Below are 142,709 nucleotides of genomic sequence, written 5' to 3'. Positions count from 1 at the left end.
AGACTCTTGCTAGCAACATCACTTTTTCCTCTCCGTTGTAGCTCAAGAGGGTGAAGGAGTAAGTGCCTGGTGCATGGGTCAGGTTGCGGGGCCAAAAAGAATGCAGCAAAGCCGGCCAGCTGCCTGCAGAGCAGCATCAGCCTTGCTACGTCCTGCAAGCTACACGACCTTCTCCCACTTAGATTTGTGCTGGGGAGCAGCGCCCCAGCACAGCCAGCCTGGTACTGCATGTACTGCTTCCATCCCTCTGGCCTGCGCCGAGGCACCTGCCTTCCAGGAGAAAACACAACGTTTTCTTTTCAGGTAGTAGGACCTCCCTGCCAAAGCAGATAAATGGCTGAACCGTGTTTAATGCTGCAGGGCTGCAGTCAGCACAGTTAGCACCCACAGTTACTCTAGGGCCACAGCAGAAACCTTTTCCAAACACACTTAATGTAGACTTGTCTGTCAGTACCTGGGTGAAACTGCATCAAGTCCATTCAGTTCATTCATGAGACTTGTCCGCTACATCCAGCTAGTCAAGCAGAACAGGCAAGTGTACTGTTAATACAGTGCTATTTGTCCTTCACAAATCACTTTCATCTGCTCTTCCCCCCCCCCCCCCAGTTTCTGTTCTGGAAAAGAACAGCATTAGTTTCCAACACTGCCTCAGACAAAACACTTGAGGGTCTGAAGAGGTTTTCTTGTTTTCTAGCATGCTACTTCCCTGTCCTGTCTTGGATTTAGAGTTTTGCCCTGGAGCAACCAATCTCCCTGTGCTCTGTCTTCACTCTTATCACTTGCTAAAGCTAGTCCCATCTCTGCAAACCCATGGGACAGCAATGGGATAGAGAAGAGTTAATGTCACTGATGTAAAACCACAGTGTATTTGAGTGTTTGTTGAGTATTTCAGAAGCTACAAACCACTCCGGGGGATGCTGGAAATAGAGATAAATGAATCTGAGTAAGTTCACAGACCATCATTATTGGTTTTGCTTGGTCTGTGAGAGTCCTTTTTTCTGCCAGAAGCCATGTCTGCACAGATAGCAGCTCTCCCCCTGGGCTGGACTCTGGTGTTTTTATTCCTGGGCAATTTGTGGCAGTGACCACGTCAATGCAGATGCAGTGGTCAAATGTTTACTAGTTTATGAGTCCAGGACCAAACGTGTTACGGTGACCTGGTCACATGCCCTCCTAGTGATCAGCAGTTCTTGAAATCCAAGTTATGGTGACACACTGAGTTGAAAAATAAAGAAGGATCCTAAGAACAAAAGCTTGCAACACCCAGGAAACATTTCTGAGGCTGAGCCCATGTTTCTGGGACAATATATTCCCTCTACTTCCTAACAGTGCTTGGTTCTGCCAAACTGTCTGATACCTTGAAATGTGCTTTCTGGAATAAAAACATCTCATCACATCCTAACACCTCATTGTTGGCTCTTGACTCTTGTGAAACGTAATTTTTCCCTATGGCTGAAAGGCAAATGAAAGAAACCATCTCTTCAAGCCTAGAAGTAACACTGAAAACTTGTGTGTCATAGCACATGGGATATACCTTGAAGAAAGGTAAAGGGAAAAGCAGGAAAAGAATGAGGAAAAAAAGGAAATAGAAACAGAACCATTCACACTGTTATGTTGACTAGACTTGATGATCCCTCTTTGAACTCTTTTAGGTAGTTTCTGAAGCAGTTTGTACCTTTGAGTTTCACTTTAAGCTGTAGCAGTGAGCTCCATGGGTAAATGATGCACTCAAAAAGTGGAAAAGAATGATAGCCTCAGTGAGCCTATTCAGGCAGCAGCCTTGGAGCAAATCACTGGCCAAAAAAGCTCTCCTATTTCACAACTGCCTTCTAAGATTTACAGTTATTTTTGCCTACTTCTTGTGTTACAGGATGAAGGGAAAAATCATTCCCTTATTGCGTTCTCTGCTTCACTCGAGCTCCAGCATGTTCTTCCTCCTCTCATGTTCTCCCCAGTGAGAGAGACCTAGTCTCTTTTTTTTCCCTGCTGCTGCCACCATTTTAAGTCCCTCATCAACAGTGTCACCTTAGACTTTCCTTGCTCTGAAGATCAAAACAGTCATAGCAATGGGATGACTAAAGAGTGCAAGTGGCTTTCAGGATGTTTCTGCTTTATTAAAGTATGCTGTGGCACAACTGTATTTTCTTAACACCTTCTAATATCCTCTGGGCTTTTTTGGCCTTGCAGGGCACTGTGTAGAAGGAGGAAGACTCCTGCTACATCCAGGCTGGACAGCTTTAGGAAGGTCTTTGAGTTTTACTGCCACAATCTGCTGAGACTATAAAGAAAGAATAGGCAATGTTTCTGTCAGGTTGGAGAACAGCGATGTGTAGGGGTGAAGAGGATTCTGCTCTAGAAAGACATCTGAGTGAGGTTCACGAAGGGAAGGAGGAGGAAAAAGCTAAACAACACTCCTTTGGTTTGGGCTAGACACAAAAGCTTGAATGGGAATCAAAAGCTTAAGTGTACCTCAGGCTCTGAAAGGGGCAGCCTGAGCAGAGTAGCTGCTGCTGTGCTACCTTCACTGTAGGAATTGCCATTACTTCAAATGGGTTGAATTCCTTCTGGCCTAGCTCCTGGCAAGCGAAGAGAAAAAGGAGTGGCTCCCTTCCTGTCAAGGGTTTCCTTTCCTTCCCTCACCAAGTTTCTATTAAACTGCCTTTGGGCAAATGCCTCCTGAAAGTCAGTAATTAAAGTCTGTGGTGTAGCATGAGGATAAGTGAAGGCAGAGTGCACAAAGGGGAGTCAGGAGTCTCAAAGTGCAAGTTCCATTTGCATTTCTTTGCTTGTAAATGGCGTATATTTGATATAGAATTGCTAAGGACAACAAGTATGGCAGTCTTCTGTTCTACAGCACGGAGTAACTAAACCTTCATACTCAGAAATCACAGAGCCCTCAAAAACCTTTTAAAGCTGGTGCAAACTTGGTGAGATTCAGTGGTTTAGCCTACATATTCTGAACTGCATTTATCTGCTAATCATCTTTCAAGCATTTTAGTATCTTTCTGTAACCTTGTGGACTAGCAAAGTAGTTCTTCCGCCTTCTTTCCTTTCTTCAGAATCAAAGCTGGGCATCTCATATAACTGCACCTGTAAAAGGGGAAGATTCCTCTGAGATGAAGAGCACTGCCACCACAGCTGGTGACACTACAGACTGTTTTCTGGTATGTATTTTTTCCTGAGGACCCTGCATCCCTTTAAGCTGCAACACTTGACATGCTTTAAACAAGTACCATTGCTGTCATTATGATATGACCCAGGGAAACCATCAGTCTGTCTAGGGCTCCTTCCCTGGAATAAATGAAACTGTGACTCCATCTCCATCACTGGGCTTCACCCTCTGGGGAGGACAGCTAAGACTTCCCTAGGCGTTCATACAGCTTTCCTCTTCCTCCTGCCCCTCCCCAGCCCCACAATATGTAGAGCGTGTTTTCAGTTCCTTCCTACAGCAACAGGATTTATTAAAGTGTCCGGGTAGAATCAATTCTGTTGTTATAACGCCTGCTCAACACACTCTGTTGACAGACAGAATGAGAAACTCAAAACAAAGACAAAAAAGAGCCCATGAGGTTGTTTCTGTTCAGCCAGATAGACAGATCTGCAGTCTTGCAGAACAAAACCTTTTTCCCTGTCCTCTCAGTCAAACCCAAGCTTCCTCCCTCACTTCAAACCTTTCGTGCAGTCAGAGTGACCTCTCACCTGGGGCTTGCCTGCCCAATTTGTAAGCCCTTTAATAATGGTAAGCCATTATCCTACTTTACACATCAAAACACACACAGACTCGTCCCAGACAAGAGAATTTAGCAGATGAACCATGGGTAAAAAGCACAATCATTTATACAGCTGATGCTGTTCATGGGTATCATTTTTCTCTTTCTCCTCAGCAGAAGGAAAAGATTTCTCCCCCTCCAACTCTTACAGAAGTAATGTTTATAATTAATCACTGTAGTATTAGGTTTATCCAGACACAAAATCATTCTGCTGTGGATGTACCATGTAGTGAGGATGCAGCTGTCAAAGCCTCGTTGTGCCCCAGTGTCTCACTAAGTCCACTTCAGAGATGGCCTGGAGAAGGGGGCTGGATCAGATTTTCCCTCACTGCAGTGCTGTGTGGGGTTCTCTGCAGTGCATGGTAGCCTTTATCAACTGCCCTAGTTTCTGTCCATCTCTAAAGATAACTCATGCTTTATGCACTTATGGAGCATCTACCACAAGAAGTCTCTCATTTGAGCTAGAAATTAGCTCTCTGTCTATGGCAGGTTCTTCATGCAAGAAGAATTCATTCCAGTTCATGGAGGAAACAAAATGATCCCATCATGTTCTGGCTTCTCTGAGAGGTGATAGCTCCTGGTATCATTCTGGAGTGAGCGGTAGGGAACGGCAGTGAATCTGTACACATTGCTACAAATATGGTATGTCAGAGCTCCTTCACACCCTGGAGCTGAAAGAGGAGGGTCAGGCAGTGCACACAGTGGATGTGCAGTACTCTGCAAAGGGGTGGAAAGTATTGTCACTGCAAATACATGGGCTGTTCTGCACAGTCCTTCTCCATTACATCATGGCACTTGAGTTGGCACAGCTTGTCATACTTGCCGTAGCATTAGCATCTTTTAGATCTATGTAAATTTCAGTGTTGATGAATTCAGCAGCTTCCTCTTGAAAACCTTTATTGGGTGACTTTCACACTGCCCCCACAGAGCCCAGTTCCTTGAAGTCAAGAGGAGATCTGGGTGTGGTGAAAAGTCAAGATCAGACCTGTAAATCAGGTGATAAAGAGAAGTGAATCAGTAGGAAATGCTCTTGGGGAACAACATATTCCTCTCCCATCAATTAAAAGTACAGGGAATGGCTCAGGAATAGCTTCCTTCCGACATGTATTTCAACAATGTGATGGTCTAATAGAGCTTTCTCATAGGCTGAGGACATGAAAGCGTGCTCGTGCTAAACACATAGTTCAGGCCATCTAATACAATGTGTTTCTGAAGAAGGCTATGCAAATCTGTGTGGTTAGGCCAAGGATGTGTTCAGACCTCTCGTACAGTATTAGCATATCCTGTGGCAGAGCGCAGTCCCCAACAAATTGACATGCTGTGTGCTATGCCCCAAAAATGTTTGATGTGGCTATTCAGGCTTCAGGTGCTCAGCCCTAGGGGACATCTTCTGCTGTGTCCCAATCTCTTAGGTACTCTGAAAGCCTTCCTTATTCTCTGGCTCCTCCCGAAACATCCGTGGCATGCCACTGGGGGCATTTGCTGTTTCTGTCCTTTCGGTTGCTGAGTTTATTTTATTAACGTTTATTCCAGCTTTCTTCCTGACTTTCTTCTCCCTCCATTGTTTCATAAGCCAGTGGTACTTGGCCTGTTGTGGGTCATAAGTCATCAAAAGGTTGCCCACAACATTACTGCAAATAAAAATGAATAAAAACATGTCCATGCATGCTGATAACCAGAGCCCAGAGATGGAAACGGGAAGTGAATATGTGCATTTTCAACTGACAGCAGGCACAACGTCCCTGGTGCTCTTTGCTCACGTGAGCTGTGCTGGCACCAGCTGGCTTTGTCCGCAGAAGATGAGGTGGGCTTCCCTTGAAAGACAGACTGAAGAATGCCCTTGCCCACGCTGGCCATCACTGCTCCCATTGGCTGCACTCACAGCATCTGCCATGCTCCTCCCTTGCCCCTGTCACCTTGGTTTTGCTCCTGCCACCACCCATCTTGGGACTTTCTGTGTGGCTTATGGGGTAGTGTTAGTGGAGCTGGGTGCCTTTTCATGAGCTGTTTCATAATGTTGCTTGACTCTTGAACAACAGCAGGGCTAATAAAAGAACCTTTGGATGCTCTGCAGATGGAAAATGTCATACTAGGAAAATCAATCCACAGATCTACTCTTTGATGAAATCGAGCTGCAGGCAGATGCTTTCATGTACAGCAGCATCTTCCTTGCTCACATTGTGTTTGGTTGTGCAAGTCCTGGGATAAGAAGCTTCTCACTGCAGCGCTTTTAGAAATACAAGTATAGTTCCTTTCTCATCCAGGCTGTGTCCCTTTGGAGTGCTTTGGGATGGAGGAGAGGGAAAACAGGCTGGCAGTGCCCATCTGAGTCAGTAAATCTAGTTAACGTGTTCAGCAGGGGGTTCCAGGAGTGACTCCTTCAGTCTCCTCTCCATCCAGGCCCTAGCACAATACAGGCTGAAGTAAATGAGATGATAAAGCAAATATCTGGCATGTCCAGTCACTCAGAAGAAAAGGCAGGAAGTTGGTTTGTCAGCAGTTCCATCCAGTCTCCTCACCGTTTTTAAAGTGAAACACCAAAGTACAGCTACCTCCATTGCTAGGACTGAAACTATAAGGATCAGGTAGGAGCTCTGTTCAGATAGCAGTGGTCGGGACTCCTCATCAGAAGACGAGACACACTGAAACATGTTGTGATACTTTCTTCTCTTACTCATTATTGCATTTGTACCTCGAAACAGCATGAAAACTCCCAGCAGGCCAAGTATTACACCTGCTAGCCTGCAGAGAATCTCCTTAAACAGAGAAAAGGGCATCCCTTTATACCTGCAGGTCTCACATCACACCTGAAACAATAATAAACACAACCTGTGAACTCATTACATTTTTATGAGCCTACATTTTGGGCAGGACTTTCTTTTTAGTGAGATTTTTTTAGTATCAGTTTCCAACATCTAGAACTAAAAATAGTAAATTACCACCTAATCTAATCTAGCCTGACTTAGTGACTTTCTTCCAGGTTTATGTGGTTTTTATCTGTCTCAGTTATTGAATATTAACAGCCTTCCACAAGAGAACTGCTAGACAGTGCCAGTCCAGGGGAAGCTCGGGAAATACAGTGGCTTGTGAGGGGTTGTGAGCTTTGTTAGTGAGGCCTGAGTCTAGCAGCACAGGTTGCCTCCCAGAGAACCTTCCCAACCCATCTGCCTTTACAACCCCCTCACTTCCACCCGTAGCTGTCCCAAACACACCTTGTGGCAGCAGGAAAAGGCATTTATTTACACGGCAAAGCAGCACTGGGATAGTACTGGTGTGCTCTGTCCTTGGTGTGAAAACCAAGCAGGTTTTGGCCTTTAAAAAAGTTGTGTGTTTTTTTGTTTTTTTGTTTGGGTTTTTTTTTTAACTTCCTTATTTTACTTCTTATCATTCGTTTTCTCCCCATTTTTCTGCCTTCAGCCCTGGAAGCTGGCTTCCACCAGGAGGTGTGATTGTGCATTGCTCATAGAATGAGGGGCTGGCTCTGCTCTACATTACGCATGATAGAGACTGTTGAAGAGGAACGAGCAGAGAGAAATTACATCCAAGGCCTTTTCATTCAGCCATCCCCAGATTCCCACATAACTACTGCTACAATTTAAACCCAGTATTACCATTTGGCAGCTCTGCTTGGGGCACAGCACTATGTCTATACATATAATAGTCTGTCCATCTTTTCTGCACAGCACTTCAGTAACTTCCTCATAACAGTTTGTTCTCTTTATTGTTTTGCTGTTTGTTCTTCTAAAGTGCAGAAAGGTTATTTCACTTCAGATCTCAGAGTTAATGGCAAACAAAAGGAAGTGGGTGTGAAGGAGCACTGTAAAACCTTGTGCCCTTTCTATTTATAGCTCCATTTGAACTTTCATTCATTTAGTTGCTATTTTGGTATGGCAAACATTCCATCTCCAGGGGAAAGTACATTAGCAGTGCAGGTGAGGAGGAGGGAGAGCACATCGGTCATGCAGGCAAATATTTAATGGTCTAGAAACCATTTGCTGTTCCCAGAAAGCATATATAACCAAAGTGATACTGAAGTGAAGCTTCCCTTGCACAGTCATTCAGCTAATAAGCAGAGCAATGTTTGGAGGTAAACCCAACCTTTTTACTGACTTCATATCTTCTGTTAAATTTTAAATCAAAGGAATCTTTAGTATTTCTGTTCTCAGTGGAATATGTTTGCCTGATAAAATAAATGCCTTTGGCCACTTTGTCCCATGCTATGCCTTCTGGGTAGAGAGCTGGCTAACAAGCATTAAAAAGCTACAGGTGGGTTTTCTAGTCCTAGCCAAGGGAGTTCCTTTGCTATTCAGTGTCTCACATCTATGTGTTACAGTGCAGCCAGGGTCAGCCCGGAGTCCAGGTCACTGGGCAATTCACTAGTGACCAGGCAGATCTGAGCTCAGGTGGGAAGGCAGCCCACAGTTTGAGGTTCAGTGCCTCCTCCAATGAAGGTTGCTGCTGTTCTTCTAACACATCTAAACTGAGGTGAAACAAGTTTAACTCCCTTGGGTAGCACAAAGCAGAAAAAAATGTTTCCGGTGGTCCATCCTCTCTTCCCAAGAGAGACACCTGAGCAGCTTCATGCCTGGATGGTCTTACCACATGGCGCCAGGAGCACACATGAGCATGCGCTGGCTATCTCCAGCTGCCATTGAGCACTCAGCCCAAATGACCAGACACCAGCTGCATCTGTTTGAAATAAGAGTAGTGTTTGTCTCGAAACAAACCCCTGAGTCATCGTTACCCAGAGCTATGCTTTAGAAACAGCCTCTGTGACGAAAAGTAAGGGATTGTCCCCATACTGCTTGCTGGTGGCAATGATGAGACTTCAAAAGAAGGGGATGGTTGGAAGTGGATTTCAGCTGGAAATAGATGACAACTGCATTGACATCGTGTATGTTACAGAAGGTGTGAGAAGCTTTGCCAGTAGGCATGAAATTATCTCAGTTAGAAGGGCTGATTAGAGGGGCTTAGTCTGGTGACTGAGATAGGCAGAACAGGTGTCACTGGCACAAGCTGTCGCTATAGTCATACTGCATGTGACAAGTGCAGTTGCAATCTATAAGGGAAGGTCAGAGTTTCACAGCAGATGGGCTGGCATGAGCCTGTTCTCAGCCCAGCATCTTTTGGACTACATCATTAACTGGTGGAAATACCCCTCTGTGCACCTCTGATTTTCTCTGGCCAGAGCTCCAGCATCTGCGTAAAATCTGTGTAAGTCTGGCTCATTTCTTCTCAAACACAAGATGGATAATTTCAGATGAAGTCCAAATCCCACCTTTGCTGTATACCATGATTAATGATGTTGCTGTCCTTGCAGTAGGTGGCCAATTTGCTTGCTGGATCAGCTGTGCTTAAGGATTTCTCTGAATACCTTAGGACTCCTTGGCCATACTATAAGCATACTTACAATTAACACTTTCCTTCAGATTGTCATTATTTAGCCATCATAGTCATAATATGAGTTATCTTAGATTATTCTTTTACTCTCTCACTAAGTTAGCTAATAGATAGGTGACACTTTAAAGGAATCCAGAACCTCCTTTTTCCCGTTTTATCTAGTAATATTTGTATCCACCAATACAGACCTTCTTGCATACTCAAATGCCCTCTCACTGAATGCTTTATGAACTTCACCAATGTTTACCTGCTGAAGAGACAGGGCTTCATTCAAAGAAACAGTCTGTGCCATCGGCTTCAATCAAAGCAAAGTAATGAAAGATTCTGGACATGGTCTGGTGTGGACATACTTCAAGGCCTTACTGCTTCAAGGCCATAAACAAGCAGGCAGAATGAAAGTTCATTGTGAATTTTCAGTGCTTGCCTTGACAACCTCAATAATACTGCAGGGCAAGCAGGAGAGGGAACACTTGACTTCTCACTGGGGCTTGAGGCAAGCGTTGCCAGAGAATGTTTGCTGGTCTGTACTGGGCCAGTCTGAGCCCCACTGAATTCAGTGACAAACCCAGAGAGTTGGCATGTGTTAGTTACTGCCTGACAAGTGGGGAAGGGGAGTAGAAGACTGCTTTCCTAATTCATCACCTTTACTGGCTTTTCGTTGGAGCACAGAGAAGTCAGTAGAAAAACACATGCCTTAGGAATTCCCTGAACTGGGAATTGATGGTTTGATTCATTGCTAATAAAGAAAACCTAGAGTTGCAAACCATTTGAGGGACTCCTCAGTGCTTTTTGGACAGGGACTGGCATCTGTCAAAAGCACCTTCCCTTCCTAAGGGAGAGGCACCACTTGCCACGTTTTTCTCACATCAAATACTGCCTACTCATACTTACAGGTCTTTGTTTACCAAAGCTGCTGTTACAGGCTTAGATTAGTCACTTCAATCAATGTTGTAGCCAGGCTAGAAACCTAGTTGTAGTGCTCTAGTTGTACTGACTGCTGCTGAAGGTCTTCCTGTAGCTCAGGGGAAAACTCCTGCTGAAATGTGAAAATTCACCCTGCAGCCATTTAACTGTGGTCTTTATGTCAGCTCAGGGTTCTGCAGGACATGCTCTGGGCCTGTTGTGTTAGCACCAGACTGCTTGGTCTCCTGCTCCTTCCAGAACTCACTGGCATGAGGGTTTAGGTGCCCCCTTCACCCAGCACCCATCCCAAACTTCTTCCCACCATCTGTTTCCTTGCATATTTGCTCTTGCAGAATGGTTTCTGTGCCTCAGGTGGGACAAGGAGGAATTCACAAGCAGCAACTACCCTCACCCCTCCTACCTAATCATGAGTTTGGGCTACAACTGCCCAAATCTGCTAGTCAGTGAGTCAACTGACTGCTGTTGATACACATCTTTTGTCTGGGTATGAATGCATAATAAGAAATCTTGGCCTGTTCCTGAGACATACTGAAGACACAGGTGTGAAATGGCATTTGCTTCAAGCTGCTGATTGCTTTATAAAAAGAAGTTGAATACACTCAGTGGTTTTGACCAAGAGGAGCCTCTTTCTAGTTCCTACAGGGAGGATGGCCCAGTCATTAAGTAGGAGATAATATAGTGGAACCACTAGTCTCCATTTGAAGAAAATGGAGAACCCGTTACTTCGAGCTCTCTCTAATTGCATGTGTGTTTATCTGAAGAAGTGGAAGGTCTTCCACCAGACTGGATAATGAAGAGAGAATTCTATCAATCCTTCCCTGCAATCAGTTTGCAGAAGCAAACCTCTTTGCAAGTGCGTTGTTCAACAAGTGTCGCGCTTGCGGTCTGTGTTCCAGGCCAAGATCTGAGAAGCAAACACTGAGAGAGCTGTCCTGTGAGTAGAAGTGAAGATGTATGTATTGATACTGACATCTCCTATGGCTTGAGCAATCCTGGCCATGGGGCGAGGTCATTCACACTTTCATGTGCTAGCCAGGAAGCTGAATTCTCACACCCTTATCTATTATACTGGCTAAGGCGTCGCTCTGTTTTCTCTTCTATATGCATAACGAGGTGTTGAGCAACTGCAGTGTCATTCCAGAAATTCTGACTGTCTTGGGTGTGTGCTCCTCACAGGAATTACTTCTGGGAATCGCTCTAGAGGGCCAAACAATATGGTTTCCAAAAATGATGTTACTGTACAGCATGCGCTGAAATGAATTGCATGATGTAGCCAAACACAATCCCTCTGTTGTAGAGTAGCAGACTCCTCTGCCTGCTCTTTCAGTAAGTGATCTAGCTGTTAGGAGCAATGTGTTATTTGCATGGTTATCGTGTTATAATGTGTGTATGTGCCATCAGGGAATTAGGGTTTATTTAATATCTTCTCTTGTTCAGAATTGCAGCGGCACTCTTCATCCTTCCACAGCCCCATGGCTTCAGCGCCATCATTCATTTCATTCAGCTACAAGCAGGACACATTCCCAAAACAGAAATGACACACACTGCAGCAGGCACAGATGCTAGGAGGAAGCAACCTTCAACATGGTTAAACTCTCCTTTCTGTGGCTCTGGGCTGCTGGCTGGGCACTGATCTCCCCGAGTACACATGTGAGGCAGTTCTCAGGCAGAGACAAGAGGGCTTTGCCTCCACCGCATCAGTGAGTGTCTCACTCACTCATCATCTGCACTGTTTACAAGCTGGTTGCACTTTGGCTTTCACCTGGCGCAAGTCAGCTCACTCTCCAGGTACGAAAACTCACTCCCCAGAGTGAGAGCTGGTCACATAGAAGCTCTACCCTTGCTGGCAGTATGGCCGTCCTTGGCTGTGGGAAGCAGTGAAGCCCAGAGTGAGAACAGGTCCCAGAAGGCACATGAGAGTAGCTTGGAAAAACGTAAGGAAGAATTCTGCCCTTTTTCTTCCATTTTTAAGCATTTTTTAGCTCATACTTCAGGGGAGGCCTGAGGATCTGACAAAGCAGCCAAGGTAAGAGGAACTTGAAAGCAAAGCTCAAAACTCTTTGGGTGCCTGTCATCAAAGTGCAAATGAGCACTGGCAGCTCAGGGGTCAGGGCACAGATAAGTGTCTCCTGAGGGAAGTGCCCTGCACACTTCTGCTGGCAGGGATCAGGCAGCAGATAGCTGTTTGTTGTTCAACACAACATAGAAACTAAGGCTTCTTTCTACTTTGTACATCCAGAGCTCCATTGGAATGTTATCTGATGGCCCTAGGATACAGCTGGCCTTATATTTTAAGTATGGTCCACAGCTTGTTTATCTAAAGACAATCAAGAACATTTAAATGAGGCTAAGACAAAAGACAAGAAGAGAAAACAAGGAAAAAAGGAGAAACAGGGCCTTGAGGAGGGCATAGTTCATGTTCCCTTATCAAGCCAACAGGATGAGGTGGCTCAGAAGAACTGACCAAATCTGCAGGATGTGAAAGAAATCCATTCTGCACTTGTGTGCAACACACCAGGCTTTAGCAGTTCTTGTAAAGGTGGAGATTTCCATTTTGTTAGCACAGCTCTGCTTACACTCGCTGTGGTGAGTGACTGTGCTGCTGCCTCACCTCAGTGGCTGTCTCACTGCTTGTGTGGCTTCCAGTTTTCCTTGGAATAGCTATTCACATCTTTGGACCTGCCTTCACTGTCTCCTGCTTTAAATATGGGCGCTCAGGGCTCTCTGAGGGTTCAAGGACAACGTGCCATCTCTGCTGCTTTGAGCTACCTGTCAGTTAGACACAATGAGTGACCAAGGCCCTCCTGGAGGTCTCCTGAACTTTTGCACAGGAAAAGTGATGCTAAGCTTCCAGACTGTGGCCAAGCATGCAGCATTTAAGGAGAGGATTGTGCTACAGTTAGTGGCATGACTTTGTGACACCTTGAACTGTGGACCCTTTCAGGCCATTTATAATCCAAGCTAAATTCAGCTGTAATGGTAAGGGATGGTACTGAATTAAAAACATTGACTGGCAGTCATACATCACGTAGCTGGTATATGTTCTTAGCTTACTGTACAACCACATTTCAGCTGTGTATTATGCAACTGCTATTAGCATTAATGACTTACAAGGCTAATACACTGATACTGTTCCTAGAAACAGCCTGCCCAGAATGCACTCTTTTGGACCAGAGAGGGGAGTTAGGTGGAGCAGAGGGGACCTGTGAAATTCCATGCTTTATGGGATACCTATGTCCAAACCCAGGTGTGGGTATGGTCTGCAGCTGTGAATGTCCAAGGAAAGAAATTTAAAAAAAAAAAAAAAAAAGCTGCTTCTGTCCAGGGTCAAGTTTGGGTTCTGGTTAGGAATATTGTCTCCCAAATGCTGATGAGTTTGATATCCAGCCTGGTATGGAGGATCTAGTGGTCAAATTTAAAAGCAGCTATTTAAAAGCTACTGACTAAAGAGCTAAATAAAATTCACCCCCAGACCATGAAGATAACTTGCTGTGGAAATCTCATTTAATCCTTAGTTTGAGTGAGATGAAAATCACTGATAAATGGTAACATTTCTAGTACTGGTGTACAGAAATTCCTCTTAGAAAAAAACTTGCCCTAAAAGGAAGATCTGCAGGGGCCGTGAGTGTAGTTTCATCCACCTCTAATAGATCACCTATGTCAAGAAGTCACCATTGGTTACTAGTGACTGAACTTCTTATTTGGTTTTGGGCTAGCAAAGTAAGGCCCAGCTTTCTGGGGCTAGCAGACATGAAACTGAGGTGTCAGATTTGTATTGTCTCTCTAAAGGCTGCACTTGGTCTTGCCAAGGACTATTTGCATGTCCAGACGAGGCAATGGTGCAGCCATGTACTTAGCTGCACAAACCGGTACTGATTTTGCTTGTGCAAAATGCAAACACCCTCAATTACCTGTGGAAAATCCTTGCCAAGGCTTGAGACGTCTGATCTGCTTGGATGTGGCACTTCCTATGTGGTAGCTGTGCAGGTCTTCACTTGGAGCCTGGAGGGAGACAAGGGAGAAGATGGTAGTTGTAGTTGAAAGGCAAATGGATCAAAGGCAGGTGATTAGCTTCAGAGCCTCTCATCAGGACAGGGTGTCTGAGTGCAGCATTGCACCAAGAGACAGGTCACTCCTTTGTTTGCATGAAAGCCTCTCAGGTGCAGAGCAGCCTGTGCATGGATCACACATCAAACAAGCACAGGCAGGAGCCCAGACCAACCACGTGACTGGGACCAGCAAGATGCAACTGGAGATTCCCATGATGCTCTCAGCCAAACACGAGACCTGAAAGACTGGTGGGAGGCAGGCAGGTAACTGGAGAATAAAAGCTGGGGTTCTGGAGCATGTAAACAATAGAAGCCACAGAACAACCACACTTACTTTGGAAAACAGCACTGTGCTTGTGGGACCAAACAGCTGGCCAGATGTTCAGGCTTAAAAGGCAGTGACTCAAAGCTAGCACCAGCCTCCAATGTGCTGCCTCGTGCCTGAAAGCCACGACATCCTCAGAGCTGATCGGAGTGGTGTCGAAGAGAAACTTGCCCTGTTGTATCTCTGTTGTCTGCTTTCATGTTGGTGATACTGCATGACAGCCTCCCATGCTGAGCCTAATGCTGATCTAGGGATATAGATCAGGAAGAGCTTGGGGAAAGTAAACAATTATTCCAGAGTAAACTGGGAACAAGGAAGAAGTCTGCAGACTTCATTTACACGTTCTCACGCTGTTTTGCAAGCTTGAGCAATCCTGTTTTCTGGTAGCCAGACTGCAGAAGCACTTTAAACTGTCTGCACCTAACTTGGTCTGCAGCGCCCAAGTCCCCTCTGCTACTTCAGGGTGTTTATAGGGATTTAAGGGCTAAGGGAAAGCATCAGAGCATGTTAGGCACTCCGGGCTTGCTTAATGAAGGGTTGTCTGCCACATCAGTGCTGTAGTAGGTGGTGCTTAGAGGAGACACTACTCCCCACCTCCCTACCCCACCCCCCCCCCCCCGAGTATATCCACTGTTTCTAGCCTCTTGCCTTTGGGTTAGGGGAAATATCTTCAAAAAGCCGCGCCTGAAACACATCACCCCAGGTCTGCCTTTCACTAATTACCTTCTTTAGGCCCCACAGGGTTTATAACCTCCAGGTAGAAATCTAGCTGTACATTAATGTGGTCCCCATAGCTTTGTAGTGCACAATTGGTACCCTAGCAATAGCCATCAGAAGAGGGAACATTGGGTCTTCACTGGTTGTCTGCTGTTGGTGGAAAGGTGGTAGGTTCACCAGAAGGCATTGCCCTGTGTCAGATATAGCTCCTTGAGGACGAATCTCCCCAAACTAGAGATTGCTGTGCTCCCAGAGGAGGCTATGGACTTCCCACAAGTACTGTTTTCCTGAAATATGCAGCACACATGGTCCTCATTGCTCTCAAGCATTTATAGTTTGGAAATACTCTTGTACTTGAATATTGTAGGGGGAAAAAATGAGAAAAAAAAAGACACTAAAAATGGGAGAAAGTCTTCTGTAGGGCTGGGCATGTACCTTCAGATCCCATTTGGAATATCTGCAGCCCTCCGTTCTGGGTATGGCTGTGGGAAATATTTCCTGATCTGTGTACCTGTGCACAGTCAGCATATACAGAATGACACGCAGATGCCCAGCTCCCATTGTCAGCAAAAAGAACATATGCTGAGTGTTGTCTTGGATTAGACGTGCTCTGAGGCACGTGTCTTTGGCCTGAAGTAAGCTACCTCTGCACAAAACGGAGGGTTTGACTTGTAGGTCCCACAAAAAAACCCTCCACGTTCAGATGGTTTCATACACCCTTATAGCTACTGTTCAAGGGACTGGGAAAATCTGCTGTTTCCTTTTCTAACTTTTAGGAGAACATGATCTATTCATTGCGGAGGTACTAGTAAATAATGGCTTATTGGTGGCAACTTCCAAACTTCTTAAAGTTGCGCAGCCCATAATTGCAGGGCTGTGGACAGACGACATTCTAGAAGGTGCTACCTCACATGGTTTTCACCAGCCACCAGGTCTCTTCTCATGTGGTACAGACACTCAGTATGGTGTTTCCCAATCCAAGCAAAAGCAGATAAATTCATTACAGTGGTGTGTGTTGTAGGTACAGAGAAATGAAGGAAGCACTGAGAGCAGAATGGGGAAGGATGGTCCTCCTGAGGTCCAGATGCTTTATGTTAACATGCTTGCTTCGTGCCCAATTAGAGCTTGATGCTATGTATTCTTTTCTATGCCAGTTTTACAGTCTTGGATGCAACCTAAAAATAACTTGGCAAGGAATTATTCATTTTTCTTTCTCAGAGGCACATATGAAGCTTAAAAATGCTTCCATGACTGACTGCCCAAACAAAACCACCCCCAAACTTAGAGGGTGTCGTGGTTTAAGCCCAGAGGGGAAGGAGACAGCTTTAGCAGAAAACCTCTCCTGGATTCTGCTGATCTCTGGTGATAAGCCTCTGGCTTACTTTTCTCTTGTTCCTTCTGCAGTTTGACTCTTGCTGCTCTGCTCTCTGATGAGGCCCACTCCAGCTCTGTGGCGGAGGCGAGAGCCTGCAATATGCAAAAGGTGCACACAAAAAATGTGTGTCTGCTGTGCTGCCGTGTTCCAGTCCAGAAGATGTTTGCCTGCACGCCTCTGTCTTCTTGTGGAGCTTGTGGGATATAAAAGCAACTCCCTTCACCAAGTAAGATGCTGCAAATGAAACATGATTACCTGCAGGAGCTGGTTACAGGAAAATTCAGCTTGCAGGTCTGAGGGAGTCAGAAAAGTGGCCAGGCTACACTGGCTTATGATTCCTCTGCTCTGCTATGCTGTCACTGCACTGGTGACAGTCGAGGGCCTTTTCTCAGACACAATTTCTCCAAATACTAACATGCCTTGACCTCAGCACTCCAAACAAGCAACTTTGGTGCCTTGACCAGTATGGGATATGACCTACATTTGTAGAATTGTCAGTATGGATAACAGCCCCTGCTATGCCTGCACAAGAAGGATGTAAAACTACATCCTTTTACCCTTGAAGGCCATGGCCAAGCTTTAAATCTAGCAGCAGCTTGGCCATCCAAGCGCCCTCTTTGCATTCCCTATGAAATCCTTGCACAGCTCCAGACACCAACAACCTTACCAATAATTAACAATGGAAATTTCATTCCCATATACCCTTGGATAACCAGGTAATTTAAAGGTGGTGTTTTTCTTAGCCTGTCAAATACCTGACAGGGTGTTGGAGAGTTGCTTAGTTTGTATGGGTGCTGTGCTTGGGGTGAATACTTGCCTACAACAGAAGGAGGAGTCCTGTGTTCCTGTGCCACAGGCCTGTGTGGGACTCTGCATCCCCCTTGCTTGGGTACAGTGTTTAAAAGCTCCTACATGATGTAGGATTTCTTACACTGTTCTGCAGCCAGGCCCTGTTGTGTGGGTGCAGTCAGAGATTCAGGGGGTCAGTACACCTCACTGAGCTAACCAGGCTCTGGAAACCATCCTAAGCATCCGTGGCCTTCAGGAGGAACCTTTCCAGCTAAACCAGCTCACTCAAAAGCTGCCACTCAGCCCCTGCTCTGGACTAGGGCCTACTGCAGTCCCTTTTGTCAGCCACGTTGCAGGATTAAGCTAGCCCTCCCTTCAGCTGGATGGCAGGCATTCCGCAGGGAAGAGTATGGAGAAAGGAAGAAATAAGACCTTTTGTGTGAGGCCTTTTGTGGGTGGTATGTACATCAGTGTTATCCACAGGGCAGGCAAAAGTGTGGCATGGTCATTCTGGGTGGGCCTGGCACTGAAAAGCAAAGGTTCTTTTTTTCAGTTAGATTCTCTTCAGAAATCCTTGAGGTATACATGTGGCCCAGGAATCCAACTGCCTATAAAGGGCAGGCAAGGGCTGTCTGATTGAACCCCTTCAACCCAGATCTGCTCCTGTCACCCCACACTCAGTGCTATAGCATCAACACAGCCAATGTGAATGTGGCTGAACCAAGGCAAACACATTGGGGCTGGAAGGTTTCCTCAGGTAGTGAGTGATCAAGGAATACCTGGGTTGTGAGAAAGTGTGCAGGAGCAGGACTGTGGGTTCTCCAGAACCAGTACTCACTGAAGAAAGAAACAAGGTACAGGGATTAGCTGTGGTGTTTGCATTTAAGCTGTACCTGCTCCTCCCAAACAGATAGAGATGAAGACAGTGTTGTTGTGAATGGAGCAGGCCATGGAAGACGAAAGATGGCAGTGAAGGCAAGTCCCCACTTTTATCATAACTCCCCTAGTAATCCTCACACCACAGCTGGCTCCCTTTGGAATAACTGCACCAGCAAGACCTTCCCTCTTCAGATGGGAGAATGGCGGCAGGACTGGGAGCATCCCAGACCCAGGGGATCTCATCTTGAAGCAGGCTATCTGCATGGTTGTTTCAAATGGGAGTCTGATAATGAAGGAACAGGGGACTCTGCCAGAAAGTGCAAGGGTCAGCAGATAAAGCTGGCAGGAGCTGATTGCGAAAGCTTGGGAACTGTTATATCTGACATCACCCCTGTAACTGGATAGGCCACTTGACCTCACTGCAGACAAAGTGGGTAGAGTAAAAGTCTCAACTTCTGATCTTTTCTGGGCAGTGCTTTCTTCGTGATGGTCAATGGACTGCTTACAAAGCATTGAGTGAACACCCAAGGATTTCCGTTCTTAACACTCACCCTGCAGAGTCTCTTTGGAGCTGCAACTTTGAATTTTGCAATCTGTGGTGGCAATAGGGTGGCCCCAGGAAAGTCCTGCTAACCCCCTTACTTCAGGCAGCTTTTCACCCAAGCATTATCCATGCCTCAGTTTATAGTTGAGCAGTGTCACCATGTTGGGGGCTCTACGAAAGCCCTTGCGTAAGCAGCAAATCCCCTGTGACTAAGCAGTTGACAGCAGTTTTAAAGTGAAGGTGTTTGAAAGATTAGTACATGTTTGACTATGCAAAACAAAAACAAATGTCTCCTCACTCATGGACTTAGTAGCATTTATAGATCTGCATGCAGCAAATTCTTCTGCTTTGTGTCTCTTGTTTTCTCTTCCATGGTAATAGCTGGGCATGAGTTTGTGGGTATCCTTGTTTGTTTCTGAAGGCAGTGGATGCAGATGGAAAAGGTTTTCTGTGCAGGAGGTGTGAGCCTATTGGTTTAGCTCTGAATAAGGGGATTACAGAGTCAGACATAGGGAAACCCTGTTCTGGTAAGTCCTGTACACGTCCCTTCAAACTCTGTTGGCGTCTCTCCAAAAACGATGGTGATTTGTGTAAGGTATTTTGAGAGAATGACACAAGCACGCGTATGAATCTGCCTCTTGGTAAGAGGAGAAAATATGCTTGCTATTTGGTTTAAGCTTGTTCAGGGATAGAGAAAAGGGTAGGCAGGCGTAACACTGAGTAGCAAGACAGGCACTGCCAGTCTCCACTGAGGAAACCACGATGGTTTCTCATGTTAGTAATGGTTACTCCTCTCATTTTCAGGTGAACAGTTCAAAGATGCCCATCTTGACAGTGCCTGAAATTTTAAGAGCTTTGGGAAAGGGGTCCAGTATCACAGTTCAAATCAAAACTGTAATGCTTAGGAACCTTGGCTTTGAAAGGACATGAAGGCCAAGGCTGAGTTTAGCTAGGCTGTTCTAGCTGTAGCACATGAAGAGACTTCTGCCCCTGTCACTCAGCCCCACCTGGTGGAGGATGCTGTCCCCCACCAAACTGATTCCTCAGGGCTGGTTTCTCATCTTGACTACAGGAAGAGTCAGGCTGAAAGCAGCAGTTTTGTTCACCAGCAGGAGCCTGTCATGCCTCCTCCATGTCCAGACCCTACACCAGCACCTTCTCATTCCACTTTCCTTGAGGAATTGGATGGTTTTCATGGTGAAAGCATTCCCCTCTTCGTGAGCATGTGAGTTACATCGCACATAAAGCTCTGCTAGGTTCTCTTCGCTCCCCCAACTGTCCCTCTCCCAAAACACAGCTCTCATGGGCTCAATTTTCAGCCCTGCAGCAAATTTTCACTCCAAAAAACTAGGAAAAAATATACTGCTCCGTCTTCCTGCTTACCATACAAAGGAGCAGTGATTCTGTTGATCCAAACCTCTTCCAAAGTGCCAAACTCAGTTTGTCTTTTCAATTGCATGGGGTTCTGCATCCTTTGGAGTGTACTGGAGCCAGGGATGCTAGTAGTGCTTCCTGGCACCAAAAGAAAGGCCACTTGTTGTCCAGGAGATCAGTTCTTCTAGCACATTGTCGTGGGTCTCTTCACACCTGGAGAAAGTCCCACAGTTAGCAACGTCCAGACTCTGCACTCTGTGCCAGGAGAGGGGTGCCTTCCTCCTCAGCCATTCCCTCACCTTCCTCAAGGTGACAGCTCCTTGCAAAGTCCAGGTGAAGGCTGCCACCTGCTGAGTCGCCAGAGCTGCCTCTATGGACACCCACCCCATCATGCCTCTGAGGTTCCTAAGCAAGCAAGCAGGCAGCACACCATGGCACAGTTCTCCAGGGGAAAATTCCAGTCAGTGCAGGATTCTGCAGGACACCTGAACTGGAATTTTTCACAAGCAGTATCCATCTCTTGCACTGTATTTATATTTGGACACATTTCATTGGATGGAAGGACTTTGGCATTTTGCTTGATGCAGTCTTGCCTCTTATCATGGTTCAAACCAAGCTGTGTTCCTCCAGAAGGAGGAATCATCTTGAGAACCACCCCAAGGATGGTTCTCTATAGTACCTGTTCATAACACAGGGCTCCCACTGCTGCGGAGAGTTACACCCCAGATAAAACAATGAGGAAGCCAACTGCAGAGTAGGGCAGGTAAACACTCCTGAGCCTCAAATGCTGATGGTCTGGCTAAACTGTTGCTTAACAATTTGAAAGGATCAGAAAAGAAGAGGTTTTTTTCTCCCCTCTCAATTGAAATAAAAGCATGTCGTCCCCAGGAACTGTCATTGATCCCTATCAGTAAACACACAGACACAGAATAATTCCTGTGTCTTCAGCTCTCCCAAATGAGTTTCTAACTCTGAGGAATTCATTCTGCTTGGGAAGTGCCTTCTCAGAGCTGTGAGCTGCCTGGTCTGGTCATGCAGATCATTAAATGCTGAAATGTGCAGATTTCCCTTTCTGTCCCACACCTCACACCACCTTATATCAGCCAGGCAGATGGTACTGATCTCCCCACTTGGAGCCTTTTTCTCCACTGTTAGGATGAGACGTTAGCCCACTCACACTTCTCACATCAAATGTTACCCTGAAGCGGACTTCTGGTTATTATCATACACAGGTTTCTATTATTCTGCACACATAAGGTGGGCTTTATTGTAGTCAAGTTAAGCATCTCATGCCTATCCTCTGTTTTAGCCAGCAGGAACATCTCCAGTTGGTGATTCATCTGAGTTATTTTTGTTACCTCATTTCAAATTAATTTCCCTATAGAAATGCCTTCTCTTTCACTATCTCAAACAGCTAACTGAAGTTCGATGCCTGTCCGCTCAGTGGGTAAATACAGGGTGGGTGAACACAGCATTAGTTCTACAGAGAATTCAATACCTTAAAGCCCACTGAAGTAAAAAAAAACCACGAGGGCTGTGTATGGCAGTGGAGACTTAGCAAGTGAAGTCTTTAACATGAGTGGAACTAGAGGCCAGATTTACTAGAATCATATTCTTACAGCAATTAAGATCTGATTGTATAATGAATGAATTGGAGACACCACAAAGCTATGAGTTTCCCACCCTTGTTTCAAGTTGCAAAGACCTGGGATCATCTCATTTAAGCATCATCTGTTGCAAGTACAATTTATTGTGCTGTTGCTGGGAGGATGTTGATAAGGGAACAAAGCTGCAGAGTTAATTAATTAATGGAAGGCAGCAGTGGGTGGGGAGCACTGCAAGGCTACAGGGTGCTGTGTGCCTTTTGCAGGCCTCTCAGGAGATTCCAGGTTAGCCTGGAATGTGCTCATGGTTGCTGCTGTGAGGTATGATCGGCTTTGATCTGCAGACAGTCACAGGCCTGCTCACAACCATTGGGTGTGTTAGCACTCTTCTGTCAAGCTTGATGGAAGGAGCAATTAAACCCCATTTATGTAGGAGATAGCCTTGGAACAAGAGAAGCCAACACCCTTAAAATCACATGGTGTGGTCTGTGCAAAGCCTGGCTGGAAGGGTCTTGCTCCTCAGCTGACATTCACCAGAGAAAAACCCACTGCACTGCTGCTGTCTGTATTAAGTGAACTTGTTCGTGAAAAGACCATTTTCCTTGTTTTTTTCCAGTCTGTGTTTTTAATCAGTAATCGACTAAGGCAAGACTGGTTTTAGGTTTAGTTGAGTGGGACCCTACTCTGATACCTGCTGACAGAGGCAAAGCTGGAGAGCTCTGAGTGACAGCACTGAGAAGGGGCTGATAGACTTCAAACACATCACTTTATCAAAGCGTGATTCAAGACATCGCTCAGCAAGTTTCTACAGACAGAAGTTATCATCTGAATACCAAGCACATTCCAATAACTGCCTCTGAAATGAGGAGAGTATATTCCTTAATATTGGTCAATACTTTTGAACAGATGTGAGAAGAACTTGTTTTCTTAGCAAAGATGGTAGGCTTGGGATCTTCTGCAAGTTCTGGAACTAGCAAAAGCTTTGAGCCTGAAAACCTCAACATATAAAAATGTGCCTAGTTAGAATCATAAAACAGAATCACAGAACAGGTTGGAAAGGATCTTAAGATCATCTAGTTCCAATCCGCTGCCATAGGCAGGGACACCTTCCACTAGACCAGGCTGTTCAAAGCCCTGTCTAGCCTGGCCTTGAACACTGCCAGGGATGGAATAGAACCATACAATGGTTAGGGTTGGAAGGGACCTTAAGGCCATATAGTTATTTAGAAAAATAAACAATATTTGCAAAAACTATATCAGTCCAGTGAGGAGTCTGGACTTCCAGAGGCAGAGAGGAGCCATGAGGACGTGATCATGAAGACCACCCTTCCACACCTCCCTCCCCTGTTTGGAGAGGAAACTGCCTGAAGTTGGTGTGCCCAAGTGCTTTGTGGTACAGAAACCTGTTGTTACTCAGGAAAGCTACAGGCCTGCCACCATGCCTCAGCACCATCCTGTGCCTTTAGCTTATTCTTCTGAGGAAATGAGTCCTAGCTATTGTGCAGCACATGTCTCTCTTAGTTCCCCTCTAACAACAGGCCAAATTGAAGAACACATCAGGGAGCTGAAGGATATGATGTTTGTTTTATTTTTTAGGATATGTACAGTTCTGCTAAATAAAAGCTGACAGTACAAGTGCTCCTCAAAGAGCATGCAGGGTCCAGACTCCAGTCTGGAAGAAATCTGGGATCATCACTCCCTGAGGAGCAAGTCTTTCAAACAAGCAGCACAAGGACAGACAGAAGAGTTGCAATAAGAAAACTGTATAGAAAAGCCTTTCTAAAGCTCGAGCTCATCCTTCCTTCATTCTGGCTCTGATCAGGGGGTTTCAGCCTAAGTAGCTGAACTGGCTGGCTCTTCACTTAAGCAGTTGTCAGCTCACTGGGTGAGGGCACCCACTGGCCCAGCAGGATGAAAGGTTACTGTAGAACTATGGTCTGGTTTAAACACTCCTGACCTGGGTCAGCAATACAAACCAGAGAGAAAGTCAGACAAACTTTTCCCATCACCTTTCTCTCGGACATCAAGACGCTGTTTTATTTATAAGGCTCAGGCAGCTCACCTCAGCAGCAAAGCACAGCAGAAAGTGGTCAGAAGAGCGTTCAAATACAGCCATACTTTATAGATCACATCAAGCACGTAAAAAATAAATGACTGGGCCTCATAACCTTGATACTGCAGAGAAACTGTATTACTCTCACAAAAATATGTATTACAGACACTTTCTTATTTTCCAACTGATTCTTCCGCTTGTTGGATGCACCAAAGTTGTGTTTTCAAATTTTTGTCCACGGCCCTGAGAGAACAAAACCTGTTTGAGGGAAAAAGAGACTTATGCCTCATTCAGAAATCCCCGTATTCTGGGGTCTTAGGGAATATTCAAGCTATTGCCAAAGTAGCAAGAAATGGCAATTCTAAGTCTGCTGTGTCAGAGAAGCTTGCATGGATTGTGCGTACATATAGCTAGCTTTTCATCTCCTGGCATGCTTGAAATTCACTGATGCCTAGGATCAAGTTGTCCACTCATCTTGGAGAAGCAGCCTTACGTATCTCACCAGCAGTTTCCTCTCTCCTCCAGCCAGGGTTCACTTGCCTTTAAGCAACAGCCGAGGTTCAAAAGAATATGTGTAGGAAAAGCATACCCCTGCTTTCACTAAATGTGCTGAATGGGACTCTGTGGAGATCGACGAAGCTTGTCAAAGCACACACAGATCAAACTATGTGTCCTTTGAAGAGCTTCTCTAGAGAAGATAAATTTTCTGGTACAAGGCTCTGTTCTACTTCTCCTAGTTTATGAATAGCAGAAATAAGCAGCATCCTAGCTATGTGTTTGGTGGGTGTAAAAGAATGACTCATTAGCTTAATAGAGAGTTATCTGGGCAATAAATGCATCAATAAGTGAACTGAGTCACCATTTGATTGTATGCCTTGGGTGGAACGGATGCAGGTCCCATTTTGCTAGGGATTGGTGTAGGGCAGAGTTCAAGATGGGTTCAGGGAAGGTAGGATGCTTTTTTATAGCTTAACTGAGGACCTTTAGCTGTAAGATACAGTTGCCAGACTTCCCTGAATTCACTTCGCTAGCAGCATCACCCAACTAGATAGGCTCAGTCTTGCTGGACGGAAAGCTCTTGGAGCTACTTACCCAGGTTTCCTCTGCAGGAACTCTCTGCAGGGTCTCACAAAGAAAGCCCAGTCTTGTCCAAAGTGTGTCCAAAACAGGAGCCAGCTCTATTAGCTACTTCGGAGCAAGTTGTGCAGAAGTACTGAACTGCCAAACAGTCCTGCACAAGCCCTTCAGGTTACTGTGCTCAGATCACCTTGGGCTGAGCAGCAAACCCCTCTGTCCGGCTGCTACAGCTGAGGCTGGAGATACAGCCCCCTGTGTACCACTCCACAAGCTAGGGAGGAGATTCCTGTGACCCCACACTATGGCAGACTCTCCAGTTTGCTCCTGTCCCCTGTTGCACTTGCACAACTGGTTGCCAGCTGGCAAACATGCTGTGGAAGGAGCTTTTGTGACTCACCTTGGGCAAGTGTTGGCTCCACATCACAGCCTAGGGCTTCTGGAATGACCCACAGTTCTGATGGCTGTTATGAGGAGGAGGTTTGGGGAGGAGCATCGAGCATGCCTGCCAAGATACCTCAATCTTAAATGTCCAGCAGTCATGAGATCCTAAATCACTAGTTGCTTTTTAAAGCTCTGGCCTGGAATTTCTGATGAATGGTAGATGCCAGAAAGTGAAATTAACTCTTGAGATCAGGTGAATCCTCCCAGTATGTGAAGGAGTTACCAAACTTCACTGGCACCATTACACAATGATTGCAGATAGTCTGGGAAGAGCAGTCTCCACCCTGAAGTGTGATCTCTACCACTGTTCTACTCGCATTTTTCCAGGGACTGAACTGGATTTGCAGGTGCTGGTGAAGTTGCTTCGTGTGAGGCTGTGCAGTAGGCAGGGGCTGCAAACTGACCTGGTTAAGTCTGTAGGTCTTCTGATAACCATGAAAAGAGGGCAGCCAGACCTGGTGGCACAAATGTGGATGTAGAACTTCACTTCTGTATGGTTACGTGAGTGTTTCTAGCCTCAAACTTCAAGCTGATTTATACAAACTCATGTGTGGGCAGTACCAGTGGGGCTATGGTGTCCTCTATGACACCACTGATGGTGTCAGTCCAAAATTACTATGCTCCCCACGTTAATCCCATATGGTTTATGGAGAACCTTCCCATCGTTCATCAGTACAGCGACATCTTCTTAGGGGATCATCTTCCACCACTGAGCTGAGTCCCAGCAGGGAGTAAACAGGCAGCACAGTCCCCATGGCACTTGGAGTGCTGGTGTTTGATGTGGCTCACGGCACTCAGGATAACAGGATAAACAAGCAGGACCGACATGGCAGTGCTGCCAGGGGGTTTGACACCAAGGGGCTGGGGGAATCCACAGTGGAATAACAGAGACAGCACCTATGGAAAAAGTACTTTCCCCTCTGTCTAACAACTCTGCAAAAGCCAACAGACAGTGCAAAGGGACACACTTGGTAATTGAATGGAATCATGGCCTTGTGATGACAGGACATAGAAGTGTATAGGGCAAATTGCTCAATGCTCACAGCCTCTTTCTATGTCTAGAGTGGCTCCTCTTCTAGGGGAGACCTGCCAAGGGAAATGACAAACTGATATGGCTTGTTGAAGCAAATGCCTTCAATCAAACCTCAACATTTAGGTCAACATTTACATCCATCAGTGCCGTGTGTGTAAATTGTGATGTTAGTGTAAATATCTAATGAGTAAACTTGAAATACAGACAGAATGATCTTTCCTCCCCCTGTGCCACATCTGTGCAACATCCAGTGAGGCCGGGGAGCACTCTTATTTAGATTTACCTTTATTTAGACTTAATACGTATTTTAGGCTTTGGGTAGGAATACAGGACTGGAAAGTAATTCCTAGTGCAACAAGACACAGCTTTTCATTGTTCCCTGGAGTTGTATGCCTGAAAGCTCAGTAAGTGTGATGCTGCCTTAGAGATAAATGTGCAAGTTAATGATTCATTTTTAATAGTGCACTTCTCCTCTCTAGGCTTGGTTTTTAGCTATTTTATGTCTGTCATCCATGCTGGACTCTAGTAGGCAGCTCATGAGCAAATTGTCTGTAAGGTGCTTGGTCCACAAAAAACAAAAAGGATGTGAAATGCACACATATATGTGTGTGTATATATATATATATTTGGGAAGGTTTCTTTTTTTACATGTCTTTATGTACCACAACAAACGTTGTGGTTTGTCATTGTAGGATCCTGTTCTTTCTAACTGCTCAAAGAAACAATGATAACATCACTAGACTGCTGAGGAACAACATCATTTGATGTCTGCCACTGGGCTGGTTTGTGTGGAAGGGTACAGTCTAGCTCTCCTAGTACAGCAGTTCCTACTCATCTCCATGAGGATCAGACCAGTGTTGCTAAATACAGTTTTCTGTGGGTTTTTAAAAAGCCCTGGACCCAGCAGCATTTAATGTGAAACACAGTCAGTGCATGGACAAGTCATTTGTTTGTGCTCACAACTGCAAATCAGGCATGTGATGGCCGTGGTAATTATGGACTCAAATCCAGTTGCCATTAAAGTGGGCATTTTCCACTCAGCATAAGGTTTCCTGTGTGATCCAATGTGAGTCTAGCAGACAGAGTCCCATCCGCAAGTCCATTTCGTTCACCTCTCTGCCTTTTCTCCTGTGCCATGGAGAAGCCAAGAGTAAACTACTGGGCATTGTATGTCTACTGAACAGCTGGCTAACTGGGGATGAGGAGAGGCAGAGGGAAAGGGAGAGGGAGAGGGAAAGAAAGAGGGAGAGGGAAAGAAAGAGGGAGAGGGAAAGAAAGAGGAAGAGGGAAAGAGAGAATAAGAAGGAGAGCAAGAGGAGTAGCAGACACAAATAAAAGTCAGGGCCCAAACCCTTTATAGAGAAAGGCTCAGGGCCCTTTCCAGAGATAAAAAAAGAATAAGCTCCTCTCCCAGTGCTACACTCTTCCTGTCCAACCTCTCCCCTAAAAAATCCAGGTTACCCAATTTCAACATGATTTAGTTCACAGCTGCCACTATGAAATGCTTTCCTCCTGTCACCCTTGTCTGCCCTTCACTATTTCTTAACCACTCTGTCACATGCTTTACATTGCATGACTTAATCGCTTGAGACTTTGACTCCATTTACATATATAAACACATAAAAAGATATACACCTGCAGTTGCTTTGTCCACCTGGCAACTGCCTGAGCAGTAGCTGCATTCCTGTATCATGACATTTAGCAGGGCAGCACATGTGACTTACACAAAGTCATTCATAGCCATTGGCAGCAAGTGGTGCCTTTGCTCCCCTTGGACCTTCTCCCAGGAAGTTGAGGTACAGCAAGGAAGGCCCAGAGCACCAAATCCAGGCATGTCTGCTCCTTTTCGTGCAAGCACCTGCACCAGCTCCAGCACGCATCCCAGAAAATTTGACCAGTACTGTGAGAGTGGTGGGAGTCTCCATGCAGGAACTGAGATTCAGCTGCATCCCGTTTGTATGCACAGGTAGCAAAGACAGGGCACGGTCCTGAAACCTCACAGCTTGCACTGGGAAAGGAGAATTGGAAGAGTAGGATAAGAGAACAGACACATAATGTCAAACCCCAATTTCCTCCAAATGATTAGCAAACCTCCCTTTGTCTTCTGTGTATGGGCAAAAGACTCAGCTATGTGGTCTTTATAATTTGAGCCAGGAAGTTGTGTCCCTACCACATAAACTGTTGGAGCATTTTATTTCAACTGTAAGCTTATATACAGCTTGACAAAAGTGTCTTACCACCAACGGCCACCATGAAATCATCCCGATAGTTAAGTTCAGTCTGCAAATGTCAAAGCTTGGCTCCTGTCTTCACATTTTTGGCAAAAATGGTTCCAGATATTAGAGACCCCAACTGAATGTGGCTCAGAGGCAAACAAAAATCTATGGATTGCTGTTGCACTGACAAAATCCAGACATTTCTTCCTGAAAGAGTTAAGGAAAAGAAAGACATAGTTAACACCCTACTTAGTTTCAGGGCTGCATTAAGTGCTGAGCACTTTCTGATGAGTGATTTTGAGTAGGACATAACTGAGGTTAATAAATAATCAAACATTTTGACAGGTCGCATTTATTGGCATTGTGTGAAAAGCATCGGTAGCTCCTGTGGCAGGAATGAGAGTGCCCACATGTTCTAAGTCAGGCATCTGTTTGAACACTTGAGTCAATGAAAACTCTGAGACAGTGCAGGTTTCATTAATGATAATCCAGTGTTTTACCACAGGATACTCTAATTGTTCCTCATGAGGAAGATGTGATCCCAGGGACAGAAAGATTAAGCTTTTAAGAAGCGCAGATTATAACATTCAAAGCGCTACCATATATGATAATGAATTGCCTGTTCATCTTGTAGACTTTGATGATAGCAACCAAAACACATGCATGTTGGGCAGCTGGTTCTGAGGACAGACTTCCCCTGGATTGCAGCAAATGGGCAGATAACAACCTATCCCGGTTTAAGGAGTCCCAGTACGTCATCATACTTGGCTCTTACAGTTCAATTTCCATAAGACCCTTGGGAGCTTTGCAACCCGATAATTAGACCTCTCCACTCTATTCAGAAATAAGCATGTAGGAGCAACACAGCATCTCAGCGTAAGCAATGAAAACTCTAGATGATGGATGTGATTTAGGAAATCCTGTGTATAGATGGCATCAGTCCCTGGTCTCAAGTGACAGTGCTCAACTTAACCCAATGTGGTCATCCTTGCCACATGATAACTGCGGAAGGCACTGAGTGCTTTTGGAAATATCAAATGAAAGCAGCAGAGATTCTCCAGGAAGATCAAGACTGGCTCAGGGACACCTGGGAAAGGCTTTCTAGGACAAGATTCATTCTCTTCACCTAACCCCTAGCCACCCCGGCCTTCCCTCTGTACTCTGCTGCTTATGACTCAAACAGCTTTAGCCAGGAACTGTGCAGGAAAGCTGTCTGGAGCCAGCATGCAACCACACAAGAGACCAATATGTGGAGCAACTTCTCTCTCTTCGTTTCTCACTTTTAGAAAACCTCTCCCTGCCTCATTTCCTCTAACCTCTGTTGGAGAACCAACCACCCCCTACATGCTGCAGCATGAGGTGAGGTGGGTGAATACCCATGACACAAGTGACAAAGTAGATCAAGCCACTGATCAGCACAATCCTTTCTCACCGTGGCCCCAGAAGGCATTCACTTCTCTTCCCTGCAGGTGACATTTGAGAGCAAGTCCCTGGTGGTTGGCTTCTGAGACAAGGACAGTTGATGTTCTCATTAGCACTCTCACCCAACAAGTTACTCCTCTGGTAGGATTGTGTTCTAAGCTAACACCAAGAATTCTCCTGTTCTTCACATGCAGAGGGTTGTAGCAAAAGCCATGTTACAAAGACAAAGAAGAAAAAAAGAAGTATTTGATTGCGGCAGTGCAAATGAAAGGGAACTCAGCAAGCCTGTGAAAGTGCTGGGAGCTAGACTGAGGAAGAGGAGAGTTGCAGTGATTCAGGGGCTTGGAAAGAGCTCCCCAGTTGTGTGTGGTGCTGTCCAGAGTAGACTGTGCAGAAAGGAGATATCCCAAAGGAGTGCTTACAAATTGATGGCACAAGGAGATCACCTGGTGTGGGTAACAACTGGAGCTTAGCATCATGGGCAAGGTAATTAACTAATTAGAAAACACAGGATAAACACCTGATAGAAACTGATAGGAGGATACGTGACAGCAAGAAGATGAAACAGATTCAGCCTTGATGAAGGGCGTTCATGGGATTTATTCAAAGGGCTGGGCCAACGGTACACTCTCCACGTGCTGTCACATGTGTCACCCTGAAGCAAGGGGCCTTCCTGTCAAACACTCTTTGGAGTCTAGCCTGATGGCTAGGAGAAGTTGGACCAGAAACCGTCTCTGGAGCACTTGGGCAGGGGCAACTGCCAGCTGGGTGCTGACCATGAGAGCAGCAGACCCTGGAAGCAGCAACTACCAGCAGCACCATGGCATGTCAGCACAAAGCACCTGGGCACCTGGCTGTGTTGGCTCACAGTGACAGCAAATGTGCCCTTCTGCATTGGGAAGAACTCCAGGGATCAGGCCCCACAGACGAGTGGCTGCTGTCCCCTGGAGCCGTGCTGTGCACAGGGTGAGGAGGGGAGCAAAGGGAAGCCAGGCAGCAATCAGGGTCTGTCCAGACCAGCGCCGCAGCACTGGGAGCTGAGATGTTTTCCCAGGGCAGGTTAAAGCCGGACAGAAGTCAGCATTAAAGACAGATCCAGAGATGAAAAAGCTCAGATTTACATAGATTGACTTCACCACATCATTCACAAACACACTTTGATCTTGAGTCATCTGTTGCTATAATTACTGAAAGGTGGTTGAAGCAAACACACTTCCCACTGTAGCTGGGTCACTGGAGTGGGGACTTGCTCGCTCTAGCACTGACCCAAGCCTGTGTTCCCATTCCTCCTTCTGTTCAAAGGGCTTCATGCTAGGGTTATCCGCCAAGTAACTATTCTTTAGATATCAAGCCTTCTTCTCTGGCTAGTCAAGAAGTCAGTTAGCCCTTCACCATGTGCATTAAGCAATTGCCATGGAAGGAGGCTCCAGTATAAGGGGGAGCTGTAGAGAGCTCATCACAGGCAGACAAACTATTCAGCTGTGCCTGGGGGTAGCTCAGGATCAGACAGTTGGGGTGTTTATCTGTGGGTGATCGCTGCACCTTTTGATGTTCCCCTGCTGCTGTTTGGACAAGCCCATCCAGGAGCTGTTCCAGAGAAGCCACTCCACTTTACGGTTTTAGCAGAGTACGGCAGGATCTGATCCTCCATGCAAACACACCTCCAATGAAACAGGTGCATTTTAGCTTCTGCAGCTCCCTAAATCACAGCCAGACAAGTCAGTGCCCTGTGCCTCCCGTGCTCCCTCTGCCTGCCATGGCATTCCTATAGGACAGGCCACAGCTTGCTGGTTTCTTTGCTAAAACTTGCTGTTTCCTTTGGTGCTGCCTGCAGGCTGCAGAGGATATGCCAATGGAGGAAAGAAATGGCTGCTTCATGGAAAAGGGAGAAGGGAAATCACTGGGTGTAGGAATTACAACAGAAGTCTCTAACCTCTGGGGTACAAGAGAAAAAGAAGGTACTTTAGAAGTTCTGTCTCCCTTGAACTGGCATGCAATCATCAGGGACTCTTCATCAGGGACTGTCGTGATAGGACAAGGGGTAATGCGTTCAAACTTAAATAGCAGAAGTTCAGGTTAGATATAAGGAAGAAGTTCTTTATCGTGAGGGTGGTGAGGCACTGGCACATGTTCCCCAAAGAAGTGGTGAATGCTCCATCCCTGGCAGTGTTCAAGGCCAGGTTGGACAGAGCCTTGGGTGACATGGTCTAGTGTGAGGTGTCCATACCCATGGCAGGGGGGTTGTAACTGAATGATCTTAAAGTCCTTTCCAACCCAAACCATTCTGTGATTTTGTGACTCTGTGAACCATTACTCCAGGGTCTGGAGTTTAGTCTTAAATAAAAGCAGTTGCAGTTTGCAGTTTGCAGACTCAAAGCACTCTGATAGAGGAACCAGCATTGTCAGGTTTTTGTCTTGAAATATGCCTGGTGTAGAATAGGGACCGACACAGCCCTGAAAAACAGCGAGCAGTAGGAGAAACCATCTACACAAGCATGGTGGCACGGCCTGCTGAGGGGCAAGTTGTATCTGTGGAGAGTCTGAGACACAGCCACATGTGTCCCTAAAGGCCACGTGAAATAAATATAGCATCACTCATTCTGGACACAGGACAGAATAAGACGCAAACATCTCTGCATACAGCAGGGAAGAGACAACACACACTCACACGTGGAGCCTTCCTCTAGCATAGCCACCTCAGTGCTACAATACTTCCAACAAAATATTCTTCTCTGTCTCGAGCTGGATACCTCCCTGTCTAAGTACAAAGGTCTTTCACCATCTCGTAAGCATGATGAAGCCCTGCAGAGAGACTTGTACCCAGACTGGGAAAGAGAATTTGTTCCCAGTTGTTTTCTGAGGAGGAGTTTTAATGAGGAGGTGGTCAGGGAGACCGGACCCCGCTGCCTTCGTAGAGTTTGTTGTGTGACAGCCCACCCATTTTGAGTTAGAAATTGCCTCTGCACTCACTTCTTTTTCCCTTTTGCTGTGCCAGCAGCAGAGTTGACATCAGGGGCACTGAGTCATGAGCAAATGCGACTGTGCCACGTTAGCCCAAATGCTGTGGCCTCTGGTCTTTTAAAACCTTCCTAAAGCAGGTTTCTGCCACCCACAGTGAAGGCCAGTTTGCCAGTGTAATGCATCACCAGTCAGAAAAGGAGAGGATTTTGACTGGATTTGTCAGTTTGCACTTTGCCAGATCGGTGGTTTACCTTCTCCCCCATGCAGGTTCACTTGCTCCTAGGGTAGTCACGAGACAGGTTAGTTTTACCCTACTGATAATGTGTTGTTGCAATAGTAATCCTGCTCACCCTGCAAGCAGGCGGTCCAGGACATTGGTCCCTCAGAACTGGGGAGACCCAGGAGATGACAGTCTTGTTCAGAAACACTCTGAATGACCAAGCAGCCTTTTTTCCAACTGGATTTGCCTATCCCACATTGCCCTTTTAGTCCTCATCATGCTTGTAGTAAGCATGGGTAAAGCCCTTCCCAAATCTTCATTCGCAAAGCCAAGCCATCATCAATCAATCCTGCTCACTAGCCTTCAGGCAACCATCCTAGGAGAAGGACAACTCTATCTTCAAACCGGGGCTGATGGAGCTCGTCTAGCCTTGTAAGGTCTTCCATCTAAGAGAAGGACACTCTTACAAAACCTACGCCCTGAGGACTTTGCTGTCACTGTCCTAGCTATCCAGGCCGTGGCAGATAAACCTCAGGTGTAAAGGGTGGGATCAGTTCTGCGCACGCTGCGCCTCACCTAAAAAATCCATTGCACAGGCTCCAAGGGTTTACCCACACTTGCACAGCCCTGTAGTGACAGGCGAGGGGCGAAACGGCAGGTGACAAGGTGAACTGGCAGCCGCAGACCCAACCCTGCATGCAGGCGGTTCAGGACATTGGTCGCTCAAGATTGACACAGGAGATGACAGTCTTGTTCGGAAACATCCTGAATGACCAAGCAGCCTTTTTTCCAACTGGATTTGCCTATCCCACATTGCCCTTTTAGTCCTCATTGCACCTGTAGTAACCATGGGTAAGCCCTTCCCAAATCTTACGTTTGCGAAGCCAAGCCATCAATCAATGTGTGTTAGCAGTTGCCACACAGGGATCTCACTGGAACAAAAAATGTAGCAAGTAGCACACAGGAAATGAGAGGAGAAAATACTGAGGGAGGTATAATTCTGGAGAAGCAGGCCACTTAGAGAAGTTTGTTTCAGGTGTTTTGTTTGGAGGTGCTTTTGCTTATATGTTACCTAATTTCTGAAGCAGGAGAAGGGGGGAACTCCTCTGTAGAATAAACTACATTTTTAATAATAAAACTACAGAAGAGGCTCAAATGGGAATACAGGCTTTAAAAGACCAGAAATCCTACAGTCTCTAAAAAGAGGAGCCTTTTCCAGGTTTGTTTTGCCTCAGATCAAAATCTGAGTAGCTCTTTCCAGTAAGTCATAGTCCAGAAAACCTCAATACGTCTTTGATGTCCTGGGCAATGAAATATGCCCAATGAAGCCTGGTCAATCTGTGATCTTGAGCTGGATGGGAGGGTAGAGGTTCCCTCAATTGTTCTGCTGTTGCAGTCCATCCAACCCCAGTGAGGACACCAGAGGAACTAAGGCAGCTCTGCCCACTAGAAATCAAAACTATTCCTGTAGAAAATCTCAGGAGTGAGGTCCTGAGGGAAGGCCTTGTCATAGCACTGGCCCTTCACTGCTTCCTGCTCCTCTCCCAATTCCTTCTGTAGATCTGCAGCTTTCTTAGGGCATCCTCAGTCCCCTCTGTCTGTTTTCCTCTTCCCACTGTAACAAGGCAAGAAGGATCCTGCCTGCTCTCTCCAGAGACAGCCCTTCCAGCAGAGCAGTTCTCCATTTCAACCACTCCCTTGTCTCTTTCCAGATCTGTTGCCACACACGAGTCAAGCTGTTGCTCCTGGGACACCAGCTCTAGCTTGTCTTCTGGATAGAAAAGGCAAAAATAAAGACATTTTCTGCTCCAGTCTTTACCCTTTGAGAGGCACCGACACTTCCTCAAGGCAAAATGCTTTCCTGGGGAAGGAAGTTGAGACATATGCTGGGCTGGGGACTTGCTCCAGGAGCATTTCATGTCATGGTGCGTGTGTGCCCCTGTGGTGACCAGGACTGGTCATCTCCTCATCAGCCAGCCTCTTGGTTTCCCAGTCATTCTCTGGTGTGGGGTATTCTTCCTTCTCTTCAGGTTTCCTGTTCATGGGCACTGTTCCCCTTCCCTCATTCTACTTCCAAAGACTGTCATTTCCATGAATTTCTTTGTGTTAAAGTTTGCTTTTCAGTTATGTTTAATACTGTCTCAGATCTTAAATGCAGTGTATCATTGTTACCTTTTGACAGACAAATATTTCCACCACTGTCAAAATGAAACACACTGTTATGACAACAAAGCAGTTGCATTGACAAAACAGAAAGTTTATGTTCTTTAGGATTCCCTTTCTGTGGGAAATTGACAGCTCTGTAGTTTTGCCCCTATCTGACCATGGGAAATGTTTGAAAGTCACTGCTGAATGAAAAGAGGCTCCACAGGCTTTAACTTTCATGTTTTCCAGACATCTCCAGTGACTGTTAACACACATTATTGAATCTAGGTCCATTCCAATTCACCTGCAGGTGCTTTCTGGAAGGCAGGAACATCTGAGAACTCTTATTACCTGAAAATAACACACTATGCGTTAACATCACCAAACCACTGAGGTATTCCAAGCCAAATCTGACCTCTGGCTCTGCAAGGATCAGCCTAACCAAAGCTCAAACAGGTCATAACAGCCTGGTTACCTGCTCCCTGGTAGGAAAGCAAGTGGAAAAGTACTGCCAAGGCAGCCTTCCCTCATCCCCTCGTCAAGGGCAGATGACACAACCCAGCATGCCTGGTATCCTCCATTTCTCAAGCATCCCCTGCACTAGGGAGGGACCTCTTTAAAGTCTGCAATAGATGGATCTGATAAAGTGTGCCCACAGCAACTACAAGGAGTTGGTAGGTCACATGAGACATAGCTCAAGGTGGCAGCATCAAGAGTTAGGTCACATTTGGTTGATCCATGTAGCACTGCCTTCACTGCGGAAAGGATCAAAGCTTCTATAACTAGTTTAAGTAACCTTTACCCTTGTGAAGGGCTATAAGGAATACTGGGGTTTAGGTCACAAATCAAGCAATTATATGCCAAGAGGGAAGTGCCCAAATATTTGCAACGCATGGTTGTTTTTCTTAATTTCACCTTCACGGTGGGTCAGTTTCAAAGGGTCAGTTATGTTTCCAAGAGAGACATGTTTCTGTAATTGTGCTGGGGCTCCAGTTAAACTAAGATGTGCCCAGCACCCTGACACTTGACAATAGGAAATACTGTGGGAATGGGTAAGGTAGGCCATGGGATAACTCATGGGCATCCTCATGTACTGAGTGCCTTGCATTCCATCTGGTGGCTGCTCTGCCTTGAGAAGCCCCACAGCTTGCTCAGGCTATGAGAGAGCCTCTGCTCCACGCCTGGATCATTTCCCAAAGCCCTCTTGTCACCTAGAGTCCTTTCCCACTTGCTTCTGCTCAGACTATGTAGTGCATATCCAGCCAGATGTGCACCTGAGGTGCTGGCCTCATCAGACATGAGTAGTCCTGCTTCTGAAAGGAGTCTTGCTAACTGAGAGAGAGGTAATAAACAGCAACCTACCCCGTGAAACCCTGTTTACTCATGGCACTGCTCTTGCGGGTTGGGTAACTCTTCAGGCTCTGCTTTGAGACCTGCTGCTCCAGCCTCTTTTGTCAGGATTTGGTATTTTTTCTAGAGCTTTTGTGTGATTCCTGAGAATGTTCTGCTGGGAAACAAAGACAGGAGAAGCCTCCTTGCCCCCGCCTCCACCATAGGGAGAGCACTGATGGCAGGAAGGAAAGGATTAGCAGGTGGCATTCAGAGCTCCCACTCGCAGCCAGCCCTTCCCTACCAACAAGAAGTCCTCCTGCTTTGGAGTTTATTTGGAAAGCTTTAAACATACTTACTAATTGCCTTGCATAGACCCATTGATATACAAGGAACACTTTACAGTGTAAATATGCTCCCTTAGGTACACTAACAATTAGATAATAAGACTAAGGTCATACCTCTTGTAGGAAGATAGCTCCTCACCACTGCAGCCTATGTTTCCAGAGGCCCTGAATTATTCTTTTGCTTTAATTCATAGTGAGTGGTCTCTGTGCTGAAAAAAATGACATGTGAATTGTGTATAGTTGGTGTGTCTCTGATCAGTTTCCTGTCCTGTCTGTAGCACCAGCCAGAGGACTCTGAGGTTCATCCATCCCAGTCCATCTTTGACAACAGACAGTTAAAATTAGTTCTCACTTCCAACAAAAACATACCTGGAGAGTGAAAGGAGTAACTGGCCATTGTAGTTACACAGTTCTTCCCTTTCTGTTGCAGTGCCTACCTCATGGGTGTTGGTGCTGGTGCAGGAGCTGAGAGCTGTAGTAGTCTCTACATCACAGTCGTCATGGAACACAACAAACTGTAATGGAGGTAATGGAGCCAGGTGTCGGATGGGAGAACATCCATAAAACAGAAGACGTAAGTGATCGATTGTTTATGCAAGATAAATACACACAGAGTTACCTGAGACCAGTCTGAACTCACAAGGGCATGCTGGGTCAGGGAAGGCGTGTGAGTAAGGAAGTGAAAAACTCTCACTTGGTTGTATTTCAGAGAACGTGTGTTACTCCAGCAAAGATTCAGGTGAAATGAGATGCCAGGAGAAAAGTATGGGACTGTGTCCCAGCCAGCTTCCTCCTTATGGCTATGTTTACAACTGTAAAGTATGTACCTCTCTCTGTTGCCCTATAATCTTTGTCAGCTTTTGGGTCTCTGTGAAGGAATAGTAAAGATGGGAACAAAGACATTTTACTTCCTTGCCACTCATGGACATAATTACCTTTCCTTATCCCTCTGCCAGCCCTGACTGTGACCCAGCTTCACAGGGAGATACTGGCTGCCAGAATTGCTTCTTTGACACCCACATCATGATTCAAAGAGATCAGGATCAGGTCTTCAGAGAGGAGAGAACCTACCAGTTAGAGGAAGCTGGTCAGAGGAGATAGCAAGAGCTGATGTTTTACGCATTTGGTATCATTACTGTAGAGCTCAGGAAACTGACGTCACTCACATCCAGTCATTTGCAAATAATCAACCTAAAGTAAACCATCCCCCGTTACTTCTCCTTCGGGTGCAGACAACTTCCAGGTCCTGGCTGGGTGGGGGATTTCCTGTCTGCGTTTAGTTTGTACCTCTTCCAAGGCTTGCGGTTTGCCAGGTGGTTTGTGCCTTCCATCAACACCTGCAGGATGTATTAACTCAGGTCTAATTTTACCACTGGGGAGGTGAGTCCTGACTTCTGCAACTGGCAGAATTCATGCTGGCAGTTGAGGCTCTGTGCTGCTGCCTTTTGTCAGCTCTGAGCCAGAGGGTTTGCTCCATTTTGTTGCTCTCAAAATTACCTTGATAGTATAGAAAGGGAAACCAAATAGGAAGGAAGCAATGCAGATGCATAGCTTCCAAGTTAGCTTTGTTCTTTTGCCAACGGGCTATGCAAAGCCTGGCATTCTTTCTGCAGGTTCTAAAAAGCACTCTTCACCCTCCCAGACAGAAAGTAAAACTCAGGAAATCTTTCCAGTCTACACGTGAAGCTGGCACATGAAGCTGGATCAGTGGTGCACTGTTTCCTGAGCCCAATGAAGGAACCAAAATCTTCCATTTTCCTAAACCCCAGGGAGCTGTCGGTAGTTAGTACACAAAGACAGGATGTATTCTGCATTAATAGGGAGCAAGCTTAACCTTCTTTTTACCCAGCTCCAAATCACACAAGATGAACAAGACCAGCTACAATAGCCTTCTCTTTGAAGAAAGCAGGCCACAGAAACTTGCTGGCTCTTAGATACAGCTGGCTGCTTCACCGAGCAGAACTAACCCTACATCTCAGTCCACTTTCAGCTGAGCAGAATAGATATATTTAGAAGATAAATTTCAAAAGCTGGGTTGAGAGGGGCACTTTTCTTAGGAAAACAAAAATAAACCCAAAGAAAATACTGTCTTGTGCATCAACCTGTAAGCATATATTCAACAGGGTGAAAAGAAGACTCATAAAGACTTTGTTTGGTGTTGAAACAAAACATTTCCTTTTTCAGCATCTAATCCTAGCTATTTTCACTACAAACACATTCAAAAAGGAAAAAATCCGAAGTGTTTCCTTAGAAAGAAATCAGCTTATATAAAAACAAAATGAAACAAAAATGAAAAAACGTCAGCCCTTCCTAGGCGTTGACTCAGCCAAATGTATTTACTAAATCCAAGTTACAATCTACGTTTCCTGAAAATGTATGTTTTGAGTGTATAAACAATTCATCAGATTGAAATAATATCAGTGCATCCAGCAGTAGTATTTAAATATACTCTTGACACGGCTTCTTTTCAAGTTTCACGTCACAGTGAAGGTCTTGATGATGAAGCCGTAGGCTTCTCAGAATGGTGGGAATTGTGCATCAGATGTGGGTTTTGCTGGGAATGTCCTGGATATCTCTATTTCCAGTTAGATACTGAAGAGCAGCCACCCCTCAGTACAGAGTTTGACATAACAGGGAGGGAGTCCCTGTCCTGTTGATGCCAGCTAAGGTCTTGGCTTGGAGAGCTCTTTGAGCACTTGGAGGTGTTTAATTTGACCTGCAGCCATAGCAATAAATTTTAATTAGAGTCCCAGTGTCGTGGCTTAAACCATGACACCCAGGCAGTTTAAAGGTACAGTCATGGATGTGTGTGTATCTATAGTCATGCGAACTCCACCTCTGAGGGGCAGCATTTCCATCACATGCCGTAAATCCATCTTCAGGACACATCTCAGTCCTGTATCCATAATATGCTTTTTAAGCACCACCTTTTCTTGAGACCCATTCAAAGCTTCCTGTCAGAATAATGATAACAAAATGCTTTTGTGAGGCCCCTCTTGTAATGAATTTTGTGATAGGACAGATTCAAACTAAAAGGCATTAGCTGACAGCATCCTCGATATGCAAGTCAAAGCTGCCACATCTGATTTCCACTTGCTAAATCCAGAGCAGGCTCACTTTGGCTAACATGTGGCTTTTCAGCAGGGTAAGCAAGTGTGTGTGTGTGTATGTATGTATATACATACATATAAATATTGTAATATAATATATATGTAATTGTTTTTTGAAAAACTGTGAAGTCAGGTTTGGGAAAATATATGTTCACTCAAGTTTCCTCTCTGCTACCAGGCATGACTCCAAAGTTCTAGTGTTTGGGTGTTCGCAGGCCTCCCCACAGCAAAGCACAGCCCAGACGCAACAAAACTACTCAGGATGAAGGCAGAAGTCCCACAGACGAGAAGGACACCAGAGCTGCACTTGCCCTGTGTGCCATCATGGTATTTAGAGCTGTGAAGTCTGCACCTCACAGGGGTCTGAATGCTTTGAGGAAAACAAAAGCCATGATATATGAAAGGCGAAACTGCTTATTGTACCATTACTCTATACTATTCTGTCAGCACAGGTGTGCAGGGTGTTAGCATGCAGCTGTATTACCTGGAAGTCTCTATTCATTGAATAGAGTCACAGCCTGGTTTGTATTGGAAAGGACCTTAAGATCATCCAGTTCCAGCCCTCTGCCATGAGCAGGGACACCTCACACTAGACCATGTCACCCAAGGCTCTGTCCAGCCTGGCTTTGAACACTGCCAGGGATGGAGCATTTACCACTTCTCCAGGCAACCTGTGCCTCACCACCCTCACGATAAAGAGTTTCTTCCTTATATCTAACCTGAACTTCCCTTGTTTCATTTCTGCAGTGTCTGGAAGTTTCTAAAGGAATCCTTCACCCTTTCAGGCTGGGGCACAGCTGAGTCACATTGCAGCTCTGCTGCTGATGTCTGTGTGGCGGGAGAAGAGTGGCCAGGTGGCGGGGCATGCTTAGCTCACAGAAGGACAGTGGGAGCGCCCGGATCTATCCGAGCATCCCAGGCTTCCCAAGTGCCTTTGTTCACACAAACCAAGCAGCTTCCCCCCACGGATGGCAGCAGGACAAACCCCAGCTCCACATAAAACAAACAGCGGAAGCTGTGATTTGACAGAATACCTCCAGCTGCCAAGATCTCACAGGAGATTGCTCACCATTTACTCAGTAGATAGAGCTTGTCTTTGCCCACTTGGTCCTGTGCCAGGCACACGCAGGCACTGGATACTGCCCATTGCTCTGACGTGCTTCCTTCTAAAGTATTACAAGGATCCAATTTGCATGGGGCCAGCTCCTTCCTCCCTAATATGCCTTCTGCTTTTATCCGGAACACCCTGAACAGGCATGACCTCTCTTTGGCTGAGGTTCTGGAGGGGCTGGGTAGCAGGGGGCCATGAACAGGCCATGTGAATGACGTTGTTGTTAGGCCACAACTGCAAGGTGGTCCCTATTTCTCTCCCCATTAGGGTGGCTTTTCCATCACACCAGAACCCTCTCTCTCTTGAATGCGCTTGTTCTTTGGACAAAGAATAGAAAGACACAGGGTTGAAACTGTTCTGCCCTGCTCTCACCTGTGTCTGAGGGAACTGACAATAAGGGGCTGCTGTGGAAAGCACATGTGTGGCACAGGCATGATTTGAGACCTTCTAAGAGAGAAGCCATCTGAAATGGGGGTTTTCTTCCCCCTGGTTCTTTCCTGAGGAGTCTAAGGCTTAGGTGTTTCTCTGGGGCCTAGACGGATGCAAGACGTACACAGACACCTGGAATTCTGCCTGGGAAACCACAGACAGAGATGCAGGGAGAAACAGAGCACAAGCTTCATGCTGCAAGAGCCCTCTTCCCTCCAAGCTTGCTCCTTCCCCCCAGACAACACCACAGCCTCCAGCAGATATGGGTCACTAGCACCATGTGTGAGCAGACAGTTAAGGCAGGCCCCCAGAGCTTCAGCCAGCTACTGCACATTGCTGAATATCGAGTGCAAAAGGCACTTAGGAGCACATCTTCACCAGCATCCTCCAAGGAAAAGGGTAGTGCTTTCGCCTGTGGCAAAAAGGGCTGGGTATAAGGAGTGTCTCTGGAAGAAAGCAGGGATCTTTTTTGCAGTTCCTGGTATCACCTTGACTTACAGCTGCTGTCAGTCCTGTCATCTCCTCATAGATGGAAAGATGTACTACATCATCAGTCCCATTGCGCTGACACTTCATTTGAGAGATTCTTCAGCGAAATACAGCAGCAAATCTGCAAGTAACAGATATTTGTAGGTAGGTCATTCCTGAAACAGCAGATACCTGGAAGCAACTGTTTTGACTAATGTCCTATCACATACCATGAAGCAGCAGGGCAGAAAGAATAATAGTCATTTTGTCTGATCGATCAGAAGTTGGCACAAACCTCTGATGAGGAGCTGGGAGCATGACCAGGAGTATTTGTACAGGAGTTGAAGGCTGAAAAAAACCCCCAACTGTATAGCCAGCCACACTGTAAAAGCTGCATTTCAAGGGTAAAAGCAGAAGTGGGAGGAATTTCTCACTTGGTCTTTTCTGCTGTCTGCTGAGGTCACAGCAGGAGGCTTCCAGAGCAAAGGGCAGACATGGCACAAGTCTGTCATGACACAAGTTCATGACACATGGAACTTCACCAGGAAATTGCCTCAAGTCCCACAGGAATCACATCAGAGCACTTCATCCACAGCACTGCACCACCCCACTCAGATGCTTGCATGCTGTCTGTGTGCACAGGAGGAGCTCTTGTCCTTAAATGGCCAAGTCAGCAATGGGGAGGGGTGGTGTACCCAGCCTGAGAGCATAGCTTGGGATAAAGGGCTTGCTCCTCTGGTGCAGTCAGGACAACCTGTGCGTTTGGGCATCACTGCCACAACAGTGATGCCCTACTTTAAAAGCAAGCCCTACAAAACAGATACGTATACACACACAGTGGTTGTGGTGGAAATGCCACCAACACAGCACGCAGGTGATAAAGGCAAAGCACAATCTGCTAAGAGCTAGGAAGAGAGGCCTGAGGGGCCTCATTTACCCCCATTCCTCTTAGGACACATGTGGGAAATAGGCAGCCACATGGGCTGGAGATCCCAGAGAAAAAATGCCTTTGGATGAATGCTCCATCCCTGGCCGTGTTGAGGGCCAGGTTGGACAGAGCCTTGGGCAACATGGTCTAGTGAGAGGTGTCCCTGCCCATGGCAGGGGGTTGAAACTGGGTGATCTTAAGGTCTTTTCCAACCCAAAGCATTCTATGATTCTATGACAATGTGTTGAAAATACTGTTACCTGTTATCCTTGTCCAACAGAGCAGAAAGTGTAGGTCAGAAGTGGCAGTTGCTCCTGATCCATAGCAGTAGCAGATGTGCTTAGGCTGCCTGGAAGGTGGCAAAACTCCCAGGGATCCATCTCCTCAGCTCCTCAACGGTGCTGTGGCCTGCATGTGGTTAGAAATCCTTTGCAAAGCAGGTATGTGGGCCCTGCCAGGAAGAGGCCTGACTCACCAGATACCTGCAGGGAGATTGCTCAGAGTGGAAGCTGGGTGTCAGTTGCCCAACCATCCCCTCCAGCCTTCCCATTGAAGTGCATAGCGTGCAAGATAAAATCATCTCCAGACAGCTTATGACAAAAAGTGGAGTATAGGTGTCTGGGAGGTTGGAAAGAAAGAATAGAGAAAGTTTGTTCTTATCCAAGTGGATTTCCTGGAGTGATGAGTGAGTCTGGCATGTTCCTACTCTACATTTGTACATCTGGGTGGGCTGACACCACCTCCGTTTTTACTGAGAAAGGAGCAGTTATCTTTCCAAGTACTCTATTAGAGCCTACTGTGGCGTGGCCTCTACTGCACCAGCCCCAGCACCAGCCCTTGTACACCTTCAGGGTGGCTGCGCTGGAGGGAGCATGGGAGAACTGACCTGTACTCACCTGTGGCCATGGCAGACAGGAGAAGCCCTTTGCTCATTCGCCAGGTGTCCTAACACATGCTGTCTTCTCTAGCCACCCAGGAAAGTGGTTTTTCCACCAACAGATGTTTAAGAAAACAAAAAGAAACCCTCCCAACAAATAAACAACTTTCTGGATTTAAACCTTTCAGGCAGCCTGTTCTGGTTACTGGTGTCCCTGTGAGCATAAACATTGACACGTTTTACACTGACAAATGTGGAAGCATTAGCAATGGGGTTATTTCCAGGTTTGTTTGTTTTGATATTTTTTTTTTCATCTTGTGCTTTAAATCAGCTCAGAAACCTTTAACAAGATTTCTCCAACACTTTCCCTGCCACTCACACCCTGTGTGATCTCAAGCATGTCAACGTTTCTGGTCAGATAAAGCTTTTCATTCAATCTGGGTGACTTTTTACTAACAACTCCCTGATTTCCTGAGACATAAGTGAACAGCAGCCCTCCAGTCACCTTGCAGTGAACTCAGGAGCAGCAATTTGACACGAAGGAGTCAGTGAGGTGAGGACGGGGCTGGGAAGGCAGCACCAGTGTCCAAACCTGTCGTCGGCCTGTGCGCCATCTGCGCTGCCTTCTCATCTGCAGTCCGCAGGATTCCTACAGCCTGAGATGTTGGCTCTATGTCCACAGACAGCACAAGGTGCATCACTGAAGTTTGCAAGAGCCCAAGCAAGAAGGTTGTGGGGAGGTTGAGGCAAATCAAGCCCTTCATCTGCAGGGGTTGCTCAGTGTATCACTAACAAAACAGGTCTTTTAACTTGATCCAGCACTCTGCCTCTTATCCTCTGTTCATTCTCCATTGAAGAGTGGAAGGACAGGCCTTCAGGTTTCCATGTGGGCAGGTTTGAACCCAAGCTGACACAGCCTGACAGCTGGAGCACAAATAGGTTTCTTCCTGTTCCAACTAAGGATTAGGGACAAGGGGACAGACCACCTCAAAAATGCCAGGCACGTCAATCTGCACTGAGGAATTCAGCAGGAGAGCCTTGGCTGCTGCTTAACATGTACACCACAGAAGCTCCAGGATTTGAGTTACTGGGCAGGAGCACACTAACAGGGAGCCGCTGTGGGCATACGAAGAGAGTGCACTGGATGGAGCACAGAGCCTGTGCTGGCTGCGCCCTCCTGTGGGTGCATCCTAGGAGATGGCACAGCTCTTCCCTCTGTAGGTTATATTATAGCCCTTAGTCCTACAGCTGTGTTTAAAAGCAAAACTAACCATGTGATTAGCTTGGAAACCCTAAACCCTTCCACTCGTGTAACCCCCGGGTTTCCAGCGTGGATCTCAGGGCTGCCCTGGTTCTGTGCCGTGCATGGGAACATCGTGACCTCTGGTGGCCACGCTGGAGCTTGGCGAGCATTAGAACAGCTGCTGCCGTTCCCCGGAATCGCTGTGGTAGGTTCAGATGGCTACAAAGATGTCCCTAAGGATAAACAACGTCTAACTAATTGCCTTAAGAGCATTCTCCTTCCCGAGCCACAGGGAGAAGAATGCAGTCTGCAGCAAACCCACCGTCCCTTGCAGCATCGTTTTGGAGGCTGAAGACATGCAGAGGAGAGTCAGGGATCTCTAAGGGACAGCTTGGGACTTTGTGCTTTCATTTCCCAACTTGCTTGAGTCATAAGGGAGGTGACATGAAGACAACATTTGGCTGTACTTTGCTCTCAGTTTAGCCTGAATTTTGTTGTGAGTGTTCAGCAGCAAGTATTTCAACCAGCTGAGGTGCAGTGTATACTGGCAGCTTAAACCAGTATGTCTCGGGGCTCCCCTAATAAGTGGGGAAACTGATTTGAAGATGTCCCTGCTCATTGCAGGGGGGTTAGAACTAGATGACCTTTGAAGGTCCCTTCCAACCCAAACCGTTCTATGATTCTATGATTTCTCCTTTGCCTTTGAACTGTATGTGTATCTGGGAGCTGAGCTCTTTACCCAGTGAAATGTCCAAATCAGTGATGGAGGTACTGGTGTGAGTACACATCCCAGGGGGAGCCGGTACAGTCAGAGATATGAGGATGCAGCAGCCTGGGCCTTCATCCTCTGAGGCAGCAAAGATCCTACCAGTTTGCACCTATTTTTTGTTTTAAGCTGCAAATAGCAGCTCTGCAGCCACTTCATTCCACTCTGCACTTCAGTCTGACAGAGGAGGTATGGATAGACAGGACAGGCTAAAACTGGGGGTGAATCAGATATAGGTTGAATAAGAAAGGTCTTTCAGGTAACGTTGCTTTGCATGTGTTAAGATACAGGCAACAAATCTGTCCACAGGGCCAGGAGCAGGGGATTGGGAGTTCAGGGAGCAAATGTAGAGTCATGCAAGTGCCCGCAAAGCTTCTCCTTAGACTTGTGCACTTCCACAGGTTGGCTTGTGCTCCATCAGAGCTCTGGGGCCAGCATGATTTGGAAGTGCATAAGCACCAGCTCTGCCATTTGGCCCCAGTGTGGCCCAAACAAAGAGTCAAGAAGCTGAAGAGCACGCTGGTTTCCTGCTGTGAGTGCAGAACTTGCCTGCCTTGGGCTCACCACACAGCTCCTGGTGTAAGACAGGATGTGTAGCAATCTGCCCAGAGACTTGGCTGCACCAAACAACTCAAGAGCCATCAGGGAAGCTCTAGGATCCCCTCACTGGTGGTGACACTTGGATGAGAGTCTTTTCACTTTCTGGATGTGGAGCACAGTCCTCCTGTGCTGACTTACATGAGGGCAGAGAGTGCAGAGCTGGTTGCATATCCATACTGCCCAGCTGGTTTCTTTGGTGACACGTCCAGGCACAGCCAGGGACTTGCATGAAAGTCCAACTGTTCTTCCCTTGCCTCAATGGAGACACAGCAGCAGAAGGCTCAGAAATGGTCCATTCCTGTAGTGTGGGACTGATTTTGTGACCTGGGTGCTGGGTACCACTTCCATGAGCTGTGGAGCACTTCTCCCACCCAGTGCGGCACGTAGGCTTGACACCGGGGTCAGTGAGGAGATAGTGATCTGGCTGCAATGGCTGGGGAATACTCTTGTCTTGTGCCTCAGGTCTCACCAGACATCAGGGCTGAACTCATCTGTCGCTTGCTGTCACAGGGCTCTGCCTGAGGCCCCTCTGTAGCACTGACAAGCTTTCTCAGGGATCATCCTGTGTGAAAACCAGTGCCCCTGGTTTTCTTTGTCAGCCTGAAGAGCAAGGGCTCTTCTTGAATATCTCCCTCCAATCAAGCAGGCTGTCTGTCCTGTGATTTATTATCCTGCTTCTACTGAAACATGTTCTGCCTGCTGATGGCCACTGGCTGTTCCCACTTTGCCCAACAGTGAGATTTTCAGCTTCAAGGTGCAACACTGTGCACCAATGGTATTTTCAGGCTTGGTCTGACCTTCACGTTAGCCTCAGGATCAAAGTCTATTGCATCAGTTTGCTCCCACTTGGATGTCCTTTATCAAGAACAGTGTCATAAGGTTATTGGTTTCTTATGTCAGTGGTAGGAAGTGATCACAGGCTTGTCCAGACCCATTTCTTGTTTATGAAACTTCAAATAAAGGTGACGTTCATGGCAGAGAGCAGTTTGTAAATGCCACAACTACCCATCTAGTGACACAGATTCACCACTTACCCCTACAGAGAGGGCCTGTGGTTTCTCAAAGATCGGTTTAGTGGGATCTGCATGCCAGGTGGGGCATGCATCTCATCCTATGGGAACTCGAGCTGTAGGTGGCACTTCCAAACATTCATTTCTTCAAAGGGTCACTGGCAAGGCTGTTTCACACACCACACACACACAGAGCGGTGCCATGCAGGTAGGAGGTGGGATTTAGAAACATGCCAAATGGTGGAACAGATTGAAATCAGAAGTATGACAGAGTCCCACCTTAAATAGCAAATAGAAAACATGTTTCCCTTCTCTTTTCACAGCAGAGCTGTGCTGCAGGAGAGAGCACCCAACTCAGCCAAAGGGACCTGACTCTGGTTTTATGGCAGTTGTCTTTTTGCATCTGCTGTCCTTTTGCTCATGAATGCACAAGGCTGGCATAACCCAGTCAGCTATTTATTTAAAGTGGAGATTCTGTTTGGTGAACACTTTGGCACTCAGGAGGAACAGGAGAAAAGGTCCTGGTTCTCCTTCAGTGTCTCTTGGGGCTGAGGGAGAAACCACACGTTATTCCTATAGTTTAAAAAGTCACAGAATCATAGAATGCTTTGGGTTGGAAAGGACCTTAAGATCATCCGGTTCCAGCCCCCTGCCATGGGCAGGGATGCCTCACGCTGCACCATGTTGCCCAAGGCTCTGTGCTTGAACACTAAAAAAAACATTCTTTCTAGTAAAGTATTTTCAACAAAAGAGAAAAATCTCTTAAGTGCATATGCACTGCTGAACACTTTGATTTATTTTCTAGGAAAAACTTCACACAAATGAAGAGGGTTTGGTAGTTTTTGAGCTTGCAGAAGACTAGCAGCAGGCAGAGGCTGTGTAACACAGGTAAGGCTGCTTTTGCTTCCCTGAAGCCCATACTTTGCAAACAACTGATCCAGAAAAAGGTGTAGCAGCTGTATTAAAGAAATTACAAAGACTTTCTGTGTTCAGACCAAGCAAGCCTGGAAGCCTGTCCCGTAGGAAGGGACCCACACTGCCTGGTCTGGACTTGGACCCTAAGCACCAGCTCTGGACTCCAGGTGGGTAATAATGTTCTACTGTTAACATACAATAATCAGAACTACTTCTGACCTTCACTCCTGGTACTCTGCAGCTCAGCACCTCTTGGCCTGCTTACCTGTATCAGTTTGTGAAACAGGCAAGGTAGAAATCTATTGATGTATTTACCTCCTCAGTGTCATCAGCTGCTTGCTTTGACAAAGAGGCTATGTGGAAAGGATCCAGACACTGTGCAGAGTGAGGAAAACCACCCTGGATTCATTATGTCCCAGTCATGATGGGACAAGAAAAGATTTGAAAGAATTCAGAATAAATCTAATTTTCATGACACAGCCAAGAATTCACAGTCAAGTGAATACCTTTTGGGCAAAAGCCACCCATTTGATGACAGTACAGTTATAATCCAGACACGTCTACTAGCAGCAGGAAGATATGCCACAAGGATGGTGCAATAAAGTAAGCAACAAAACAGGTTTTCTAATTGGGAAAAGCACTTTGAATAGGCTGCTTTAAAACCTGTTTGTAACCAGTTTGGCTGTCTCCTGAAATTCCTACCCCACCTAGTTATCTCTTCCTTCATTTTTTTTGCAATTTCAAACATTCTGAAGTTGTATCCAAAGGGAAGAACTTTCCAAGTACAACACTGGAGAGAGGGGCCACTAAAAAATGTTGTAGCATACCATCCTTTGGGAGCGGCACTGATGTTCAGGTGAGGTTGGCAGATAAACAGCTCCCAGTCTAGATCACGCCAAGCTAGCAATCACATGCCTTGTGCTTTCATATCCTGGGTCCGTGTTTATGTTTGTTTTTCAAGTGATTCTGTCTCATCAGTGTAAGGAAAAGGTTAGTCTCTTTTCCCCATCTTCTTCTCTCTTATTCCACTTCCCTCTGTTCTGGAGAGGCATGCTTGCCTCCCAGGGGCTGATCACATACTGACCAACAACTTCCAGAAATACCTGTTAATTTCTGCCCACAGCATTTTTAGAGACCTCTCAGAAAGGCACCCAGAAGACAATAGAATCAAAATATCTGGGACAATATAAAAGGTGAGTAGAACAAAGAGCCTGCAAGGTCCCAGCTCACCTAGCGGGACACAAGGAGGAAAGAGCAGATCTCCCTGCTCATCCAGTTCTACAGGCCCCATCAGCTTGCCAGGCTCTCCATCCATGACAAAGCCACGAGGCTTCCTAACATCACTCCTTCTCCATTGCCAGCTTGGCTCTCTAACTGAAGGAGCCAAAACTTCCAAAGAAAACACTGCTTCACAGGACAGCCAACAGTGATGGGGAAGAGGTTCAAGCAGATATAAGTAGGTCTGTCCTGTCCAAGTAGGGTAGGACAAACTGTCACCAACTCCCTGGGGATGGTAGCTGCAGCAGCAAATAGCAATACCAACGCTCACAGGATACCTGCGTTGAAGCTGTCACCCTCTACTAGTGTACATAAAAAAAGGAATTTTTAAAACTGACTTCCCAAGACATGCAGAAAGGAGCTCTCATTTCTTCAGGTGATAACACTGCTGACTGAATCACTCAGTGCACATTTGAACTCCTTAACAAGTGAGCATGCCCTTTGTGGTGCTATTCAGACTGGTGCGTGGGTACAACCACTTGCCTAGCAAGCCCAGCTGTAGCCCTAGTTACATCAAAGCACCTCTCACTGACCTCTAGGAACCCTCAAGTTAGGCTCTGGGTTAGAATAAAACTCTCACTGCAATTCTTATCAACACCATTTATGTAAAAGACATTGGAATTGGCAAGACAGCTCCAGCCTCAGCCTGATTCTAATTATATGCTTCAATCACACTGGGATAACAATCAGGGAGAATAGATGATAGGTCTTGCATTCACGTGGTAGCAAGTAAATACAGCAATAAGCAAGACCAGAACTATCTCATGATTAAACACACTGATAGAAGAAATTGAAAGGCACACATGGCTTCCAACACTCAGAAATAATTTAAAGGTTGCAGAAGATATTGTGATTACAAAACTGGATTTAGGCCAGTCTAGCCTAACCTGAGTGTCAGAGGACCTGACAACCAAAATGATCTAGATCATTATATAAAATCCACATCATGAAGACCAGATTTAAAGTCATTGTTTTGTCATTAATGCTTAAAGTCTCCCACTGCACTGTGCCTGAAGGAGAACCCTAGTCACAAACAGAATTTTCAAGGGCTAAGAAATACTAGCCTATAACCATGCACACAGTGAGAGTTGGGTACTTGAATTCTTCAGCTATTTGTAATAATCCCATCTTGTGACAGTAGTATCTGTGAATGAGGATGGCAGCATGCCATTTCACCTACTTCATAACTAAGTCCCAACACAGAATGCTTGGGCATTAAGTTACACTGTGTTTTATTATTATTCCCCCTTCTAACTTCCAAAGCCATGTATCACTCAATTCAGCTTAACACAAGAGCTGCAGAATACCCTTGGCAAAGCAAATACCCTTCACTTAACACCTTTGCACTGAAGAAAAAAAAACATAAATCCAGTCCTGTTAGCTGTTACACGGCTATTGTACCACCTCCCACTTGAACAGCCGCCACAAGGTATCTTCTTTCTTCTCGTTCATGTCAAGAAGAAATTAAGTCATGCTAGGAAGCGTTTAAGTCACTAAACTGGGCTGAATTCATGCAGTGTGCTTGCACTGAGAGTTTGCAAGCAACAAAGCTGTCAATTCCTGTAGAACCTGTCCCCATCACTGAACAAGCAGCAAGAGCACTTCAGGCCTTCTGCCCTGGCTTTTCTGCCTGGCTTTTTCTGTGCAGCTCCTGGTATTAAAAACAAAAAAGGTAAGAAAAATGCAAGAACTGCCTCAGAATCAAAGTGTTATCAGTAAATGTCTCTGCACAAATAAATGTGGCAAAGGCATCTAGAAGGGCTTTCTGGGGCCTCCATGCTTCTGCCATCATTGGATTTTGCATAGAAAAAGCGAAGCTTGACAGGCAGTGCCTCCAAGCCGCTTGCCTCTGATTTTGCAGCTGTGCAGTGTTCAGTAGAACACAAGTCACATTGAAGGAAAGAACCAGGCCTTGTTGGATGGAAGACCCCACAGCCACATCATGCTTCAGCTCCTGTTCTGTCGCTCCTTCTCATGCTTGCTCTTCTTCCCCCATGCCAAAGAAATCTGCCCATGGATGGAGTGCAAGTGTGGAGCCTATTTAAAACACTCCAACAATTACACATTAAACACACACGGAGGGTATGAGGTAACTTCAGAAGAGTCTTTTCTAGTATTCCTGAAGTGATGGTGATTTTCAAGTTTAAAATCGCTCTGAGAAAGTTAAGCAGCTACTGAAGTCTGAACAGCTAAAAATGCAAACACTGAGCCAGCATCCCTATGCACTGATGTGATGACAGCACCAGTACAGGGTGCATTACTACTCACATCCATCACCCTAGACTTGTGTTAGACCATTTTACCTGTGTAATAAAATATATTTTATTAAAACAAGATAAGTCACTGAATTAGTACTAAGTGGACATACCTATTAAAAAAAAAAAAAAAAAAGAGCAATTGATGCATGTACTGTATTCAGTCTTTTAAAATTTTTATTCACTCCTCAAGAGTCAATAAGTTATATAAATCATAGTAGTTTTCATTTCCTTACTGAAGTAGTCAACAAGATCTTTACTTATATTTATGCTGAATTGGCAGCACATTAGACCTTTAGAAAGAGTGTGCTGGGGTTTGGTTCTCCAGAGGTTCTTCTTAAAAACACTACCTCTCTGCTTTTCATTGCTAGCATAGCACTGCAGCTCCCCAGGAGGTTCCAATACAGCCACTCCAAGTGTCGAGTCACTTGGCCCTGTGCAGGTCCATTCCCACCTGGAGAACCAGCCCCGAGGCTGGCAGAGTGGTGAACACACACCACAGCCACCCAAACCCTTCCACCTTGCCACTGCTGTTGGAAGGAGCTCCCTGCTGAAGGTAGGGGCAATGATTCCATTTGACAGATATTAAACCAAATACTTTTGTATTTAATTAACAGTTCCAGAAGGTTAAAACTGTAGATGAACACACAGAACTTCTGTCAATGACAATGAACCGAGGCAGTAACATTGTCATACCCATGCTTTAAACAGCATCTAAAGCAACTTCTAAGCAAGTATAATTTGGGATACTCTTGTAGAACTTAAGCAGTGATTTCTGTTTGCTTTACCTAGTAGGAAGGGTTTTCAAACACTTTAGTAACTTATAACTAGTCCCACAGTTGTCATTTTCCCATCTGCTGCTCATAAGCAGACGTTTTGCATTGTATACCAATAATAGATTTCCCCCCCCAATAACGATGCAGTCTAGTTTTCATGGTAACACACAAAAGCATTCTAGTCTTGTTCCTCTTCCTCCACATCCTCATCTTCATCCCCTTGATCTCCAGACTCAATATCATCTTCATCTTCAACCTGAAATTAAGAAAGACCTGTTGTGAGCAGGAACATCCCTTACTCCATTCCACCCTTCTGAAGACAAGGCAAATGCTAAGGGAGCAAAAACAAGCTTCAAGCTAATATAAAGTTATCATGGAGTATCAATTAGTGCTTAATAAAAACAACTGTCATCTTGTCAGATCAACTGCCCATAAGGCTCCCCAAAACTGCCCTGACAGTTCACAGTGCTGCTTAAAAAGCAGACTAAAGTTATCTAGTTATCACGTATATTATCTGTGGAATGATCCTTAGGATTGTATCACAGCCATCATCTGCTTTTGAGTTAGCAGCTAGGATGAGCTGCAGCAAGGTATCATTCCAGACATATATGTGAAAAGTAGTTTTCCTCACAGGAGTTTGGCAGGTACCTCTCAAGATCCCTAACCTTGAGAACCCAGTGGACCTGTTGTTTTGCTTACCGGTACACCAAGATCTTTCAATTTGATCTTCAGTGCAGATAGTTTCTGGTCCTGGTCAGCCAAAAGCACGAGAAGATCATCTTGTTCTTTCTTTGATTCTGCAACTTCTTGCTGAAGTTTAATTTTCTCATCTTGCAAAATAGCAACTGTACTGCTAGATGAATCCAGGTGCTGTTTTAGTGATTCTTTTTCCTCAGAAAGGGCTTTGACTTCACTCTGGAACAGGAAAAATCCCCCACCAGGTTACACCATAAGCATAGGAACAGCTGAAGCCTTCTTTCCTACAAACATATTCCATGCACTACTTATAACAGTTTCAACTCCAGCAAGTGCCCTGTGGGCCTTGCCCACACACTTCCTTACCCAAACTCCCCTTATTACCAACTAGGAGTAAGGGTAGGTGGAAGTCTCAGCAGTGACCACCTTCCCCCAGCTACTCTGAGCTGTCCTTGTCAGAATAAAGCTATCTCCTAGACTGTCATTACCAGCTCTTTTAAGGCAGACAAAGCTTGCATTTCCCAAGTGAAAAAGAAAGGAGATGCATCCAGCTCCCTCTGCATGGCCTGAAACACCTAAGATGTTCACGAAACAAACCACTTCCACTCAAAGCCTCTCCTATCATAGGAGTCCTCCAAGTGAAGACTGAGTATCAAATGACTTGGTTTAGTGTTCGCCTGCTACCAACCTTCAATTCTTTGATTTGTTGCTCAAGTTGTCCCTCCAATTCAGAGCTCTTTGCTACTATTACACCACTGTCTCCTAACACAGGGTCTGCAGTTGTGTTCTGTGGACAGAAAATTCAATAGAAGAGCACTGAATGCCTCACAGAGAAAGACAGCAAGCCAAGAAGTTATACAGTCAGCTAGAGAAATTTACAGGCACATTTTCTTCTTACAGTGTAGCCAAGGTGCGGTAGTTACAAACATCCTGTGCTGCAAGGCATCAGGAAAGAGGTCTGTGCTTCCTGGGGTCCCAGTAAACACATAACACGCACACAAAGAAGAAAACAAGGAGCAAGCTTTATTTCATATAAGTTGCTCTCTACAGAGACAGGGTTTTTTTCTGGGCAGACCCTATTTATTACAGGCCTTCACTCAGATGCTTTCCAAGTGCCAAAGATTTTATGTTATTAGGCTAAATATCTACAGCTTTGTATGTGACTACTAAAAATAGTAGTTCAGTCTCAGCCAGCCCTACCCAAATTCCAAAACGTGGCAGCTGTCTTTGAGCTACAACTACCCTGTGGCGGGAATTCCAGACAATTGCTTCTCCAGTGATGCCCTGTTTAAGCCAAAACTCTAGGCAAGGTCTGGAGGGTGACAGTGAGCTGCTCAGGCAGCAGGGAGCACCCAAGAGGCCCCTATCTCACAGGCACACATGGCCAACACATGTGCAACAGCATCTCAGATCACAGCTGCTGAAACTTGTGGCAATGCAGGTGTTAAAACCCTTCCTCTCAGCTGATCTATTAAATTAAACACGCAATATTTTCCCCACACAAGTACTCAAATTTCATATTTGGTGCACAGATCAGAACAAACCAGTCAGAGTAATAGAATCACAGACTGGTTTGGAAAGGACCTTAACATCATCTAGTTCCAAACCCTTGCCATGGGCAGGGATGCCTCACAACAGACCATGTCACCCAAGGCTCTGTCCAACCTGGCCTTGAACACCATCAGGGATAGAGAAGCAGCATGAGTTGAAGCGAGTGCATCTCCCACTGAGCAGATACCCTGTTCTCATTACAGCAGAGCTGTCAAGCAGGGCACACCACAGCTACCCTTGTTCTAGATCAGATTATTTAGCTATTCTGTAAGGCTTTATGGTCTCATCTTTTCAATGCAAAGCTAAAAAAAAAAAACCAAACAAACTCTTGAGGCATTTGGAGGCTGCACAGATGCACTTACCAATTGCTATTCAACCATACCATCAACTTCCAAATTAGTATCCTCAATTGTTTGCAAGAGTAACGATCCCTCTAATGTCCATGGTATCATGCAGTTGTGTCTCAAGAGACTACTTCCTTTGATTAGGGTGAGAGCTTAAATAAAGTGCTAAATAGTTGGCATTCCTTTGTTAAAAAAATACCAAGGACAAGTGGCCTCATGGAGCACTAACTGGACTGCAAGTCCCCTCTTCCCTCATGAAGGACCTGTCTAGGGAACATGTTACTTCATTTACAACACTCTGGGAATCACTTGCTGATGTGTATTCTTAAAACAAGGTTGGGTTAGGCTGCAGACAGCATGCAGGAAAGCAAAGTCTCCAAATTTAGTCCCCAAAAGAGAAAATAAGTAACTTGGTCACTGGTACCATTACTTGTAGCTTTTGATTCTCTATCAGAAGCTGAGAGATTTCTGCAGACTGTAGTTGTAGCTGACTCCTGAGCATTTCTAACTCCTTTGGGAAACAAAGACAAAGCCATACTTTTAAGTTAATTCAATAACGCAAGATAATTATTCACAATACATTCTTCTTCAGTTAAATGTTACCAAACTGTTTCATACTAGCATGTGTGAGAGAAAAGCTGCAACCATTTCTCTGGAAGACCAAACCAGTCCCACCATTTTCCACCCCGCTCTTAGGAACTCTTTTCTATGGCATGCCCAACCAAGGCACCTGTGTGAGCCTCAGTCTCCCTTATTAAGGTGTTTCACACCACTAGCACTCCCATTAACCTCCTCCACTCATTACTGTTCTTGGTGCAGAAACCCATTATGACTGATTAATCCAGTCACATTAAACTAGTTCTCTAATCAGAGAAACTCTGCTAGGTATTTATGAGCAACAGCTCCCATAAATTACTCAATGTGCACTTGTACAACACTTACTCCATGTTGTACATTTAATACCTGGAATCTTTCATATCGGTATTTAAAGATACACTTTTGCAATGAATAAACTGATTTTGCAACTCTGAAGCAACAGTTTGTCTTCTGCTGCCTCAAACCTGCTTAGCAGAAAAAAAATGTTTCACTTTAGATACACAATCTTGATGCTCCAAGATGCGTAGCATCATCACATGAAGGTACACCATCAAAAACTTCAACATGCTCAGGGATCAGTGCTCCTCCCTGCAGTATGACAAAGCTCCCTGCCCATCCCAAGCTGCCACTGCTGACCACAGCTTTGCTGAAATACCCCAACTTCACCTTTTGTAGTTCATTATTGTGCTCCAAGCCATCAGATCTGCTGTTCTGTGAAGACAGCTCTGTTGTTCCTATTTCCAACTGCGAAGACTTCTGTAATAGGAAAAGGGACATCAGCCATAGAAGTAGTTAGCATAAATACAGTCACGTTGCTAGAAGCCAGAGCAAATTCTGTGCTTGCATGATCCAAGTTTCCAATATACGAGGTTAAGAAATGCACAAAGTTCCCTGATTACATGAGAGCAGCAGAGTAGTCCTCCCTAAGGTGGATACAAAATCATCTTCCACCAACCCAAATGCAGAAGACAAGTACAAAATAAAAGCAGCATGCATCATCTGCATTTTGGCAAGCAGGCCACCATAAATACAACTTAGAAGCTTAGTGGGGGTAATGCCTAAGAGAAACCTACCATTTTTTCCCCACCTAAACCACCCTAAAACTCCTGATTCTACAGTCAGGTCACCCACACAAATTACTTTTGAAAACAGTGGGAAGCAGGAAAGGCTTTGCTCAAGCCATCTCCCATACCATTTCCTATTATCAGCATGCAATCAGTTATGATACTTTGCCATCATAATGAGGACTTAGCTTAAGGCAGATGACATTTGAAAACATCATTTGGAAGCTGCAGCAAGTTCTGCAGAGACAGCACTTACCAATTTTTCAATCAGAAAATCCTTTTCCCTTATCAGCCCTTGCAGCAGCTCATGCTTGTTTTTCCATTCTTCCAACTCCTCTTTTAGTTTGCTCACTTCTTCCGTCTGAATGCCATTCATCTGAAACGTATCCCCATGGGAATTGTGATGTTGAGTGTCCTTTCCTGAAAGACAGAATTTATTAAACCAAGGTCACAAACACCAATGCCATTTTGAAGTTAGCTTCAAACACACCAATTCAAGAACTTATTGCCCATCACACAGGGCAACACAAGCAATTCCAACTCAAGAACCAGAGCACAGTACTTAGGAATTCTCTATCAAAAATGAATAAAGAGCTGTAATTTGTCATTCCTTCAAGCATGTATCTGTGGCTGCACCAGCATGCTGCTTCAGTTGTTCAGTTCATCCAAAGTAACATCAAAGACAAATCATCCTACAGAGGAAGGATGACTGTGTCCTTATATATTTTTAATAATAAATAATTGTGAAGGCAAAATTAGTTTTGGAAATCATCACATCCAGTTTATCACGCATCTTGACTTTGGAGTAACTTGAATATACTGTCCTGATTCAAACGCTTAGTTAGCAATCCCTCCAGTGGCAGTGATAAGCCTCATCTTGCACATCTGCCATACAGTTCTTCCTCAATTCATTATTTTCATCCACAGACCTGAGTTCCAAGACTTAAGCACAAAGCAAGAACACATTTTACCTCGTGCACATTTTCAAGCTGTCCTGTCCGATTTCAGTCTTTAATTCTTCAACTTTAAAGGCACTTAAAGTAAAACCTAGTATTTTTAGATAAGAAAGAAAATCTAATGCTTCAGCAAAATTGCTTGAAATGCCCAACATCAGCCTGAAATCAGTGTATTTAATCTCTGTGAGAAGTTTTTCATATGCTGCAGAACATACAACAGCATGTCTGAAGTGATAGATGGTACTTTTTTAATTAGTCTCTGAGCCTACCTAGCTGCACTTTAAGGAGATTATATTGGTCCTTATGCTGTTGGATCTGTGACACTTGCTGGGTTACTGTTGCTTGGAGCTGTTCATTTTGAGACATTAAAGTGGTAATTCGTTGTTTTAGTTCTTCAAGCTCCTGGTCCTGTGAAAGGCAAAAAACAAAGCACTGAAGAACAGTAACACTTCTGAAGATGATACTGTCAGGAAGGCAAGTAAAGACAGAAAAACCTCAACTACAGCACGACACAATACTGGTAGTGATGCTGTCTATGCTACCTGTATCTGGTGAGCAGGAAAGCCTCATGCAAACCTAGATAGCTATTCCAAGGAAAAAAGCCTGGCAAAGACAGGAGAAGCCTATCACACCAGACCAATGCATTCCAAGTCTTTTGGAGAAGCCAAACCAGCAGCCCCACAACAGAGACAGCACAAGAATGAGGAGGAAATCTATGAAGTCTGGTGATTGTAGTTGTTCTCCACCACACCAAAGCCTGCATGAATTTGGGGCACTTCAAGAGTCTTCCAGGAAGTTGTAAGAACTGCTGTCACTGCAAGTTCAGGAAAACCTCACCAGCAGTTCAAAAGTGCCCCTTAAATCCACATGTACCACTGTGCCCTCTGTCCATTCCAGATCCCTGAACTCAACACACCTGCTTCAGTCCCCATTAACTATTAAGTTAATTAGCTTTGCTCTTCTACTTCTCCCTCTAAGCTGTTGCAACTAAACAAGCAAACTCCCATTGGAAAAAACAATTAGGAGTTCAACCACAGCAGGTATATGCAAAACTTCACTAACTCCCATTCTTCATTCAGCCACACTTCATCTGTCATCTTCTCAAAAGTGAGAGCCCAGAACTAAGAGCTGTATCTCTCTATGAGGGGCTGCAAGTTCTCGAATTACTCATTTGAGAAGGCTTAAACACAGGAAAGAGCAGATATATCCCAGGAAAACACTTTATCTTATCCACTATTCTAAACACTGATATTTCATTTGAACCAGAACTTGGTTTAAGTGCTTGTAGAAGTGTTTCTGCAGTGCTAGTTTCCTGGTTACTTCATTTGGAACTCTGGGTATCAAACTGCACTGGTGCCTCTGAAAGCCAAACCAACCAATCCCTGGAGGCACATGTACAGCGTAACTCCCTCTCACCTGCTCTCTGATGACTTTTTTGTATTGAGTCACAATGTTGTCATGCTGTTCCAATGTCTTCTTGACCTCCTCCTCCTTTTTATCTTCCTCACTGGACTTGTAAATAGCTTTACTTATGACACCTGTTAAAAACAATTCACATCTTTTTTGTCCTCACATCTGTCTCACAATCCAACCCAGTTTAACTGAGTTCAGGGCATTAGAAACTAAACCTGCACTTTAAAAACAAAGAGGTTTAAGGAAGCAGCCATCTTTTATAGCCAGGTTTGCAGGCTCACTGCTTTACACAGACTCAGAAAAGCAAATGGGTGTTTGGAGTCCTCCTTATCACAAAAGGTGGGGTTTAATTGTTATGGCTCCACCACAGCTGCTGCCCAAGTGCTTGTGCAGTTAAGTGAAACACCTGGGGCTGCCAGGGCAACATGCAGATGAAATGCAATTGGGCAAAACCATCTTCACAGTTCCTGCTTCTTTTTTATCTTCTGCACACTGATTTGAGTTGGGTAGTATTAATAACCAGGACGTCAGTTACACTTTAAGAATGATGACAACCAGTCTCTTTAGTGAAGGACAGAAAACACTAAAGTGCTTATCATTTTTGAACAGGCCAGGAAATACAGCATTCATTGTTTTTCTTCATGAATCAGATAGAAACAGCCAGTATCTAAATTGCTTACTTCCACAAATGGAGCATCTATGACCATCACATGTTCAATGCTTGGTCTCTGTATGACCACAGGTAAATACACATCCTGGCCACAGTATGAGAACTCAAAGGATGTAATAATAATCCTTTCACCTAAAAATTAAAAGTTAACCAATGTGTACAAGCCCTGATTATGGGCTTGCACAAGGAGTTAATACTTAAACTGTGAAATTACTTACAGCTATTACAGCATCATGTTTTTCAGAATACTCCATTTTAGTATTATCACACTACTTTTAAGACTGTTACATTCAGCACATTTGGTAGTTCAGGCATCAGCTTGTCACAAAAACAACAGAAGCAAGCACATCATCTCACCTTCCAATTCCTTCACAAGCTTGGTAAATTCATGATCAAACATCATGTGCTCTGGGCTGGAAAAACCAGGCTGGGGTTTCTGAGCAGCTCTGGAATAAAGTTCATGTTTGCTAATGAAGCCAAGCTTCTCAATGAAGTTCTCCCTGCCAATCCTCTTCTCAATCAGTTGCTTCAGCTTCTCTCTGAAAGGAAAAGAGAAATCAATCACAGTGCAACAATTGAAAAGTGAACCCATCCTTCCCTCGGTGGTTTTTACAGTTACAACTCTTGAGTATCTGTCTCAAGTCTGAGCCACAGCAGATGCTGCATTCATAATGCCATTTTACAGTGACCACTGGCATCTGTTCCTGGAGCAGGCACACACAGGTTCAAAGGACCTATACAAAACAACTACCTGCTTTGCTTAGCTAGAGGTGGGTCAGTTGTTGTGCTTCCCATAAGGAACATACATAGAAAACATGCAACCAAATCTATGCAGCACCGCTCAGTTAAAAGCCTCTTAATCCACCACCTGCCATTCACAGAATCTTTCCCTACAGTCATCTTCTTTTTACAGCATACTTACTTCCTATAATTTTCAAGGGAATTGTCATTATAGTAGATGGAAATGCCAAGCAAAAGTGCACACAGGCCTTGGACGAGTTGCTCCTCTTCTCCCAGGTTTTCAGCTATCTGCCCTGTGAGCTGGACTCTTGTTAAGGATATTGGAGATACTTCATAAGCACCATACATGTAACTTAATATTCTGTGTATAGATTCCCAGTTAAAATTCTTTGCAGAGATAAACGCAAGCTTGATTAGGAAGCAGGCAAAAGAGCTGAGGAAAGCCTTGCAAAGCTAGCTCCTGTCAGGGAGAACTGGGGTAGCCAGTGGTTTTCCTGACATTTCTTCTCTAACTGTCTGCTCAAAGAGATTGAGTTGTTCCAAAACAGGCTTGCTGTTTAGATAAGGTGACAACTTCAGCCTGATGTACTTTAGCCAGATTTCTTCCTGAAAAGCAAGCAGAGAAATACGCTTCACCAGAAATAGGGAGCATTCTTCCTACCTCCTGGCATAAGTCACCCTGAAAATAGTAGTGGGCTTGTTGCAATCTAAAAAAACTACATTTGCATGGCAGAACAACAAAGCAAGCAGGTCAAGGATACAAAAGGTATATTGGCTGGATTATGAAGGAAGTGGGTTACAGCAATGGAGCAGTTGCTGAGCCAAGTGCAAAGTAACATCAGAAGTCCAACCCTGGTCTGGACTTTGCTGCCCTGAAAGAATAAACCCCCCCATCATTAACTTTCCACAGTGGAGGACTGAAATACCAAAAAAAAGCCTGTACTGCTTCAGAACTCACCCATTCACCATTGTAAAAACCATGTCTTTCAAAATACCCATTTGTTAGTTATACTGAACACAGCTTTAGTGCTTCGGTGAAACAAGTATTAAACCATTTGTATCTGTTTTCAGAGCAAACCAGCAAGCAACACAGATGTGAAATATGGCTCAGTGCAAATTAACACCAGTATAAAAATCATAAATTAGTTCTGCATTTATAATTCACACTAAGGTAACATGGAGAAATGCAGAGACACCACCCTGTAAAGGAGCAAGGTGTAAATTAAGTCAGGTAAGGATTCCCGGTAAGAAGGCATGCATCACTAAGACTTCCCTTGCTGACTACAAATTGCTACATGTTCCTGATGTTATTTTGTAAGTCAAGAAAGATACTACTGTAGTGGCTTTTGGTTCAGACAGTATGCACATTAAGCCAGCAAGAGGAATGCTAACTGTAGTATCTGGCTTTGTTAGTTTTCATCTGTCAATTGCCTGCCTTTTCAATTTTGTTCCCCTTGTCTTTGCTGCAGGTACTGTGGGCATAGCAGCGTTGAGGCAGGCATACCTCTCTTCCAATAGTCAGCATTCAAAAGGTAACCAAGAAACACGTTCCCTGCATGGAAAATAGAACTTCACACAAGCACCTAATAAATTGGGCAAAGTAACTGGAAGCTGAAGTCAAGGCTCAAAGGGACGATGAGGCACACAACTGCTGGGATGGCTTCAGTGGGGGCAAGTAAATGAGCAGGCACAGGGATCAAGGCAAAGAGATAGTCATCAAAAACAAAGAGCCTGTGCTTGAAACATTGAATTTCCATCCTTGCCTCTGATATACTCTATGCTTTAGGGCTGAAGGCAGTGTTGGTTTTAACTCCAGCTAAGCATTTAAAACGAAATAAAACCCCCCAAGGTCTTTGAATAAGCCAGTCTGCCCATTGAAACAGCTCGTAAGCAGCAGTCTGGCAAGAAGCTCTTCTGCAGCTCCCAGCTGCTGACTTCGAGACAGACTGGAATCGAATCTAGCAGCTCTGGCAGAAGATACCAAGCTACCGAGCTCTGAAGAGACTGCCTTCAAGGACTTCCTTCTGAGGTACTGTGACTTGCTGCAGTACATCTCCCTCATTAAGATGAAATCATTTCCTTAAAGGAGGAGAACAGAGATTACAGCTATCAAGACTGTGGCAGTCATCCCTAATGCTGCACACAGAGGAAAGTCAGCATCTGGTCATTTTTCATGATTATCACCATTATTACTTCCTGAGACCCAAGTGAACCTCATCAGAGCAGCAGAGATCACAGCCATCACCACCAACTGCACAGCACCTGACTGTTGTGTTTCATGGTGAGTCCTTCATGCCCTACCAGCAATTCTTGTTTAGTCTTTGTTACAGGTTTGTCTACAGCTTTGCTGTGACCCTGTCATGCTGTTGTAGCAACACAGAGATTATCTTGTTGCTGCTGCCCTTCTGCCTGAAGGTCATGACTGGCTTCCACTGATCTAGACCTCACTGTGAGCTGTGTAGTCTCCACCAAACTATATGCTCCTCTGGCCCTCTCCTTTCCTCTGGAAAACACCACTACACAGTTATATTCTAGATATACTATGATAGCACCTACTGTGACAGATTACAGCTCTCCATGGCTGTTGTTCTGCAGTTCAGGGCTGGTAATGATATAACCCCACCCTGCAGAACAACCGATAACCAACTCAGCAGTGAGTTAAATAACACAGCCTGAAAGTCAAACCCTCGTGTCAGGCACCATTTGCTAGTAATGAGATCCTTGCTATTCACAAGTAGTAGCTCCAAGGTTATAACATCTGCTGGCAAGTACAACCTACAAAGTGCCCAGGAGGCAGGTTAAACATGGTTTTTCTTTTCGCAGTCAGGAAATCAGCAGCACATTCCTGCTTCAGGTTGTACCAGCTGTTTGCTACAGGCCAGTCTGAGAAAACACCATTTCTAACAGTTTTAATTTTCCTTACAAGAAAGCTCCTCTGTTAGGTGATGAGATAGTGAATGAGTCTGCCCCACTGGAAAGAAAGCACCAGTGCTACCCAAGATCCTTATCCCATAGTTTTGTGGAGAGAATCCCCTGGAGACACAGAAAGAGCTTGTTACGCTAGGGAAAAACCCAAACCCAATGCAACACAAAGCCGTAAGTGGAAACACATCAAAAAGCAGTTAAAGAAAACCTCCCCAGCAAAACCAAAGGCAAGAGGAAAAGGCCTGCTTTTGGCAAGAAAATGCCCAAGCTGGGCCAAAATATACATACCCGTCTGTCGATCTTATCACCCTGCAAGTTACAGACGTATTACTTGAGAAGCTTCAAGTACAACACAGTTCAGAAACATCCCCCCCCAAAGTTTCAGTCCCTTCCATCATGTAAGGCTAAAGAGCCACAGGCAGTTTTGCTGACTCAAATTTACCTCACACAAAAAAAGCCAGGAACAGGATAAAAAGGAGCACTGTCAGTTTTCAGGTCAAGAGATGAAAAAGTCACATGAACCAATTCAGAATTCCAGCATTCTGCTGGAATTATTATCAATTGCAGGGAAGTCTAATAGCTGCCAGAGGTACCCAGCTCCTCATTACTGCAGTCATTCAGAGGAAAGCATCCAGAATAGAAGCAGATGTCCCAGGGAAGCATGGGCTCACAGGTGAGCTTCACTTGCTCAACACTGGCAAAGCTAACAAGAAAGCTTTCCAGTTTTTAACAGCAAAACCAACCCCAACCAACATGTGAGAGCCTGGTACTTTCACGACATTCCCAGTTAACAGTTACAGGTTAAATACTAAGCAGGAACCCTTTCAGCAACACAATGCCACTAGAGATCCTGCCAGTTTGCCTCTTCTTTTAAACCAAGTTTAAGGTCTAAATGCTTCAGAACCCTCTACTTAAGAGTTGGCAACACCAAGGATCAATCGCTGATGAAAAACCAAGATGTGCTGTTTTTCTCTTCTCCCTAGAGCATAGGAGGGTTTAAGCAAAGCTTAAAATCATCTGCAAAAGACAGAGAACCCTCCTGCTCCCTAAGGTAGATGACTAGATGGCTACCTAGATGACTACTCTAAGACTAGGTGACCTTTGAAAGTCCCTTCCAACCCATACTATTCTATGATTCTATGCCCTCCTGTGATGCTCCTGCACAAGTGCAGCATTCCTCCTGGATACCTGGAGCCTTAACCCGGTGCTGTACCTGTGAGAGGATGTTGGTGCATTGCTGCAGCAGCGACACAGGTGGATTGCCAATGCTGGTGGCGAGCTGAACTCTAAGGAGCTGTTCTTTCAGAGTGGCATTCTCCTGCAATGCATGGGCCAGGGCCACAGCAGCACACCAGTTAGAGAGGGAGTCCGTGGAAAAGAGGCCCCCACAGAGCAGCTGACCAGCCGAGACAGAGTTACCTGTAGCTACCAGAATGATCAAGAAGTACAAGTGAGATTAAAACAAGCCACAAAAATAGGCAAAATATTTAAGACATCAGCATACAGTTAAAATGCAGAAAAATTAAACTAGTCAAGTTTGAGAGAAAACATAAGCCAAGAATGAACACCAAACATGGACTCTTCATCTTCTCCTGAAGCAACAGGACAAGGGGTAAAGGATTTAAACTTGAACAGGGGCAGTTCAGGTTAGATATAAGGAAGAAGTTCTTTACTGTGAGGGTGGTGAGGCACTGGAAAAGGTTGCCCAGAAAAGTGGTGAATGCTCCATCCTTGGCACTGTTCAAGTCCAGGTGGACAGAGCTTGGGTGACATCACCTAGAGTGAAGCATCCCTGCCCAAGGCAGGGGGTTGGAACTGGATGATTTTACGGTCCTTTCCAACCCAAACCATTCTGTGATTCTGTGATCTTGCCCAGATCAGACACTCAATGGCAAGTAAATGATTTTGCAGAAGACATCAGCTGATGCATTAAACATTAGTGGCAGTTAACTCGTTGCAGAGACGCTAACTCTGCATACCATCAATAGTAGATGGCAGAAGTGTTGACACAATTTCTCCTTGGCCTTTTTGGTTTTTGTAGAGAAAGCACTGGAAACAATAGAGAACAGCACAACGTAGCACAAAAGGCTGACGTTCGTTCACCATGGACATCAGAAGTACTACAATCGCAGGCCTGTTGGGAAAGATAAAACATTAGGGTACAGTTGTGAATGGAGACAGCCACAGGCAATCTGTAGTGTATTCTACAGGTAAGGAAAGAGACTTTCGCCCATTCCATATATCACAACTGGAGTAAACCCCTTGATTTTAATACGCAGGTTTTCCAGGTCATTAAAACATGTAACAGTATTCTTCATGCATGACTGCCAAGAGCTAGCATTCCTCCACAGCATCTCCATTGCCCATCAAGTCCCCGGCTGCTCTCTGTAAGCTTCAATAATATCACAGAAGATGCCTCATGAGGCCACTATCAGCCTGTAATACAGAATGCTGCCCCTCTACCTTCACCCTCCTATTCAATGTTGAGATTAAGATCTCCTTAAGCTAACATTTGCTGTTCCCCAGTCTGAGTAAATAGCAATTACCTGCCTGTTTTCCTGGCCTTTAACTCCTTTTGTAGGCTGTCCTCTGATCGACAGTTCTTCCCTGTCTAGAAATTTCTCAGCTACTGCTCACTCATTTTTCAGGTGTCACATAACAAAATCAGTTCTAGGTCTTATCTCTGTAAAACACACCTGACACCTTGATGCTCTAACACATCAATGTGAACTCAATTCTATTGCTCTGTATCATAATTTAAACAATCCTTCAGATCAGACTGCCATGGCCCATACCAATACAGCATTACCTAACACAGTCAAACACTTTTCTTCCTCTACCTTGGTGGATTGGAAGGTGCATTTACAGAGGCAAAGTAGTCTTGATTCATCTGGCATCCTCGAATGACCTCAGATACAGTGTTTATGGTCTACAGAAAGGGTAGAGAAAAAAATAAGACAGTTAAATGTGAGCCATAATCTACTACCTAGGTCACTCACTCAAAATTATTCAAGGTTACCCTGACAGCTCAGTATCACAGAACACATATTCAGCATATTCGCTAAAACTATTTCAAATCAAATCCAAACAACTAACAGCTGTGAAGCATGCTGAGGGAAAGGTCAAGGGACAGAAAGCTCTGATGGATCTATCACACCCAGTTACCTCCAACTTTATTTGCTACCTCAGACCAGGTTTGCTATGACAGCCAGTTAAAGTAGACATTTTAAAGAAGTTGAAAGATGAAACCTTCTAAAAGGTGAAAAGAACTGGAATGGAGGCCACACCAAAGGAAACAGTCTATGCTCAATCATGGAATGGCTAGGGTTGGAAAGAACCTTAAGATCATCTAGTTCCAACTCCCTGGCTTGGGCAGGGATGCCTCACACTAGACCATGTCACCCAAGGCTCTGTCCAGCCTGGCCTTGAACACTGCCAAGGGATGGAGCATTTACCACTTATTTGGATGACCTGTGCCAGTGCCTCACCACCCTCACAGTAAAGAACTTCTTCCTTATATCTAACCTGAACTTCCTCTGTTTCAGTTTAAACCCATCACTTGTCCTATTGCTACAGTCCCTGATGAAGAGTTCCTCTTCACCATCCTTGTAGGCCCCCTTCAGATACTGGAAAGCTGCTCTGAGGTCTCCACACAGGTTCTCTTCTCCAGGCTGAACAGCCCCAATTTTCTCAGCCTGTCTTTGTATGGGAGATGCTCTAAGTATGTCATTTTATCAAGGGAAAAAGCACTTCATCCTACTGCAAGCACGGCTTCCTAGAAGCTAGAAATGCCTCATCACTGGGAATGCGGCAAGTCAGAATACTTCTAGACTCTCTCAAGAGAGAAAAACCCCACCACCAGAACAGGGCAAAACATGAATCAATACAGCCACACTGGGATATGCTAAAATCCAACAGAGAAAAATCAGCAAATAGCAGTAACTTCTGTTTGCAGAATATAATCTAAAAGACTATCTTACATTGATGCTGCCTCCTGTGAGAGACTGAACTGAAATCAGACTCCACTGTCCATTGTCTCAAAGGTTGGCATGTATGAGAAGCTGAGATGGGATTCCACCTTCCACTGTCTCAGAGATGGGTGGGAGAAGCTGAGATAAGACTCCAACATCCATTGCCTGAGAGAAGGCTGTGAGGAACTGAAATGGGACTCCATGTCCACTGCCTGAGAGATGGGTGGGAGGAGCTGAGATAAGACTCTTCCACCCACTACCTCCAGGACTGGTGTGAGGAATTGCTGCCCATTATCCCAAGACTTGCTGCAGACATGCAGTTGAAGAGCTGGCTGCAAGACCAGCAAACTGGTCTACCAAGAATGTGTAATATGTGACATGAAGAACAGAGGTGCTCCCCCCAACTCATAATAAAAGGGGGAAAAGATAATCGCCAGGTAGGACACCTCTGTGAGAGCACCCTCCACAAGGACACCCACCTCTGACAACTACTACAAACTCTCACGGACACTGCTCTGATACCAACTATGGACCCTGAAGGACTCCAACCACTGAGGATGACAACCACAGACCCTGGGACACCGCTGGATCCATGGTGGTGACTATATCTCTGCACCCTGAATTCTTGCTTCATTTCTATCTTTTTTTCTGGTCTGTCCTACTGCTACCCCCTTTTTAATAATTTCCTTTTTTATAATTGTCTTTCTGTAATAAACTGATAGATTACAGTACTTGACCTCATTTGCGTCTTAATTTCACTCTTGGAATCACAAACAAAACACGACTGACATTCGCATTTTCTCCCTGACACCCACACAGGAAACTGACATCTGTGACATCTGAAACTCTTAGCAAATAGCCTAATTCCAGTTTGTCTCTGCAGCAATCCATTATCCCTGTAGAAGACTGCTTTCACCCATTTAGTTGCCCCCTCTCATCACATCAATCTGCTTCCTCTTACTTCTGTCAGGATATCAGCAGGAACTCCTGTTGCCATCAGGATTGTACAGAGCTGCTGTAAGAGCCCACAGTGAAACATTGCTTTCTGACAGCTGCTGGTAGCACCAGGAGGATTTGTGGGAGACACAAGTACCCGCACAAGCTAGAAAAAATGAAGAACATCTTTATGTGAAGAGAGCCTGAGACCACCTGAAACACCAAACAAAACCAATTTACCCATTTTAAGTTTGGTCATGAAACAGCATTGCTCCTCAAAATGGAAATAAGAAATAACAACCGAACACCATGTTTACCTCATTGCTACACTGGGCCATTTGATTTTGAGTTCAGTTAAACCCTCTAAAACCTTCAAATTTCTGACTCCATTGCAAACCTTGCAACTATGTGATGAGAAATCAAGCTCTAACTATCCTCCTACTTGACTCACCATTTGTCAGAACTACTTTTCGGAAGGTGACAAATTACCTTCATCATTAACATCCAGCTTCTGCATGAAGTGCCACAGAACAGGAAAACCTTATTCCCATTTTTGGAGGAGCAAGCAGAAGGAAAGATGCCCAAAGATCAGTAATTATGAATCCACAGTGAAGGCAGTTGCTAGAACCAGGTTAATGCATTGCACCCATACATGAACTCATGCATGGGGACTCCTCATATAGAACACCCCCAGTGATCTATTGAAATCACTGTTAAATCTTCAGCTCCCCAATATGCCAGCCATTCCAAATCCACAATTTGGCACTAGTGTTTGTGCTGAAGGCGTACATCTCATGAATGTTGGTATCTTATTCTATCTACAAACACATGGATCTCATAGTTGAGTATTACGTTATACTTACTCTTCACTGCAGAGCTGAAAGTGCTGAAAACAGTGCATAGGAGATGAAGAGTTTTACCTGCAGCATTAGGTGGAGATTAGTTACTTTCTGTGCAGACCACCCACAGTTGTCATCTCCAACCTCAAACCAAGGCTTCATACGCTGAATGTATGAACCTTCCTTGAAAAAATTCTGATTGGAATTATTATTCTTCAACAAGTTTTGCAATAGGAGGAGACAGTCTTCCACTACTATTCCTGGCAAGACAGAAAACGCAAAGAAATAATTAGAATATTACACACAGAAAACTTAACTGGCTTCTCCCCACACTGAGTATGTTCTGGACAGAACAGAGCACATTCTTCTGAACAATTCCATTCTTACCAAACATTAGAATTGGATCAAGAGCTGTGAACCATACACATGAAAAAATAACCAAAGGTCACTCTAAATTCAGTACATCAATGTCAATCCAGCACATTTCTAAAGAAACCATAACTGTGTTTGTTTCAGAAGTCTGAAGCAAAACTGTTATTTCCAAAGAACACACAATTTGTGTGAGTTCATTGGGTAGGGATGGGGAGAAATTCAAAGAAAGCCTCACAACCCTTCATGTCTTGAAGTATACCTACTTCAGAGTAAGGCTACACAACTCTCTCTCTCTATTGTAAGCACTAAACTGAAGTTCCTCTGGAACTGCATCATGATTCAAATGCAGCAATTCTTAGTGGATTAGACATTCATTCTCTTCAATCACCAGCTATATCTTCATCTCCTTTCAAAGCTGCTTTCTCGGTTATTTTGGTGGAGAAGCAATTCTTAGAAATAGCCCTTACAATGAGCCAGTTAAAACTCAACTCCTTGGAGTTCCAACAGGGTTTTTTACCCTCAGGTTTTAATCTGTGCTGAAAAAGCACTATAGGTGCTTATCAAGTATGTCCTCTGTGAAGAGAAAATCCTCAGACAACTTTGTCCATAAAACAACACTAGTAAAGGCACTGGTACTGCTGGGATACCTCCAAATCTTACTCAGTGTGAAGCATAAAGACTTACTCCTTGCACTCCTGAACACACACAAGCAGTTCTGGACTTGGGAGTGGGAGAAAAAAGCGAGACCAGTTTAGTTCTCCCACTCAGCAGAGCTGCAGATGGGAGAAACAGACATGTTGGGGGGGAGGGCGGGGGAGAGAGCAGAGAACTCTGAGCATTTAAGATTTCACATACCAACTCACCTAAAATTATTAACTGCCTCAAAATAGCAGCTTTGAATCAGAGGCTTGCTTAATTCTTCCATGCCAACACACCTGGCATAATTCATCTGGGAGAGAAGCATGAACTGCTCCTGCATCCCACAGAGAAGTCATGGAACAGCAAAATGCCTTGTTACTAACACAGATCCTGTAGTAAACTACAACTGGTGGTAAACTCATGTGTCACTAATAAAAAGCACCTAAATGCTGCATCATTTTTGTTCAGTTTTTTTAATATCCTTTCCCCACAGCTGGTAAATGAGTTGGCAAGGGGCTGATCAGGAAACTGAAGTTATTAGTGAGGCTGAAGAAACTCACCAAGCTGTTATTTCCAGCCACTCCAAGCATCCAAGGATCTCGCAAGAGGAATGCAGATGGTTAACTCAGTAAGTGACAAATCCAGCACACATGTATCTGACACTGCCATTCCAAGTGTACACATTCAGAGACCTCAGCCAAACAAGACCACACAAATTCATGCACAAGTGCTCAGAGACATTAACTGATGTCTTAACTACATATCTCAAGACTAGGTTTCAAAAGATACTCAAACCCTGCCTACTTGTTCAGTCCGGTTTTTGTACTAGCAGGTTGTGTGTTTTGATCCTTCTAGCCACTGACATAGCTACAATAACATACTAACATTAGCCTGTAAACATCATCACCCAATGGTTTGTGCAGAAGCACATGGCTAAGTCTTGGACTTTTCTGTACCTCCATCACTGTTTCCTTCTTCTGTTATGATATCCAGAAGTCTCTCAAAGGCATTCTCAAAGGCAACAATCTTCTGTATGGCTGCGTTACTTTTTGTCAATTGCTGTAACAACAGGACTCCCTTGACAGGTAGGGCAAACAATAAATTAAACTTAATTTTACTAGAACTATATTGCTTTTCACAAGTCACAGCTCTTAGAAGGAAACTAAATCAGCAACAGAATCCTGTCCAGAATCTCTGTACTTCAAAACAGAATCACAATACTGTTAAAAAAGACATTAAGCAGCTATAAAGAAGAAAGAAGGAACTTGTAAAGCACCTCATCTCTTCCGTAATAATCTGAGCATTTTGACAGCTAATCAGGAAAGAGGAAGGACTGCAATTAACCTGACAGAAGGTGAAGAGAAGTATTAGCTAACATACTACAAAAACCCTGCACAAGGGTCAGTGTTTGCATTAAATATCCAGTAATGGTTTGCCTTTGTTATGAGGACTGTAACCTGACATCCAAAGGCCACACAGCTCAGCTGTGGAGTGAAATATCCCCAATTAGTGACCACAATCATTTCTTCTTCACATGTATTTGTTTACCTTAATCCAAATTCTGCACAAGTATAAGCAATTCAGGTGACAGTTACTTTTTATGAAGAGAATAAACCGCCTTTGTTCTGTACTTACATCATTTCGTATAACCTCCCTAGAGTCTGCTAATAAATCCATCAGTCTGGAAACACCTGCAAGAAATGCATACAGAGCAAACATAAAGAGGTTCAGCCCCTCTAGCCCTTTGCCATGATATTTGCAGAGCCTCCAGCTTCAAGTTTATCAGCAAGAAACTACACCACTCACCCATAGGGCTGACAAGAATTATCTGCTGCACTTGAGGTCCTTGCTGCTTTAAAAGAGATGTAAGGAGTTTCACTCCAGGCCAGCGAACATGGAAATCGAATTCCTGCAAAGATGGAAAAGAGGACATCAAGTAATAAATTCCTCAGTATTCATCTTCCTCTTCTAGATCCCAGTTATGAATAGACACCAAACAGATAAGAAATTTCACCTGCTGTCTACTTTCTTTTCCATCCATCCTATCACAGCACTCAGCCAGCAAGTCAAAATACTATCCTGTTCTTTGTATTTTATCATCAGCAACTTGAACACCCAGCAGCTTCCTTTCCTCCCTCTCCTCCAGGGTAGCTTTCCAAGCTGTATCTTCTTTCTAAAAACCAGTCAGCCTGATCCTGCAGGGATCAGCCTGTATTAACCAGAAATCCAAGAGAGAAAGAATAGCAAACTCTTCTGCATCTTCTTCCTATTACAAAAAAGTAGCAGCAGCTTCTCTTAAAACTGGGTCTTGTCAGTTCTTGAGCTTTCTCTTGCTGACGAATCCATGAACAGACTTGACCAAAACCACAAACCTCTGGGCTCCCCATGTCATCTCAAACTCACTCAACTGACCTGTTCATCCAGGTCATCTCCAACCCCACATTCACCATGTCTATGACTACCTCACATTTGACACTAGAAAGCCAAGAGTAAAGCTTTATCCATTAAGGTCATCTCCTGGTACAGCATGATATGTCTCTCAGTATTCCAAGTACGATATTACTACTCACCTCCACAAGAGTCAGCAAGAGTGTGACATTTTCGTGCTGTTTAATGAATATCTCTGTGAACTGACTCCCCAAATCATCAACTTTTGTTAAGTTTTCTTCTATAATAGTAAAAACAATGTATTACAACACATGATTGGAAGAACTTCAGGTCATTGTAATTTTTGTTCTTAAAGTAGGGCCTCCAGAGACAGAAAGGTCTAGAGTCACTGCTATAATGTTCATTACTCTCAAAACAAACACTGACACAAGCTTTACACAAAAGAGAAAAAACTACATTACTCTAAACATGACTTTCATTGAAAGGTATTTTGTTTTAAAAACAGGGGCATCAAAAGGAAAATAATGTTCTTCCCGTTGTTCGCACTTCACTGCAGAGCCACAGCAAAGGCACTGCTGTTCATTTTTTACATCAGGTTGCCCTACAAATCATGCACATGTACATTCATCCTATGCTAGCTGATGGCTAGCAGGCTCAAGAACAGCTTGAAGCATAACGCACAGAAAATACATGGTAAAGCCACTAGATTTCTGACCAAATCTGAAGGTCTGGTTTACTAAAGTGAAGGCAAAACAAGGCTTCTTCCTCCTGATTAAACTGCAGGATTTGCAGCTTTACCAAGGAGTTCCTAACAAACCATTAATAACTGAGCAGACATAGAAAGGGTCAAAGACCACACATAATCTTCCAAGTGTACCTTTTGCCAGGGGCATGGCAAAACAGAGAAATCAAAGGACTCTTCTATAAAAATTTGGTGCTAAGAAAACAATTTTAATTCAACCAACCCAATTCAGACTGTTGTCAATGGTGTTTTGCTACAAGGTATCACTTTATAGTATCTCATGTTTAAGTATTTCCAGCACAGGAAAGGGATATTTGTTTGGCCTTTCAGACATCATAGAATGGTTTGTCAGAGAGTAACTGATCATTGCTCTTGTGCGTGTGTACATATATGTATACAATACATATTTGTATGGTGTCCCTGCCCATGGCAGGGGGGTTGGAACTAGATGATCTTAAGGTCCTTTCCAACCCTAACTATTCTATGATTCTATATTTTGTTCTTGAAACAGGCTTATCAGTAGGTAGCTTATAAGAGGGAGAGAGAAGCAGCACCTATCTGCTGCCCTTTTTTTTAGCGGCAGAAACTAGTAAATACTATCAAAAGATGACAAAAGGGAGGACAGGCTCTGTGCAAAACTAGCCCTGGCACAAATCATCTAGCAGAACATGAGTCCCACAGTGAGCAATCTGAGGCTGAGGAGCTCATTGAGTCTGGCTCACTCCTGGTTTACAGGAGTAAATTAAAACCTCAGGTAAGCCACTGCCACAGAAGTTTGGCTGCTGCACTTGCTACTATAGACTAAGGGGAAACTCAGGTGAGAATGAGATTCAGACTACAGGCACTGCAGCTTGCTGCAAACCAAGGAAAGCCCATAGACCTGCACTTTTTTTCTTTTAAACAGATGCTCAAGTCAAAATATTTCACTTGGAATTTCCCCATGAGCTGTGACTGAGTATCTTTTCCTTTAGCGAGGATCTTACCCAAGTCCTTTAACTCAGCTACAAAGTGCAAGTGTTTGAATTATGGATTACACCTAATCCCAACTCTTGTCCTTGACCAAGTTTCAGGTGCTAAGGCAAAGCCTAAGCAGTACACACAACTCAGCCTCTTACTAGTTTGCTGTAGTTTTTATTTATGCCAAAAGCTCGACTCTAGGTCAGGATATTTAGGATTAACCTAGAAAAGAACCAAATTAAAGTTGTCTTTTTACTTTCCTCTCAATTCTAGCTTTATTTTAATCAGTATTTCTTGTACTGATTTTTTCATTTAAAAAAAGAGAGGAGCCAAGCAGAAAGAAACTGACAAAGGGAAACTGCATCTTCTATTTATATGGATACACCACAGATCTTGCAACCAGATTTTTCCCCATTATTACTCTTTTCATCTACACATTGACAGGGCTCAAATAAAGAGAATAACTTCTATCTACTAAGATTAGCTCTTAATGATTCACTAAGAAGCAGCACTGCAAACTGGAATTTAATCTTAAAATTAACAGATTACATGCTTTGTGATAAAACCAGTTTACAAAAGGAGAACATACACAGTGTTAGTGGGAACTTACGGTAGAAGGGAACGCTGTATTTTAACGTGCACTGCTTAAAAGAGACACTGTGAAGGATGTGATATGCAGTTTATGCCTATGTGCCCAACGTCAGGGCTTCTTGAAAATAGAAGCTCTATTCACAAAAGTTTTGCCCATTAAAATCTTACCAGTTGTGAAGCTGCATGCTTCCATGACATCCTAAACAGGAATTTATCAGTATCACAATCTCTGGAGATCGGCTGGCATTCCAACATGCCCAAATCACCCAAGAAATAAAACTGGGTAGATACTTCAGCTGTAAAGGACATGCAGAAGTTTTCACCAAGCTCTAACACAAGTCCTTACAGTGCCCTTTTTAAACAACAGTGTTACAGGTGTGAGTAGCAATCGTGTCTAAAAGCGCCATATTTATATAAGTAAAGGTTCTTTTACCTTCAGAATCATCTGTCAATGCAGATAAAAGAAAAAGAAACAACAGACAGGTTTACAAGTTGAACAGCTTTCCAAACAGCACAACCAATAGCAGCATAAGCTCAGATTTTCAAGTGGCCACCCTAGCTTTGTACAGCAGCAATTACTCCTTCTGGTAGTTTTCATGAAGGTAGCCAAACTAAACCATCCCAAAACACTTTCTACACCGGCGATCTCACATACATAACTCAAGTTTGTCAATTCTTTGCTCATTCCAAGAAACTGCTAATAATGTGGATTTTCATGTTCATCTACCCAAAAGCAGAATGGAACAAGCCTTTTTATTTGTTGTTGATGTTTTCCTCTTGAAAACTTGGAAAGCAAGTCTACAGCCATTTGGCTTAGAAACAGTTTCCCAGGCTAGCTGTATAGTGTCTACTTCTACATCTAACTGTCTTGGGAAGGACAGGCATAGTCTCTTTCTAAATTGCCACAGTGGACCTGGAAAAGAAGGTTTTCACCCTTGTACACAGCCACCTTATCATAGGCTCCTGAGATCTCTCTCAGTATCACATAGTAGTGTCCCATCTGACAGTAAGTCAGGATTGCCCTTTCCCTATACAAAGAATTACTTTATTCTTTATTTACAAACTAGAAAAAACAATTCATTAGTCTGTTCCAACCTAGCTGCTCTTCATAGAACATAGTTTTTTATATTAATAAGCAAGAGATCCAAGCAAGAGATCCAATACTACTTTAAAGCAACCTGTGTACAACATGATTTTTAGCACTGTCTTAACAGCTGCACAATAACAAAGCAAGTCTCAGCATTAGTAAATCACAGGGCATTACAATTTATGATTTGAACAAAAACACCAAGGGAAGCACCTCCACAGTTAATACAGCTATTGCTACCAAGCACTTACCTTGCTCCTCCTCTTCTAGGTCATTCGATATTACATTGTAGAGAGTGTCCAAGGCATAGCCAATTATTTCAGAATCTGAACTGCAAATAAAAGAACCACTTTTCTTTAATGACTTATTTCCAACTACTCTAACAACACAGGTAGTTCCCTTGGCAGCACGAGATCAAGTGAGGACTGACGGTGACAGACATTTCATAATACCATGTAACCATAAGCTGCCTGGTTCCCGAATGGAGTCAAACTCCCTTTCCCAGTTCCATTCCCTCAGGTGGCCACATCCGGAAAGTCTGGTGATTTAAGGTGACTGCAGAAAGCTTTACTGTCATCATGTCTCCCATTTCCTGAGTCATTCCTTCCAACCTGCTCCCCAAGTATACCAGGAGAAATGTCTCGGAGGGATTCGGACCACATCCCAGAAAGTCACCCAAGGGAGCAGCAGACGAGCTTCAGCACCAACCCAGGAAGGACCCTCCCTGCCACCCCATCAGTGGGAACCAGGGGCTGAAAGCTTGTGCTCCACGTGACTGCAGTAAGTTTGGGATTCTCTCAAACAGGCCAGCTGCCGTGTCACCAACTCGGACTACATCCAGTTATTAAGGGATTTTGAACTTCAGGCACCCCTAGGAAGCTGCTGGGCAGCCAGTCTAACCCTAAAGCATTATTAATACACCTGCTTACACCAAGACTTTTCTCTTAATAAGCCTTGTTTTAAGACAGACCCGTTTCTTCTGCACTATGAAGACCAAGCAATCTGTAAACCCTATGTCACAACACAGTTCAAGAGCTGAAGGGGGATGTAACTGTTTTTGTTCCTTGCTTTATTGCTCATCAACCAGAAAAGTGTGAAAGCACAGCTGGCCAAAAAACTAAAGGAGAATAAAACCTAACATCACAAAGGAAGGCATCTCAAGAGTGCAAAAGAACTCTCCTCACAGCTCTTTACATGTCTTGCCCAAGCATCACAAGAGCACACTGTCAGAACAAGACCTCTCAGTCAAACTTCTAAGTGTTTACTTTCACTGATCTCTAAGGCACACAAAGCAAGGGCCAAAGATCAGCTTGCATGGTAAGAAGCTCTTAGGCAGGTTCAGAGTAAAGGCCTACAAACCAACCTAAGCAGCAATCTTAAAAGCCAAGCCTTAATTGAGACCAGGTATCTCTGCTAGACCACTAAAGATGACAGACCTAGAGCAGTTGTTGCAATCAAGAAAACTGGAGATGCCTCAAGGTGATCCACCAGCTGTGAGAAGACATGGTGGAGCAACTGATACCTGCACTTCTTGTGCCACTAAAGGAAGGGCTTTAGCAAGCTGTCAAAGTGACATCTAACCTAGCTTTCTATGAGTGACACTAAATCAAAAGCTAGAAATCAGGCATCAGTGTAGTTTGTTCTTTGACCTTGGGTTTTGAATTGAATCCTTGTCCTGCTGATGCCCTCCCAGGACACTGGCATTTTTGCTCAGCGTGTCACTCAACTCATACCACCTGCTTTTAATCTAGGCTTTAATGGAAACAAAAGGGGGGGAAATGATCTCCTCTGCCAAACTGTTAGCCAAAGCAGGTAAAGCAAGCTTTTACTCCATGAACACTGTCACATCCAGCAGGTATGCTTGGACTTCCAGCCTGCTTATGCTTTCCCATTACTGACATTTTAGTTCTTCAACACAATACCACAAGGCCTGTGATTTCCTTTTCATGTCAGTGAAAGAATTTCACATCTGAAAAACACATAGAAATTACTTCCTGGAGACTTCAAATGCAAGCTTCAGCCTCGCTTTCTTTTTCCTTTTTTAGGGCCATCACAGCAGCTACAAAAGGACAAGCAAATTTTACACACACGTGGTAAAAGCAGGCCTTGTTTCTCTTGTCACAAGAGGAGCACATCACAGAAGGAGGACAGCAGCATCTTTGCTGTTCACTGCCTTGCTACCATCTGCTGTTCACCACATATAACATTTTTAGCGAATGTTCTGTTCAGACTAAAGCTGTGCAGCTTTGGCTCTGTAGTGAAAAGCAGTCAAAAAATACACTTCCAGCCTCTCACACATCCATAAATGATACAGCCTTTATCCAACACAAAAATCCAGCAGAAACCACTTCAGATATCTTGCGTCCTGGTGCTTTCCTGTGGCACTTGGCCAAAGCATCAGTGTCACACTCCCTGAGCTCACACACAATAGAAGAGACCTAGGGAAGCAAAGGCACCATGTATTGTCCTGCCCAGGTAGGATGCTTCCAAGGTGCTTTTACCTATTCTCCTAACACTACGACATTTCACTGTCCCAGTAGAGACAAGCATCATCTATACTGGAAAGACACACATAGAACAGCGGAATGTTTCTATCATGTCATCAATCACAGCATGCCTAGAGAGGAGGGCATTTTATTACCCCTAAAAACTCAAGTCATGCTACAGCTATGAAAGGGGTAGTGACATTTGTATTACCTCTTACACAAGTTGCAATAAGAAGCATATTACAACACAAAAATTTGGAACTAATAGCACAAAAATGAATGAGGTTTGTGCCTTACAAAAACAATTCTTTCTCCCAGGTTCACGTTAGGTTTCAAACTATTAGAACTGCCATAGTGAAATGCAAAAACCTTGTTCTATCAGTAAAATCAAAGCAGTTAAAGAGCAAGCAGGCTTCCCACTCTGGTACCTCTCTCATACCAACAGTTAAGTGGTACTGGCCGTTTCTGAAGCCAGTGCCCAAATAATCCCTGGTGGGATGTGGCAACATCTAGGCAGTAAGTCAGGAAAAGTCCTCTTACAGATCACAGTTCATACTTCATATTACAAAATAAACATATAGCCTATGAACACTGGTGTGTATAAGAGTCTGGAGCATTTAAAGGCTGACTGAGCAGTTTTGTCTGGCTCCAGGATAGTTGATGCTCATAGCTGAAAAACTAGCGCAAGAAGTCCGCCTTCTACAGAAAAAGTTCAAAGCATTCAGGCAGGAAAGGGAGCTTAAGACAATGTACAAGTGAACTGTGTGTAAACAAGTGGAATGACATGTTCATTTAGAAGTGGTGTATTTCTGTTCCAGGATAAGTAATTCAAAGCAACAGTCTAAGATCTGAGACAGAAATAAGAATAGGATACAAGCGGTGCTCACCATTTCCGCACAGCCAGGCCTTCTCAGACAGCTTTTTTACTCAAGGACTACATAATAAAAGTTGACATAATTCTCAGAAAAGAGCTGTGCTATCCTACTTGACTCAGAAGGTCTTAAAACCAAATGGCTTTTTGATTAGATACTGACTTCACAATGAGCTGCTTTACACTAGGTAATAATCAACTCTTACCAGCAAAGTTGCTTCTATTTTGCATATTACTAACACATATTCCAGCAAGACAAATGCTGCTGAAGATCAGGCAGTTGTGCATCTTGAACTATTCCATTAATCTGGGGTAACTACATAATAGGAAAGCACTTGTTCTGTTCTCACGTTACAGTACTTTGTACACCAGCTCTCCTTTCCACACATGCGCTCAGAACCAAGGAATTCAGAAACCCATGCTTGCTTCTGGCTCCTCCCCATAATTCTTTCCAACCAAACACCTGCAAAAAAGGCTGGAGACCAGATAAAGGCTCACCTGATACAGCCCAACCAAGCTTTGCTTCTACTCAACCAGGAACTAAGAAGGGAATCCCAGTGGATGAGGTTCACATTCTGGTGCACATAAGACACAGCAACTACAGGCATACATCCCAAACAACAGGCAGACAGGTGTGTAACATCTCAACCACCGTAAGATAACAACGATCAGAAGCTTCATGGCCAAAGAGTCACCTCAGGCGCTCAGTCAGCCATCTTCAGGCCAACCTAACATCACTGAAAATACACACTTCCCACTTCCCTAAAGCTAAGCTGCAGAGGAAAACAGGAGTCACTATCTGGACTGCAGCATTCCATTTTCCTGGTCCCTTCACACGTCTAATCAAATTAAACCTTCTCTAATCTTAAAACTTACAGCAACAATCAATGGACAGAACTAGCACACGTGAGTCACTCACATAAATACAGTGACATGTGAGAAGACAACTTAAGTCTGTGATAGACTTCGGTTTCCTCTGGTTGCATTGCTGCTTCTTAGACATAATCCTAAGCAGCTGCAACGCAAAAGGAAAACAGAGGAGGGCAGGAGGAGGAAACGAGCATTTGCCACTTCTACAGAAGGCTTCAGGGCACCCCAGGTAGACACTGAAAGGTGCAAAGATCACACCTGTGGGCACACATGGAACAGCAGGGATGGCACAGCAGCACTCTCCTCTGTCAGACCTCCATCCTCACAGTTCAGCAAGCCCCTCAGCTGAGCCTGCCACTCATTTACCAATCACTTATTCTGATGAGCTGGCTGTGGTCTGTATTCCTGAAACTAAAAGTCCCCAAAGCCTTACCTCTACAGCCACTGACACCAAATAGCGCACTCACACCACATGTAACACACAGCTGAACTGACCAGACATGTAACCTTCCCTTTCATCACCTGCATCCTACAAGCCAGACATTCATTTTTAACTGCCCAACCAATGGAAAGGAAGTGACAGAACTTACCTAGACACCAGCCCTGCACTTCTTCACATCTGGCATAACTGGCCAGGCAAGGAAGGACACCACCAGCAGCCTTTGGCTGAGCACAGCAGAGCTTCTTCACATATGTATCTTAAGCAAAGCAAGATGCCTCCTTCCAGATACTGAACTGCTGCTTTCCCAATTCTCCTTTGTCTCAGCACTAGGAGACACCCTCCTACTTCCCATGTGCTCACATGTAACTATGCCACATATGCCCTTATGACTCGCCTTCTATGTATGTATTTACGACCTTCATGTTCAAATGCAGGCTAAAAGACCTTCACACAACACTCACCTACCGAAACACCAGGAACACGCGCTATTTGAACTTTTAATCACCACAAACAAGTTCCAAGTTACAACATGTGGTTATCAACAAGTACACCAATCCAGTCAATTGCAGGAAAAGATGGACAGCAAAGTTGGGTTTTTTTTTCAGGCACTGGATTGCATAGAACTACACTGTGGTCCACATGAAGGATTTAAACTACTGTCATTTGGCTTACCAGCAACCAGCTTTTGTATTCACTTGAGTACTTCAAATTAAATGCCTGCATTACTCCACATGACAGGACTATTCTATCAGTTCACTGGATGACACACACTTGAGAAAACACATTTGCTGCCTTCACTCTTCTGCTCTTAATCCTGGCTAGTTCACCTTGTGCCCAGTAGCAAGCTGATTCATGTTATGTCAAATCCTGTGTTTAATGAACACTCTTATTTTGAGTTCCCTTTTTCACAGGAGTGGAAAAAGACCACTAAGGAACAGTGAGATACACTAAAGGTATCACCTTTACTCTGGAACTGGTCTTTCAGTCCCTCATCTGAGTTCCTGGAATTCAGTTCTTTTCACCTCGAAACAGGCTCTAATTACTATCATAAAAGAAGCCTCCCTGATGGATGAGTAGTTGGAACCCCAGCTTCATTAGTACAGCCAGGAAAAGCAGTATTTGTGGGTTATGAGCTGGGGGGGGGGCTGCCAGCAAAGGCAGTGACATGCTTACCGGTCTGTCTGGAGAACGTGGATGAGATGTTCCATTGCCTGCGTGCCCACCTCCAACCGGTACTTCTGTTTGGAGAAAAACTGAGTAGTTAGTGGTCTAGCCTAAAGTCCAAACGTGGCTTTGAAAAAACTCATCACAATACTACTACAAACCCCCTTGGCTCTTCAGGACACCGGGCGCTTACCTTGGATAAAGATTTAAGAGCACGGACGGCATCCCTTCGGTCATCCAGTAACGTGGAAGAAGCTACACGGTCACACAGCTTCTGGATCTGAAAACGCACCGGGCGCAGGTGAACACAGACAAGGTCCCACTACCACAGCCCGGCTTGTCACCGCCCGGGAGAGCTGCCGAATCCCACACAGATCCACGACTCCCGCTCCCCGCGCAGGCAGCTGTCACGGCCCGGCCCGGCCTCGTCCCGAACCGCCAGCGCAAGCAGCAGGGAGGAACCCCGCGGCCGCTGGCTCCCAGGGCGACCCCGTTCCTCCCGCCCGGCCAGGCCCCGTCGGGCCGCGCGCGCCCCGCTCACCGTTTCGGCACCGGAGGGCTGTGGCCCGGCGCTGGGGCCGCCCATGACGCCCCACAAGAAGCTCATGGCGGGGCGGCTCGGCCCGCGGAGCCCGGCCCGCTGCCCCCCTGCCCCAAGCCCACTGCTCTGCACAATCCGTCAACGCTGCCCCCGCGGCGGAAGCAGTCAGCGCGCCTGCGCCGAGACGTGGCGGCGGCGACGTGGCCCGCCGGAGGGCGGGCGGGGCCGGCCGGCTGCTGCCACTGGTCACGGCCGGGCCCCTCCCCGCACCACAGCGGGTGTCGGTGCGGTTCCGGGACCCCGCCCCGCCGGCCGTCGCAGACCAAACTCGTCCGCCCCGTAATTGCTAGCTTTATTAGGCCTTTGAAGTAGAACAGTAGGAAGTTCAGCCTTCCCTCCCCGAGTCACCCCAGCTGACAGCGCGCTCTGCCGTCACTGCTTGCTTTCTCAGTAGGGGGAAAAATGAGCAATAGTGTGAACACCAGGGCACCTCGCACAGAGTTCTGTATTTCTCTGAGACCAAGCAACTGATCCGCAGGGGCTGAGGGCATGAACCTGCCTCAAAACTACCCCTGTAACCCATCTACGCTCGGCATTTCAGGGTGTGTCTGTCCAAAACAACCCCAAGACAAACCCTAAGGCTTTGAAATCAGAAACAGTCCTAGAGCAGAGGACTAAGCAGCTATGTTTTTTTTCAGAGGCTGAACTGCTGCAGCACTCACTGCTCCTGCTCACGGACCACAGCCACGAACTCCCAGCAGTCCAACTGGCCCAGCCCTCCTCACAGAGACCCACAGGATTTTCAGCTTGGCACAGTCTTTTTCTCCTTTTCTTTCCTTTCCTTTTCCATCCATATCAAATTACAGCCAAATTTATAGCAACAACAGCAAATTAAGCCAGAAATTGTGACAGAAAGTCACTCACCTGACTCAGGACTAAAACCATTTTATTCCATTCCAGGGAGAAAACCCCTCTCGCACTGTGATTTAAATTAGGAGCTTTGGGAATTTTATTTTCCCTATTAACTAAACAATGAAATCAATATTTTAAATTAAAATACATAATTGAAAAGTAATAGTTTTCTCTTTCCATGTTCAAAAGCTATTCGTTTCCTCTCCCATATAACAACAGACATAAAAAAAAAATCTCTAAAAAGATGAGCAATCACAGCAGTCATTGCAGAACAGGCTTTTGTCGGACCATTGTTCATTTCTAACTGGATTTCTTGTCACATCAACAACACAGCCCTCAGCACTTCATCCTTCAGCAGCTGCAGCAAACCCTTCAACCTAATTAAATGAAGATGCAGAGCAATCACATCACGTCTCTGCAACACCTCAGCCACTGCAAACTCAGCTCTCCACTGCCTTGCTTTCCCTCTTTGACAGAAGCACCCTTGCTACGCAGCTGCCTTCTCCCCAGCATGACCTCCCATAACAGGCCAGAAGACCCAGAGTTTGAACCCCCATCCACAAAGCACAGAGTGCCACCAGGAGCCTGCTGGGATTCTCCCTCTCCCCTGACCCTGGTTTTCCCCACACAGACACCACCTACCAGCCAGCCAGAAGGGTTCCTACCTCACTGCACAACCTTCATTGAGGTTTACTGGCCAAATAACTAGATGCAATCATAGCCAAGTCCCACTCGGTGAGCGCCAGCAGGGGCAAGCCAGCCACAGTTGCAGCACACACACCTAATGCTGACTTCGTGCCAGCTACCCGACAGCACAGAACCTGGAGTGGCCCAATAAGAGAGACACGGGTTGTTTGTTGACGGAAAGATCTCCTAAACCAAGAAGCCTTGGACACCATAAGGGTTAAGGAACGCTTTCCTTTCCCAGCAGGGAGCGCTGAAGGGACTTGCCTCGCTGGGCAAGTACAGACACGTAGCAGAACTCATAGGCAATGCTCAAGTGGGGCATGAGGAGGAAAACCAAGTTTTTTCCACAGAGTTCTTTACTCCAAAGTACTTTGTATATCCATCCTGACCTGTACAGCCTCAGGGACAGAAAGTGATTTCCTTCTGAGAAAGACATTTGAGGCACCACAACTGCTAAAGACATCTGAGGTGGGGATGCCAGAGTTTGCGCAAACATGGAGTTTGGAAACATGATACACGCCAAAGTCCAGCTCCTGCCATTATGGGGAGGGACTGTTTGATTTTTGACCAACAACTATTGATTACTTCAGGCCTCAGCATAACTCCGAAGACTGCTCTGGTTCAGTGAGGCGCTCTGAAGCTCCGAGTTACACGTGAGGGAAACTCCACACTAAGACATCCGCATTACACCAACACTGACCATCCTCGCTTTTTAGGTGGCTGGAGCACACCCCGAAGCAGGACACCATCCCGGGTGAGCAGAAGCCACGCTGCGGCAGCGGAAGGAGCCAGAACCTCTGTAACGCCCCACACCGAGCTCGCCGACAACCCCCGTCCAAAGACCCCCGCGGCCTGCCCCGCTCTTTTCCGAGGACAGCTGGCCACACAACAGTTCTTCCCACAGCAGGAGGAGGAGGACAACAAAGACCCCGGGAGTTCCGTGACCTCCAGGTGCGCGACAAGACAACGCGTATCCTCCGCTCGTTGCTGCTAGCGTCACAACCCTCCTCCGCGACGCGCCGCAGACGGGCGAGAACACAGCGCTCCCGTAGACATCACCACACCAGGGCGGCCGGGATTGGAGGAGAGAACCCTGAGGAGCCCCGCCCCGCCCTCTCGCTTCGGCGCAGGCGCGCGCGCGTGCACGCACGCACAGGCGCGCGCGCGCGGTACCCCCGGCCGCCCCTCCCCCGCCCGGCCGTGACACCGCCGCACCCCGCTCGCCCCGTCCTGCCGCCGCCGCGGGACGAGCTGAGGGACAGGGTCGCCGCGCCCGATACCGAGCAGGTCCTGGGGGAAACACAGGTGCACGGCCCCGCGCACCGAGGCTTTTCTCTTTCCTTTAGGTGAGCGATGTGGAATCGGGGCTAGGCCCCACCAATTGCGGGAGGAAGTGTGTGGGGGGGAGAAGGACAGTTTAACGGTCGCGGCGCTGAGGGGAGCGGCAAGCGCCGATAGGCAGCACCCCGGGGCCTGGCTTTTGCCCTTCTCTGGCTGCCCTGCCCGCCTCGGCTGGTGGCTCCCGGCCCGGCTCCCCGGCCGGAGGGGTGCGGGGAGTGTGGGGGTGACGGCTGCTTTTGTTCGCCGTCACCTTGGCGGCGCCGTGCCGCCTGTCCGCGATCGCGGTTCCGCCTCGCTCTCGGGGGGAGGCCGCGGGAGAAGCGGCCCCTTGGAAGCCTCTCCAGGCGCGGCCCCCCGAGCCCTGCGCTACTTGGCTGCAAATGCGGCGTTCTGGTCCGCGCTCGCCTCCCCCAGCTCGCCTCACGCCTGGCCTTCCAGGGGCCTCTTGAGATGTTTGCGTTGGGCATGTGCAGGATGCCTCTTCCTCTGTCTCGCCGGCACTGCAGAAGCGACCGTAGCTGCCCACCCTCGGGCTCAGCTCGCCCTCCTTTTCCCTCCCGAATCGGTACTGCGGTGGCATCACTGGCTTGGAGATCTCCAGTTCTGCAGACCTCGCCTCTCTCTGCTTCCTCTCCCCTAGTCACAACCTGAGCTTCTTCCTTTTCATAGGTAATATGGCTGAAGTTGCTGCAAGCACCTTTTATTATGCAGATCTGGATGTCTTGAGGTTCTCGTTTTCTGAGCTGAGCTCGGCGTGTTCTGAGGCTTTTGCTCCCCTTAACCTCAGAGGGCTCAAGTAGAGGTCATTGTAGCTCCACTGTGGGTGCACAGGAGCATCCCCACTATAAAGCTGTTAAATCCTGTGGTTCATTGGATGGCGCTGGATCTTGAACTTTGTGCCAAGCATCACCATTGGAAGAACCAATGCAGAAGAGTGAGATTGTAGGAGACCATTGTTTGATTCCAACCAGAATGACTTAGTCGTGTAGCTTTTGTTGTGGCCTTCCATGTTGGTTGGCAGTTTCTGAGCCCTACATGTATGTTGTAGACCTTTCAAGCTTAGTGTGCAAGTGTTCTGCTTTGCTATAGAAAGATGTGTAAAAATACCAAAGGTATTTTTGAACTGTTGAGAAATAGAGCGAGATATTTTGTTCCTTACTCTGTTCTTGAGCAGGTAGATTACTTATACACAACCTGGATGGTTAATGCCAACATGTTATTCTTTGGTCTGCGATGGGATGGAGGAGTAAGAGGAGAAAGATATCTTCTCTTGCTAGGCATTTATTTGTTACATAAAGCACTCTGCTGTTTCAGATTTTTCTGGGTTTGTTTGGGGGGGTTCCCCCCCCATTTCTGTCATGGACACTTGTAATTAGGGAGTAGTAGCAAAATGAAGATCAGTGATCAACTTACTCTGTTGGCCTGTGCAGCACAGGCTGTGTCCTGCTCTGTGTTGCGTGGCTTCCCCTGGAGTAATGTGGAGCTGCTATGCGTGCCCGAGCTCCTGAAGGTAGCGCAGCTGTCTTGTCAAAGCCCTTCCAATGGGTACGGGGCTTGTCTATTTGTATTTGGAGCAGAGAAGGTGATTTAGCTTCTGCAGATAACTTACCATGAACGAGGCATTCTGTGTTCATTGTGATTGTAAGTACCTGCCCTAGGAAAGTCTTTTCATTCTTAACAATTCCTTCTGGTTGTGGACTCTGATAGCTAGGGTGTACTAGAACAATATTGATCTACCATCTGAAATACTGTTGTAATGGCAGATGTGGGCTTTGCCTTGTGGAATGATAATCTGTATCATATGATTTTTTTTTCATTGGTGAAGAAAATATTTTCTGAGATAGCTAGCTCAAACTGAAGACACAACAGAATGAGCCAGCCATCCAGTTTACTTGTCTGATGGTTTTCCTGTTGAATAAAAATGTTGTCCTTTCTGGAACTGAGGTTTCAAATTATACATTTATTCTTACACTTAAAGATTGGTTTACATCATGGAAAAGATGCTGAGGAAACACAGTATCTTAACAGAGTGTTGAATGTGAGCATTCCTTCTTACTGTAACAGTTGTGACACTGGATGTCATCTCTTTTGAGAGTATTTGACAAATGAAGAACTGCATTGCAACTCAAGGAACATGTGAGAAGATTAATATGTCAGGCTAATAAGTATATCTGATGAGCTACTAGGAGAAAGGCACTGAGGCTGCCATTGGATGAGAGAGAGAGAGAGATGCGGTGCCTATCCCAGCATGTGTGGTGCTATTGCTGCTGTTACTGCTATTCTGGTGATGTTAGCTCTTTAGATGGCACAGCTTAACTGCCCGAAAGATGGTCCCCTGTAGTAGTCATGCCCCTAAAATAATATGGAGGGCTTTTGAGCTCCTATGAAAAACAAACAAACAACACACCCTGAAGGACAGCTTGATTTGAAATAACTGCATGCTGCTGCCTTGGGATGCAGTCAGTTCAGATTGTAGCAGATTAGGGAAAGATCTTAAAGTAGAGGTAGGTTATACAGGTTCACTGGCCCTTACTGCAGATGGAGGAAGATGTGAGTGCTCATCTTGCAGAGCATGAAAGAGGGAAGGTGGTTTCAGTACTGAGCTGGGTTGTTTGGAACTTTCAATTGCCGTTTCAGTATTTTTTCATTCCAGTCAATGCTTATTTTACTTTACCAAGGAGTACCCACAGCCTTAACAGGGCTGGAGTGTCAGTTGCCATTTGGACTTCTAGCTTTACTCAGAGTGTGGCTGCTCACACCATGTGTTGCAGTGGTGGGGTCTCAGAGCCATGCTGTGGACCCTCGTAGTAGACACAGTCTTTAGGGCATTATTTGCTTGTCTGCAGTAGAAATCGCAGTTTAAAAGTGATAATCTGATCTAGGAGAAACCCATCTGAGATTGTGAGATCTCCTCTCCCCTTCCCTTCTGTTTTCCCTCTGCTCCTGTGTTGTGGGAAGTAGCACAGTATTCCTTGTGGCTTTGCTTTGTGTGCTCACTGCATGGTGAGCATCTTTCTGATTTGCAAGAGCGTTTTGCCCAATTTTCTGTTCTGTTTGAATGGTATATTCAAATCTAATCAGCGACTGGGACACCAGTTGCAGACTTGTGGATTTAAGAACAAGCCACACTGTTGCAAATTTGTGTAAAACTATAGCTCAATATCTGTGTGCCTTCAGTCATTAACAAATTGTTCTATGGAAGAGTTATTTAAACCAAAAACAGTTGCTTACAGTTTTTTAGTAGACAAATGGTGAGATCTGCATCTCCCTCCCAAAGCTTAAAAGTTTGTCTTGTTGGGGGTTTCTTCATGTTTGGATGATACCTTCCTGAACTTGAGCTCCTGACAGAATTTGGCTCACCTTTTGGTTATTTATGAAGTAGAATTGGTGAAGCATCCAAGCAGTGTCACTGTTGCTGGTCTGTCTTGAAGCAGAATGGAGATGGCTTTGAAGTACCTCGTTTGGCATCAAAGAATTGGTGCCAGTTTGTTCTCTGGATACCAAATTTGAGCATGCATGCTGCCATTCTGTGACCTTGCCACAGATGACTAGTCACACTTGTATTTTCTGCAGGATAAGGGAAATAATAACAAGAAATCTTGCATATATTTTAGGAAAAAAAAGCTTCTCTAATGTGAGAACTGCTGCTTGAACAAGATGCATACCAGTGAACATTGCAACTACTCAGTGTGGAGCAGCCTTCAGTACTTTTTCAGAAGCAATTGCTGTGGCCCCCCTGTGTAATCTTATAGATGGCAGTTTTACCTTGGTTTTTTGGGAGGTTTTTATTGTTTGGTTGGGCTTTTTTTAATTTAGTTGAAAAAGTGACAAACACAGTTTAATAAATAATAAATAAAATACCCTTCTGTCTTTTATTCATTTGCTTGTCTTTGCATGCAAATAAAAAATAATTCCTTTCTCTCTTAACTCTCCCATTGTTTTTCTTTTCTGGAAAGATGTGACCATGGAAATAAATCAAGATTTGAACTTGCTTGTTTGAGATAACAGTTACAAATTTACTCAGTCCCATCTGTGTGCTTTATGTTACAAATTTGAGTCATGCCAATTGAAGTAATAAGAAGTATAGCACTGGTGCATGTGCATGTTTCCTTAGCGGTAGAGTCTGGTCTGTGGGGTGGGTGCCTTTAGGTCCCTTACCTCTTAATCTGGTCCAGAGGAGAAAGAAATTCCATGTTTTGTTTAGTCTTCCAGCTTGCAAGTCTATTACAAAACAGGTGGCGTGGCTGCTGGTTCTTCTTGGTTCAAGAATGCGCTGCAAACCCCATATGCCTTCGTGGTAGCACAAGAATTAGAATTACTGAATAGGGTGGGAATTGCATCTTGTCAATTAATTGTTAGGTCAGCTGGATGTAGGCAGGATTACTGGTGGATGAGCAGAGTCGCATGGATGCTCTTGTTCCCCTGTCTGTGTAGCTTACGGCCTTATCAGTGTGCATGAAGGAGTGGGGTTCTTGAACAGTGCAGTCGCACCATAGAGAAACTAGCATATTAATTTGTTGGATTGCTGATGCTTGCCACCTCAGTTTCGGTGTTTCTGGCTAGTATGTACACATATGTCTCGAGCAGTAAGTTCTAATGAAGACACTTTCCCAAAGGCTGCTCAGGCTGATCTGAGAATGTGGCTCATTTCATTCAAATGAGAAGAGCACTCAGATTCTTTTTAGCTGTTATTCCTGGACTCTTAAGCATGTACCGATGAAAATTGGAAAAATGGCTTTTATGGAGTACAATGGTGTAAATTTCACTGGTTCCTTTACCTCCAAACACCCCTCGGGCTTGCTAAGATTTGGGTCCTTGACTTTAAGGAGGTGCTATACTAACTGGGACACGTGGAGGTTTTAATCTTCCTGAAACCTGATTTCATGGCACTCATGTTGATAGCAAGGAGTACCCACATTTTTATTTTACTGCCTGTTAATGACTTGGAGACCTGAACAGTTCATTAAGCTTCTGCTACCCCTACTGAGATCTCTGAAGAGATAATGAAAGGAAATAATACTGAGACAGGTGAAGAATTGTACTGAGACATCATCCTGTAAAACACTGATTCTGTGATGTAAATCAATAGAGCTGTCACTTGAAATATGGGCAGAGGTAGATGGTGCTTATCTCTTAGAGCAGCCAACTGCTGTTTCATGTGCTTAGAGAAGAACGGGCTGTGTGTGCTTGCCTTTCTCTGATTTTCTTAAAGGTTTCTGAAAGGTTTCAGTGGCCTTTTCTGAAATAGGACAGCTTCCAATGAGGAAAAGATTTAGAGTGATACAGATCCCATGTAGTGTAATGACATGTCATAGATTATTGTTTTTTACCCAGAGGCATTTTCAGTGTTTCTTATGGCATGCCAGCAATTTGTTACCATATGTACTTTGCTTATTGCTGTAGTCACAAGAATATGTACTGGCTATGATCTGCTTTTCAATCGGTTCTTCAAAAACCAAATGTGATGAAGCTCCATCCTTGTGTTCTTACAAGTGCTTGTGGTGAAGATCGTATCACCAATTTTGTATTGTGCTTGTGGGGCAGGGGAGAAAAAAAAAATAATATCTCACCTGGAGAAACAGGTCCTTCTTTTGTTAAGTTTTCTGACTAAAATTCTCACATGCATGCCATTGCTATAGTATGGGTCATGTTGGGAAGATCCCTGAACTGGTCATCTCTAAGGAATCAAAGTTTCCCGTCCCAGTCTTCAGGAAATGTGAATCCAGCCCACACAATTACTTCAGAATATTGACGCTACTATCTTTGTTACAGATGTCACAGTAGCCTTTTGAAGCAGATGTGCTTGAGATAAGAGTGTTACTGGCTGACCCAAGTGTATTCCTGCTTGTTTTGCAGTGCTGTTGAACTTGGATTTTTAATTGTTCATCAGTTTATTGCCGAAGGCTTAAATACATGATGCTAGAGGTTTTAAACAGGCTTTTTGCTTGTTTATTTGGGTATTTTAAGTACCTGTTCTGTAAGGGACTTTGTATCCACTGTTCCTTCTTTGTCAAAGTAATGCATGAATTGACCAAGAATCCTTTTATTTACTCAAAAGAGGTTGGGGAGCGTGTTCTGAATTTGTGGAGTAGTTCTGTGTGAATTAAGGTCCTGTTCAGACTCTTTCAATTCTAATATCATCATGCTCATGCTTTTACAGGGAAGTTGTGATGTATAGGGCTGTCTCCAAACTAACGTGAATATTTTTTAATTGCAGCATTTGACACTGTGTACCAAAGAAATGGTGATGGAGAAGCCAAGTCCCCTGCTCGTAGGGCGGGAGTTCGTGAGACAGTACTACACTCTGCTAAATAAAGCTCCTGACTTCTTGCACAGGTGATACTTTCACTCACAAAGTGACTAATGTTTTTGAACAAAAGTGTACTTTGTACATGTACTGTTGGTTATAAATCAGATAAACATTAAATTCCGAGTACAGGAAGAAATGGACCAGGCTAACTTTTGGAAAACCATTCCATTTTACTGAAAACTCTTTAGACTCTACAACCAAGTCTGATCACATGGCATGGTATCAAGGTATTTCCTGTGTGGAAAAGTGAGCTGTTTCTCAGATGATAAAATGGTAATGTGGACGTATTCCAGAAATACTTTTCTAAAAAAGATGGAAAAGAAAAGGAAATGGCAGAGGAAGCACGGGCATGAGATAAGCATGCTCATTATTTCAGGGTACCATATTGTGCATTGCCTCTGAGAAGTTTTTATCCAGATTGTGATTGGAGATTTAAGTATAAATGTCATGGCCTAGACACAAGGTAGTACAGTAATACAGTAGGCGTTTTTTACCTGTGTCCACTATTTAACTGATACTCTGAATGTACTTCTTAGTTCCTTTTTTCCCCCCCTCATTTTTTTTTTTCTTCCGTCTTTTTCTGGTTTTGATTGGCTGCACACAGCTTGTCACTTAAGATTTTGCATTTCTGCATTTGGTCTTCGAGCAGCATGGATGTAATGAATAAGGACAAAACTCACTGCTTGGGTTGTCTTGTCTCAGAACTTGAGCTAAGGTTGATGGTGAAAAATTGGACTATTTGAGCATGAGGTGGCTTACTTGAGAATTCAGTCTTTGGACTAATGCCTCTTTACATCTATTGCTCTGAGGTAGGGAAAATGAATGGTATCATTTTTACTTAAATCACTGGACTGCGTGGAACCATGTTCTTTTCTGTGTTTAAATCTATTTTTAAGGTGTCTGAGAGTGTATTCCATGCTTTCCTAATCTATGTTTAGTAATCTAACAGAAGGTAAAAGCAGGATCTTGAGCAATTGCATGTTTTTTCTCTGCCCTCAAATCTTCCACAAATGAGTCAGATGAGATTAGCATGGACAGAACATGGACAAGTATGTCCATGTAGCACATCGATACCAGATACACAAACTGGCAGCTTACTCTGACCCAAGAACTGCATTCCTTAGGGACATCTCATGCTCTGGGTGTTTTGCCTTGGAGTTAGCTTCCGAGGCAGTGCTGAGGCAGGTCTGTCAGTAAGTCACCATCTTGTTGACATGCGTAACTGTCCACTGCCTGTAAAGCTCAAGCAGCTGAAATTCTTTTAAGAGACTTGGAAAGGGTTTGACTGTACCAGATTTTCAAGGCAAGAATTATGATGGGAGTAAATGATGTGCCGGAAATCCTGTTACCAGAACATCAGGGTAATTTTTGAATGATATAAAAGCCCAAGTTGGTAAGGTAAGTTTCTTGTGGAGTGTGCTGTCATTTTGCTCTGAGACCCAGAAATCGTGTGCATAAGCAAAGAGGCAAAGAAGAGTTGATAGGAGATGATTAGGCCATGCTTCACAGCTTAATACTAAAGGCAGGGGGGAAATTATGTCAGTTCTACAGTGAGATTGTCTTTTCCTTCTGTAACAGTTATTTTCAGTTGCAGTTACACTGTATATTATAGTAAATCACCCATGCCTCAAACTCAGTGTTGAAAATAGTCTTTAATTGTGCTCGTAAGAGCATTTACCTATAGTGACAGTAACTGTAAGCTTGGCAGGATTTTGGGGTGGGGGGGTGGGGTGATGGTTGATTTGATTTAAGAAGCAAAACACTGTCAGTATGTGTGTTTCCTCCCTAACTGCTTCAGTCAAAGAAGGCGAGCTAGCTGGCACAAGCAGTAGGAACATTATGGAGCTGGTGTTCCTGGCACATTTGGGATGTGGACTAGTGTTTCCAGATAGGGGTGAGAGGAGATTGGCAGAAGTGTATGTGTGAGGAAAATTGGTGTCTGAGGAGACATTTGGCCTGTTGAAGACAACTTTGGTGCTTTATAGGAGGTACTGGGTATTACTCTCACCCTTTTAAATCTCAAGCTTTACTTCAACAACTCTGAAATTCAGCAGTCCAAATTATGCTCTGTGTGTGGTGCATTGAGTGGGAATGGGGAATTGTCCACAGAAGTTGCCTTCTTGCAGGAATTCTCTTTTCATTAAAGGCTCCAAAAAACGTTACAGATGTTTTTACAGATTTCTCTTAAATACGTCTGCACAGAAGTGTCCTAGAGGTACTGATCTGGTTTGATTGAATCAGAGCTGATTCTTGAACTGCTTATGTGAAATGTCTTCCAGCCAGTTTCTGTCACTGCTGTCCCTCTTTGGGGCTGCAGCAGTAGCTATTTTTTAATAGTCAGGCTCCAATACGGGGAACATTTGCCTTTTGGTTCTTTGGCCCCACCTTGTTTGAGTTATGTACTCTGAGAGGACATCTAGTCTTCCCTCTTTCTCTTGATGTTAGTCTCTACAGCAGCTTGCTTGCTGCCTCAGCAAGATTTGCTTTTCGTGGAATTTTAACTCTGTCCCAGCCGAAACCAGGACACATGGCTTCCTGGTGCTTGATGGCGCTCTTCCTTGAAGGTTTGGACAGCAAGTGTTAAAGTTACTGGTTTATCTTACTAAAAGCTTGAGAAAGAGCACTAGCTATCCATTATTTTTGGTTTATGTATTTATTCATTTATTTCATTTATATTATTATTATAATGGCCTATTCATTATTGGTCATTATCTAAAGCTTACCCAGGGGTTATGGGTAAGCAGAGATCAGTTTGCTCTCAAGTGGGTGTTACGCAGTGTAGTTTGCATGCCTTTTGCACTTTAGGTGAATTTGGATGGCTTTACTGGCTCCTTAACTGAAAATCTATAATTACATGTAATTGGAGACTTCACATTTACTCCTTTCCTGATCTGCAGTTCCCACTCATGAGGTTCTCTGTCTACCAAAGAGTTTGAACAGTTTTTAAAAGCAAGTTAAAACTCTTGGTCACCCTGTGAAAGCAATTAATAAGTTATGCTGACTGTGAGGGAGCTTGCTTTGGTAATTAGAGACTGGAAAGAGGTTTTCCTATCTGCTTATGGACTCTTTCTGCTGACTTCTGCTTTTCCTTGCTGTTAGGAGGTGCTGTACCCTGCTCAAAAACATGGTTATGTAGTTGGTGTAACAACCTAGTATTTCTTGGACTTTTTTCTGGACCTAGCCACAGGAGTTAAAATCTGCGGTTGGTATTTTCAGGAAAGTAGAACTGGAAAGAATTTCTAGGTTTAGTAGGATAAACAAAGAAATGGCAAAAGAGGAAGTGCTAGTGTTTAAGTTTGTATCTTAGTACTGACCAAGTGAAAGGTTGAGGTTAATTTAGGAGTTTAATGCATATCTTGGGCAAACTGGAATACTGAATATTAAGCTTGTTTGTTCCTCTTTCCTTGGAGCCTTGGAAGCGGCTTGGATTCCTGTTTGTACTAAAACTCCTGATGCATTGAGCTCTATAGCTTTTGTCTAAAGTATTTTTTGGATCTTGGTTCTATTTTTTCACTGCTATGACCTTTGCATCTCTTCTTTTGCAGGTTTTATGGCAGGAATTCTTCTTATGTCCATGGAGGACTGGATGCCAGTGGGAAACCGCAAGAAGCAGTATATGGTCAAGCTGTGCGTATCAAAATCAGTCCTGTACTCCTCATCCATGTTCAGAACTTGTATAAATCAGTCTTATTCTTTACCAATTACTTTGACTTTCTTATCTGGTGAATACCGTATTGTGACACTGCCCCCTATGCAGAGGCAGATAGGAATTTGTTGGCTTGAATAATTTTTTTTTTTCTGTTTGATTGTTGCTGCTTTTCCTGTGGGTTGTGTTTGATTCATCAGCTTTGCATTTGGACTGCAGAAAGTATCTTTAGGATAGGAAGCAAAATCAAGAGGACCTGTTAGACTTGTCCTATTGATGCATCTTATTTCAGTTAGACTTGGGAAGGGGACTTTGTGAGTTAAATGGAATTCTATATGTTACCATATTCTTCCTTAAGTGGAGTTTTCTTACAGTAGAAGGTAAGTTTTGAAGAAATAAAGAAATAAGTAAGGAAACACAAGTTTTCACTTTGGTTGTACCTCTTTATCAGAATAATGCTGTCACCTAAAGGCACCTGCTCAAATGGTAGCCACATCTTTGAGCAATGTGGCTCTTAGCTCAGAGCATGTTTGGTTTCCTCTCCTTTCATCGGCAGAGCCTGATTTGGCACCACAAAAATCTTGGTGGCGCGGATGTTACCCCCTCCTGTGACATTTGGGAGCTTTGTGGATGTGTAGAGGATTGGGTTTTTTTTGTTTGGAGGGTAGTGTGGGAGTTTTTTTAACCACAGTGTAAATGCTGTCCTCTCACAGGCCCTTTAAAAAGATGAAAGTCTTAAAATAGGTCACATGTTCTAACATGGCTGGAAAAATGGGATAGCAAGTTGTACACTATTGTGAAGTGCTTGAATCATAGAATCATAGAATGATTTGCATTGGAAAGGACCTTAAGATCATCTAGTTCCAACCTCCTGCCATGGGCAGGGATGCCTCACACTAGACCATGTCACCCAAGGCTCTGTCCAACCTAGCCTTGAACACTGCCAGGGATGGAGCATTCACTACTTCTTTGGGCAATCTGTGCCAGTGCCTCAACTTCAGACTAAAAGTTAACTGAGCTCAGGTAAACTGTTCTCAGGAACCAAGACAGTTCTTGGTTCCTATACTTCCCGGTGGGGTGCTTTTTTATGTTAGTTCAGACTTGGGTATTGAAAAGGTCTAAAGCTCTGTACAAAACCAAGTGTGGCTAAACTGTAGCTCTTTATTTCTAGGAGATCCACAAGAAGGTGATGTCATTACAGTTCAGCGAATGCCACACCAAGATCCGTCATGTGGATGCTCATGCTACTCTGAGTGATGGAGTGGTTGTGCAAGTCATGGGAGAGCTGTCGAACAATGGGCAGCCCATGAGGAAGTTCATGCAGACTTTTGTGCTTGCTCCAGAAGTAAGTATTCGTAAGATTATGTTTTCTTTCAAGTAGTGATGATGGAAACCTGACGTGTAGTTTGAGTTTGTCATAGTGGGGCAAAAAAAATCTGACTCTGAGAGGTTGGCCTGGAGGCTATCATTAAATGTGTCCCAGTGCAGAGAAACAAGTTTGTTGGATCCATCCTGAGCTTTTTTATTTTCTTAGACTTGAAGTATCGGAGCAGTAATACAAAGCAAATTGGAACTTGCATTTGGGAGCTGCTTTGGCACAGATCAATAAAATGTTCTGTTCATCTCTGCAGATCAAGTCTCTAAGTGTAGTTCTGTACTTTGTTCAAGTCTGTTGGCAAATGTGAGTGTGGGTTGATGCTGCACAAGCTACTGCTGGGATTGATCTCTTAGTGAGAGCAGAGTAAGGGTAAAGGGCGTTCTGTGTTCTTTCTACTCTTTTCCTGCATTGCCTCGCAAACTGTGGTGTGGTTGGTGATTAATATTTCAGTCTTGTTCAATTTCTTTGTTGTTACCCTGTGCAGTGCTGTAAGTGTACAGTCACCCCCTGAAGATTCGTTCTGTTTTTGTAATAGGAAAAACGCAAATTTCTTAATGACACTGAGGGACTTTAGGTTTATTTAGAATCTGTGATTACTGTGACTTAGCAAAATTGGGAGGTTCTTGCTGTTTGAAACTTCCTCTTTCGATTGGGCAGAAATTACTGTTCAATTGTAGAGAAGCGGTACTCTTTGGAAAATAGCTTTAGTGAAATAGTCCTATGTCAGATCGTTGGTGTGTACCACACAGAACTTCTCTCTCTAACCCATCTTTGTTGTTGATGGCCAATATACTGTATATGCAAAAAAAAAAAAAAAGCATGTTGCTCTTTTACAGGGCTCTGTTCCAAACAAGTTCTATGTCCATAATGATATCTTCAGATATGAAGATGAAGTATTTGGGGATTCAGAAGGAGAACTTGACGAAGGTGAGAACTGTATGTGCAGCTCATTCTTGTTCTTCTAGCAGAGCTTTCAGAAGTGTCTAGAGGTGGAAAGATGTGAGCTGTGTGCCTTTTTGATGTATGGGAATAATTTGGGAGGTGGAGTATAGGTTGTGATGCTGAAACTACTCGCTGGTCCAAACGTTCTGTGAAAGGAAGGTTGTGCTTATTCCTTGTACCTTATTCCTTGAAGGGCTGAACTGGCTCAGGGTGGGTGGTGCTTGGCAAAAAATGGAAATAATGAGCAATATTACTTCTGCTGCCACTGGTTTTGTCAGGTAGACTTGATTTCTTGGATCAGTTTAATTTTTAGATTAAGTAATTTGAAGAAGAAGTTAAATTGGCTTTTCAAATATGACATGTAGTTCACTTTCATATCATCATCACATTCAGTAATTAATTTCTTCTTGGGGGCTGAACTTGACCTGGGTGTCTTTTCCCCTCTGTTGATTGGGACAAAGCAAATCTAAGTACGTATGTACATGTGTTCACTGGATAATTTCTAGGTTTTTTCATGAGACAAAGCAAATTTGACTATGTATGTATATGTGTTCACTGGATAATTTCTGGGTTTTTTTCATCATGGTTCTGTGGAACAGAGCATCTAGGCACCTGTATTTGAAGTTAATCTTCTCAGTCTGATGTACTGAGATTTTTATGAGCTAATAGTGCAATCTTTCCTGTTTACTGCTACCATATGAGAAGTATCTGATCCATGAGCATTCCTCCCAGACCTTCCTGTCAGCACAGCAGTACGTCTCTAGTTTCTCTTTTTTTGGAAAATAGTAAGAAACAAAGCCTGTTGAATGAGTGGAAGTGTCTTTTAGCTTTCCTTGCAGCTAATTTTGCCTTATTTTTGTTGGTGAAGCTTTATTTTGATCCCTACTACTTTAATATGCTTTTATTTTTAGTGCGGTTTGTATGCACTTGCTGACATTTTTAAAGAAGTGTTTTTTTTTGTGACAGAGTCTGAGGAAGAGGTGGAAGAGGAGCAGGAGGAAAGACAACCATCACCTGAACCTGTGCAAGAGAACACGAGCAGTACTTACTATGAAAACCATGCTGTAACGTAAGTCCATTTTATTGTATGAAGTTGCTTTTTTTAATGAAAACAGCAGGATTGCTTTGGGTTTGGATTCTGGATGTGATTTAATAGGTAGTTTAGGAAACTACTACACTTGATACTGGTCTGTGTTATATTATTTTGAAACATTGCTTCTTGAATGGAGAGAGGAAGTGAGGGATGCTGTTATGCTTGTTATTTTCACTTCTAGTTTCAAATGTGAGGTGAAAAGGTGGCAACCCTTAATGAAGTCTTTGTTAATTTGTTACATAAATTTGTATCAGTGAGGTTATACAGTGTAATTTGTATGAACAGATGGGTTAACAAAAGAGTGGTTAATTATGCCTTCTCAAATTTGGGTACCACTTGGAACTGAGAGGAAGGTCTACTTTTTGAGAAATAAAAATATATTTACTACATAACTAGATGATGTCTGTTAAGTGCATCGCTGACAACCCTACGTGCTGTTCACGCAATGCTTCTGATGAGAAATCTTATGGATGAGGGGTGTCTGCAGGAATTCTGTCAGCGACTTGTTCAAGATAATGCAGGAAGTTTTAGATACCTTAAAGCATAAAGTCAAGTCTTGTTTTTGGGTTACTGTGACAATCAGAATGAAATTGTAAAGGCAACATTCATTAGATAGTCACCTGTGGCTGGAGCTACATAGGCAGAAGTGTCTGAAATTTTGTAAGCTTTTGGGGTGCCTGAAGAGAGGACTGAAGAACTTCAGTTCCCTTACATTTCACTCAGAGTAGAGAAATAGCTGTGTGTGAGTTTCAGTAAACAAGACTCGCAACTCCTTTGGCAAGGAACTTGTGTGGCAGTTTTGTAAAAACCTGCGTGTTTCGTTCAAAAATTGACTTCATTTATGCATGTAGCTTAATCTTCCATTGGTGTCTTACTGTGCTCCCATTCCTTTAGGAGCATTCCTTTATTCCTATTCCTTTTCTGTTGCTTATGGGTTTTACATGTCTTGTGTGATTTTCAGATTCTCTGCAGAGAATTGTAAACCATGTCTTTGCTTCATCAGGAGTAAAAACTGGCTTTGTATGCAACTGCATGAGTACAGCTTAACTTCTCATAGTATTGTACATGTAGGTACATATGATAGCAACTGGAAATGGAATGATCTTTCTGATACCAGCCATTACCGTAGCATAGCTTATAAAAGGTCATAAAGTACAAAGCAAGTGATAAGCTGCATAACATGCCCTTAATTATTGTAGCAATGGGATAGAGGAGGCGCTAGAAGAATCCTCTCATGAACCTGAGCCAGAATTGGAATCTGAAACGAAAACTGAGGAGCTGAAAGCTGAAGTAGAAGAAAAGACCCTTGAGGAGCTAGAAGAGAAGTCTCCATCTCCACCTCCCGTAGAACCTGTTTCACTCCCACAAGAGCCACCAAAGGTTAGTTCAAAGTTGTATCTGTGCTTCTAGGTGCAGATGGTAAACCAAAAGATTTGGATTTGACCTTAGCCTTTCTGAGTGTCCAAACCACTGCCTTGTTCAGTGTTATGCTGTATGAACAGCTAGACTTGAACCTTGAACTTGTAAAGATGCCAGGTTTCACCAAAAAAGGAAATAATGGTTTTGAGTTCTGCTCAAGTCACCTATTGTAAATTTAATGCTCTGCTTGCAAAGTGTGTGTTGTGGTTTATACATGTGTAAACCTTTTTAAATGTGGAGTTAATATGCACTAGTAAAACACCTCAAGCTACCATCAAGAAAAGTCGCTTACAATGGGAACCACTGCTCTTCCTTGAAAAAAAAAACGTAATGCATTGACACTTGCCAAACTGCTGGCAGTATGGTGCACAATCAGTATGGAGGCATCGACTGTCTCCTTCAGATACGATGCCTAATCTTAAAAACCACTGTGTGCGTCACCTGATACGGTGACACCTACCGTTGTTTGAAAGAGATGGGAGGAACCAGTGAAAGCTGGACAGAGGGCCCTTTGTAGCTCCCATGTTTATTTTTTTCCCAATCCTTTTTCTCTTTTCTGTTTTTACTTTTAAGTTCTGGTATCCACTTTCTTTCTCTGTGCAGAAGACACTGAACACTGCAGGGGTTTCAGTCCTAGGTTTGGTTATATCATGGAAAGCAGTGATCTAGGGATGCTGAGGGAACTGGGCTCTCTCACGTATCAATAGTGGGCATGGTACACACTTGCTCCACGCCGCTGGAGTCCACAGACAACTAGAACTGCAAATCCATCTCTGTTCTTTGTTGTAATGCTTGCACAAAAATTATTTAACAGTCAGATATGAACCGAAAGTGTGATTTCAGCAGATGAGTTTCCCTGTAGGAATGTCAGTGGTTTGCCATGATTAGTAGCCTAGGTTTGTTGCATTTCCTGCAGGCTTTCTCTTGGGCTTCAGTGACCAGTAAAAACCTGCCTCCTAGTGGTACTGTTTCTTCCTCTGGAATTCCACCCCATGTTAAAGCACCAGTCTCACAGGTAACCCATCTGTGAACACCTTGGATTGTCTCATTACTTCTGCAGACTGCTTCAGTTGTGTAAATTAACAGATCAATTTGTTTGACTTAAATTGCACAAATTAATTGTGTCTTTAATGTTAATGCACTCACCTTCTTGTCGCAAGCAAAGGCACATACACATAACAGGTGTAACTTTGGGTGATGGTGACCTTAAAATCTGTTCATATGGAGCCAGGAAATTGCTACTGACATTTTTGTGACCTGTCTTAATGGGATATGGTTTGGTTTACAAGGGGAAAACAAAACTAAACAAAAAACTCGCCACAAAATGGCTGTTTTCTAATATGTGCTTGAAAGGGGTATTTCATTGGCTGAGGTGCCCCTGCATTAAAAGTGATAGCATCGTTTCTGATAAGGTGCAAGATTGCCTTGTAAGGCTAATGTCTATGGAAATATGCTGGATTTCATTATCCATCCATAATTAACTTGTCACAGAACCCTGTACCAACTTATGACTGTGTGAGGAATGGAAGGATTCACATTTCCTTGCCAGGGCAATGCCATCTTCCCATTCCTAGGTTGACTGGGTGAGAAGGGGAAAGAGGAAGGAAAGTTTTGACTGGGTTATAGCTCATGTCCTGCATATGCCAAGCCGGTATGAGACAGTCTGAGACTCTCAAGTCAGCTTTCTCCCTCTATATAAACCCCCTGAAAATGTGTGCTTTAACCTCTTCTATTGAGGCTGTGTACCAAAGTACTCTATGTTGTAGTAGCTCATGTCCAACCTTTTTAAAGGACTGCAATTTTCAGTAGAGCAGCTGGATTATTGCAGCTATTGATATTGCACTGGTTTCTTCTCAACTTATTTACTGACAGAGAGGAACCTGTCTAGGATTTCCCTTCAGCCAAACGCATGTTGAAAAATAAAACAACACAGAAAAACAACACCTTGTATGGTGTTGCTTCTGGTCTGAGGGGCTGTCATGGGAATGAGATAATGGCTGTATAATGAGTTGGGAAGCCTGTCTGTCTTCAGCAGCTTCACCAAGGCTTTGAGCATTTTAGGTGGTATTTGAGCCATTAAAAAATGTGTTTTTTCTAGATCAGAGTAGATTTTCCTTATGCAAACCCCAGATTAGTTTTGACTTATTTGCTGTAGGGATGGTGGATTTTTGTAATATGATTGCAAAAGTAATTTCATATTGTCTGTATGAGAGAGCAGAATATAGCTTTTAAATTTCCCTTTAACCTCTTTTGCATTGCCTCTGCAGCTAGTGATGCTTTCTGCCTTTTAGATTACTTGTGTTGTGACTTTATGAATTAAGAAATTGTGTGGTGATGTTAATGAACAATACTGAAATGGCACGAATTTCAACTCGCAGCTCTTCTGGAGACAGAATCAGTTAGTTCTTGGTTCCTTTTCTTGCATGCTTTTCAAACATAGTACATAGAAAGCAGGCAGAAAAGGCGCCTGAACAATTTCTGCCAGGAGTTAGAGATCAGTAGCAGCTTTTTCCTGTTGTCTTGAATCCCTTAATGCCAGATACTCTGCAAGTAAACGAAAACAGTAGATTGCACTGATGGGTGAGTGGCTCCTTTGGAATGCTGTTCTAGCATCATCTACTGATGCTGCAGCTGTAACTAGTGATGTAGCTGTTAACTGTCCTTCTCTGCATCACTCCAGCTTTCCCCCCATCTTTTAGCAAATTGAAAATATAGCTTCTGTAGTATTAACTCAGAACCCCTCCAAGGACTGCACACATACTGTTTTGGATATAAACCAGGTCAGTTCCTGTTGATGGACAGCTGTGGAGTTAAACAGGTTAGCATTTCTTGCTATTTTTCTTCTTGTGGGTGATGAGAAGTCACCCTGCCTACACTGATAAATCAGGCCTTCTCTTTATAGCGTCTTCAGATCTTCTGACCTGCCATTTGCATGAACACGTCAGCTGTCTAAGGGTGCCATAGGGACAGAGGTAGGCAGCTCCGACTCTGGTCTGCTCTCTCAGAATTGGTGCATTCAGGAAAAAAAATGAGCTATTTATAGCATTGTCTTGCCACCTTAGATCTGCTTGGACACTGCATAGACTCTTCCATACCATGTAGTGCTTTTGTGGAAGTGATTGATGAGTGTCTTTAATAAGTTGTGCGATCCACATTTACCTCAGGAACAGTGTGCGGGCTATCTGAGGTATGCATCTGACCTAGCTACTGGAATTATGGCGAGACGATGTGGGGTTTTCTCTTGTTTTCATGTGAAGTGTGGTTTCTTGGTGTTTGCTTGGCTAGTTGTTTCTTGGCATGTGTTTTGATTGTGACAGGCATCTCTAGAGAAGATTTTAAGCCTTGTGAGATTTCAAAAGTGGAATTGTACCAGCCCTTGAAGGCACCTCTTCTCTTTCTTTTTCTGTCCCATCCTCTGTTTCGGGAGGGTATTCAGTTCCAAAGTTGGTGAGTAAAGGCTGACTTGTGGCTGGTTTTGCTGCCATTGCCAGTAGCATTGCAGTAGCAGAAAAAGGTCCTTTTCCCTCCCCATGTGAGCTCCTGAAGAGGAGAGACAATGTCACCTTTTGTTTAAGTGTTTCCAAAGCCCTGTTATGCTGATGTTTGTGGCATACTGGGCTCCTTTAGTGTCTATTGAAATCCTTATTCTGTGCCTCTCAGTCCACTTTGTGTGCTGTCTGTGAAATGAGAGTTGCAATTAGAGAAAAGATCTGTGAGTAAAAGATGGCAGGGGAGCTCCAGTGATCTGTGATGAAGCACAGTGAAAAGAGATTTAACAGCAAGACTGATTTTTCGACCTTACTCTTGGAGTTGAAAAAATGATCCTAGAAATGGTGGAAGGAGAAGCTGAGTAGAGCATGAGTGATAGAAGGGCTGAAACATTTATTGCATGCATAATACCTGCGTGTTTCATGTAAAATACAGTCTTTTTACCCCTGTGAGGTACTCTGGCTGGAACCATCAGTTGTCTTGTGTTCTTAAACAAAAATAAGGGAGATGTTTAACATCAGCTACTTCTCCACAGCAGTCTGGGCCTATAGGCATTATCCTTGTGTTTAATCTTCCTTGGAGGCTAGTGTTCTTCTTTGTGCTCCTAAGGATCATTTTATTTTTCTAAGATAAGAACCCAGCACAGCAGCAGCTGCTGTGGAATGGAATTCAAAAAATGTTGGAAGTTGCTTTAGTAACCAATGGGCTACACTGTTCTGTCCCTTTTTCTCAAATTATCTTTAAAAGCATTCTTTTGCTTACAGAAAATGGAATAGGTGTTCTAGTTCCTGAGAACATGAAAGGTGTACTTTGAGTATCATGTCCTTGACATCAGGAAAGTTGAGGAATATCATCAGCAGGTAGCCTGAAGAAATTGCTGTTTCAGATGGCTTTATTGTATCAGAAATACTTACTGTGCTCTGAGGGCTTTTGGTTTGTTCTCTTTCTTTTTTGGTATTTTCCTTACAGTTGTTCTGCACTCGAGGAAAAGAATCCCCCAGGGACTCAGACTCAGTCAAAATGTCATTTGCCCATCTCTTTGTGTTCATATCAGACTACCTTCTAATCTATGAAGTTTGAGCTTGGCATGAGGAATTTTATTTCATCTATGTGGGGTTTTTAGTCACGCTGAGGAATTCCTGAATAACAAAGTCTTGCAGTCTCAGTGCCTGGTCAAACATGAACAATTCACCTTAGCCATGTTCTGGGCAGCCACTCTGATGAAGAGATGTTTGTTTTGCACCTTTTAGCAGCGATAACTCAACATTGCAGTCCTGGATTGGTACAGAGGAATTTATAGAGGTGGAAAAAAATGTATTCCCAAACACATTGACATAGGTGTATATCTTCTGGAGTTAATTTTGTGCATGCCACTTATGTGTCTTGTATTGGGGGGGAGGGAGCTTGTTTTGGTGAGTTTTGGAGGTTTTTGTTGGGCTGGTGTTTAATAATGCCTGGTTTTCTCCTGTTTTAGCCAAGAGTTGAAACTAAACCTGAAGCTCAGTCTCAGCCTCCTCGTGCCCGTGAACAGCGTCCCAGGGAAAGACCCGGTTTTCCACCCCGAGGACCTCGACCAGGTAATGTAGACCAGTTTCTGTGTCTGCTGGGGACTAGTTAGTTACAAGGAGAGGTACCTCCTTGATGCATCTTGTATATACCTGTGTCATATTTGGCTGATAATGAACTGTCTGTTCCTTCTGCCTTCAACTAGAAATGGGGCAGTATGATCTGGAGTCCCAGCTGGTGATGAGCTGTTGCAGAGATCAGGCATAGTTTCCAATCTTCTGCTTTGTTTTCCATTAGTCAGGACATTCGCTTCTCTGCTTAAGCATTTTTCATGCAGCTTGGTGTAGTTCTGAAAAGCTGGTGTGGAAATGTGATGGTTTTTTCCATGTCCTCTAGTTTTGCTGAACCTTGCAAGTGAGAACTCTTAAACATCTCCTGTTGTTCTTTGTTTTGGAAGCAAATCTTCCCACTGTGTCAGCCTCAGTCAGTTAGTAATTTTATACGTATTTTTCCATCTTTTTTTAATTGTCTAAAATGCCATTCTCAGCTTGGCTGCCTTGTGTTTGCCTTAGTTTGTAAGCAGCCAACTCTCTGCATTTTCTTACTCATACAGAGTATCCGAATCTGTAGGAGGTTCTGGCTAGAAAACATGCAGGTTCCTTGACATTCATCAGCAGTGGTGTTGAGAGTTGGAAGCCTTCCGAGTTATGTTTATCAGTCCAGCCTGATCGCTTGGCAAACTCTAGGCAAGAGCTGTCCAGCCAAAGGCCCAGAGTTGCAGGGCATTGATGAGTTCATAGTCTTCTCTAAGTATGAAAATCCATCCCAAGTTCTAAGGGAAGGGATGGCATCTGCAATTACCCTCTCTCTGCTCTGCCAGCTTGAAGTGGTTAAGTCTCAGTGACTGTAAGCGTCTCTTCCAGCTCTAGCTAAAACTGATTCTAGTGAAGGTGTTCAGTAAGTGCGTACCAAACTGTGGTACAGATTGGGCTTACAAGTGCTTTTGGCTTGAGTCAGTGCCAAGTGTATCTTCACTCAGGGACAGCGCTGAAACTGAAAGGATTAAAGGCACCAAGAAAGAACGGTGGCATCTGTTACAGATCAATGTTTCATGTTTTTTTAACATGTCGTCTGCAGCAGGGAGCAAAAGCTGCGACTTCAGACTAAATCAAGTTACAATCCTGCATTTCTACTCTTGGATGTGATACAAGTGATACAAGTCATACAGAAAATGTGTCGCAGAGCCTGAGTCTTTCAATTCTGGTCTGGGGAGTAGCAGTAGCAGAGGAGAAAAAGCTGAAATCTCAGGAGACCAAGTGGTAGAACTTCAGTCCTACGACCTTGTTTTCAAATGCAGTCAGGAAGCTGTTTTATCTGCTGAAAGAAACCTTTCACAGAAGCTAGTAAGCTTGATGTAAATGGGCCTGTAGGGGAAACTGAGGAGAGAAAGGGGTATATACCTATGTTGTACCGCTACAGGTGCAAAAGGAGTAATAGTATTCTGCTCTCACACTGCAAGGCAGGTCATAATTTAGTAGGGAGATACTGGGAAAGATTTTTATCTTGCATGTTGGAAAGAAGACTCATACTTCAGTTGAGCTGGAGAGAACATGAGGGACTCTCACTTGTGTTTGCGACAACATGGTGGAAGATGAAAGCCGGAAGAGGTGACTGACAAACACTGTTTTTAACATGCGTAACAAAGTAAGGAAACTTACTGTGCTGAGGAATTGATGAAGAGGTGACTTAAATCCAGATCTTTTACAAAGTACATTCCAATAGGTAGTGAGCTCCTCTACAGTGTAACAATTTAAGGTGTAACAAGAACCTCTTACACAAACTTGCCCAGTGTACCCGATGTTTTAGTTAACATGAATTTTACTGAACCTAACCAGGGAAACCAGATGAAAGGAAACAAATACCTTGTGGTATTATTACAGACTGTGTAAAGAGGAGGATAAGCTCAAGAGCTGAAGGTACAGAATTGTTTGAGCGAATGTGCTTGGTGCTGTTCATAGATGTGCGGAGATTCAGACAAGCACATCTTACAACCCTGGTGGCTCTACCACCTTCTTCTTCCTGTTGACTTTAGGGAGAGGGGACATGGAACAGAACGAGTCGGATAATCGTCGGATCATTCGCTATCCAGACAGCCACCAGCTCTTTGTTGGGAATTTGCCACATGATATCGATGAGAGTGAACTGAAGGAATTCTTCATGAGTAAGTAGCAATTTCAACTGCAGAGACTAAGCAGAAAAACTGTGTTGAGAAGTTACGTAATGTTCACTTAGGGACAGCCGGGGAACTTCTACATGCTGTGACACTGCAAGTGTTGTCTAGAACAAATGGAGGGGTGGTACAGCTGGCACTGTGGGTTTTGATATTGCGCCTTTTCGCTTGTGTCTTCCCAGGCTTTGGAAATGTGGTAGAACTTCGCATCAATACTAAAGGAGTGGGAGGAAAACTGCCCAATTTTGGTTTTGTGGTATTTGACGATTCTGAGCCGGTCCAGCGAATTTTAGTTGCAAAAGTAAGTATTGGCATTGAGTAGTCTCCAAAGGATGGACTGAGTGTCCTGAACCCCAAATGGTGTGGGCTGTCCAGTTTGCCTTGCTGTTTGTGGCATTCAGACAGTTGTAAGACAAACACAGTTTTGGCATAGTCATTCTGTCAGGAGCAATCTGGAGCTTACACTAGCGTTCCTCAAACCGCATCAGCCCTCGCATAGAGACACCACGTGGAGCTCAACACTTAGAGATCCTTTTAAGCTGAAAGTTGAGTATGTAACCTTTTGAAGGGCAGCCCATGGATCTCTGAATTCTGCATCCTGGGACTGAGGAAGAGGAGCAGGGTGATTTGTGGTTGTGACTTGAGGAACTGGAGAGGAGAAAGCAGCGGTGTGCATTTCTAGAATGTGGAACCAAGGCTTGGTTGAACAATTCTTCAGGAGCTTTAGCCCTGAGGTGAATAGGCTAAAGTGGGCGGTGAAGAGGCTAAAGATGTCCCTGCCCTTACTGGAGGAAGACAGTTAATTCTTTGCATGTCAAATGAATTTAGAAATGCCGTTCCCTTTACTGTTGACCACTGGGGCTAAGGTTGTGCGTTTCAGGGAACAAATTGGTGTCTTTTGCATGTAAATGAAGGTAGGCTGAGAACACATTGTTTTCATATGCCTTGTGTAAGCAGCCTCTGTGGAATGGGGACTAACTAATGGTGTGCCTTGACCACTTTTCCCTATAAGCCTATTATGTTCCGGGGTGAGGTGCGCTTGAACGTAGAAGAGAAAAAAACAAGAGCTGCTCGTGAGCGAGAGACCCGAGGAGGCGACGACCGTAGGGATATTCGGCGCAATGATAGAGGTCCTGGGGGTCCCCGTGGAATAGTGGGTGGTGGCATGATGCGAGACCGTGATGGAAGAGGACCCCCTCCAAGAGGCGGCATGGCACAGAAGCTGGGCTCTGGACGAGGCACCGGGCAGATGGAAGGCCGCTTCACTGGACAGCGTCGCTGAGCCCTCCACTGCGGGCAGTCTGTCTTGGAAGTGGTACATTGTCCATCGTGTTTGCATTCTTGTTAATTTTTTTTTTGGCTTTGGAATGTGACACAGCCCATCTGGTCATTTCTTTGATGTGAAAGCATCCTTTGGTTTCCAGTTTAAATTGAGGTGGACGTTCTTTCCCCAGTTTCACAACAGGAGTCATGCTGTTAATTTATAAATGTAGACTTGGAGAATTGAGGACTGGAAAAAAGAAAAAAAAAAAAAAGACCGGTTAACTCTCTGCAACAAAAGTGAACTAAAGGACATGCCCACTAGAATCCAGGTCCTTTCAGTCCAAAACCCTCTGCTGCACATTTTGTGTAAGTGTTCCTGTTTCTGCCTATTACTGTTGGAAACACAGGTAGTGCAATCTGTCCAATTGGAGAAGCTTGCCTTTTTTCTTTTTTCTTTTTTCTTTTTTCTTTTCTTTTTTTTTTTGTCTTTCTTAGAACACTTGGCTCCAAACAAACTTGTGTTTACACACTCATCCAAATGCACTAATGGGTACTCTGGACTCATTTATACTGACAGCTGCAGGAGGCATCGGAGGGAAAGACCTTCATCCTCTTCCTCAGACAGAATAGCTTTGGGAAACGATGCGGGCATCTGATCTGTTTGCTGTGACCAACATATGTACACACACAAACCTTAATAAGACTATGAGTTAATTCCAGAAGGAATCCATTTAGCTGTAAACTAAGCAGAACCCTGAGTTTCAAAGTCATAGCCCTGAGTACACAGCAGGTTTGATAGCTCATGTCCGATTTTATTACCTGCCCCTCTTCAGTACCGGGATGGCTGCTCAACACACTCCTTCCCCTCGCCCCTTCGATAAGCATTGTACAGTGAAATTTGTCTTGACTGTATTTGAGTTCTCTGGTAATGTAATAAGCATGATGGTGCCTTCTCTGAATACATCATTCCAGTCTTGCTGGTGATTTTGTACAGTATAGTGTATGAATTACTGTGCTGCAAAGCCGATCGGCTGCAAAGCATTTAAAGGAAATTGTGGAAAAATTGTATTAAAAGAAACCCAATTGCAGTATCTTTCAATCAGTAAACGTTGATGAAATGATCGTCCACCTTGCTTGTCACTTCACAAGTTCGCCTGTTTTTTTGCAGAGGGGGGGAAGGGAGGAAGAAGGCATCGAGCAGTGTCCAGGTTGCCTCTTCTCTTTGAACAGTTGCAGAAAATGGAGCTGACATCTCCCTTGGACACACATTTCAGAAGTCAGTCAGGAATGGTGGATGCTTTTGGCCAACTCAGAATGGGTAGAACTGAGCATCTTTGGTGAGGGTGAGCTTATCAAATGAGGATACTGCAATTTCCCAAGAACCAAACAGCAGCTCTTAAGTATTCGCATTTTCCAGTTGCACTTTCTTAAAAACTCTTTAACTCGTTTTGCACATAACTCTCAGCTGAAGTTGGCATTCATGTGACTCTGGACCGAAGGCTTGGAAGGAGACACCCTCTCGTGCAGCTGACTGGTGGGTTTCCAGTGGCAGAGGTCCGCTTCCAGATGACATTGTGGAGCGCGTTCCGAGGCGGGGGGTGCAAAAGCATAAAGCTGCTGCTGCTGGGCATGGAAGACCTCCCTCCCATCAGCCAACTGCCATGTTAAGCAGGAACGCAGGGCAGCACAGCAGCCTGGTTCTGTATTATGCAGTCAGCTGCTGGTTTCACGTAAGTTGGAAGCTGTTGCACCTATTTCTCTGAGGCGTTAAGACCAAGTGAAGCAGCATCTGTGTTATCTCCCAGACACGAGGTCTTCTGTGTCCAGTGGTAAGTCTTGCACTATTTTCATACACTTTTTTCCCCTGGGCACATTTCTACCACTTTCCATGTCCGTATTCCAGTTTTCTGTTGAAGGTCTCACATTTTCAGCTGTTACCTGGAGGTCTGTGGTACTCGAACCACTCGCCACCCACCACCCTATAGGTTTGAAGCCTTGGGACAAACTGCTGCACTGTCAGCAGTTTGCTACCAGTGTCTTTTATGTAGCCTTTCTTTTTCCCCTTTTGCAGTGCTGTGGTGCTTTGTTTTGCTGCCACCTCATTCATTTGGATGGCAATTGGGAATAATCTCGACAACAAAAACTGGAGTATTAAAAAGAGCTACTGAGCCATCCTACTTTCTGGCTTGCTCCTTGAGTAAATGACATGGGCAAGTGTTGGAACTTGTCGTCCAGAGAAGTTTACACAGTGAGAGCTCACCTGCTGTACTGCGGACTCTTGGTGTTCTCGACCCTCTCGGTAGTCAGTGTACCTCTTAGAGCAAAGGAAGGGACTCACTGAGCTTTACTGTTAGTTGCTGATTTGTGGATGGTGGGAGTATTTTGTCATTACGGTTCTATTTCAACCAACCCAGCTGACCATCTTGGCTTTACTAGGCATACAAGACAGTGGATTACCATCTTCATTGCTGTAACGTGTCAAGCAGTATATGCTAGTAGATTCTAGTTTAATTGTTGCAGGTGGAAAGTATTTTTACTTTTAAGTTTACATTCTGAATGTGTTTTGACTAAACATACCAATAAACTACTGATGTCTGCAGCATTTATCCATGTCCCTAATTCTCTTGAATATAAGTGGCTTTAGAGCACAGTGCCTCTCTTGCCAGACAGAAGGTGCTTTTTTAAGAACCTGGTTGCTGACCTGTCAGATGGTGGTTGTGTCACATCCTGCATTTGAAGTGTTAGCTTGGTCAAGCTGATAACCTCTGCTTTGCCTGGGATGCTGGCTGAAGGAGACACAGGGGTCAGGACCCTGCCAGTGGTTCTGCTCACCGCAGGGTGCCCGCTCCAGGGAGGAACATGAGCTCCTCTCGATCATGTCCTGGGTAGTATTCCCCCGTGCCCTGCCAGCCTGCAGGGACACAGCTTGAACAGATGCTGTAGTGGTGCTGGGAGGAACATGAGCCAAGCTGCCTTAGGAAATCTACTCCTGGAGTTGCTTGCTCTCCACTTGAGTGTTGCTTACTCTTGGTTCAGTTTACTCCAATGTAATCCCTGGGTTTAGCTCCTTGTGTTTGGGGGCATTGCCAGTGCCAGTGTTTACCCGGAAAGGCTGTTAAAAGGCCAGCTCTTGCACGGCTTGTTCAGATAAATTGTGTCTGAGTCATGGGATCTGTGTGGGGCTGTAGTGCCCTGGGTAAAGTTCTGGTAGCTGAAGTCCTCTGCCAAGTGCCTGCCTTGGCTGTAACCCTTTCTGCTAAATGACCATGGGGAAGTGTCTGAGAGGTTGCATGTTGAAACACTTGAAAGGAAAAACAAGTTTCTGTAGAGGAGCCATAAACCCAAGTATCCAGAATTCCCCTGAGGAGCAGCATCAGCAGCTGTGGATGTTCTGGTGCCAAAGAGCCCCAAAGAAGCGCAATTCCCTCCATGGCATCTCCCAAGGGCCTGCAGCATCCAGACCATCATATTGCTTGAGGAGGTGAATTGTGAAGGCCACAGGTTCAGACATCCCTGGGGCTGGGAAGGAGGAGGCAGGTAATGGTGTCTGGAACAAGCCAGGGTCTTCGGGGACCTGGTTCAACTTGTGCCATGAAGTCTTGGTGAGCAAAATTGTTCAAGAGCATGTTTTATCAGCACGTGAGCTGGTGTTTGGGCTTTGTGAGTGACTGTGCGTAATGATCAGCTTCTGGTGCTGTCTCTGCTGCACGTACTGCTCCCTCTGACAAGTGCATGTGTCTCCGTGTGTGTGCACCATGCATGGGTACGAATTGAGAACAGCTTTTGCAGGTGCCGACACAAGGCTCCTCCAGGCAGTCTTATTTCTGTGCTGTTTGAAAGGCAGAGCTTCCCATATCCGTGAAAGCCATGAGTCCCCCGTCAGAGGTAAGGTGCAGGAGTTAGACCCAGGGTCAGCAGAACAAGGCATCAGGTGCTGATGGGTTTCATGACCTTCACAACACAGCTGGGCTCTGAGGGCAGCATGTTGGCACCACAGTAGTCCTAGCAGGAGCTGTTGTGTTAGCCCTTGGTTGATGTGACCTGCCAGGAGCAGGCATGGAGCTGGTGTGCTCTGCTGGGAGTGCAGGTGAGAGCAGGAGGGGTGTTGGGGCATCCCTTTGCGATACAAAGTAGGAGACTGTTTGGGTAGGAGGGATCCTGTGTCCTCTGGCTCAGCTTCTTCCAGCCAAGAGGAGACATCAGGGAGTGCTGGATCTCTCCTGCAGCACCATGGGCCCATGGCCGGTAATGTGTGTCTGAGGGTTCCCTGGGAAGTGAGGAGAGAGCTGTTGGGTTTTCCCTGATGCATCCCCTCTGCCGACCTGCTCCCTGCACCTGTGTGCACATGGCCCATGGGATGGAGTATAAACAGAGCTTTCCATATTGTGGGAAGAGAAACAGCAGAGTGGGGAATGTGTCGGAGGAAGGATGTGGTATGGGCAGCAGCCTGCACCACTCGAGGCTGCAGCAGCACCACGAAACCCAGCCACTGGCCCATGTAAAAAAAGGAAGAGATAAATAAAACCTGTGACTGTAAAACGTGAAGGCTCCGCTTAATGTTCCTCTGTGATAAAACGTGATGCAGAAAGAGGCACCCCTAGCGTGGGGGGAAGGTTGAGGTGCTGCTGTGAGGGGACGCCGCGACAGTGTACCACAGCTTGCCTGCAGACGTGGGGTGGCTGAACTTCAGCGCTGGGCTCCGACGAAATGAACCTCGCTCTTCCTGCTCCAAGCCGGGCCATTACTGTGCCCGGGGAACGGTGGTGTCTTTCCACACCCGGCGTGGCCAGTACCAAACCGGGGCGCTGCTGGGGATGCCGGGCACCCCGGAGCTGCGGGAGGGAACGGGGCAGGGAGGAAGGGTGTGCACGGAACGGTGTAGCGCCGCCAGGAGCCAGCAGGGGCGCGATAAGCAATTGAATACCGAGCTCTGACAGCCGCGGGGCGCCTCAACGAGGGCATGGGAGAGGATGCGCTCGCGGAGCAGCCACCTGCAGTACCGCATGGGGACCGCCAGGGGGCTCCTGCGTTATGCGGCTGTGCGTCCGCCAGGAGGCGCCATCAGTACAGTGTCACTGCTGCCAATCCCTAGAACAACCGCAAGGGGGCGCTGCGCTGAGGAGTCGCCGGAGTGCTGCGCAACGGCCGCCAGGGGGCGCGATGTGCTGCGGTGCCGCCGACAGAGGGCGCTATGGCGACGGGTGTGTGGTCAGCGCTCCGCCGTCAACCCGGAGAACAACCGCCAGGGGGCGCCGCGCTGCCGAGGCACCGACGTGCTGCCCAATGACCGCCAGAGGGCGCTCCCGCGGCAGCGGTGCGCGGGGCGATGGGTCCGCACAGGGAGCAGTGGGGTCCTCGGCGCCCCCGGACCGGAGCCGTGCGCTGCGGGGCTCGGCTGCGGCTTCTCGAGGGGCGGAGTTGGGAGGCCGAGGGGGTGGGAATGCTCTCCAGCGAGCCCGATGCCAGCATGGGCCGTTCCTTGCCGGGCGTGCAGCTGTGCTCGGCCAGGAGCCCAGCGAGCCCTTTGTTTCTCTGCTCAGCGTGCGGAGGGGCTTTCGGGCACCGGCAGGGGAGGGACAGGGACCTGTCGGGAGTCGGGGCCCTCCGGCGCGTGCGAGCGCTCCCTGCGTGAGGCGTCTCAGCCTGCGGCTCCCGGGGCAGGGCAACAAGGGTGGTGCTTCCGCAGGCGATGAAGGTGCCCCCGGCAGGGAGAGGGGCCCGGCTGGGGAGAAACCGCCGTCTGGAGCTGCGCTGGGGCCCCCCCACCGCAGCCGCGCAGCTGCGGCAGCAGCGTTGGGCAAACCTGGGGAAAGGCGTCCTGATTACCGGGGCCTCGCTTCGCCCCGCTTGGTTCCTGGCCCCAGGATCATGGGCGGAGGCAGAGCCGCCGGGGGACGAGCGGAGGGGCGGGTGGACGCTGAGTCGGGTTGGACCGGGGCAGGGGAGGCTGACAGGGGCAGGCAGTCAGGTAGGTGAGAAAGGGGAGAGGAGAAGGCTCAGCTCGCCCAGGAGGAGCCACCCGGGGCGGCCCCGAGGCTCTCGGTTCACTTGGGAGGCTGCAGATGGTTCCTGGCACCTCCGTGTACGGAGAAAAGGGGGGAGCAGGCGGCAGGTAGCGGCCGGCAGGGTTCAGGTTCAGCCCCTTGGGAGCGGGGTTTGTATTCGCTGACGGTTTTGCTGCCTGCGGGGTCCAACGAAGGAGGATCGCAGGAATCCCGGCTGCCGGCAGCAGTCTCTGTGCAGCGGGAGGCAGAGGACGGATGTCCCGGCAAGGCTCCTCGCCTGCCCGGCCCCTGCAGTGAGCTGGGGAGGGGTATTTGCACTGGGCTCCCCCAGCGTAAGGCCTCTAGCCCTTTGGGCTGGCTGTGCGCTGGGATCTCACATGAGAGCAAGGGTTCGTCTTCCTGGCTGTGCTTCGTGCTTCCGGCTGTGGCACCCCGGGCGCTTCCTCACGGTGGGTTTTGCAGTGCAGGGGAGCAGCCGAGCGGCGGAAGGGCTGCCCGGCTTGTCAGCGCCGGGGGACACCGATACAGGAGGACGAGCCCAAGCGAGGAGCGCAGCCCTGACATGGCAGCACTGGGCGACACCGACACGGGAGGAGATGCCTGGTGAGTGCTCTGCAGCGGACGGGTGGCTGTGCCGTGCTCTGGAGTGTCTGGCAGGGTCACCCCAGACATACGTGAGCTGAAGAAGCTGTGCCTGGCTGTGGCCGAGGAGGAAAATGTGCCATATTTCTGGCTGCTGGCACTGCTGGTGGTTCTGTTATGGCAGTCTGGGGCTGGTACCAGTCCTGGGCTGCAGTAGGGTCAGAGCTGTGGCTGAACCTCGTGTCTCTGTTGTGCCTGGCTGTTGCTTGGGAGGAAAATGTTGCTGCTTGTGGCTTCTGGTTGTCATGTGGGACCAGCTGAGGGAAGCTACCATGACAGAGCTGCCCCAGGGTAGCTTCTCCCCATGCCATCAGCCTGCACCCAGCAATCACTACCATGGCTGCTTCCCTGTGGGCCTTCTGGTTGTTCTGCGTCCCTCCTGAAACCAGCTTGGCTGTGCTCAGCTTTATTTGATGGGTGGCACTGGGCTTGGCTCAGCTGTACATGACATTTAGCACTTGGGTTGGTTCAGTGTTAGCTGATGTGAAGCAGGATGCGAATTGCAGCCTGTGCCTGCCCCGATCCCACTCCCAGCAGGGTCAGGGTGGTGGTGCGGGAGGTGAGTGCTGTGACAGCCAGGGTGTCTGGGTGCCTGGAATGCTCCTCGCTGAGCAGACGGTGTTTTGAATGGGGTGCGCTTCTTAACTGCTCATTGGGAGATGAATGAGTTTTTCCTGGCTGAGCCCTGAGCTCTCCTGTTGTTGTTTCTCCCTCCCTATCACCTGCGTTGGTGCTGGGCAGCCTCTGCTGAAAGCAGTGGGCAAGAGGGAAGGGAAGGGTTGCCTTAGCCCAGGAGGGGGGCAGGCATCTCCCATGGTTTATGTGGGGCCGTGCTGTGCATCCTGGGAGCTCTGACCAACTGCTTTTGCTCCCCTTTTTCAGGTACAAAGGAGACACTGACACTGCCTTGCCTGCGCCTGCCCACTGCAGGAGATCTTGTGGGCACCCCTCTCAGTTCTGCCCTTGGAATCAGAATTGGGAGAGACCCTCTGCACAGAGAGAGGCACTTGGCATGGAATTATTCCCTGACAGAAGAGGCTGGGTTCGCTGCTCTTCGGAGCAATTTGCTGTGGACAGCCATGTACCTGTACATCTGCCTCAGAGTACATGTCCTGTGGACGGACACCCCAGCTTGCTACAGTTCAAGGTAATTTCAGCTCTAGCTACGGGATGTTCCTACTAATAGTTACTCCTTCCTGTTACAGCTGCAGGTCAGCTCCGCTGTCCCTCGTGGAGAGCAGATGTCCTGCTCAACCATGCTGTTTGCACAGCCCTGCTGATGGATGTCACAGCTCCAGGTAATGGACACTCCAGCTGTAGGGCAGGTCCAGCCACTGGTCCTCTGGATAAGAGATGTTCCTGCTGATGGGCTGTCCAGCCTGTTACTGCTCAGGGTATTTGAAGCCCTGGGTAATTTAAATTCCTGATGCTTATTTCAGTTTCAGGTAATTTCAGGTCCAGCTTGTTGAAGCTCCAGCTTTGGTTTCAACTCCAGCTACACGATGCTCTGGCTGAGGAACACTGCCGTTGGTTTTGATTCTGGCTACAAGATGCTTCTGCTTCATGCAGCTCTGGCTGAGGAAGTGAAGCTGCTTTTTGTTGCCAGCTTTGGCTTAATAAATGCTCCTTCTTGTTACAAGCCAATTAAAGCTGCAGCTAATTGCTGCAGTCTGGGCTCTTGGCCAGGTTGTAAATCAGTCACTGTCATAACTTGTATATGACTATGAACTGTCGTACATTGTCTATTATTGAATAACTATTCCGGTGGTTGTACATGCCTTGAATACATGCCTTGAATAAAGAGCTAGAGCCCAAGTGCAGTGTAAAAAGCCCCTTTTCCCCCAGAGACTATCTCAAACATTGCATTCGGGCTGGTGCGTGTTGGCTTCCTGGCATTCAGACACCAATGTGACCAGACACCCCCCTCCAGAGGGAATCCATGCAGCTGCCCACCCCTCTTCCATTAATCCACACACCCCTCTGTCTCCCACCCACCTAAAGCTCCCTCACCAGGCTCTGTTTTGGGGGCTGAAATAGGCTGACCGCCTCTGTTTCCAAATCCCCAAAACACAGCATTTGGTTGTTTTTGGTTTCCAAGTCCCTGAAGCACAGGGGTGGGCTTGAATTTTCAGCACTGAAAACACATGACCTAGTCTTTTTCTGAGTTTCAGAAAGGCTGTGCTTATCCTTCCCAAAAATACAGCACTTCATCTCCCCTTTCCAACCTGAGAAGCAGAGGCCTGCAGTGTGGGGCTTGGTTTTCCCTCAGCTGTGGAAACAGGAGCTCACCAGCATTTTCAAGTATTGAAAACGTATGACTGACTGACTGACTGACTTTTTTTCTGAGCTTCAGAAACATGGGGTTCTGCTGTGGCGACCCAAAGCCAGCCCCCAGAGCTTTGTTTTCAAGGCCAAAAATGCAGCAGTTTGTTTCAGAAGATGCAAACACAGGATTTGGTCACTGTTTTCAACTACAGAAAACACATCAGCCCCTTTCTGAGCTTGAAAACCCTCTCCGTGTTTCCAAGCCCCCAAACCACAGCATTTAGTCTCTGTTTTGGGAGGAGTTTGAAACGCTGTTTTCTGACCCCATGTGTGATGTGATGGGAGGTTGGAGGGAGTGTAGCCCACCCCCAGCCCAGGGGGCCCCACTGCAATTCTGGGGAGTGCTTGGGAGCTGGGGTGAAGGCATCCTTGCAGGGAGGGTCCCATCCTGTGTCTCTGTGGGGCAGCATCAGCGGATGCAGGGATTCACTTTGTTGTGCTTTATTTCACCAGCACCACCGGCCCCACACCCCAAAACCCCCTTCTGCCCCAACGGGGCACCGCAGCCTTGCCCGGGCACCCCGGGAGCACAGCGCGGCCGGGCAAGGAAGCATACAGCCGCTTCCATGGGAACGTACCAGCCTCCTACAGGGGCTCCCGCAAACCCCCACCACAGCCTCCTCCGCCGGGACTCCCCAAAGTCACGCAGGGGGAACCTTCCCTCCCACCCTCCTCCGGGGAGCCCCAGCGGCAGCAGCACCGCAGGAGCCCTCCCCCACCGCCGGGCGGCTGTTGCCTGACCCACTCCGCCGCGGCGAGCAACCGTGGTCGGGACGGGGCTGCCCCTGCTCCCCCCGGCCCCGGAGCTGCCCAGCCGCCCCGGGGGCGCTTCTGTCCCACGGGGCTGGAGACAGCGGAGCTCGGACCCCTCAGCGGGACTACGGTTCTTGCGGTCTCTCTCTCCTGCCCGGCGTAGAGCGACACACACACAGACCTACAGTGGCGGCCGCCGCTCTTACGGCCCCGCGCAGGCGCCCCGGGCGGGCACCGACCCCGCCGAGGCTCTCCCGGCTGGGGCATTGTATGGGTGCCGCGACCGGTCCCGCCGCGGTGACCCCAAATGGGTCCCGGACTCATTTAGGAGGTGATCCTGCCCCTCTCCTCTGCTCTGTGAGACTCCACTTGGAGCTGTGTGCGTATTTCTGGAATGGACATGGAGCTGTCCAACAGCAAGTCCAGAGGAGGGCCACGAGGATGATCAGGGGCTGGAGCACCTCCCGTACGAAGACAGGCTGAGAAAGTTGAGGCTGTTCAGCTTGGAGAAGAGAAGGCTGCGTGGAGACCTCGTAGCAGCCTTCCAGTATCTGAAGGGGGCCTACAAAGATGTCAGAGAATGACTCTCCAGAGACTGCAGAAGCAGCAACAGAAACCAAAGCAATCATCAAGCTAACCCTAACAAAAGAAGAAATACAAGCAAACAGACAGACCCAAACCACAATAAACAAAGGTTAAAGGAAAAAAAAGCCCACATCTCCTCAGGCAGGCACAGACCAAACAAACAAGTCAGTTTTCCTAGTTAGGTTACCCCAGCCTCCTGGGCGGCCCACAGGTGCCTCCATGTTAAGGGCACTGTGGCAGGGCCACCAACAAGGGACTTCTGCAGCAGGCATCAGGAGAGAGAGGCAGGCAGGGCACCTGGCAGAGAGGAGACGTGGGAGGTAAGACCCCAGCAGGCAACAGCTGTGAGCTGGGCAACTCCATCCTCCCAGATGAACAAAGGTTTTCCATGGGAAAAATAGAAGTAAACTCGACCAGAGCATTCTGTCTCTCCAGGAGATGAGGAGGCTGAAGAGCTGCCTTAGTGCCTTGAGCAAATGTGACCTGGTCCTTGGCAAGGAGGTGCCCGTGCTGTTTACTCCACCTGCAGGATTGCCCATTACTCATGTGTCCCTCGGGGGCCAGGGGCTGGGGCAGGACACGTGCCTGTCCAGGGCAGCAACCCCTGTGGGAGGCTATTGATGATGGTGAGCAAGGATGAGCACAGAGACCATCTCAATACAGAAGTGTCAGAGGGGATTGTGCTGCATGATCAGCATCTGGATATCTGGACCCCACTTGGAGCACTGTGTGCAGTTCTGGTTTCCTCAACATAAAAAGAACATGGAGCTGTTGGAGCCATGTGGAGACCTCAGAGCAGCCTTCCAGTATCTGAAGAGGGCCTACAAGGATGCCACAGAGGGACTCTTCATCAGGGACTATAGTGATAGGATAAGGGGTGATGGGTTTAAACTTACACAGGGAAAGTTCAGGTTAGATCTAAGGAAGAAGTTCTTTACTGTGAAGGTGGTGAGGCACTGGCACAGGTTGCCCAAAGAAGTGGTGAATGCTCCATCCCTGGCAGTGTTCAAGGCCAGGCTGGACAGAGCTTTGGGCAACATAATCTAGTCTGAGATGTCCCTGCCCATGGCAGGGGGTTGGAATTGGATGGTCTTAAGGTCTTTTCCAACCCAAAGCATTCTAGGATTCCATAACACTCCCAACAGACCGAGCTCATGCAGTCTTGGACTTGCTTCCCCATCCCTGGGGATCTCTCTGGTTTTCTGCTTGAAATGTCTGAATGCTAGCAGGAGAAAATGAGGTAAGGTGATACATATGAATTTGTTCCCACCCCCAGAGGTACAGCTTTCAATAAGTGTCTGTTTTTCCTCCTGCTTGTCACTAAACATGGCTTTACAGCAAAGCTCCGGTGAGAAAACTGCGGAACTTCCCCAGTGTATGGGACAGAGAGCTGGGAGGAAGAAGAGGAAGAGAAGGAGGAAGGAAGATTGCGAGTGAACGAAAAGTAACTCTGGTGCCACCCCCACCTCCTACTTCTAGTCTTCATGTGAGAGATTTGCCAGGTAAACATCTACTATTTCTATGAGCTTGTCTGCTCCGGCTTCAGCTCCCGGATGGACAGGCTCAGAGCCCCATCTAGCGTCCAGATGCTCGGCCAACCACGCCGGAGATCGGCGCTTCCCCAAATGCTGAGGGAATCTCTCAAGCAAACATCGCGCCTGGAAAACTGCCCCGCTCCTGCTCAAGGCTCGGCTTCGGTGAAGTGTCTCAGCCACCTGTGATGCAGTTGATAGGTTCTGGGCGCTGTTATCTCCTTTTCACCCGACCTTGGGTGGGTTTTCCCCTTATTCAAACAAGTCTGGTTGCCACTTCAACTTTGTGATGTTCGGTTTTGTAGATTAAGGCCAGGTTGTCACTTATTAGATAGCAACAACCTCCAAGTGCTTTGCAACCCTTTCTATGGTTGTCAGGAACAGTGACTTAGTTGCTCCATTTCTCAACCCAACAAATCTGTGTTCTCTCGCTTCTGTGCTCCTGCCTGCTTCGCTTTTCTGCAACGCCTGAAAGAGACCTCAACTAAAACATGCAGGAAGGTTGAATGTGTGTGGCTTTGCCCAAAGAAACGCTCTCTGCATCAGGACCAAGACAAAAGAGGGAAGAGCGGTGCTGTGCCTGCTCCTCCTCTGTGACTAAGCAGAGCATTCACATATCCCAAGCTGTCAAAAAGTAACAAAAGTCTCAGGGCGTACGCTAGAAACCTTGCAGTGCTGAATGAATATTAAATCAGCCTACTTGTCGTGTCTCTTCTAATGATGAATTAGCATTACTGTCAAAGCTTGTTAATGAGATATAAAAGTTACTCTGTGAATATATATGTTCCAAGCTCAATTTCAGTGTGTTGCTGTACAGAATCACGTAGGAGGGCACAGTGACTTTCAGTTATCCTTATGCTACTATTAAACATAATTATCTCTGTGTCTTGGTTGGCCTACATGCCTAGAAGAGCTCCAGAGAGAAAGACAGAGAGTATTTAAAATAATGAAATCTTGGCATTGCAATTATTATTTCTAAGTGTGTATTTTTTACTGATAGCTTTTGTTGAGGTAATTACGCTGGGTGGTATTTTTGACTGCAGGCAGCAACTTACATACATCAGCTTCCTCTTGAGCACATCTCAGCATGTTCCTAAAAGGAGTATGTTAGCTCCTGTTAAACACGCCACAGAGGGTGAGCAGAAGCAACGTTTATGAAGTAATACTACAGCATGACTCTATCAAGCCATGCCTGTGATGTGCCCAACACAGGCACAGAAATTTGCTGGTTTAGCTTTCAAGCACCTTTGGATCTGACTCTCATTTAACACAGGCTTTTCTTGGCTTCAGATCTGTACCTATAGCCATCAGGAACAGCAGGATTTGATCCTCCAGAAAGACAGACCCTTCAGAAAGAGCAAAAATGCTTGGTACCACAAATCTTCACATTGATAATAACCCACATGATCTTTGTCTAGTGAGGTAACTCACTCTACTTCCCTCGCTCTATAAGAAGTGTTTGAGCTTGACTCAGTGGTGAAAAAATGTTTTTCTTATAACCTTGATATTCAGCATTAGCCTTACATGGCCCCAGACTGTGGCCACTAACCACTTCTGTATCAGTTTGCTTTTCCTTTTTACCCCCTGCACCCAACTGTGCTTCCTTTCAGATAACCCCTGCAGATCACCGACCTATGGGGAGAGCAGTTCAGTTACAGCAAGGATGAAACCATTCTCCATTACCCTCAACTGACCTCTTTTAGTTCTTTGACACTTTCTGCCAGCTACATGCAGAGTTTTCATTTAAGCTAAATGAGACTCAACATGGTTTATTTCAGTTTCCACATCACCAGCCTTCTACAGTGATATTTTCCCTCTATGTCAGGACCAGCCAAACTAGTTTTCCTTCAGTCTTAACCAGAAAATAATAGACTGAGACAAACCTTAATAAAAAGGAAGTGAAGGCCATTTTCCTGTATTTAGAACTGGATCAGGACTGAAAAAAAATTACAAAGCCTGTAAATACCTCCTGCCCCCAACCCAGGAGATAGTTTGGTACCACCCTGTTGATGCATGTGATAATACAAGTATTTTCTTACAAAAATGCATTATAAGAACCCCTATGTAATCATACTTCAATGAGAAAAGCTCAAGCATGTGTGAAGTGGTGTGGGAAATTATAAACGTCACTGTGTTAATTGAGGTTGGTTTGGGAATTCATTTTTGCCTCAGTTTCCACAGAAACCAGGCAGAAATTTGAAGTCAGGGGAACTGGGGACATCCAGTCTTATATGCTTGTACCCGGTCTTCCATGCTCACTAATCTTCTCTGTGTTTGTGTGCGCCTCTGTGAAATGCTGGCTAAAGGTACTGCTTGTACCTGTAAAAAACCCACCTGTTTTTTTAAGCGGCTGTTTTACTCATCTTAAGCACCTCTGTTCTCCACATGGCATGGCAGAATAGATGGAAGTCTGAAAGCATGTGCATTTCTTCCATAGGAAGGTGCACAATTACTGTTAAATGAAACAGTCCCTGAGCAGGAAGGACTTCTGCTGGGAGATACAAAGACTTATCTTTGGAAACAGGCCTTATGGGATAAAATATGACATTTGAGCAGCTTCAAAATGTAGCAAGAGTATGGAACCAGGGGATTTATTTTTTTTTTTCTTATTAGAATCATAGAATCTTAGAAGGATTTGGGTTGGAAAGGACCTTAAGATCATCCAGTTCCAGCCCTGTTTTTATTGCTTAAAGATAGTCAAATAAATGCTAAAAAAACCCCACATATTGCTTTCTCAGAATAAATTTACTCTATGCGTTCCACCACCTATTAAGGCTTGTGTGCTTTTGCAAATCTAAAAGCTGAGAGGAAAGTTGTCCTTGCACTGCCCCTTCCCTGAGCAAAACAATGCAGTAATGCTATTCACATAGAAAAACTCAAGTTTGGATTTGGGACCTTTGAGTTAACACAGATCATCAATGTGACATATCTTAAGACCTTCTCAACATCAAACTTTGAGGCTGCTTCTTCAGTAGCACTGGCAGTTCCCAAAAGATGCTGCAATCAGCTTTCAGTGTGGCTCTGTTGGCAGGAGGACTCCACATTCGAAAATGCAGAGGGACCCTGAAGGCTTTCCCACTGAAATGAATGGGCTGGGGCATTGACAGCCATTGCCTTTCCTGAACAAGTGATGTATTAGTGCCAAACCTACAGTTTCTACTTGTTTTATTGGAATTAATTCAAATACTTGCCTTACATGTAAAATTGTATCTTTTATAAAACCAGTATTTACACTATGTTCATAGTTGTGTAATTTATCCTCCTGATAAATCTGCTACTCTTGTTTTTTGCAATAGTCTTGATGTCACTGAACCCCCAAATGAAGATGAATTCTCTGTTTTATAATGACTCATACGGAGATGAAAAAAAAGTAAAGCTTGAAATTCAAGAAGCAGTAACAACACACAGCTGTAGAAATTCCCTATAGGGGATCTTTCTGCTAGCCTTCAGAAGAGAGAGAGAATCTGGAGGCTGCTTTGTGGTAGACCAGATCTAACTTTGGAGTGGGGGAACAGAGGGTATGATGCAGTGACAGCGTTCTTGTTCCTTCTTTTTGCTTTGAAAGATTCCCCACAACACTGATAAGAAGCGAGTTACAGTGCTGCGCTTTAGGAGCAAACCTCAACTGAAAGGAAGCTTGCCATTTTATTAAGACTGCTTTGTGAGGCTTTATTGAGATGATGATTTCTGCAACCACCTTGCGGCATGCTGCATGTAGAGATGAGCTGATAAAGGCAGTAACACTGTTCTGCCATCACTGATTAGCTTCTGAAGATTTCAAACCCCTTAGTATTAAGCCCTTAAAATTTATGGCATTACTTATGACAATGGACCACACTACATGGATTTGAGAAAGCCTTTAATTTGACTGCAAACTGAAACAGCTGAATGGTTTGCCTAGCTGTGCATGTTCCTAGTCTAGGCTCATTGACTGGTGTAAGCACTGAGAGTGACTCAGCTCCTGAGGAACAACAAGTATGCACAGATGCTGCAGACCCACTCCAGAGACTGATGAGGTACCCTTTGTGATATTCCAAGCCCACTTTGCCCCTCAAGAGTTTGGCATCTTTGCATTTAATCCATCTGCTGTGCTGTCACACAGCACAGGATTTACTTGGAAATACCACATATATATGTATCTATACCTATTTACAGCTTATACCTATACCTATATATATTTTCCAATGGAAGTCTCCATCATAACCTCAGATTTTCTTAAGGAAGTTGGCTCTGCTAAAATAATGAAGCTAAATTTAGGTGACCTGGGGCAAATCCTTCTGCACGCACTTGTTTTCATTTCTGTAGATTAAATAAGAATCTTTTCAAGCTTATCTAAAACATCCCTGGACCTGAATTCCTTAGAGAAGAAATTGCACTTGGGTATCTTAATGAACTTAGGAAAGGAAGTCTTCATCTAAACTTAAAAGCATCAGCTACAATGAAAGCACCTCTTCATTTTCACAGGAGCTGCTTAAACCACTGCCAGTAAAATCATAATAGGGGCCACCAACCTTCCCTTTCTAACAAGCCAATAATTCTAGCAAGCTTCCTAAAAAAATGTACTCCTTTAGTAAATTAGAGAGGGGAAAAAAAAAAAGAAAAAAGAAAAAGGAAAACAAAATGAAAACTTCCAATAGGTGAGTCTGACTCGCTTTATTTCTTTCTAGCACCAATTTTCACTGTTGAGTTGTGAATTCCACTGAAATAATTACGACCTTCTATCCAATCCCTGCTGCCTCCCCAAAATGAGAGCATAGCAGCTGGTTTTTAAAGGAGAATGAGATATCTATACCTTCACGCATCAGCATTTAGGCCAAAAATCCAAGATGGGGTGAACATGGGCTAACAACAGCAGAGACTGATCTTTAGAAAAACAGCACTTTTCACACATACTGTTACATTTCACCTGTTCAGTGACCTTTACTTGGCAAAGCTCTTAAATGTTTAAGTGTTAAATTGCAACACACTCACTGCTTTCTCATTAAGCACCAGGATAAACAGATGCTTCTCTCCACACTGATAGTTATTTTGCCACATGCTGTGGTCTGGGTAAATTGTGCTTAAATCAGAGGCTGATACTGCCAAATACAAAGACTGTGGCTGTCTGCAAGGGAAAAGCATCTTTGAAAGTACTAACTTTCAAAGCAGCTTCAGCAGCTATGCAGCATTAAGGAAATGTGATGTAATTTCAGAGCAGTGGAAACAGTCGAACTTCCTCCAATCCCAATTTCCTAGCTGCTTTTGTCAGCTAATTGCACAACCCTCACATTCTTTTCGAACAAATCCACTGTGTTTGATACCACCTTCAAGCTGGGAAGTGCCTGCCACAAATTTCACCAGCCCTGGAGGACATAGTTAGAAGATGTATAGACAAGCTTCAGGATCGTCACAGTATCTTTTACCATAGCAAAAAGAGATTAGGATGCTTACAGAGAGGCTTTGCCTGCAATTTTGAAACTGAAGGTGGAAGCTACAACAAACTGGCCAGCATAAATCAAAGAATATGGAGAGTAAGTAAAAACTGCAATACAGAGCAGCTTCTCAGCTCATGATGGAAGTGCTCTTCTGTTTCTCTCATGTGGAACAAGTTGCAAGACCAGCCTCCTCATGGCTGCAGTTTCTGCACGGGCACATTTACTTCTGCATGGGTGTTTCTGTTCACAGAAATAATAATCCTCTCTGGGAACTTTTTTGTTCTGTGCTTGGGTTTTGTTTTTTTTTTTTTTGCATGAGTGTCTGTTTTTGATCTTACGCTTCTCACTTCAGTTGCTGCTAATCTAATCATCATCTTGCACAATTAAGGATATAGTCTGTAAGGAGCTGTTTTCAATAGGCCGTTCTAAAAAAAACCCTAAATCTAACAGGCTACCTGAGAAGGGAAATGCCTGTTACCGTGATAGGAGAAGTGATGCTGCTCTTTGTTTGTGGTATTTTTTCATGCTATCACAGCTGTAATAAAAAGTCATGAAGGCTTTCACACCTTTGCACTTTCTTCCTGAGTTGGCATTATTTTATCTCTTGCAGTAGGGTTTGAAGACAAGAGTCATCTTCCATTTGCTGGTGATCTTATGACATTCTACAAAATCCTAGAGCAGGAGCAGACAAAGGGAGTACCTGCTTTTTCACCTCCCAGCTGCCAAATCCAGTCAGGATTTCATGGAGACCTTCATCACATCTATTCAGTGTGTGCTCATAGCCTAGCAAAACAACTGTGTCCTGGCCATGACCAGAAGGTTAAAGGAGAGGATCCTGCACCTCTGCTCTGCTCCACTTGGAGAGACCCCACTTGGAGCACTGTGTGCAGTTCTGGTGTCCTCAGCGTAAGAAAGACATGGAGCTGATGGAGCAAACACAGAAGAGGGTCATGAGGATAATAAGGGGGCTGGAGCACCTCCCATATGAATGGGTGATGGGTTTAAACAGAAACAGGAGAAGTTCAGGTTAGATATAAAGAAGAAGTTCTTTACTGTGAGGGTGGTGAGGCACTGGCACAGGTTGCCCAAAGAAGTGGTGAATGCTCCATCCCTGGCAGTGCTCAAGGACAGGTTGGACAGAGCCGTGGGTGACATGGTCTAGTGTGAGGCATTCCTGCTCATGGCAGGGGGTTGGAACTGGATGACCTTATGGTCTTTTCCAACCCAAATTATTCTATGGTTCTATGATTTTATACCCTGTGTGTAACCTTGCCACCAAGATGTGGGGAATACATTTAAGAGAAAACTTAACTGATGCGTTGTCTGAATTTCCCTGCCTGACCTTTAGTGCACTATGAGCGCAGACTTTGGGTAGGTGGGCTGCAGCAAACAGGCAGAGAAAGAGGCAGCTTTGCAGGCTGCCAGGAGGTGGTGTCACCTCACTGGAAGAAGCACACTGGAAATGGAACATAATGCAGTGCATCAGACTTGGAGAAACAGCCATCTAGGTAGTTCCACAATACTAAATCTAGGACCCAGCTTCTCTTCTAAGGGAGCTGCTCCCAAGAACATGTGCTTATCCTTTTAGTATCATAGAATATAGAATCATCTACAGAATTACAGAATCAGAGCCCAAATTTTCTCAGCCTGTCTTCATATGGGAGGTCCTACAGCCCTTGATCATCCTCATGGCCTCCTCTGGACTTGCTTCAACAGTTCCATGTCCTTGTTATGCTAGGGACACCAGAACTGCACACGGTGCTCCAAGTGGGGTCTTAAAATCGTTGATCACAGCAATCCTTGATCACAGAGCTCGTGCATGTCACACCAGAGAAATAAAGTCATGAGCACTGCTGTGGTTCCTAAACTGTTGTAAAAACAAAGGAATTACTTAGAGACCAGGGCAGGAGGTGCTGCTTCTGCAATTGTCTTGACAAAAAACTGCTTAAGGACTTCCATCTTCTCCCCAGCTTCACATAGGCAGTACAGTTCTCCCTGGTTCCCATGGCTTGGCTGCAGAGCCAGGTTACTCAGCCCATCACTGCACACCCCTCACACGTCCGCAGGGTACTGCCAAAAGCACATCTTGAACCTAGTAGAGAAGTCCAGCAAGGCACTTCCCAGCCATGTGTCTGACCTAGTATGGGACACATGCAAGCACCAGGCAGTGCTCAGGTGGGCAGGCACACAGCCTGTAAGACCCTCACAGCATTCCAGAAAATATTCTCTGCAGGAGCACAGGAAGACTTGCTGATGCAGGTACCCATGTTAAAACACTAAACTGCTTTGCTGCCAGGAAATTGCATTAGAGGGAAGACATGTTCATGGCCATACTTGAAGGTCCAGGACTTAATCCACACCCTCCTGTTTTAGCATGTGCCTTGCTCAGTGTGAATTAAATAATGGAATCATTGCAGGTTCTTTTTAATAAAAGCCATCTCCACCATGTTCCCTATAGGCTAGCCTTATAAAACAATTAACTTTGCTTGCACCAGGGGCTGCTGTATTTAACTCAGCACAAATTTCAATAGAACAAAATAAACCCATGAAAAATCAGTGACAAGTTTCTCTTTATGGGTCTGGCTTCCACCTTGACAACAAATATCCTTCTGTGCAGGGAATAGATTAAAAGAGACAGCTGAGTCTCCAGACAGCAGGTGGGAAGGGAAGTTAACACTCTTTGCCAGCATTTTCCTGCTGCAACTTAAGGGTTGGTCCTCAATAGAAATATCCTCCCTGTGACTTAAGTGTGATTTGTATTTCTTCCTGCATGCACTGCCTTTTGGGGAAACAGCTTTAGCTATCAGTATTGTCAATTAACTTCAGCTTGCAGAACTGAAGACAAGATAATGATGCTCAGAAGAGAGCCAAGAAGGGGAGCTTTGCACTAAGCTGCACAGGAAACAAGAGGTCACTTCAAGTCTCTAACAGCATGTTTCAGAGTGCTTTAAAAATCTTCCACACCAGCTTCTTCACAACCTATCCCCCTGCATGTCTATTAACATGTTTAGCAGTGTTCTTCCAGCAACACAGGTAGCTATATTGGCATATTTTCTCCAGCATACTTCACTTTCCACCAGTTGCAAAGCAATGGCAAGGAAGCAGTTACCAGAATTACCAGGGCTACGTGACACAGGTCCCAATTTAATTTCTGACTTAATATTGCAGAATTTAATGACTGTGTAAAGATCACTGGAGTGCACCCAGGAAATCATAGACTCACAGAATGGTTTAGGTTGGAAAGGACCTTAAGATCATCCAGTTCCAACCCCCTGCCATGAGCAGGGACACCTCACAGTAGACCATGTCACCCAAGGCTCTGTCCAACCTGGCCTTGAACAATGCCAAGGATGGAGCATTCACCACTTCTTTGGGCAACCCATTCCAGTGCCTCACCACCCTCACAGCAAAGAACTTCTTCCTTATCCTCTTGTAGGCATCACATAGGTATCCTTCAGCTTTACTTCAGTTTAAACCTGTTACCCCTTGTCCTATTACCACAGTCCCTGATGAAGAGTCCCTAGACCTAGAGCAAAAGCAAATGTCTGTAGCGAGCTTTCGGGTGAAAAACCATGCCAGCTAGCCAGCTTCTGGGAGAGAGAAGGTTTCCTTAATAATTCAATTCCATACTCTCCAAGTAAAGAAATCTCAAATCTCCCCCCTCTCCCTAGTACTTGCCTGCTGACAGACTGCAAAACCTCTCATAGTAAATCACCCCAACTTGCTTAGTGAATACTTCATATTGCAGGAAACTTTGGTCTGCAAAGTAAAATGAGTCCTAATTGCCCCTTTCCCACACCATGAATACTTGGCAAAAGCAAAGCTTGACATCATTAACTGGGTGAGTGTCAGCAACTTGTTTGAGCAAGCCATTTGATAAGATGTAGAGCTTCCTGCAAAGTTGCTAATGTTTGGAGTAGTGCATTCGCTTCTCACAAGATCGGCATCTAATGAATTATCACTGAGGAAACCAGGGAACTACTCTGCCTAGTAAGTATTTTTGCTCATTGTAGGCCAACATCTGGATTGAGTTATTACTTAAGCCAAACCACTTCACAGGTTGTGTCTAGAAAAACGTGAAGATGTTATGAGACTGATGTGTTTTGCAATCCTCAGGTATTTTGTGAGCTTCAGAATTTATGCAAGTAATTTTTATCTAAATATCATGGCCAACTTGACATAGATACATCTTTCTGTAGCTGTCTTTCAGTAAAAAAAATCTGTTGTTTATAGCTCCTGCATAGTAAAAAGATAGCTTATTAATAACAGAACAACCCACCAGCACATCTCTCATTTCTCTTGATTCTCACATGTTTCTCAACCACATGATTCACCAAGCTCATGTGTACAGCTCTAAAAGGAAAGAAACCAAGGGAATAGCTAAAACCCATGTAAATTAAAAAGCTTTCAACATATAAACAGTAATGGGGTAGCAAATCTCTCTAAAGTGATTATAGTCACCTGTTGGATACACCAGCTAAGAATCGTGGTGACAATTTACAGAGCAATCAAATCCTCACTTACAGCTGCACTTAAACTTTAAATACATTTAGAAATACAGAGCTACCTTACACGTCATAGAAAGCACAAATCTGCTTCTCAGGCATTTTATTAAAGCCCTTTTGTTGTTTTGTTGGGTGATAGGTTGAAGCTCAGCAGGCCTGTGTGAAGAAGCAGCACATACAGGGTGCTTAAAAGAAGGCAAGCCAGGAGCTCTGGCTGTCAGCAGGCAGGGCTTTGCCCTCAGCAACACAGGGCACAGTCCCACACTACTTCAAACACCAGAAGCACAACAGGTCTCAGAAAAAGCAACCACAGCAAGCCCCAACCTAAACTTTACAAGACCATAATTCAAGAAAGAAACAACAGGGCTACTAACTGGATTGTAGTCCAGAAGCATGGAATAAGCTTTGCCTCTGGCGAATTAGTGATATTCTTTAATGCCTGTCAAGTTTCCACTGTGTGGAAATAACCCTTGATTTTATTTTTTTTTTGTTTTGTTTTGTTCAGAAATAAAAATGGATATGCCTTTATGTAACTTTAGATCTTCATTAAGCTGCTGTATTTAGCAGAAGATTTTTCCAAAGCACCTCAGAGCATTGAGACACTCAATTTCTCTCAGTTTAATTGAGTAGTCAAATCCCCAGACACCTTTAAGAATTGTGTCTTTGAAGCTCTGCACATGCATAGGTGACTCTCAGCTGCAAAACTGGGAACACTTTCTCAGTGTATGAAAAGAAGTGACTGTATTCAAAACTCAGTCAATCTCCTGGGGTGGGAGAGTAAGCACAGTCTTGTGTAAGTATGAAAAGAGAAAAGGGCAGTGGAAAGACTAGTAGAAGCTACAAAAGTCAGAGTACAGTGACTATGGATTTCTGTTTAAAGTCTACAAGTACAACGAGTTTCCATAAAAGTCAGATCTTGTTCACAAATGTCCATTTTTTGGCACACACATTCTCTCACAAAAGCAGAGCAAAACCATTTTATGGAGGTTGTCTTTCATCTTCTTGCTTTAAATAAGCAGAGGATGTTTTTGCTATTTCGTCAGACAAAGGAAGGTTTGCCTAATATACCAAAGCAAGAAAGGGATAAGAACATCAGCAATAAAGTAAGACAGACACATGATATTCTATGCCATGATTTACAGGTGCTTTGAAAGGAACATGTCCTTTTCTCTGCTGTCTTAAAAGCAGAATGAAAGTGATGGAGGGGAGAGATTCTTCTGTAGATGACACAAAGTGCCAGGACACCTCCCATATGAGACAGGCTGAGAAAGTTGGGGCTGTTCAGCCTGAAGAAGAGAAGCTGCAGGGAAATCTCAGAGCAGCCTTCCCATATCTGAAGGGGGCCTACAAGGATGCCAGAGAGAGACTCTTCACTGGGTACTGCAGTGATAGGACAATGGGTGATGAGCTCAAACTGAAACACGGGAAGTTCAGGTTAGGTATAAGGAAGTTCTTTACTGTGAGGGTGGTGAGGCACTGACTCAGGTTGCCCAACAAAGTGGTAAATGCTCCCTTCCAACTCAAACCATTCTGTGATTATATGACATTTGTCTAGCTGAAAGCAAATGGAGATCTGAACAACTTGATTTTTCATGCTCCAAGATCTCTCCTCACAGAAGCAGCTGGCATAGCATGGTTGGGTATCCTTTTAACTTCTGGGTTTATCTGCCTATAACACACATCATGACCTCCAGCTTGACACATTCTAACTTCTTAGTAGGGAATATGAATGTCTCCTGTGGAGACAGCAGCTCACAGCATGTTGACGAGCAGCTGGTGCTACGGAATGACATCACTTTGAAGCACAGCCTGGGCTCACTCAGGTAATTCTATTCCTTGGTGAAAATTAGTACTTACAGACTTCCTCCAGGCCTTGTTGAGATGCAGTTCCTCTATAGAAGCTAATAGCTATCTGATGGTTAAGTGCCCTGTACTGGTGCCAGTGGATGGATAAACATACCAGTTCTGTACTTTCTGGTCTCATTGGCTTTCAAAAATATCCCTTCAGCTTTGTTTATGCATGGGGGAAGTTTTCTGTGACTCATAAAATGTTCTTTCATTTTCTTTTGTTAAAAACCTAGATGATATTCAGGTCCTTTCCACCCTAAACTATTCTATGATTCTATGATTCTATGGTTTGGGAACACAAACGAGAGGACATTAACAAAGTGGAACCTGGACAGGAAGGATATGTCAATGGTGTTTTAGTGCTCCCCAAAGTGCTTTTTACCTCCTCCCCTCTAAAGAAGCCAATTGTGGACTGACTGCTGTGCTAACTTGACTGCCCATCCCTGTATGGTGTAAATACGCTTTCCTCATTATCTCTGTGCTCTCTTCCAAGCAAAGATAAACAAAAGACGTGTGCAGTCACTTGGCTGCATGCTTAACTGCTATAAAAGGAGGAGACAAGTCCCCAGATGTGCATGTGTTGCTTTCTCTTCTCCACAATTGATTTTGTTGTGGAAAGAAGCAAACCAAAACCTCAAGGAGCACAAATGCAATACAGTCTTGTCCACCAACTTACTGTGTCTTGCTTGGCTCTGTGGAGTCTGCCTAGGTCTCTTCAGTTCCATTTTGTGCCATCTTGTGGCTGATTTCTCCTGGACAGTATTTCTTTCTTCCAATGCCAAAGTGCTGAGCCTGAGCTTTGTAAAATAGTTCTGTTTTCCAGGGGATGTGAACTTTCCAGTGTTCGCAGATATTTCAACCTTCCTAAAGGCTCAGAAGATGCAATGTAGCACATGGAAAGCTTTTTTTTCTTTTTTTGCAGTGGATCCTGTTCTGCAAATGCAGAGTCACTTGTCAAGGACAATAGCTGTTGGCAGAGCATTAATATGACAGAATTGGGTGTGCTGCCAAGGAAAGCAAACTCTTTTGTGTTTTATGCAATGTTTTGCTGGCCTGTCAGTTTGAGATCACCAGGGATAAACTGCAAACTGCCTTTCACTATAGGTAGAAAAAGAAAAGACTCCTCAGCAAAATGGATAATGGACTTTGGATAACAGCAACAAAGGCAGGTTGGGTAGATGATGTGTTTGTGTGTGTGTCATAGAACAACTACCCTGTGTTGGAGGAGCTCTGCACGTTAGGTGAAAAAGGTTTACCCTCTACAAAAAGGAGGTTGAACTGAGGTTCTCTTTACATCAGCTTCTGAGAAAACTTGGAAATGATGCTGATTGCCTGAAACAAAGAGTCTTTCAACTTCAGAGATGCTGACTACAGGGCCATCTTTGTACTTGGAAATCCTGCATGTTTGTTCCAGGGATCATGGGATTATCTAAATTGGCTTAAAGAAGCTGACTTGCTTTTGCACAAGAGATCTGGCATTTAACAAACTAAATGGACAGTTGCAACTGAAGTCCATGAAGATTCAATTCTTTCTTGAGATGTCTGATTTACAAAGAACAGTGCTTATTGATTCTCATCCTGTCATTCATCCATGGGAAGTACCCATAAATGCTTGGAGAAAGGCTATGACTGAAAGGCTAAACTTCTGCAATGATTTTAATTCACAGAAGGAAGGAGTTGTATGGCTGTAACCATGCCAAGGCATTTGTGATACCTGTGACTTATCTCATCTGACATGTAAGCCTATTATACAAGGATTGCTCTTATCTCTAGACACTTGCACTTCAAGCTTTTCCTTATTGCTCTCAGTTTCAGTCTCCTAACCTTTAAAAAGTCCTCTGCTTTCTCTCTTCTTACATGTGCACTAAAGTAAGGGAAGACAAATGAACGGTACTTCATTTCTGAATGGGAATGTCCACAATGGCTCTTTGTGATCCAGTTACTTCATTTTATCTTGGCACCTTTACATCAGAGACTCTGAGTGTCCCGAGAAAATCAATCTGCTAGTGAAGTGTCAGCTGAGGCTTTCGAGCTGTTGCTGTGACAGCATCCCCTGTATAGTATTCTGACAGCCAGACTGGAAATGATGCCAATAGCATCACTGGACAACCTGCTTCCAAACACAGGAAGAGCACATGCCACCAAATGATTATGACCATGCCCCATCTACTTCTAGAAACCACCTGAAATGACACACGCAGGCTGTGCATGTGAAATTATAATGTGTGTTCTTTGGGCTTGTGTCAGGAGGCTGGTTCCTCACTCCTGCTGCTCATACATGAGCTGCTGTAAGCCGCAGCCGTCTCTTCAGGGAAAGGTGCACCAGTCTGTATGCTGCAGAACATGAGCATTAGGTCCCTGAATCAGCAGAAAGCTGGGGTTTTCCCTCCTCTCACTATCTCCCTCCCTTCCCCTTCCTTTCCTTCGTCTTCCTTCCCCTCCTCTTCCTTCCCCTTCCTTCTCCTCCTCTTCCCTCTCCTTCTCTTACTTTCCCTTCTTCCTTGTTTGGAATGGCTCTTGCTTTTTGCACCTCTAGTGTCAATGTGCTCACTGTGTGAAGAGAATTGCAGCTCCCCTTCTGTCACCGCAAAAAATAGCTCTCTCAAACACTGAATTCTCTGCATGACAGAAGACCAAGGTGGTTTCAAATGATGAAAATAAAACTTCTCTGTAGCTTCCAGTAGATTTTATCATTTCATTGCCAAGCCATTTTTTCCAGGTATTTGATTTGATAAGAGAAATGTATTGTTATAAACAGGACTCACTGGGACCAGCTGATGGCATCTTTTGGGTCCAGGTGTACAGAAAGACTCTGAGGCCAGAAAGCATGAAACATCCTTCACTCTTGTTCTTAACTGGATGACTTTGTTTTTAGAATAATAATTAATTATTTTAGAATAATAATTTATTTAAGAATAGAATGATAGAATTTATTCTAGAATAAAAAATGATAAATTATTATAAATAATGATATAATTTATTATATCATTATATCAATAAATAATTCATTCATAGAAATTATTCATATAATTAATATAAATTATTCATATATTGAATACTTAATGAACATATATTAATAATATATTAATAATATTAATAATATATTAATATATTATTAATCAATGTATTAATTAATTAAAATTAATAATATATTATAATAGATAATGTATAATATAATAATATAATATGGTATATAATATATGATATATAATATAATTACTATATAATATTATATTATAGATATAATATAATTATAATTAATATATTAATAATATATAATGTATATTCATAGTAATATATAATGAATATATAATCATTATGTATTCATATAAATTATTCATATAAATTATTCATTATATCAATAAATAATTATATAATTTATTCTATAATAGAATAAATAGAATAATAATTTATTTATAATGATATTTTTAAAATATTAGAAAAAATATAATTTATTTATTTATAATAAATTAAAATAATTTATTATTTTAGAATAATAAAGTTTACACACCACTGGATGACACACAACACTCTAACCAATGCGACCAGCAGACTATCACCAGATAACCAGCTCTGAGGTTGTGCATATCACTTTGTTTAGCCATGTCCTGTCCAGAAAGCATATCAAGACCTTAGAATGGAAGATTAGGTTACACTTACGAAGTGACTCTGCTGCTCTGATTGACTCTGTGGCTCAAGAGCAGTAGCTACCTATGGGATGGAACCCCAACTCTGGGGAGGAATCACTTCACTTTCTGGCTACAGCTACCTGCACTTTAGCCCAAGCACACCCTGCCAAAGACTTTGTCACTTGCATAAAATAGCACGTGGGTGTCCGACAAGCTGGTATGAAGGGATGGAAGAAAGAGATTTTGTGTTAAGAGCCAAGAGCTTCAAAGAAAGAGAGAAGCTGGGAATATTGCTTATAGGTGTACTGCACTAGGAGGGCTAAGAGATGTGATTTAATTCAGTTCTGGTTTACATTATTAAAAACATGCTTTCCACCAGAGAGGGAACTTGTGAGGAACAGGTTATGAAAGTGGCACTATTTGTTTTAAGTGTCCAAATGGGATGTGTTAGGGTTTCTGTTCCTAGTCACCTGGCATGCCAAACAAGCAGTAGCTATCCCTGTAACTCCCAGCATGATTGTGTGAGTGCCTTTTTAAAGGCCTGGCTTCCTCCAGAGCAAGGATCAGCCAGAAGCCTGGATCTGACCAATGAACAATAGAAAGGGACAAAGGAAAGTGAGCCGCTTTCTTGCTCTTTATTTTGTTTGTGGGGAGTCTGCTCGTGGAAGATAAAGTCTATTTGTGACTTAATTCTCTTCTCCTATAAAGTATTTGTGTAACTTCTTGTTGGATATAGATGTAAGCTTGTGCAATGCCTTCAGCCTGTGCATCATAGCACTGACGCTTACTGCAGCTGGTTCTGAACCAGTAACTTTGTTGACATGTATTTATTTTGGTTATATTTGTAACTGAAAATTGCTCCATTGAAACCTTAAATTGTGTAAGCAAAAGCACATCAGTGCCAGAATCATAAATTCATTTTAGGGGCAAATCCAATAATGGCTACTGGTTTCATTACTGCTGGTAGCTAGCGCCTGCTACTCCTTCAAGCAGAGCCTGCAGGAGGCATCAGTTTATTCCCAGACTGGAGAGTTTTTTTAACCTGCACTAAGTGCTTGGGAACTGCTGGACTTGGTACTGAATCAGCTACAAGATGTTTGTGTATAGTGTCCTATTTTCCTGAAGGAACGAGGAAGGTGGCCTTCAGCAGAAAATAACGAAACCTAGAGAACATGTGTACTAACAGGGATGTTGGCTCAGGCTTTACTATGGCCCTGAATTAGACACTCTACTCGGTGAAGCACTGCACCAAGAGATTAGTGAGGTAACACCTAAGCCCTGGGATGACTAGTGGTTTAGAGCAGGGTGGCTGTTAATGCCGATAAGTGATGATGGCAGGATGCTTCCTCCAAGCTCCACATAGGGCTTGTCCTGTAACTTATCTCTGGCAGAGGGAGAGCTAGACTGTGCTTAACAGAAGGTAGAGGTCGCCCTGAAGGACTTACGCAAAAGACTTGTACTTCAAAGTAACAAGGGACAAAGCTAAAGGAGCTCAGAGAGACAATCATGGAGTTAGTCACACCTTTGATGTGCCCTTATCTTATCAGGATATGCAGATATAAGGCTCCTGTAGAGGCTGGCTAAGTGGCAAGTCGTTGATTGTGTAAAGACTGAGTCGATGGGCCTTGGTTCCTTAAAGTGAGCAAGTCCCAGAGGACTTTCATCCTAAAGCATTAAAAAAATAAAATGACATTGCAAACTATGAACTTCAAGTCTCCCCCATAAAGCAACGGTTGGAAGTAGACGGGGCAAAGGCCTGGGCTAGGATACACGCAGCATGTTGCACCCTTGGGGGTATTTCAAGTCCTCCCGGCTTCTGAGGTTTGAGGTTGCCATCTCCAAACTCAGGTGGCAGCTCTTTGTCAACAAGATCCTGATCCACCATCTTCAGTTATTACAGAAGAGCCAGCTCTGTGGCTGCCTGCCAGCCAAGAGCCTGGGTTACAGTATGCTGGAATAGAGCAAACCAGTCTTTAATTTTCAGTACAGGGAGGCTTGTCTTTGGGCTTCATGAGGCATTTGCCCTTGAATGTGCTTTTTTCAACCCTCCAGAGAAGAAGTGGTGAATGAGGGGAATAACCATGGGAAGGCTTGACTTTTTTAAAATTTTTTTCCTGTCATCTGCTTAGCAGCTGAACCGGGGAGGTTCTGTCAACCTTTGTGGCTTTGTGACATTGCCACTTCTAATCTGTTGCAGGCTATATCCGTGCCACCCCTGGGGATGGCTGTTTTTCTGGGAGACGTGATGAGCCTTGGGGCAGCATCACTTGTAGACAGGTGTTACGGTTGTCTTCTTTAAGTATCCTGAGATTGTGGTGGTTTCTTTCTATGATGTTAGGGAGAACATATTTCCTCTGAGAAAACAGGTCTTCTGCTCTTAGGCTTGTTAAATCCTCCAAGTGCTTCTGACACACAAGTGCTGCCAGGCATGTTGTGCACGGATGACTAATGTCTGCTTGGATGCATGAGGCATGTGCAGAGAAGATCTGTTGCAACCCTGAGCCTCTGTCTCTGTACAGCAGCTTGCAGAGGTCAAACAGCCTGCCTAGCATTAATGCTCCAATCAAAGAGTCTGGAAATACCTCGTCTAGCTTGAGACATTTCCCAGGAAGAGTGAGGACATGCATCCATCTGAAGCTACTCTCTGAGCAGGTGACTCTGAGCACAGGGATGGGCATTGTGTGTTTTATTGCCACAGAAACATAGCCATCTGTCAGAAGTATAATTTTGACAAATATAATTCAGGGTTTGGCAGCCTGATACGGGATATCACTTGCCCTCAAGCCTCCTACTTGAGTGAAAAAGAATGACTGAGTATGGCACTTGTGAGAAGAGAACATCCTGGTTATCTATATTCTTTCTAATCAGCTCAGTTTTTCAAGTGCCCTCCAAAGATAGCCCAAGTGACTCTTGAAACAATTGTGTGATCAACTCTTTAGTGTACAGGGCTTTCTCTAGCCGCCTTGACCTTTGACAGCTGAGCTGGCCCAGCAGCTATCAGTTCTCCAGGCATTGTGCTCTTGGCTAATCACTAAGCCCGAGTCAAGAGTAGAGGGAAAGGCTTGATACCTGCTGCAGCGCAAGGTGCAGAATCGCTGCCTCAGAGCCTCTAATTTTAAGGCTTCCAATTTCTGTCAGCGCAGGCTATCAAAGAGCTTCAATAGTTTACTTTTCTCCTGTTTAGTTCTAAGAGAAAAGGTTTTTCCCTTCTAGTTTCCTGAAGCACTGAGCCCAGGACCTAGTGGCATGGCATGGCACTCGAGTGGTTAATTGCCTTGTTTTCCAATCTGCATGGGAAAGGAGTGTTCCTCTAACATTATTGCTCTGTGCAATAGGCTGCTGTCTTTCCTGACTCTCTGCATCCGGCAGTAACTTCCTCCTTTCAGATAAACTGAAGTTTATCTACAGAATTCTTAGTAACTGGAAGCACAAGCAAGAGGGGTAGTCATGAGATCTGCTGGTATGAGCTAGCTTCACGCAACTGAAGCTGAGCATGCCTTCCCTCACCAGTGCCCACAAGCACAATTTCCTCTTCTGAAGGGCAGATTGATGTCTGGGTCACCCAGCTCTGAGTTCTTGCACACAAGCTTGTCATGCAAAAAAAGTTTAAAAAACCATGTTAATTACAATGCAGTGGAAGTGTTAACACTGTTGTCTCAGGTTTGGTTTGTATACTGATGGTGGGGTTAATAATGGAAGAACTTTGGGGTCATGTTCTGCTTGTTACATTTGGATTTTGTGACGTGTTTTATAGTCCTTAAATTGCACTGCTTTAAACACTTACTGTTTGGTCAGGAGTCCAAGGTCAGGGTTCTGGAGGATGGTACGAGTTCAGCTCTAAATTATGGTCTGAAGGACTCCCCAGTATGTTTGTGGCTATTTGGAGGTAAAGAACACTAGTTTTTAGTTACAGAAGGGGAAAAAATGGAAAGGAAAACAGTTTCAAAATGCTACCAAACATAAGTAAGATTATTTGGAAAATGGGTTTTGGAGTGGATTTTCTGGTAGTGGCATGGGCTGCCTAAATCCTCAGAACTCTGGATCTGCCTTTGGTGACCCAGAGAGGTGGAACCAATTGCCAATCTTGTGCTCTTAGGTCTTCACCCCTCCACCCCTCACCCTTCCCCAACCCTCCCCCACAGAAAGAAATTATTGTCTCTAGGAATGTTCTCTGTCCTCAGGTTTTTTCCAACAATTTTGTTTTCACTGCAATTACAGAGCCCAAGCCCCATGGTGGGCAATGGGAAGAGATGTGTGGCTTAGTGCACTTTGGGTCACAGTTGTAGTTTGCCTGGATTAATTCTGTCCTTTCTGCAGTCCTATTCTCTACAAATGCTAATGGGAACTGATGGTTGAATTCACAGTACTCAAAAAAGAACACATTATGGTTCATAGGAAAGGTGCCTAAGATGGGGAAGAGGTTCTGAAACTGCCTTCCTGACAGAACAGTGAAGCTAACAAACAAGCATGTTTGGATGGACCTTATCTGATATCGTGTCTTTAGGAACAAGACTGTAGGTGCCAGTGAGCCAGGAATTTCAGTTTGGTTCTGTATTCCCAGGACCAGTGTGTTCTCTTTGCAGATCTGTAACAGAACTTATCTCACATAACACCAGTCTGATTCTGCCACTTCTTCTATGTGAACACTATCAGCTCCGTGAGATGTGTTTCTTCTGCTGTGGTAGAGCCTTAACATACTTGTAAAGCAGTAAGTTGTCTGACAAAAGGTAATGAATTTACTTGATGGAAAGATGGTATAAATCAAACAGTGTCATTTTGGTATTACTTTCCTATGTCTGTCTAACAAAAGGAGTGGCTTTGTTCTGATGGTAGAGCACCCTCATACTCATTTTCTGAGCCTGGTGTTAAAGAGTTGTACGTGACATGGTGTCGTACAGTGGATGCTCAGTACCTGCTACACCAGGTGCTATGCAAGGCAAATGAGTAATTAGGTAGAAAATAGATGAGAGGTTCCTATGACTGTGCTCCCACACTATCAAATGACCATTGCTCTCTAGTGTCTGACAAGCTGAGAGCACTTGAGTGGGGACAATGAAAGGATCTCTCTCTTTTGATTCTAATAGTAACAACAAAGGTGTGGGACCTTAATGTCTTTGAGACAGCTGTCAAGTGTGAGTTCACTTTTGAAGTCATACTTCCTAAGGATTTTACCTCTGCTGGCACTCATGGTGGGGACTTTGGTTAAGTCAGTGTCAATTCAAAGTGGGAAGAAAGCCAAGGGGTAGCTCGTACTTGTTCTTTTTGTGCCTGGGTAAGCTGGATTTGTAAGTTACTGCAGAGGGAGGGTGAGGAGGTAAGAAATAAAACCGGCTCTAACCAGCTGGAACTAGATCTTTCCTAGCTGGACAGCTACAATTTATCAAGCAGAAACAATGCGTAACTGTTTGCCTTGTGAGTAAACATGACTGGAACAAAGCCTGGGCTGTATGTGTGTGTGCTTGTGAACCTCCTTGCACTTACTTTACTGGCTGTCCACGTGCTGGTCGGTGTGTGGCTTGTATCTTTAATCAAAGACAAAAGGAGAGGGATGGGCAGGCAGCAACAGACAAACATAACCCTTCCTGTGTGGGGAGACCTGCAGTTTGTCTGTGCTGGGCCTATGGTATGCCTCTGGTGTGCCCAAAAGATTCCCGTATGTAGTTCCACAGGTTAGTAAAAGCAGAGTTGACAAGTAAGTTCAGATGAAGTAGAACAATTATCTCATGGAGCAATGCAAACAAAGCAGCTATTCCAGTGTGGCTCATAAGTGTGGCTAATTTGGTTCCTGACATGGTCATTAGGAGTGCATGGTGAGAAAGGGTGCGATTAACAGCTTGGTGCTGCCAATGCACCTTTATTCTATGGGCACTGCAGCACTGTTCAGCTACCTACTATATCACCTACCCAGCTGGGGAGTTACTTTGTTGTCTGAGTAGTCTGAAATTCCCCTTTGATTTTGTACAAGGTAACATCTCAACCATTTATCTTCAGCTAGTAAGGCACAGAGCTGGGGTTACTGATAGAATATCTGCTCCTCTGCTCCATTGCTCTTGGATCCCAACACAGTTACTCTGTTCTGATTGCGAAAGTGGTAAATTGAGGTTGACGCCTTATTTTCCAATGTCATTTTCAACTGTGAAGCCTGAAAACAGTAACAATATGTAAGTCGTTTATCACTGCTCCTAGTGATGGGAGGGAAGAATGAGAGGAATGTGTCCCATGGTGCCAGAGTGAATTGGAAACAGAACAGTTAAGTTCTGGTGAAATTAAATAAATTAGACTAATTAGCTTGTCCATTTAATTAAAACTATTTTAGTTGTGTTATTTTGTCCTGGTTACGTGACATGGGAGGGGAAAGAGCTGATATGTATCTAGGAGCATCTGGAAAACTGTGACATTAGGGAGGGAAAAGAGGTGATCAGGGAGTGAAGTGTAGGACAGGAAACAGGAACGCTGAAGTGAGAAAAAGCATTGGGAATGATGGAGATTGGATAGTCAGTTTATTTTAGTTGCAGACAGTGAAGGACTTCTAACCCAGGGAAAGATGACTTGAGGTTTCCTTCTGGATGCAGCACTGAGAACGACATGTAAAGGAATTGCCCTTCCCAGGGGTGCAGGGACAGGCTGTGTGATTAAGTCCCT

The 142,709-nt window shown here is 45.0% G+C and overlaps 3 protein-coding genes across 20 annotated transcripts; 2 read left to right on the top strand and 1 right to left on the bottom strand.

Moving 5' to 3' along the window:
* Positions 1-51,673: 51,673 nt before the first annotated feature.
* Positions 51,674-85,258, bottom strand: USO1 (USO1 vesicle transport factor). 12 transcript variants are annotated; one of them, XM_080617000.1, is made up of 25 exons: positions 82,614-85,258; positions 82,266-82,352; positions 82,082-82,146; positions 76,491-76,570; positions 75,321-75,448; positions 72,281-72,383; positions 72,110-72,165; positions 71,431-71,533; positions 69,545-69,723; positions 68,650-68,790; positions 66,558-66,646; positions 65,697-65,851; positions 64,931-65,142; positions 64,006-64,026; positions 61,554-61,664; positions 60,974-61,092; positions 60,409-60,590; positions 59,385-59,506; positions 58,238-58,376; positions 57,269-57,432; positions 56,615-56,704; positions 55,776-55,862; positions 54,145-54,243; positions 53,460-53,675; positions 51,674-53,016 (listed from the first exon to the last, which is right to left on the bottom strand). In XM_080617000.1, the coding sequence occupies exons 1-25, from the start codon at positions 82,677-82,679 to the stop codon at positions 52,939-52,941; spliced, it is 2,892 nt and encodes a 963-aa protein (XP_080473126.1). In that variant the 5' UTR covers positions 82,680-85,258; the 3' UTR covers positions 51,674-52,938. The 12 variants fall into 12 exon arrangements, with proteins under 12 accessions (XP_080473126.1, XP_080473130.1, XP_080473122.1 ...); XM_080616996.1 differs by having other exon boundaries at positions 51,675-53,016; positions 71,431-71,551; XM_080617002.1 differs by lacking the exon at positions 75,321-75,448 and adding an exon at positions 73,045-73,142 and having other exon boundaries at positions 51,675-53,016; positions 71,431-71,551.
* Positions 85,259-85,377: 119 nt separating this feature from the next.
* Positions 85,378-111,416, top strand: G3BP2 (G3BP stress granule assembly factor 2). 6 transcript variants are annotated; one of them, XR_013956791.1, is made up of 13 exons: positions 85,378-85,558; positions 91,771-91,889; positions 95,409-95,490; positions 96,681-96,854; positions 97,724-97,814; positions 98,796-98,898; positions 100,122-100,302; positions 101,258-101,356; positions 105,305-105,407; positions 107,429-107,557; positions 107,749-107,867; positions 108,579-109,195; positions 109,998-111,416. XR_013956791.1 is itself a non-coding variant. In XM_080617431.1 (12 exons), the coding sequence occupies exons 2-12, from the start codon at positions 91,795-91,797 to the stop codon at positions 108,846-108,848; spliced, it is 1,446 nt and encodes a 481-aa protein (XP_080473557.1). In that variant the 5' UTR covers positions 85,378-85,558; positions 91,771-91,794; the 3' UTR covers positions 108,849-111,416. The 6 variants fall into 6 exon arrangements, 3 of the variants coding, with proteins under 3 accessions (XP_080473557.1, XP_080473558.1, XP_080473559.1); XR_013956792.1 differs by having other exon boundaries at positions 109,325-111,416; XR_013956793.1 differs by having other exon boundaries at positions 108,579-110,658; positions 110,901-111,416.
* A 3,253-nt stretch (positions 111,417-114,669) lies between these two features.
* Positions 114,670-117,237, top strand: LOC308230977 (uncharacterized protein). Of its 2 annotated transcripts, none has more exons than XM_080636051.1 (4): positions 114,670-114,797; positions 115,297-115,437; positions 116,359-116,774; positions 116,922-117,237. In XM_080636051.1, exons 1-3 carry the CDS (start codon positions 114,698-114,700, stop codon positions 116,625-116,627), a joined length of 510 nt encoding a protein of 169 aa, XP_080492177.1. In that variant the 5' UTR covers positions 114,670-114,697; the 3' UTR covers positions 116,628-116,774; positions 116,922-117,237. The 2 variants fall into 2 exon arrangements, with proteins under 2 accessions (XP_080492177.1, XP_080492176.1); XM_080636050.1 differs by having other exon boundaries at positions 116,916-117,237.
* The last annotated feature ends 25,472 nt before the right edge of the window (positions 117,238-142,709 follow it).

Source organism: Psittacula echo, assembly GCF_963264785.1.
Source record: "Psittacula echo genome assembly, chromosome: 1".
Lineage (NCBI taxonomy): Eukaryota > Metazoa > Chordata > Aves > Psittaciformes > Psittacidae > Psittacula > Psittacula echo.
The sequence above is the reverse complement of the archived record's forward strand: the minus strand, read 5'-3'. Positions and strand labels throughout refer to the sequence as shown.

Bases quoted from the DNA above. Each gene is read 5' to 3' on its own strand.
- LOC308230977 (XM_080636051.1), top strand. From the start codon at position 114,698: ATGGGCGGAGGCAGAGCCGCCGGGGGACGAGCGGAGGGGCGGGTGGAC. The intron at 114,798-115,296 runs GTAGGTGAGAAA...TGGGTTTTGCAG, and splicing joins TGACAGGGGCAGGCAGTCAG to TGCAGGGGAGCAGCCGAGCG. The intron at 115,438-116,358 runs GTGAGTGCTCTG...CCCCTTTTTCAG, and splicing joins GACACGGGAGGAGATGCCTG to GTACAAAGGAGACACTGACA.
- G3BP2 (XM_080617431.1), top strand. From the start codon at position 91,795: ATGGTGATGGAGAAGCCAAGTCCCCTGCTCGTAGGGCGGGAGTTCGTG. The intron at 95,491-96,680 runs GTGCGTATCAAA...CTTTATTTCTAG, and splicing joins AAGCAGTATATGGTCAAGCT to GAGATCCACAAGAAGGTGAT. The intron at 97,815-98,795 runs GTGAGAACTGTA...TTTTTGTGACAG, and splicing joins AGAAGGAGAACTTGACGAAG to AGTCTGAGGAAGAGGTGGAA.
- USO1 (XM_080616996.1), bottom strand. From the start codon at position 82,679: ATGAGCTTCTTGTGGGGCGTCATGGGCGGCCCCAGCGCCGGGCCACAG. The intron at 76,571-82,081 runs GTAAGCATGTCA...TTTTATTTGCAG, and splicing joins CACGTTCTCCAGACAGACCG to TTCAGATTCTGAAATAATTG. The intron at 60,591-60,973 runs GTAAGTATGCTG...TTTTCCTTTCAG, and splicing joins TCCCTTGAAAATTATAGGAA to AGAGAAGCTGAAGCAACTGA.